Source organism: Dermacentor silvarum, chromosome 9, assembly GCF_013339745.2.
Source record: "Dermacentor silvarum isolate Dsil-2018 chromosome 9, BIME_Dsil_1.4, whole genome shotgun sequence".
NCBI lineage: Eukaryota > Metazoa > Arthropoda > Arachnida > Ixodida > Ixodidae > Dermacentor > Dermacentor silvarum.
In genome coordinates, this window is record NC_051162.1 from 143,082,507 (window position 1) to 143,222,593 (window position 140,087).

At 45.4% G+C, this 140,087-nt stretch overlaps 4 protein-coding genes and 2 long non-coding RNA genes across 12 annotated transcripts in view; 1 reads left to right on the forward strand and 5 right to left on the reverse strand.

Annotated features, from left to right (window-relative positions):
* The window catches only part of LOC119465037 (uncharacterized), a 24,943-nt gene extending 22,413 nt beyond the window's left edge, over window positions 1–2,530 (reverse strand). The window contains exon 1 of the long non-coding RNA XR_005194699.2: window positions 2,347–2,530. This is a non-coding gene — a long non-coding RNA (uncharacterized LOC119465037). The remainder of the gene's footprint in view (window positions 1–2,346) is intronic.
* A 6,647-nt stretch (window positions 2,531–9,177) lies between these two features.
* On the reverse strand, window positions 9,178–26,436 carry LOC125940206 (uncharacterized). The gene is made up of 5 exons (XR_007463438.1): window positions 26,204–26,436; window positions 20,860–21,062; window positions 16,833–16,939; window positions 13,876–13,978; window positions 9,178–9,387 (listed from the first exon to the last, which is right to left on the reverse strand). It is a non-coding gene; the product is annotated as an uncharacterized LOC125940206 (long non-coding RNA).
* Window positions 26,437–31,449: 5,013 nt separating this feature from the next.
* Window positions 31,450–46,947, reverse strand: LOC119465038 (uncharacterized). 3 transcript variants are annotated; one of them, XM_049656649.1, is made up of 4 exons: window positions 46,714–46,947; window positions 41,783–41,883; window positions 38,251–38,313; window positions 31,450–31,683 (listed from the first exon to the last, which is right to left on the reverse strand). In XM_049656649.1, the coding sequence occupies exons 1-4, from the start codon at window positions 46,773–46,775 to the stop codon at window positions 31,484–31,486; spliced, it is 426 nt and encodes a 141-aa protein (XP_049512606.1). In that variant the 5' UTR covers window positions 46,776–46,947; the 3' UTR covers window positions 31,450–31,483. The 3 variants fall into 3 exon arrangements, with proteins under 3 accessions (XP_049512606.1, XP_049512605.1, XP_049512607.1); XM_049656648.1 differs by having other exon boundaries at window positions 38,251–38,364; XM_049656650.1 differs by lacking the exon at window positions 41,783–41,883 and having other exon boundaries at window positions 38,251–38,364.
* Window positions 36,484–116,249, forward strand: LOC119464463 (venom metalloproteinase antarease-like TtrivMP_A). 4 transcript variants are annotated; one of them, XM_049656642.1, is made up of 14 exons: window positions 36,484–36,566; window positions 44,727–44,799; window positions 71,900–72,066; window positions 73,779–73,871; window positions 77,712–77,835; window positions 89,194–89,345; window positions 92,097–92,168; window positions 104,300–104,424; window positions 104,635–104,684; window positions 109,752–109,860; window positions 112,419–112,550; window positions 112,686–112,836; window positions 114,477–114,590; window positions 116,051–116,249. In XM_049656642.1, the coding sequence occupies exons 1-14, from the start codon at window positions 36,525–36,527 to the stop codon at window positions 116,096–116,098; spliced, it is 1,452 nt and encodes a 483-aa protein (XP_049512599.1). In that variant the 5' UTR covers window positions 36,484–36,524; the 3' UTR covers window positions 116,099–116,249. The 4 variants fall into 4 exon arrangements, with proteins under 4 accessions (XP_049512599.1, XP_049512600.1, XP_049512601.1 ...); XM_049656643.1 differs by lacking the exon at window positions 36,484–36,566 and adding an exon at window positions 41,417–41,522; XM_049656644.1 differs by lacking the exons at window positions 36,484–36,566; window positions 44,727–44,799 and adding an exon at window positions 71,241–71,353.
* On the reverse strand, window positions 50,496–67,163 carry LOC119465039 (uncharacterized). Of its 2 annotated transcripts, none has more exons than XR_007463657.1 (4): window positions 66,911–67,163; window positions 59,041–59,246; window positions 52,389–52,490; window positions 50,496–50,858 (listed from the first exon to the last, which is right to left on the reverse strand). XR_007463657.1 is itself a non-coding variant. In XM_049656647.1 (4 exons), exons 1-4 carry the CDS (start codon window positions 66,919–66,921, stop codon window positions 50,662–50,664), a joined length of 414 nt encoding a protein of 137 aa, XP_049512604.1. In that variant the 5' UTR covers window positions 66,922–67,163; the 3' UTR covers window positions 50,496–50,661. The 2 variants fall into 2 exon arrangements, 1 of the variants encoding a protein (XP_049512604.1); XM_049656647.1 differs by lacking the exon at window positions 59,041–59,246 and adding an exon at window positions 55,719–55,822.
* A 7,606-nt stretch (window positions 116,250–123,855) lies between the features above and the next one.
* The window catches only part of LOC119463954 (histone-lysine N-methyltransferase PRDM9), a 37,700-nt gene continuing 21,468 nt past the window's right edge, over window positions 123,856–140,087 (reverse strand). The window contains exons 2-3 of the mRNA XM_049656646.1: window positions 126,255–126,402; window positions 123,856–124,266 (exon numbers count right to left, since the gene is read on the reverse strand). Coding sequence (XP_049512603.1) covers window positions 123,894–124,266; window positions 126,255–126,402 — 521 coding nt within the window. The 3' untranslated portion in view covers window positions 123,856–123,893. The remainder of the gene's footprint in view (window positions 124,267–126,254; window positions 126,403–140,087) is intronic.

The window sequence follows — 140,087 nt, forward strand, 5'->3', positions numbered from 1 at the left end:
TGACATATCATACGCAGACCGAGTCTCACCTGCCGAGCACGGGGAGCAACATTCCGCTAGTTATCTTCTGTTGTTGGCGCAGCTCAGTATACGAGCATATGAATACTCAGCAAGAGAGGTTTACCATTCTATCACAATTTTTCAGGGTATTTTTCAGCATGTAACATGAGTTTTGAAGTAATCTTGTTTTAAAAATAATGTGGTTGATCCCTCTTATATAGGAATCGGTATAGAACACGAAAGTGAAACGTGTCTTCACAGAAGTAGTGTAATGTTTATTGCACATTGCTATATAATGTCTATTGGTGTTTTGTGGCTAAAGCGCCCTTAGGCGTTGATGCACCCACGCTGACGCCTGGTGGCACGTCTCCTCCATCACGACTACCAACGTCGATGACCATGAGCAACCGTCGTGCATATGGAAGCTGCACTACGCTGCACACGCTAGCACAACGCGAAAGCCGAAGCACGTAACTGACACACTAATACAACGCGCAAGACAAAGCACGTAACTGAATCGTCACCGAGTCAAATCAGCGCGTACAGCGCGTCGTAATTGCAGCCTCCGCGATCAACTTCAGAACATTTTCAGAGCTAATTGCGGAGGCCACGCTCCGCTGTGCTGAGTACGGTGAACGCCACCTAGGTGGCGTTGGTAGTGCTTCTTGATGCCAGCATCCCTTCGAATGCTGGCATCGAGGCGTCGTAGTGCTGAGACCACCGAAGCGTTCACTGTCGGTGCGCGTTAGTGTCATAATGCAGTACTTCTCTTTTCTGCTCGTAGGCGGCGGCACCGCCCCGAGCAAGAGCGCGGGTACACGGAGGAGTGTTAGATATATAAGGCGCGTCTGTGTAGCTCTCTGCAAATGCGTTTGTGGCGCAATGGGTTAAACGCTCGGCGATCTATCGTCGCGGACCGAGAGGTCGTGGGTTCGATTTCCAAATTTTGCATGTTTGTGGAACTTTTTCTTCTGGTTTCTTTCTTTGTATTATGTTCTATGACGTATTTCCGTGACGGAAATTCGTCAGTGAAGTCTTGGTAGACCCCGGCATAAAACAATTTCGTGTTAAAAATTCGTCGCTTCCTCCACTCCGTGAAGATGGTTAACCAGCCAAGCTGAAACGTGCGGCCCCGGCGTTTATCACTCGGCTAATCCCGAGGATTCATAAAAGTATTTCTCAATGATGAGGTTACACACACGTTAGGCATCGACGGAGAGAACGACGTAGCTGACGGTATGCCCGCAGTCCGCCGTTGTCGCTTGCGCTCGATGTCTCGAGCTAGCTCGGCGACGTGGCTAGCAGCATTTACCCGTCATTGCCGCTTGCGATTCTTCGAAATTTAATTGCTTCAAAGTAATTATGTCCTTTGCGTAAGACAATGAATGGCCCCTAGCCCCTTAAGCAATGGCTAATACCCCCGTAAATATTGCCTCCCCATTACGGCGACAGAAGTGAAATTCTACGCTCGAATGATTAGGGGCAACACAGCCAGCTGTGGAAGTAGACGGCGACGACGAACGCGGGAGCAGTAGCACGAGCGCGTGCCGAGCACGAGGGCGAGCCAACGAGCCAGCTGCGCGAAGACGACGTTCCAGCGAGGTCGACGCGGACGACGCTTCAGCGAATGCTGAAGCGTCGTGCACAGCTTTCTGTGGACAGGCGATTTCGCCAAGCGATATAAAGCTTCCCTTTAAAATGAGTTAGTGATCTGAATTACAAAACTGATAATTTTTATGGCTGTACTAAGATGTTTAGGTTTGTTTGGTTGTACTAAGATGTAAGGTTTGTACAACTGCTCCATCCTAAAAAATCACAATGCATTTTGAAGCTTCCTTGGGTCCTATTCATATGCCAGCAAGCAAAATTGCGAAAGACCTCACCTATACTTCCTATAAAAAAGAAACTGAATCGAAACACAATTGGAATGCGCACAAATGAACAATTGTGGAGCGTCATTTTCTGTGGATATTGACTTTAGAAACGTGTACGTGTATCAGTTCGTGAAGACAAAGAAGGGGGGTGGGCGGAAACATGCAGAAGAATTTTGCAATAAACATGTGGTAGCCAATAATAAACCGAAACGCATTATGTATGGCATCTACAAAGCTAACCATTCATGCAGAACCTGCTAACGCACATTCAGTTGCCGCACCTATAGAATTTTTAATGCAGCCGTATGGAAAGATTGTGTTTAATTGAACAAAGGTTCGCCATTTGGAAACAATGAAATATATGTTAGTTGAAATAAACAGGGTAAACAAATGCAGCACGTTAACCATGCCAGTTTCCATTATCGAAACTCGATTAACCAAACGTGAAATATTGATGAGCTCATTGACTTACTTGCCATCCATCCATCTCGCGGGTGATGGAACCATGTTGTGTATAAGAAAAACTGCTTTGCGCTATCATAGTAATGACACATACACATAGGACAAAGAATATTCGCATAGCTTTAACGAAGTTTGGTTCACGAGAGCAATATGCTATACGTGGTTTTACGCGCGCTTGCCTTGTCGGTACAAAAGTGTGCGCAATGTCGGCCCACTTTCCTATGGGCACAATAGAAACAGTGGCTGCCGTTGTGGTTGTCATTGTGCACATTGTATACTCCATTGTCTAACGTAACAAAGGATAATGTCAGAAGAGGCAACTGTGTGGTGCTTTTATTTTCAGGAGAAATGTCCCGTCTCAAAATAGCTATGTAGCTGCATATGGGAAATTTCCCATCACACAGATTTCGTTTTTCTACAATGCGACATATTTGCAGTGTCATTGCTTTACGCGGTTATGCAGCGATTTTGAGAGGGTTCATTTCAAACGATTGTGATTTCAACAATGCGGCTGGTGCGGCGCCCAGTGTCGCGCAAAATTTTGTGGCATGTCTCGCATGATTTTTTAAATGTCATGAAAAAAAAACCAATGCGTTACAAAATTATTTGCCGTCTTTATAGGACCAAATGACAGTGTATTTTGTGATTTAAAAACGCCTCAAAGTTTAATTTGTTTTCGAGTGCGGAACAGCGGTTCTGAAGTTCAGTGCGAGGAGACATGGCGGACGTAAACATCTGTTCGCAGCTGGTCGTTCAATGGTGTGTGCTCTCTCGCGTGTTTTCTATATATATATATATATATATATATATATATATATATATATATATATATATATATATGCGTGTAATTTTAACTGCGCTACAACAAATCCCTGGAGGACGTATCAACACGCCCAAATACCTAACCTCGTCACATAGGCAGTATTGGGAATTCGGCTCCAGCGAAGTCGTCATGCCAACCCAGAGAGGCCCTCGCGCTACCCATGCTTAACATCAACTTCAGAAGAAAGAACGTGCGTATATTGCCCGTAATTGCGCATAAGCGGTTCCCTCTCCAAACAATATTCTTGCAGCAAACTTAGCAGCAAGCGCCAACCCTAAAGCTGATGTCTGCCCCTGAAGGAAGCCGCAAATTATCTGTGTGTAATTACTGAACGTGCGATGAAATTCATGTGGGGAACTTTAATCTTAGCGCCAGCCTACTTCGTCCTTCGTGGCGTGTGTGCTGTAAATATGTATACAAGTCCTCTCTGAATATTTCGCAAGGCGTAAAAGCCGACACCGCATTTTTCTAGGAGCAGCAGTCACTTATTGCGTACGTAGCATCATAGTATTCTAAAATGCATGGGCGTCGTCAACTTTCACGTCCTTTGTCTCACGCTGTTAGTATCCTGTGAATATGTTCCATGAAGCTTAAGTCAATATGCTGCAGTACTTAGCGCAGTGGCGTAACCCCACCACAAACAAGAAATACCTTGTTATGCGTACGTTTGTCTGTTTATTAACAAAACAGAATGCTAGAATTTTGTATTCGTAGTGACAAGCGTAAAGTAAAAAGCTATCTAAGCTATGAGCCAATCTCGTTTTTACGACTTTATGGTTGACGTGGGTGTTCATCCATACGCCGAAGCACCTCTGGGCAAAGCAATACGGTTGATGGTGAAAACATGTTTAGTGACAAGGAAGCGGAAATCGGGAAGGGGCTCCTCTAATGTGAGGCTTCCGATACGTCTTCGTCGATGACCCCCGCTTGTGAGATCAGTGCGCAGTGGACTTCGGAGGCGCCGTCACCAAAGATGCCTTCCCGCTGCTTTGCGGGGTAGAACAGCAGAAAACCAACGCTACATCAGGCATCACTACCAAGCGCATGCGCCACATTTTTGTTTCGTGGGTAGTATGTGGGGAAGAAGTGGTGAACACAAATATAAATGCCCTTTCCCTACTTAGACGCTAGTTCTTCGATACACTCGTACATAACTTGCCGAAGCTGCGCATCATATATTATCACTGTCACCTTTGCGGTGAAAAATTACCCAGTGGCGTTGGTGTTTGGCGTAAAATTTTAGAACACTGACTTCTGAAGCGCGTTTCGCAAGACATCCATAACTGCGAAGAAAACCGCTGTGTTCGCACTACGTGTCTACTTCCAGATCTGCTGATGGTCAAGTTAGTCGACATGTCTAACATGTCTACAAAATATCCACACACTCCAACTATGGATTGTGTGGATTAAATTATCTATACACGTGGCAGTGTACATCGGAATAGACACATAAGAATAAATCCAAGCAGTACATTGAGCAGGTTTGCCGCGCTAATGTCGCTAACCTTAGTTCAGGTGCTGCAGCAGACACAGTTCTAACCATAGCAGTTCATTACGAGCCACAGCTACGGCTGGGGTGTAGCTCGGCTACAAGTCAGTGATGGAAGCCGAAGCGCAGCCTGGCATCGGCAGCTGAGGACGGCGCTGAACACCGTATGGCGGCATGTCTCGGCAGTGACAGAAGCCGAGGCGCAGCCCTGCCTCGACAGGTCAGGACGGCTATGAACGCGCGACGGCGCAGCCTGCCTCGGCAGTGACAACAGCTGAGGCGAGACCCGGCCTCGGCAGGATCCGACAGGTAGCACAGTCTCCGAGGATAGCGCTGGAAGCTGGGGCGAAGCCCAGTCCGGCAGAGTCCGGACCAGTAACATCGGGACGTGGCCCGGCGCTGACTAATAGAACGGATGCATGACAGCGATTTATTGACGGCGACATTGTGATCGAATAAAGAAGAAAAAATCACGTTGGTGGAACTATGAAGGCGGTATCACGACGGCGGCATGACAGCTATTGGATGACGTTTGATGTCGTTATGACGACTGTATCACAAAGAGTGCATGAAGACGATGACGTGAGGACAAAACCTCTCGCCGAAGACGGGAGGATAGCTGACTGACGAAGGAGGAGTGACGATGGAAGAACAACGCGAGCCTCACGACGACGGTATCACAACTAATGTATGACGATTGTGTAACGATGGACGCAGGAAAATTGTTGGTTGACAAAGCTTGAATGGAAACGATGCAGCGACCATGCTGGCATCACGACCACGAGGACACAGATAAAAGCCCAAGCTATAAGACAACTTGGGGTATTCATTCGGCGTCGAACGTATGACGACATCGGCATCACGAAAGTCAGATGACGAAGCTTGAATAACGACGATGGAGAGAACACGATAGGAACGCTACCACGAGCACATACCTAGTGGCCCAAGCTATTAGACAACTTTTGCCACTGAGTCGGCACAAAAGGCATGATGATGACGGCAGGACGATAGTGAGACGACGAACCTCGAATGACGACATGACCATGATGCCATCGTGTTCACGAGCGCATACCTAGTGGCCCAACCGGACAGAGAACAATCTGGGAATGAGTGCGAATGAAGTGTGACACCTAAGGTTATGAGCCTATAGATAGGCTCATAATGCCTGAAGTAGGCAAATAATGCTGATCCCATTATTATGAGAATATTTCTATTTTGTCTAGTTTTCGATTTATCATGTGGGGTCGTTTAAGCGCAATGAGTGTACAGCGTACTTTTTTTTTCTCCGATAACCTTAAGTATAACACTTCATTCACAATCATTCTCAGACCATCGGCGTAAGGCGAGAAAGAACAAATGCAATGCGAAGAACAAGATGGCAGAGCAATTTGACGCATCTTCCTTATAAGCCTTGGAAGTTAGAACTTGTCAGCCTTGCGCTTTAATTTCTGCATCCTCATCACCAAGTTAGCATCATATATAATCATCAGCATTGATTTGAAGTAGTTATCTCCTAACACTTGAAAGTATGAAGACAATTACGTTGTACTAATTATAAGATAAAGTACGGACCATTGTTTAACTTTCTGAACAAGGAATGACTAAATAAATGGAAATCCGTAGCGTGTTGCAATATGCTTAAGCAGGTAGCATAATTGGTGGACATATACGTGGTGCTACCCAAAAGTGCCGGGAACTTCAAAAGCACGGGCAAACTGAGTGTGGTACACATTTCCTCCACTAGATGTTGCTAGCAGTATGCCTTGCGGATCAGTGTGCTGAACGAATCGCATATAAGAAAGTACTGTTTTGCGAAGTGTTGTTTTGCAACGCAATGTTTCACTGATTTGGCGCATTTCTTACCAGCCAATATGGCAGACTTCAAGACGTGAAGAATTTGCATCAAGTTTTGTTTTAAGCTAGGCAAAACTGCAGCAGAAATTCATCGTATGCTAGAGGACGCTTTTGGAGTCGATGCCATGAGCCAAAGTAGGACGTTATTATGGCATAAATGCTTCAAAGAGGGTTGAATGTGTGTTGACGACGATAAACGCTCTGGACGCGCGTCAACAAGCACAACCCTGGAAACGATAGCGGAAGTTCGAAAGGCTGTCCTCGGCAATCGCAGGCTAACTATAACGGATCTCTGCGACATTGTAGAAGAGTTGTACAGCACAGTTCAGCGAATTTTGTCGAATGTTTTGAACATGAGGCGCATTTCTGCAAAATGTGTGGCAGGACTGCTCCGTGACGAACAGAAGCTGCACCGTGTTTCGGTCTATACAGAACTGAGGCAACAAGTCAGAGACAATCCGACATTTCTCTCCAGTGTAATAACCGGGGATGAGACATAGGTATGGCGACGATCCTCAAACCAAACAGCAGTCGTCGCAATGAAAGTCGCCAAATTCTCAGCGGCCGCAAAAGGCACGTCAAGTTGGTGGGAATGTGAAGTCCATGCTCGCTGTTGTTTTTTTTTACCTACATGGAATTGCCCACAAGAAATTCTTACCTCCTTGACAAACTGTGAATAGTGAGCTTTATTGGGACGTTTTAAGGTGCTTAAGAGAGAGCATTCGTCGCAAGCGTCCGGAGGAGTGGAAGAACAACTGGCTTCTTCCTCAACGTGCCCGCTCACACATCACTAGTTGTTCGACAGTTCATGACATCCAAACAAATCCCAGTACTTCCGCACGCAAGCTATTCGCCTTACCTCGCCCCTTGTGACTTTTTCTTGTTCCCAAAGTTGAAATTGAGGCTGAAAGGACGTCGGTTTCGCTCTGTTGAAGAGATCCTGTCGGAATCGCAGCTGGTCCTCAACACTGTCGCCTGGAGAGTTCCCCGAACACATGAAATCGCGGCAGAAACACGGGGATCAGTGTATAGATGGTCAAGGGGACTACTTTGAAGGAGACAGTGCTGATTAGGCGTTGTGCGCAACACTTTCTTTTCCACGACTGTATTCCTGGAACTTTTGGGTAGCACCTGGTATTCAAGCACTTCTTTACCGCTACGTTAATTATTTAATTTGTAGTTTCAAGAAAGCGTTCAAAGTAAATTTCTTTTCATTTTTTGTTTATGCAATAAAACGACCACGGGTAACGTATTCAATATAATACATTATTCATTGCTGCTAGAAGCCTGAATATTCCTGCGGAAAAACAAGAATATACAGTAACTCTGTTATGAACACGTCTTTAGCTTTTTTATAAGATAACTAGCTGAACTTTAATTTCTTTCACTGCTTTCACTTGTGGCTTCTACACGAAGAGTAGTCCTGGGACTTGAAGACAGTCTCTAGAATGTTTTTCTACGGGAATGCAATAATGAAGCAGGTGTCAATTCCCTCTTTTCAACGCTATCACAATACAGGTACCTTCCTGACACATCGTCATTTTGTCCTGGCTCCGCCAAAGTTTTTGTGATTTGTTGATGAAGGTTTTGTGATTTGATGGCTGCTTTTCTGCTTTCATTACAAAGGGCGAGTGCTTTGAATTCTTCCCTAGAACTGATGGCTCTCGGTGCGAGCACGACGCTTTCACGTGCACTCTGGTTGTTTTATGCTTGTTTGTTCCCGGGGAGAAGGCCACAGCGAAGCGAATGATGAGAGTACAAGCTGCAGTGTATCATCAGCCATAATTCTAGAAGGTATCTCGAGTTCACGATTGAACTCCGATCTTTCGGGCAAACTGACAGCTGGTCACCCTCAGGTCAGATCCCACGGTGGCAGAGGAGTCTCTTAAGCCCCAAATCAGCCATGCGCATTCCTTTGGTGCTTCCCACAAGGGAGCCCCTTCATCAGCACCCGCCCCGACGGCGGTAGGCCCAACATAGACTGACGCGCAAACCAAGGAGCTCACTTCCAGGCGACAGCAACTGCCACCCTCCGTGGAAGAGGTAACGACTGCGAAGGCTTCTCCTGACTCAGACAAGCTGACCGTCACGGAGAGCCACTAATTGATGCAAGGGGCCAACGTCGAGGACTTCCGTGGGATCTGCGTGGCCTTCGGTTACCCAGATTCCCACGCGCTTGCGATGTATGCGTGGACGATGGTGCAACATAGGAGGCGAAATCCGGTCGGAGGGTGTGACGTCATGTGCAAAGTTCTGTGAGCACTGCAATAGTTCTGTGAACACGTCTATAGGCTATTCTGTACCCATGCTCTATTCTAGTGGCTACTGTAGGAGATTAATAAAAAGCAAAAAGAGAGATATTGCAAAAATGCTGATGATATTGTTTAATTTATTTTGGCTACAGTCACTTGGAACTGAATCGCTACCAACTATTACTGCTTGAATTTTCATCCAGTACACTACATTTCCTATTTTAGTTTTTTTCGCATATATAAGTATTTATTCTATTGGTGATTTGGCCAATAGCTTTCGAGGGCATCTACCTTGTCTAAAGAAATAAGCATCAACAGCTTCCTCGTTCACGGTGCTGTGGCGATATTCTTCGTTGCCAGCGCCCGGGTGTCATAGTACATAATACATGTGAAATAAACGGCTACACATCCTTAGTAATATTTTTCACCATTGTTCACTTTATTGCGTTCGTGAACACAACTCCGGAATGTACACTTTTTGCACATCTGATCTGTCACACAAGCTGTTGAAGTAAGTATGACATAAGGTCCCTTTGCTTCTGAGCTTTATTTCATTTTCAGTATTATTCAAGCTTGCAGTAATCCACAGTTCACATTGTGGCTTCGTTTTGATGCGGCTTCCAAGTGGTTCACCTTAAATGAAGAAAACATCACCACAGCCAATTAGCGGAAACGCCCGTATAAGGTGTCACTGCTTCATTCAAGAAACTTGTTAAATACAAACTAGGTAGATTTTTCTTTAGGTTGATGGCCATCAGTAACATATTTTTTCCTTATGAAGTAAATCCCGCATAGGCTCAGGGTATCACGTATACTGTAATATTTAGCCGGATTGTGATGTGGCAGCAAATTTCGTTCAAAGCTTCCACTTAAGATGGCTTAAGTTGAAGAAAGGCGGCTTCGCTAACTGCCAATATTGTGACATTTTTCGCCCACGAAGAAGAAAATATATAAGTGATAAAATACGACTGCTTGAGCGTCTGCTTGGACTTTCCTTCTGGGTGGTGGTTCTCGGGAGTTGTAGCTAATTTCAGCAAAACTGTGGCCTTATTTGCTCTCAGAAGACAACAAATTTATTTACTAAACTTTCTTTAAAGAATAAGCAATTATAACATCATGCTACAAGATATAGTGTCAGAGCAAGCTGACTGCATTTGTTTCAGGCCTATCGTGGGTATCAGAGTAGCATTATTAAAGTACAGAAATTGACGTGAATAGGTTTATACAATCTTACCCATGAATTCACACCAACTATCTCTACTGCTGATTATACACGTGCTTTTTAGAAAAAATGTTTGTTATACACGTCTTGACTATACATGAATGCATGCCTGATCACCTAACAAATTCCGTCTCCTCATTGTTCAAGAGCACTGAAGGGGCACTGACACTATCTTACCCAAGTCTTAAGATCATATAGGCTTTATCAGTTTTGCTTATCAGCCAGTCGCTGTCATTACTTACAATTGTACATGCAGTTACGGACTGCTTACAGCAATAGCCCTTACAGTGATGCGCAAGGCAGCCATCACGTGTGTTCTTCACACGCATTTATGTACATGCACTAAACACAATTTCGTTTCTTAAAATGCCCTACCAACATGCCCAAACTGGCACGATCATGCACATGTGCCTCTGTACAGGTACTCCAGATTTAGCAATGAAATAGTCATCCCCATACAAATAAATATCACCCGCCGTGGTGGCTTAGTCAGCTAAGGCGTTGCGCTGCTGAGCACGAGATCGCTGGATCGAATCCTGGCCACGGCGGCCGCATTTTGATGGAGGCGAAATGCAAAAACGTCCATATGCTGGCGTTGTAGTGCATGTTAAAGAACCCCAGGTGGTCAAAATTAATCCGGAGTCCTCCACTACGGCGTGCCTCATAATCAGAACTGGTTTTGGCACGTGAAACCCCAGAAAGAACAAATAGATATGATGAAATATTCCGGGAGTCGATAATATAAAGCTACATTTAAAATAATCTGCTACAAAATCTATGCTTGCGAGCGCATTATAGGGCAGATTGCGTTCAGCCCTTTCAAAAATAATTTTAAAAAATATACGTGAGCTTATCAAATGTAAAAAAGTAACGTAAATCAAAATATGCATGAATAATAATAAAGCATTTCTATTACTAGGACAATGTGCTTTAAAGAAATCGGTGAGCCGATCTTATATCTTCATGTTTTATGTAGGGATCGTACATAGAGGTGGGTACGCATTTGCAAAATAAGAGCGTTACGTAAATGAAGAAGTCTTTTAAATATATTTCGTCACTCCATGAACAGATTGTTGTGCATTAGATTCCTGTGAACTGGTTCAGGATTTCTGAGGGAAGTTGTCCAGCTCACGCAAACGAGAGCTGGACATAAGTTGGAAGCATACACGGTTTATATGAAGCATTTTATCAGTACCTTCTTCTAACTTTTGTATTTATATCAACAAATATATTTCAAAAGACCGCAGCCACTGGCAGGAAAGTCTAGGAGGGTTCACAAAGAAAGATTCGCTATATTACATTCTCGCAACACCCGAGATAGTTTCTCGTAACATCATATTGTAGAATACCCAACGCCTCCCCATCACAGTGGGCAGCCGCTCTTTCCAGCACAGCCTTCGACTACCAGCGATACCTGATTGACCGGCCCAGCCGGATAGAAGCAGAAAACGGGGCCCTGGACTGAGGGCTCCATCCTTTGGGACTTCATTACAAAACAACAAAGAAATATTTCTGCTGCTGTTACTACTACTACTACTACTACTACTACTACTACTACTACTACTACTACTACTACTACTACTACTACTACTACTTCCACATTGTGGACTAGATAAAACTCTGCTCTGAAAAATATCTCGCGACGCAAAGAAAAAAGCGTCAAGACCCGGCCGCTTTGAATTACAACTGTCTCTATTTATTGAAGCTTCAGCAGACCCTACTATGCCTTCTTCCTTCTGGCTAGAAGAGTTGAGGCAGCGTGTAATTTGAGCACCATAGCCCTCCTTGTCCACACGCTGTTCTCAATAAAAGAGTGCGTTACACTAAGGTGAAGCATTATACAAGAAGCTCCCAGCAATCTTACGCAAGGTCTTTTTTAATTTTTTGTTTTACTATAAAAATGAATTTCTGCTTAGAAATTCGGCAAACTATTTTTATAATCTTAAACTAGACCTAATAGTGTCTATTATATTGACACATGTACTTAGTTATCCGTTTTGCTGAGACTGCATTTCACCCGCTCACAACTTAATGTTTCTGCTCAGAGCAAGACGCACCTGCATGACTTCGAACTTACAAGAAGGTTATCGTTGATTCTGTCGGTTGTGCATGCTGTCGCTGAACTTTGCGTAATCATAGAGAGAGAGAAACAACTTTATTTATACCATCCTAAAGAGAAAGAGGCTGCGAGAATAAGGCGAGAGAGGTTGTCCTACGCGTGGTAGGCCGCCTCTACCACCTCTGCCCACCTCAGGATAGCTTCCTGAAGTTCGGGGTTGTAGCTGCGCATGGCCGCCTCCAAAGCTCCCGTCTACTTAAAACTCTACAAAGGTTAGGGGGTGGGGAGTGGTTCTTGCATTGCCACATAATGTGGTTGAGGTCCGCTTTGCTAGAACGACAAAACTTGCAGGCTGAGGTAGGGTATTTTCCTTGGTGAATTTTGTGACGTAAGGCAGGGAATAGAAAAGTGTGATGAGACCGTATGCGCGACACTAATTGTGTATTAATTTTGGGAAGGCACGCGAGCAACAGAGATTTCATTGGAGCTTTCGACGAGTAATGTATAAAAGTTGACGCGCTTGACCCGCCGATCAGATTTTGACGAAACCACAGACCGCTAGCAGCTATCGTTGTGCTTTGAATGTCACTTGCCCATGTTCGCCCAATAAAGAGTTCATTTACTTGATTCACAGTGTTGCCACTGTGTTCTTCACCGTCACTACAGCGTGACATCTGGTGGAGGTATTTGTGCAATTATATACCGGAGGCCCCCGCAAAGCCGTGATTCGAGGCCGAACCGCAAAAGCAACACCAACGCCGCCCCGGGCCATTGAGGTAGTCGCAGACTACAAAACTTTCCCCCGAAGCACGTACTTCTACCTGAGGAGAGCAGAACGATGAACGCCATGCCGCTATCAACGGTCATGCTTTACAAACCCAGGGAGCCGCCTACGTTGCGTGGAGCTTCATAGGAAGGTCTGAAGACTTGGCTCCAGACTTTCAAGAGAGTCACCACTTACAACAAGATAGAACATCTTTTGTGTCACTGCGATCGATTTCAGTCGGAAAGACAAACATTATTGAACGCATTGCGACGACTTTACGATCAGCAGTTGTCCGTGCAGGTGCTCCTTGAAGACCCTCCCCATCGCCCGTCGGCCCACAGAGCTGAGAAGGCACTGTTGTCCTTCTTGAGGGCGACTCTATGTGAACTCCTTAGAATTGCTCAAGCCCTCCGCGTGCGTGCGCGAGCTCACCGTGTCCTCTCCCCCCCCCCCCGCTCCACTCTCTATCTCATCTTTCTATTCCCCCTCTCCCGTTCCTCAGAGTAGGGTAGCCAACCAGACGCATTTCTGGTTAACATCCCTGCCTTCTCTCTTTCTCTCCTCCACCTCCTCCTCCTGAAGACAAGCTCCGTCACGTCTATTTCTTTACAGCGATGCTGTTTATCTCTAGCCCTGCTGTTTACAACTTTAGGCTCAACTCTGGTATCGCAATGGTAATTAGACTCCATCTTCTCGAGATTTCACAAGTAGTAGCATCGTTAGTATGGTTTTCAGCGTATCGCGTCAGGAACGAGACTAGGTGTTCTGTTGCTATTTAGTGCAGCTTAGCGGCCCCGACGAGTTCTTGAACAGTAGACATTTCCGCTGTTTCGTTGTAATAATAATTCGGTTGTGGTAATTACCTTGAACTGTTTCGAATCGAAATCAACCGCAATTTTCTCGCTCCTGAGTTTAACCGAAACTGTAGCGTTTTCAGTGAAGCGAAACGAATACCGGAACTGAAAAAGTTTCTGGTCGACACTCTGCCCTTAATATATCGTTAAATGTATTATCGGAGTCAGCCCAGTGTGTCCGACAAACTAGTGATACTTAAGAAATGAATGAGAAACTTACCACTATAAGCAAATGTCATTGGGCGCACATTGACAACCGCAGCAAGTTGCACGAGAGTACAGGAACTGCCAATATGGTGGGTCAAGAGCGTATCCGTAGGCACCTGTATGGTCGAACACAATTCAGTAAGGTCTGAATTAAAATGGTTTCGGACTTTTTTACAACACCGAGTCTGTGAGAGACACTCTCTCAATGACTGCGGACTAAATTTACCTACCTCGGGTGCTTTACACTCCATGCAAGTGTAAGTAAATGAAGCGTTTCGCATCGGTCGTCAATCAAAATGTGGCTGGTAAAAGCAGCAATCAATGACGCTAGCTAGTTCTCAGTAGGAGCAGGTGCGACAGTCACCTAACATTAGATATATCAGTAAACCGTAATGAAATTCATTTAATTTTAGTCGTGTAAAATCACAGAGGTTTTATATTAGTATAACATGTTATCCGTAATATTGAGTGATGTAAAGCGAAAAAATACGAAATATTCGAAAATATTAAAACGAATAGGCGGGCTAGTTGGTTTGGCATCATAATGAAACTTTTGCGCACACAACACGAAACCACAACGAAGAAGTACACAAGGACTAGCGCAGTCCTTGTGTACTTCTTCGTTGTGGTTTCGTGTTGTGTGCGCAAAAGTTTCATTATGATGCTGCGCTAGTCCTTGTGTACTTCTTCGTTGTGGTTTCGTGTTGTGTGCGCAAAAGTTTCATTATGATTCGAAAATAGGCCGTTTCGAATATATCTGGAAACAAGAAATTGTGATTAGCATTGATTTTAAAAGACATTGCTGGAAACATCTACTGGGCTGGCTTTCATTTCCCTAATCATTTTGTCGCAATTCATTTCCACTTCGTAAACATTGCAATGAAGTATAGCAAACGATATTCATTAAAACATACTCTTATTTAAGGACTCCCTGCCAGATACGCAGTGCTCGCGCAGTGGTCTTAGCATTGTACCGTAGTTAGATTTGGCTGCTAGTAAAACAACATCAGATGCTCAAATTTATTCCTGTGCGCTTTACTACAGCGTCTCTCTAAGCCGCAGTGTTGTATTGGTACTGTAAGACCCATGAGTCAATCGGTCATTCTCAGAGTGCATGAGAATATACAATTCAGCTGCACAACTCCTGATACTGATAGGAGGAAAGAGAAAAGCAAAAGGCAGGGAGGTTAACCAGAATAACGTCCGGTTGGCTACCCTACACCGGGGAATGGGAACAGGTACACAAATATGACAGGGAGAGAGAGGAGGGAAGGAAAGAAGGAAATTAGCGGTGACTTCGGTGACGCGTGTGGTATTGCACTATTAGTCAAAGACCGAACACATTTCCCGAAGGAAGCACTGACAGTACGTGAATGTGTCACAACAGCACCCGACTGTAGTTCGATTCTACAAGCGTAACCTATACGGGTTTATAAGAAAGAAAGCTTCGCAATTCAATAAAAAATTGTCCTGGTCCAGGATTGTAACCCTGTACCAACATCTTATCATGGCGGTCATTTTACCATCTGAGCTAACCAGGGGGCCAGCCGATCGCAGAAAGAGTGCGAATTATTCGACAGCTCGAATATGGCACGCAGAATATAGCAAATCATTTCTGCGAAAGCCCGTAACGCAGAGGAACGTTTATGAAATGAAAGAAATTATCTTCCAACTGACTGTATCGTGAAGCTATAAGGAAATAATCATAGAGGTTGCTTAGAAAGAAAATATTAAGGTTTCTTTATAGTTTCGCTGTATCATTCTCTAATGGATGGATGCACCCCCATTTCTTTCTTTCAAAGACGGTCCGGCTTTTATTTTATTTCGTATAGTCACTATCACAATAATTATTCAGAAAGGGTCGAATTTCTCAGTTGTTCTTTTTATAAAGGGAGTGATTGAGTAAAGACTTCATTTAAAAACAAGGCATTGATGGGTGACCTTGTGTTTAGGCGGCCTCGAGCCCCTGGCCCCGCGTGGCTTCTTCAGTACTCTTGATGACCCTGGCCTGCAGGTCAGGGTCGAAGCTGAGCAACATGGTCACCCACTGCTCAGTATTATTTATGTCAATATTCCTATGATCTTTCGCTGGAGACAACATAATGTGGAACAGATCTGTTTTTTGCTTACAATGGTTTCAGGTGTTAGGGCATTGGGCCGGGTAATAATAGTGATTGGCTACGGGGTTGGGGCAGGTATTTGTCTGGAGTCGTCTCCAACCTACTTCTTGTCGCTTGTTAAGCGATTTGTGTGCTGGCTGGTACACTGTCCTGGCTAACCTTTATTGCTGAGTTATTTCCTGGTAACTGACCATGCGAGCCCTCTCTGATCCTAGCATAACCCACCCGGGCACTCGGTTGGTGAATCCTAGAGCGGCAGTGTGGGCGGCATCGTTGCCGGTTAGCGAGGAGTGTGCTGATGCCCCAATGATTTGGATCAGTCATGGGTGTTGGTTGGTCTCTAGTATGTGTTTTACGGGAGCCTCGAACCCACGACCTTTGGTGGGAGTTGAACCGATTACCTTTGGTGTTAATTAGGGCGAGGTTAATTAAGGGGCGTTTAATTAGGGTACGGTCAATTAAGGCACTGGAGCGCGCGTTCTTTTGTCGGAAAAAAACAAGTAATAAGAAGCAACAACGCATTCGAATGAGAATGTCAAGTGATTTGATGAATGTCTCTTGAGCGCGCAGGCTTTTGCCTTCACCCTCTTTGGCGTATGCTAAAGTGACTGTCAGTTTTTTTTTCTGTATGCCGAGGCGTTGTACAGCGGGGCAATTGCTGACGTAAAAATTGTAATTTTTATTCCCACTCTGACGAAGGTATGTTGTGACAAGCTTTGCTGCCCTCTGACATAATTAAATATTACAGAAAAATTTACCTGAATTTCTTCTATTGTTGCATACAGGGTAATACTGAGAAAGGTGAAGTGTGTGTCGCTTCACTTTTGTGATTGATTACTGGCGTACTTACTCATAATCGTCGTTGAGTTAACAAAGTTGTGCTTTTCCTTCCGTATTGAACTTTCCTTCAGGCGAATATTTGTCTCGTAAAATTGCATACGAAACTTTGCAATTGGCCTGGAAATAACATAAAGAAAAATATTTTAGTTTTCTTTTACCTATTTGTACGTTTGAACATGTTTCAAATTGCGTCTATCAATATAGAGCTCAGAAAGAAAAATAGTTATAGCATCCTTGTAGAAATCATTACATTTTTTTTTCAGGAAAGTCGCACATGTGACACGTATGTGTCGGTGTTGCAGTGTCTACAGCTTACCGTGAATAATTCAGTCCATTCTTGAATGCTTTATTTGGTTTAAACATATATCTGAATCATAATCTACGGACAACGTAGTTTACGTTTTGCGATATACTGCTATTTTGTAGTTTAGGCTGAATAGATCAGCCTGATATAGCGTCTTCACGTGCAAGCGTTTTCGTGAAAAGAAGAAAGCTGTATATGTAATACGTTTATGGACGGACAATCCCAATTTTATAATAAATGCCTCAAGGTGAATAACGGTAATTCTTAGAGGCGCGATTACGCAAAGGTCCCTTAAAAATATAATCTAAGATCTTCAAGAAAAATTACCATGGGATGACCAAGTGAATTTTGCATTGCAAGATTACCTCCATAACAGTTATTTTGAATAGAAACTGTTACATATTTCAAGTGCCAGACATGCTAATACATTGCAAATTTTGGTTTGTCTTCGACGGGAGTGTATATTGAAATTTTGGAGCGCACTACTAGCTAATATTTACCATGTGCGTGGATGCACAGTACCACTTTAAGATAACGCCTTTCAGCATGCCTCCCGCCTTCCCTAAATTGCCTAAGTTGTTCCCGTACCGCCTAAAAACGACGATTTCGCACCAGCACCTCGGCTTCTTTCCTGATTACAGCCTTATGAAACAATACTTTTTCCTACCGCATGCGATACGGGCGGGCTACAAGTGCATGAAAATAATGTCTCTTGTTTTGAAATAATGTTTCCTAACCCAACCTACTTTCATTCTTTGAATAGGCAATCAATATTAGTTTTATTTATCGTGTTCTTTTGCAGAATAATGGATTGGCCTTTGGAAAGCAAGCACAGTTGTTTAAACAAGCATTGATAGATTATCATTCCGCGTCCTCTCGCCCGGTTTGTAGAATTCAGATAATGTCATTAGTAACGGGCTGTTATATGCTTCGTACAAGAGCATTGCGCTGGCTTTTCTGTGTATCTTCGACTTCTCTGTAAGACAAGTACAGCACAAATACAATTGTTGCACAAGTATTTTGATGGACCCTCTGGGTAATTGTATATTCGTGCAATACATATTTTCTTGCAAAATAACAAATAAAATGGACGCTACCAGTCGCGTGAGTAAGCACAGAGCAGCACATGTGCATTGCGATTCAATGATACACCACGAAGTATATGACACGCGTAATTACCGGAAGCGGTGTTGTCATAATACATATGCAAGCCACTTTAATGAGAATCGGTGTTTATTGTCTCCAGCCAGCAAGATGATCATTGCATGGCGAAAAATACGCCCATTGATCATAAGTTTCCCCAGCCTTGTGCTAGCGGACACCATCATATATCTGAAAATTTCTAAATTTATCAAAGCGCTGAGTTGGTCGCCGTTTTCGACTGTGCTTATTCTCTCTTATAGTTCATTTTGTAACCCTAATTAGCCATTGATTACATGTGCGGCGCATTACATGGTCGGTCCAAACGTTTTCTACGGGGTAATCATTGTTACAATAATACCACTTCGAGAAAGACACGAATTCTTGCATAAGAACTTACATGAACGTTGTCATCTACTTTAGAACAACAAATAAAATATTCTAATCAGAGTGCGTTTACGAAGCGAATAGCGGTGTACATCCCGGTATGCTAGCGATCACCAGCGATTTGGATGGAACATAGGATCAGTCGTGCATAATACCCCCCGGGATTGGACTCGTGGCTCAGATTTCTGTGACCGACTGAAAGTGTGCACCGCTATCGTTCTGGTGCCAGTGGCATATGTTTTGCTGGGAACAAGTACCCCCCTAAAGAGATAAATTCCTAACACACTTTTTTTGCCAGTGTTCTTCACTTCACCAGAAGGACAACGTGATGAAATAATGTTGTCATATATGGTGCGTAGCAAAATTAGGTCAACTCGGGTGCTATGCACATTGTGCTTTTGGACAGCCAGCTGCCGTATCTCGAACTAGCAAACATCCTAACTTTCTCTCCGCACAGAAAGTTGCATTAGACGCAGAGCTCTGCGAAGCGCACATGACGCAATGATGAAACATGGCACTAACGTTAAGCCGATTGCGTACGACGTCAGCTTATGGGCTTCGTTTTGCGGAGAAGCAAAATAAATATCCCAAGTGGGGCAAGCTGTTTGAAATAAATATTTATAATTGCTTTTTAATTTATACGCATAAATTTGTCAGCAGAGTCGTCTTTTAAAAGATGTCGAACGAAGGTTGTCAAACCAAAGTACCTCCTTGGTTTAGGGCTGGCCGCCCTTCATCTACATTTGCCTGTGCACCATTGTCTTGTACAGAAGTAACATTGTGCAGAAGTAACTATCAAGAAATAAGTTGCGGTAGAACCTGATTTAAAAAAAGTCGGTCGATTTTACCGGAAGTATATTCAAGTACATGCCCCTCGAATGTGATTCGGTTCGAGTTCATAGCACAAGAACACGAATAATACCCACACTTTCCCCAATCTAGATTCAAAACACTGTGAAACGCGTGGTGCATAAGTTGAAGAAAGCAATCTTTCAGTAGACTAACATCGTTGCCCTAACGGCTGATTCTAGTTTATGACACAGCCAACGTGGCCAATTTACACGCAATGGCCCCGGAAGCAAACTTCTCGTTCGCGACGGCTTTCGTACGGGAATGTTAGGCTACACCATACTTCACTCGCTTTTATGAAACGCAAACTCTGTTCCGTTTGTCATGCGCTTGGGATGTATTTTTCAGAACTACATCGTCATTGTGATCGACAAGAACTGCTTGAGAGAAAACGATTAGGTAACAGGCTATTCAGTCGTGATGGACTAAAAAAGCTATTCAAACCACCGTATCATGTTTTATTACGGGCGCTCTTTATCCGTGGGCGATCGTTGTGTGAATATAAGTTTGTGATCTGCCTTGTCTAAGTCTTCTAATGGCTAAACCGCCATTTTAGGGGGTACTGTACAAAATATGTTTTTTTTTCAAGGTAAACATTGATAGAAAAGTCATAAGAGAAGAGGAACCGTGACAAGCGAAGAAAACTGAACTAAACAAATTTACCGACGATTACGATACTCCCTAATGCGAAATTTGAGCGCAGCTGTCTACGCGTTTTAATTTCCCGATATTTTGGCTGGCGTGGACAATCTGTCGGGGGGGGGGGGGGGGGCACGTTGCAAACGGAGCGACGTGTGGAGCGACTGCCTCGCTAGTGGGGAGATCGCGAGAATGAGCTCGTGGTTGACGCGTGGGCGTGATTCATAGCACCCACCGCAAACCAACCTGCCAGACGATGTACGCTACTCTGGCCCCATCTCGTAGCCATGGTCGTCGCAGTGTGTGTCTTGCGCTGGACTACGCTTTTCTTCTCACGCTTTCTCCATACCCTCCTTCCTCGTCCATATCCTCCGTTTGCTCTTTCATCAACTGAGCTCGTTCGCTCTGTTACGCCCGGAACACATTTGCTCGACCCACCACCGGGCGCCTGAAAGCTGCGCTCTAAAAAAGGAGTGTTAAACAGCTCGCAGATTGTAAAATCTACTCACGACAAACTCGTAATAATACGCACCGGATACAAGTCCATTATTCAAAAGCAGAAAACTTTAAGTCGTGTTATGCATCTACCATCGGTTAATATCATGCTCTCTCCTTAACATCTGAAAGCTAGCGGGAATTCTGGAGAGCATTTAAAAAAATCATTTTTTAAAGAATAACACAAAGGTCGCAAGTAAAAATATTTCTGTAAAGCCATTACCAGTAAGTAGCGTTGCTCGCCAGATCATCATGCAGTTTTTGTGTGGAGCTTAGGTTGCGATAAGTGAAAGTCTTCTCCAACTCGCGTTTCTCGGTGTTGATAATGGCCGAAAAAGGTGCCATGATACATATAGCATTGTTTTCTCCTCCAGGTACTTTGTACGTCCTTTGCACCATGACGTAATGCAGACGTCTCGAGAAAAACTGCAACGGTAAAAGAACATCTGTGAGTATGAAGCCGTTTCTTCTAGCCTGATATGACTGCTGGAATTTCACTAATATATGGTACTGATCATAATTCTGCTTGTACAATTTTTTCCATGCAATCACTATTATTTAGAAAGTTGGTGGACATGTGTAGCACCTTATCTTGGTTTACCTGAGCTTTGTCTAGTTTATGGGAGATTTTCGAAAGTGTCGTTACTATAAAAAAACACTGTATTTTGTATTTGTTGGCAATACCCTTACCAAAATAGGGTACAGCTTTTGGCAATGGTAAAGCTATGTGCTTATTGTTGGTATTTTTTGCTTCCCTTTATTAATCCATCACTGTTGCTTAAATTCCAGCTTCGTTTTTGCATACCTCTCGCCTCCTCCCAGGCTCTGACGTGGATTAGCTGTGTCAGCACAGTGCCGCAGATGTACACATATATATATATATATATATATATATATATAAATGCAAAATAATCGAGAAGGCAGGAAATCGAGGGGCCCGATATTAAGAGTCATATCGTATGAAGCCAACAAACAATGACAGAAAAAATAGCACACACACTCACACATGTGTATATACATACATATATATATATATATATATATATATATATATATATGTGTGTGTGTGTGTGTCGAATTGCAGCAGGAGAAAATAATTCTACATTACGACTGTATGCTGATCGACATTCTGTTGTCAATGATTGCCAGCGAGCCCACCTATGCTTCGTGCAAATACCATAAACACCATACAAAACATTCACATACAACTTGAGCTGATATATACGTATAAAGTAGCCAGACCTCTAAATAAAATTACAAATGGTAATCAGTAGTTTCTTCGACCAACTTGTTTTTCGTTTACTGAGCGGCTTGTTGTCCGACAGTGTAATTGTCCGTTGCTGCCCCATCCGCAAGAATAAGCATGGGGCACTATCACACAAGATGCATGGAATTCTTTCAATGTATAGAAACATCTTTCGTACTGTACTGTGCACACACCTGTGTTCGTTATTCTCCTGCACGCAAACACCATAAATCGCTTTGGTCTTCGTGGCATCACTTCGTAGAAATATTACATTGCGCGTCGACCCATTAGGCGTACGCTGTTCGGCATCCCGTGAGAGCGGTATGGTTCATAACTATTAGGAACTGCCTGATAATTATATTTTGTCACTATTTGCGGTATATAAACATGAACAATGCATTTTATACAGGGTAAATAGGACAAAAACAAACGCAGTTTAGGCAATGCCGTTAGTTGTGCGGCACTTATTTAACCACTCCGCCTCAGAGCGATTCAGACATATGCGCGCGGTATGTAATTTTTTTACAGTGACGCTGTCTATGGCTAGGTTCTGCCAGATCGCGTCCGTTGACAAAACGACGCGTAGAACAACAATTAGAAAAAAGTGGGCCGATCGTGATGACAGTGCAGGAAGGGTCCAAGCGCAACGGCACATACCCCTGTTATCCAGTGGCCGTGCCCCTGTCATGCGGGCCTATCCTGGTGAAAGGGTTCAAGTTCAATGGAACATACACCTGTATAGCTCGGATACCTTTAATGCACCCTTTAACTACCCTTGTCACACGTTTGACCCGAAGACCGAAAAACAATGCGCTGGAGCGATGAACGCCGTCGCCCATATGCTAGTCTATGATGATGCGTGTCGAAATGTCAGTTATAAAACGTAATAGCCTACGAACCAATACCTGTGTCTCATTCTCCCTTGACATAGCTATTTCCCTAGCGACGTCATCAGTTGCCCCTTGGACTCGGTATGGGTAAGGCCCATGTGACTAGCTCCGAAGAGGAAGAGCGCGCCTTCAAGGCGCGCCGGTGCGCTCAACAGCATGTCGTTGGCTAGGTTCTGCCGGATCACTAGGTTCTGCCGGATCGCGTCCGTGGACAAAACGACGCGTAGAACAACAATTAGAAAAAAGTGGGCCGATCGTGGTGAAAGCGCAGGAAGGGTCCAAGCACAACGGCACATACCCCTGTTATCCAGCGGCCGTGCCCCTGTCAGGTGGGCCTATCCTGGTGAAAGGGTCCAAGTTCAATGGAACATACATCTGTAGGCTCGGAGACCTGTAATGCGCCCTTTACCTACCTATGTCACACGTTTGACCTGAAGACCCAAAAACAATGCGCCGGAGCGATGAACGCCGTCGCCCATATGCTAGTCTACGATGATGCGTGTCGAAACGTCCGTTATAAAACGTAATAGCCTACCAACCAATACCTGTGTCTCATTCTCTCTTGACATAGCTATTTCCCTAGCGACGTCATCAGTTGCCCCTTGGACTCGGTATGGGTAAGGTCCATGTGGCTAGCTCCGAAGAGGAAGAGCGCGCCTTCAAGGCGCGCCGGTGCGCTCAACAGCATGTCGTTGTTGAAAATAAAGTTGAAAAGGTGGTGCCTCTGCGCGAGCACTGGCTTGAAAGCGATCTGCAAAGCGGACAGTCTAGGCGCACCGAGTGCCGGTAGCTTCTTGTGCGTTGTCGAACCCATACGCTTGCGCGTAGCACTCGTTCCCGAAGAGATCACAAACTTTCCATTGCGATAGCAGTTATATGTACACTCCTGGCACACTACTGCCGTCGCCGTCGCCGTAGATGTGGACGTCGCTGTGAGGTTCCGCATTAAGTCCAAGAGCGATAAAATCGCCGCCGCGCGCCGTATGCTGTATGTGCGAGTGAAAGTGTGCGAGGCTGAGCCGGCGATCGCGGCTCAATCTCGCAAACTGAAGGGAGGGAAGCGGTATAAGGAAGCGCGCCGTTTTCCAGTCGTGCGCAACGCTCCGGATGTACGGTACAGAGAGGAGGGGCAGTGGGGCGCCACGTTCTCCTCCGGGCGGCCCGAGTGGCCGCGCACAGCCGCGGGGACCGCAAGGCTCCGCGGGATGCCGGCGGGAGGAAAGGGGGCGTTCATCACCGCGCGCGCCCGCGCGGCTCGCTCTATCTCGAAAGCCATCTGCGACGGAGACAGAGTCCGCCACGCGCTACGTTTTGGCGGCTTAGTTCGCGTTGACGAGGGAGGCGGCCACGAAGGTCAATTCGGTCGCCGCTACTGCCACGCTTCCTCACTCCAGCATTTTGACAGCGAGTTGCCGCGTAAATCAAGTGAGATGTGTTCATGTTTGCTTGTGCACCCGCGACACCATGCTTGGTAATTTAGGTAGTATGCCTGCGTTTACAAGTTGACACGGGCGATAAAACTAGCGTCCTAACTCCGCGTAGCTTTCCATTAATTTGCTATCGCAATCAATGATTCGCCTTTCTTGCGAAACTGCGAATTTCCAGCATCCAAATGAAGCAGCACATCGCAACCAAAAGTAAAATATAATAAAAATGTGAATATGACTTTCACTTACGATAAATATCCACTCCGTTTTTTTCTTATGGCCACGGCCCGCGTCATCAAAATTATGTAAATGAATACGCGGAACGGTCACCTTAGTCATTCACTTTTTTCTGACTTGATGTGGCATAATAATGTGGATTCAATTAGTACAATGGTACTTAGAAAAGTGTGTTATTTTAAGAGAACCTTGGGGGAGCTTCGAAATAGCTAAAAAAATCACAGCATATCCACGGGGTGAATGATGATGAGTGGGCGAAGCTCCGGAGGGAATCATCGGATCTCCCGCTTAAGGGGACGCTAGCACAAACGCGTTAGAAACGTGCAGTTCTCTCTAGTAAGGGGGAGCGGCCACAGCGTCTTACGCAGCCATTTACACATGCCGGAACGTGCACCGCGTTTGCCGACGCCATCACATGACTGCTGAGAGAGTATACCCCCCCCCCCCCCCGTATTCATAAACGCTTTTCGATTGAACTTGACTTGCCACCGCCTTGGGCAGTGCGTTCGAAACGCGTTGAAGGTAAGGCGGAGAGGCCACAGCGTCTTACACCAGCTTCTTACACGGGCCGTAACGCGCTAGCACAAACGCGTTAGAAACGCGCTAGAAACGCGGCCTTTCGTTAATGTTGGGTATTTATTGCCATCCTGGTGCGTGTGTCTACGTGCGCTTCGTGGCGTAGTGGGCTAACGCCGCGCGATCGGAAGCGAGGGGTCCCTGGTTCGATTCCGCGCTACGGACACAACTTCGGTATTTTTTTCCCCTTTTTTTCTCAGACTGGTTACACACTACTACTACTACGACGGGGACGGAACGGGTGCCGCTATAAGAGCTTCGCTCCTAAAATTGCGGCTTACGAGTCTCAGTATACCTTATGTTGTGATACACTTCAGTGGTCTTGTCTCAGAAAAGTGTGGAGGGCAATAGTAAGGTCAAAATTGCTCACAAGACAGCGATGAGATTTATATATCGACGTCACGACCGCCCTTTGTCGCGCTCAGTTTATGCGGGAAACTATCTATTGACACCCTCGAATTGAGGCGAGCGTTTCTGCGCATTTTGGCCCTTAACAAGATTTTGAAGTCAGATTATGGTTGATATGCAACACATGCTTCTATAGGCCTTCAGAGCTACACGTCGCAGTCACTCGTCAAATATCGAGATGTTTATGCGTTTTGAAGCTGCCTTAAATATTATTTCTTGCCGTTTGTAGTGGAAATTTAAGTGTACTTTAAGTGTCATTGCGGCAACTGCTTTTATAGGGAACAATACAGTTAACACTGAACTACGTTCAGTGTTAACTGTATTGTTCAGGTGACTTTTCAATTGCCTTATATATCAGGTAATGACATGATATCTTATGCGTGAAGGAAGTGCCTAAACATACTAAATAATAATTTAGAGCTAATTATTAGTTCTAGATTGTATCCACTTGGCCAATATAGCGCTTAATTGGGATAGCAATGTGTATAAATAAAAAAAACAAGGTTCCAGATTGTGTTGGCACGAAATTGGATTGTAAAATGATGACATGGATATATAAATGCTACGGAGGAAGTTTAACATCTGCACTTGTATGCCTCGTAATTCATTTTCTCATCTTTTAACGCAAGCAGACTATAAATGGCCTCCTCCCCCTATGAAGTTAACGTAATGGATTAAGATCTCTCAGAGACGCAAGCTTGCGTGCTTATGACGGTGATCATAAGATCGCGATGTCTGAAACGAGCGACGTGGCATTGGTTATACAGGAGTGCTTTCACTTACCTCCCATCCATCCATTATGCTTAAAGGACGTTTTTCCTGCCAATATGCTGAAACGCGTCCAGGCATTTGAGCAAGGACGAAACAAGGAAACGAAATTATTAGCAGCATCCTTAGTAGCGGCATATTTCTTATCACGCGAGAGCACACCAAGATGGCTTCACCTATGTATTTTCAGTACCGACTCACAGCGCCGCAGCAGGAACTAAGTGCTCTAAACAAATGTCTTGACAGGATTTTCTATTGTCCCTACGCTGATGCTAGTTCCTTAAACGTTCCGTGTACTCAAACAGAAATGTATGCATCATGCAGTTCTTAAGCATATGACTTAAAAACACGATATATATATATATATATATATATATATATATATATAATGTGTATGAGTGCGTGTGTGTGTGCCTGAAAGAAAGATACCGCAGGTCCGGGCGTTGTCTTATTGTAAGAATGCTTCCGAAGTCAATATGTCTTTTTCGCATTTCTGCGTATTGTCGTTTAAATGTGTCCCACCTACCCAGGCTTACAGAATCTGTTTTTAAGCGCATATATATATATATATATATATATATATATATATATACAAAGAGACAGAGAGAAAGCGCGACAATCATGGCTACAAGGCCTAAAGCGGTGACACATTTCTTCTCAGAACGCACTTCGATATCTGCCCGAAACATTGTATTGTCACGTTTTTCACTTTAGCACCGGTATTTTTCTCGTGGTTTCTGCAGGCTCCCGTTTTGAATATGTACGTTATCCTCGAACTTGCATGCGACACAGCAAAAGCGCACATAGGTTTTTGGCATACAAGTGTTGCCATCAGTACTAACAGTAAAGGTGCGTTGGTTGTCGGCTCTGTTCTCTACACAATACCACAACTTAATAGCACTAATTTAGCATTCTCAATGCAACTTAAATACTCCTTCAAGCGCATAATTCTTTAAGGGGAAAAAGATTAGTTTCTTCGGCGTTTTGCGCTGTTTTAAACTTAATATCTTTCTTTCGTTCTTTCGCCTGTTTTCGTACTGGAATTGACGCCTTTATTGCTGAATGCCAACCACTTCTGAATGCCAATCACCACCGTATGTGGCCTTCACTGACACAAAAGCTCATGCTCTGTTTATTCAGGGTGTAGTATGCGTGCGTACGCATACTCCATATTTTTTTCCGCTAAATATTTTCTTTCCTTGTGTCACATGCTCTGAAATTGTATTCTTCTCCCATGGGTAATGATAATTTGAGTCTGAGTCGTCAGTCTTCGTCAAAGAGTGTAATACAACTACTTTGCAGCAAAATCAAAAGCGGAGTTAATAGCAATTCTATCTTCTACTGCTGCTTTTCCGCGGCACATGTCTTGCTAGGACATTTTAACTTCTGTAATTATGCTAATTTGCTAATCGCTAATTGTGTAAAAATCTTCTCATTCCTGTTCATCACTACGTTCAATGAAGGTAGCATGATAGCTATGTGTACTGTACAGGTCAGTAAAGAATTCTACTACTGCTTTTACCAGGTTAGTCTACCTGGTTAGACTACCAGTTCAGCTTTCTAAAGGCGCCAACAGGAAGTTGTGCAACGAACACAGTGTTTTTGTCTCGCGACGTACAAGTAACAAGGCCAGTTTGGGCGAAGTTTGCATGGTGTGGTCGACGAGGACGTGTGGACTGCATTTTCGGCTTTCGGCCAAATCGCAGAGATCACCCATGGGCGTTAGGAAGTGCAAGGTGTGAGAGGCACTTTGCGCTACAGCGTGTTCGGTGGTCTCCATCCTGGTATGAAAGTAGATGGATGACCGGCTTCATCATATGAGGTTGGGAGGTCAACTGGCTGTAGTTAAGACGCCGGTACATCCTTCTTCTTATTCTTCTTTCTGGGGTTTTACGTGCCAAAACCAGTTCTGATTATGAGGCACGCAGTAGTGGAGGGCTCCGGGTTAATTTCGACTACCTGGGGTTCTCTAACGTGCACTACAATGCAAGCACACGGTCGTTTTTGCATTTCGCCGTACATCCTATGTAGTACTTGTGCTGTTGCAGCTCTGTCCACGTGTGACATGAATTTAAGGTACCGCATTGCTCGAAGTGCACATGGTTTCGACACACATATTCACAGTGTGTTCGCTCCAACGCAGAAGTGACTGGATCAGGGTGTCGAGATGATTCCACAGCACACGTCATGGAAATAGTAGAACCAAAGCAGGTGGCGAAATGCACCAGTGCATCTGAGAGGCCAGTAGCTTCCAGCAGTGAATCAAAGACGCTAGCAGCGTGCAGCAGCAAGCCGGTGACGCCAGCAGCATCCAGCGGAAAACCGGAGATGCCATCAGCTTTCAGCAGTGGACCACAATCTATTCATCACTGGTGGTAAAGGAAGATGCGGCAGGAGTGAAAGACTTCGACATACGGGAAAATTAGGAAAGAACTGAAGTCTACGGAGACACAGAAACCACTTGCTGCGATCGGCGGCAGACCACCAGCGTGGACACTGCTGCATAGCGTAGCCATGGCAAGAGAGACAAGGCTGCCAGCAGCGGTGAAAAGCCACCAGCCAAGACGGTTAGATTGTATAGAAACAGCCTCACGCAATTACCGAACTTCGCGAAACATGCAGAGAAATCAGCTCCAAAGAAAGGCACTGTTTAACTGGGTGGCTACGGTAGCGTCTAGCGGGACATCTAGTGTGACGCTAGACGTGAATGGTAAGCGCCATGCTCCGGGCTTACCTCTTGTTATGATTAAAGATGGCTTGTAAAACGTTCCTGAGTCTACTTCCTATATGTCGAACAAAAAAAGTTGCTTTTAGGCGATATTTTTGGTTTACGATAAGAAATGGCGGATATTTTCTACTCAAAGAGTCCCTAAACGGTTCGGACAAATTTTGTAGGCGCGTAGGGTACAGCTACAGTAAAAAATTCGTGCCACAATATTTGTGAAGCGTCTCATATTAAGTTAGCTACGGAAGGTTACAAATTACCCTCCTCCATACCCATGCTTTTTTTTTCCTCAACTCGTTCGCCGAGCGACAGGGGCTAAGCTCCGCCTTCACTGGCTTTGTGTCATGATGTGACGTCGTGTCGTCTACTTGCGGTTGTCTAGTAGCCAGCGCGCGAAGCCTCTCCAATCTCTCTGCTTGCAGCCTGGCCGTCCATCGCGCACGAGAGCTATCCAAGCAGCGTGCGTTGCGAGCGCTCTGTCGCAGGACCGAGCGGTTACACGCTCGGCACGCATAACCGCAATCGAGCTGAGCGTTTTGACGGATGGGTGGAGGCGTAAACTAAAGCCCCTCCATACTACTATTACTCTGAGAAAGGAGCTTCAGCGCAGACATATGTGAGTGGCCTGATCGGTCTGCATGGCCCAGCCAACTGGTGGTGCAGAACTTAACGAACCAAGCAAATAGCTAGAAAAAGAACGTGTTGACGATTTCGCTCCTGCCAAAGATTTAGACCAGTAGCAAAGTAGAATACAATGGAGTACTGCTATATTAGTTCTGTGTTTTGGTGAGCTCTGTGCCACCAGGTGACTGCACCGTTCAGGTTGTTCACGATTGCGCCTCCGCTCATCCCGTAAAACGCCCTGGAGCAGTCAGCTTGCGCTTGCGTTTACCCGAATACCGGACACGCGAACCACTATTGTGTCATGTGGCGGCCGGAAACGCGTAGATGCTGGTGCCAATCGGATACTGACAACCAGCGCTGCAGCCACTTCGCTCGCATGTTTGCCTTGCAGAAGGATACGATGTTGCAGCTTGCACATGTCGCCTATCGCTACATTTGCAGCCCACTACGCAAGGGCGAGCCATGGTGCTCGCGAAAAGCCGTCGATGCAGCCGTCTTCAACGCCGAAGGCTAGTAAGCACACTCATCGACAGAGCGTTTGCGCATCGTGTTCTCACAAACGTGTTAAGCAAAGAGGAACTGGAGGAGGCAGCCTACCTGGACCGCGAGGCAAGCGACATCGCCTGAACGGCAAGTGCGGTCGGTGTGTGCCCGCCTTTCTACGAGCCCGACGAAGAGGGGAAAAAGGTATTTTTTTTTATTGATTGCTGTGGGATATGAAAAAAAAAGCACCGCGTGGCAGCTCTAGGTTGCCGTCAATTAGGGTAAGCTCTGTTCCCATTTAACAGCGGCGAAAAAGTAAAGGAGGCGCTGCTCAGGCACCATCGCGAACTTTGAGTTCGCATTATTTTGAAGCGCGTATCCAGGAGACATGAACAGCGCGCATTGGGTTCAAAACGCTGAAGCCATGTGGAAGCGCTGTCACGTGTTGGCTATGGTGTTGGGCTGCCGAGCACGAGGTCGCGGGATCAAATCCCGGTCACGGCGGCCGCATTTCGATGGGGGCGAAATGCGAAAACACCCGTGCACTTGGATTTAGGTGCACGTTAAAGAACCCCAGGTGGTCCAAATTTTCCTGAGTATCCCACTATGGTGTGCCTCATATCCAGAACGTGATTTTGGCACGTAAAACCCTATAATCTAATTAATGAAAAATGGCGCACAATACCGCTTCAAGCAAACCCTTCTCACAATTCGTGTATGGTGGACTTTATCTAGAGAAACACAAATGGCGGATGCTCGGCAACACACAATGACTTCACTCCTTTTGTATTGCTGCATGCGCTGAACAACTTAACACTCCCAGGGCAGAAAACAAGCTGAGCTCGTCACGGGCATACTTGCAGAAAAGACGGAAGACGAGAACAGGTAATCAAGGCTATTGTTGCTCATCCAGGCCTGAAAGCGATTTGAGCTCTTCTTCCTTTCCGTACTTCTTCCAGTTTGTGGGAATTTAGTGGGCACAATGCAAAGAGGCATTGTCACATGGTGCAAGGAGGTGTTAAAGAGAGATGCTTAGGCGTAGACTCAATTGTGTGCACTGAGTTACCATGTCAACATATATTTTTCCAATTGGGTTCACCTTCTTGAAAGCAATGTTTTCCATGTTCTTGCCTGACATGGTCCTTAGCCTTGTTTGTACATGAACTTTTCAGCAAAGACTTACTTTTGTGCTGTGAAGCCTCCGTTTCTTAAAGTGTGAAAAGTGCTTTTCCTAGTCATACTTACCATTGCGACATATATTTTGCACGTGGCCTTGCTTAATGTCATCATGATAATCACTTGCCAACCCAAAAAATATTCTGTTTAATTGGAAATATTTCTTTTTCATTTTTTCCCGTTCTGTAAGGGGTGAACTATCGCCGCCATTACTGACTATTACAACCAATAAACGCCAACAAAATTTCACTGATTCCGAAAATACGCCGGACTCACATACTTCTTTATTACCTCTTTGGCATTCGTTTGCATTTTTCCGGATTATACACTTTGAAAATGTTTCTCGTGTCACAGTTGCTGTAGAAAAATGCTAAACACAAGTTCCATTTTGATGACTCCTCTACGTCGTTTTCACTTGTAGTCTTGTGCTCGCTTGCCCACACTTCACACTGTGGTCTCCTTCGGACGCCAGTCGTGTTAGGCCCACCTATATTGAACGAAAAATGTTATGCCTAACGTTAAGAGACAGGAAGAGAGCGGTGTGGATCAGAGAGCAAACGGGGATATCAGATTTTCTAATTGACATTAGGAGAATAAAAAGTTGTCGCAGTTTCACCTGAAAGGCGAAGCATCAATTGCGATAGCAAATTTGTAGAGAGCTATACGGAGTAATGATAGTAGCTTTATCAGCTGTATAAACTTGGATATGCAGCAGCACCGCCAACACGCAGAACTGTTGTCGACGCCGTCGGCGTTTTGCCCGCGTTCGCACAAAATGCGTGCGGCGTTGGTGACTGTTGCCGGAGCCTCTGATATAAATAGGCACTTGGTGCCGCAGCTAAACGTCGCCTCCCTTCCCTCGTCCTCCCCCCTCGGCCTTTCGCGCGTCTGAAGAAGGCGCGTTTGCTCTACATATATGGTGATTGTAAAGGAGGAAAGAGACACCTACTTCTGCAGCCCTTAAGGGAGCACGGCGCAGAACGCGCGTTTGTTCTCCGCCGTGCGTTCACTCCCCGTGAAAGCGCGCGTCCCTCGCGCCCTTTCACTCCCACACACAGCGTTCGGCGGCACGCGGCGACGATTTCATCTCCATTGACGTCATACGGAACCTCACGGCGACGGCGACGGCGACGCCGACGGCAGAAATCTGCTTTGGAGTGTCCATATAATTGCTATCGCAATAAAATGAAGCTGGAGAGGCCATGTAATGCGTAGGATAGATAACCGGTGGACCATTAGAGTTCCACAATGGATACCAAGAGAAGGGAAGCGCAGTCGAGGCCAGCAGAAAACTAGGTAGGGTGATGAAGTTAGGAAATTGGCGGGCACAAGTTCTAATTAGCTATCGCAAGACAGGGTAATTGGAGATGGCAGGGAGAGGCCTTCGTTCTGCAGTTGACCTAAATATAAGCTGATGATGATGATTTTTTTATAAAAAATGGTGGTAAAGTTTGCCTTAGCTCTCTAACTCTAAGAAAAGTGCACTCTCAGCATATTCTGAAATTATTCCAGACACCCGCTACCTGACTGAATTATGTGCAACATACCTGGCAGGTTGCACGGAACAGCGAAAGAAAAAGAAATAACCTAGGTGAGGAGATTGGGTAACTTGGGTCAAAGTGTGCAGCGGTTCTTACTGGGTTTAAAATTTTTAACGCCAACAAAAAATCACCCGTTGTATGTAGCACAACTGTACTACTTGAGCTGAATTTAGACACGAACCGAGGAGGCAAGACAACACAAGCAAACGCTATCGCTTGCGTCTTCTTGCCTCCCCTGTCACTGTCTGAAGCTTGCGCTATTGCTCTGACGTTATGTACCAACAAGTCCAAGCTGCTCTTGTGCTTGAGCTTGATTACTCTCACACGCAGACATTTTTCGCAGAAGAAATGAAAATAGTATTTGACTAATTAATGAACTGTTGCTGATTAACGTTGAAACTAATTACTTTACGCCACATATTTCATGCTACGAATAACAACCGGGAATTTGAAAGTCATATTGACTTAGAAAGAGTTCTCAAGAAGGTCCCAGGTTTGAGATATGCGTTCCCAAAAGTGGCCACTAAATAAATTGGTGTTCAATAGCTGTTCAGCCTCAGTGCATAAAAACGCACTTGAATAAAAAAGTAAGCGACACAACAGGGCATCTCTTGCCCCAAGTTTGACTGCACTTATCTCGAAAGTGATGCTTCTTTTAGACTAAAATTCGTTCCAAGTGGATGTTCATTGTGAACTAGCTTCAGTTCGTGTGTAGGAATATTTGCGCTAGAGTAATTGGTTAAAAAGTTGATTCGGCGAATATTTAAAATTAGTAAATTATGCGTATTGCTTTCCAGGGGAAGTAGTGTATACCTCTTAGATCAATCTAGCCCAAGAGGTAAATTTGTGCTTAATCCCGCAGACGATTTTTTAAAGTTTTGTTAGCGCTAAACGGGACGCCCTGTATATAGCACTGAAAGTTTCATTTATGAAGTGCAGGTGAGAATTCATGTTTTAAATTATTGTAAATATGTCTTTTTTATTGTCTTTCTAGAACCATACTTCCTTAAGTAGTTCAATGTAGTTTCTATTCGGATGAGTGATCCGTGATTCAATATTGTAAGTTTGGTTACCTATAAAGACCCGTGGACAATTAGATTTACAAAGTGAGTGCCAAGGGAAGGAAAGCGCCATCGAGGACGGTAGAAAATTAGGCAGAGAAATGAAATTAGTATATTTGCAGACGCAAGCTGGAATTAAGTAGCGTAAGACATGGGTAATTGAAGATCGCTGGGAGAAGCGTTCGTCCTGCATTGAACATAAAATAGGCGGATGGTGATGATGACAAAATACCTATTTAGATGCTCTGCTCTAAATTTGGAGATCGCAGGGAGAGGCCTTCGTACTGCAGTGGACATAAAAAATATAGGCTGATGATGATATCTACAGCACTGCAATGTGCCAGCAAAGGTGATTTGGATATCGCGCACAAGATGTGCCGCAATTGCGTCAGGGCTGGCCAAATTCCCACGTGGCGTAATTTGCTCGCGGTGCTTCGATAGGCTATCAAGTCGCCAGTGCGTGTTTTACTTAATTATGCAAAATACGGGGGATGATCCTGGTACACGTACTGCAGCTCGCAGTGCAGTACATAACGTATGAGCTGGCTCAGCAATTCGACGTTGATTGCGAAAGTCGTTTCATAACCGTAGTGCAGGCTAGAGCACTGCACGGGCTCGGGCTTAGCCGAAAGTCAGGGCCCGACCCAGCCCGTGGGCGGGGCCGGGCCGGGTATGGCAGTCTTTTCTCGGGCTCGGGCCGGGCTCGGGTTTTTTGACGCGGGCCCCGGCCGGGCTCGGACCATCTGGTGGTGTGCATGTAACGTGCAGCGAGTTATCCTCGCGCGTCTCGACTCTGAAAAACCTGTTGCCCCGGCGCCGCTGAAAGCTAGCAGTGCTACTCCTGTGTACTTCCCTTTTCTTCTTTCGTCGTATTTTGCGCTGTTTGAACAGAGTGTAAAAGTCCAGAAAGACCGAAGTTGCCTCAAACCAAAGGATGCCATTGTATTCCTTACCAAAATCAATGTAATTAATTCTCTATGTGCAGTATTCACTAATAAGCGTGTTACTACGAACACGTCCGCTTATTCCGCTCGGGAGTTCTCTCTTTTTCAATTGGTGCACTGAGAATATTTGGTATTTTGGAGCCCCGGGTCGCCTCGTATTTGCGAAATATATTAATAGTGAAAAAAATGTAAGGAAGACACTGAGGCGAACAAAGAAAGACACAAACCTCATCTTCGCATGCTCTGGTATGGTATCACCACGGGTCAATCGGGTACACGTACCGGTCTACGCGAGAAATAACTGTGGAGGCATTTGATCTCTTCGTTATGTAAGGTAATTGAAGGCTGACTCACGCATGCACTTCCACGATTTCTCTTCTCTTGTGTCCGTGTCTGCACGCCTTACATATTTTTTTCATTATGAATCCTTACCAACTAGCTCAGCTTTCTATCGTTCTAAGAAATACATTAGTGTTCCTAGTAGAGCGCAGTTTCGCCCATCATGAAGCAACGCGTGATGCTCAATGTCTTTTTCAGTCTCGCGCTGGGTTCGGAGAGGTTTCAAGCAGGGCTCGGGCCTAAGCTAAAGGGGTGACGGGCCGGGCCGGGCAGGTAACCTAGATTATTTTCGGGCCCGGGCCATGCCCGACTCCCACCATAAAACTTTTAGTCGGGCTCGGGCAGGCAGCCAAACATAAGAACGGGCCCGAGGCGGGCCCGGGCTGACAAAATCGGCCCTTGTTGTGCAGTAGTGCATGCGTCACTTATTTGCGGGTATAGAAGTTCGACCGCTGTTCGATCAAATTCTTCGTAATGGTTCCTGCAAGACACTCGGCATCTGTTTCCGGCTGACCAGAAAACAAATGCTGTAAGTTTCGCGTCGTGTCCTAAAGTAAATCGTAGCGATTTCATTTCAAGCACTCCACTAAAGCTTCTCGCCACGGCTACTGGGGCTTGAGTAGGTACTCGCAAGTAGGTGACAGAAATCGCACCATGTCTTGAAGATGGCTTTTAAATCTCATACCGTGTGCGATTGCCATCGCAGAGGCTCTTAATTTTCCCTTTGTCGTACCATCATTTGAACGCTCTTGTGCGCTCAAAACTTACCACCCCGTATTCCACGTCTTCGAAAATATCGCTTTGAAAGGGCTTTGGTGGGTGTGGAAATAATGCAGTGCGTATACATTGAGTGGGTACTGCGCCCTCTAACAAGCGTAGCGATTTCTGTCTTGTCATAGAGCAGCTCCGCACTTCTAGGACTGGCACGGTTTATTGGTATAAGCTGTCGTATGGGAATGATGTTCCTTATGCGGTAATGGGTATGTTGCCCTGTGCCTACAAATACTTGTCACAGTTTCAAGTGATGGTCAGCTTTTCGTTATTGTTTGGCGACGTTAATATTTATTTAACTGTCCAGCCAATACATCTTGCAGAGGGGAGACAGTAAGAAGGATAAATGTCCTTATGTAACAATACAGAAAAAATGGCATACGAATTCTTGGCCAATCCTATCTGTTATAGTGTTCTGAAAAAAATTAACCATTTTCATTCTACAAATTTATTTGTCAGAGTGCAGGTTCAATTGTCTTTGACTGCTTCTTTTGCAGTCACCGGCCTGCTATGCCATCGGGCAATATAAGCTGTAGCTTAAACTACTTGAGTCCGAACTATGTGTGTCTCACGCTCTTCAAGTAACCCACTTCTCGTTGCTCACGTTTTTCAGAAGTAATACACCACCATGGTTCAGGCTGGCATCAGCGCGGTTCTGCCAGGTGAGCTTGGATGTCTGCCGCTGTTCATTGGCGTTTCCTCTGGACCACTGTGGTGAGTACGCTGGCTATGTCGCCATTTTATATAGGCTTTTCCACGAAGGTGCGAAAGCACGCATGTCTGCACTGCATGTCCCTGGAAAGTGGACGCACTGCCGCCATTTCGGTTTTGAGCAAAGGTTGGCAATAACTCAGCCAGTTTGCAGGGCATTACGGCAACGCACGAATGCTCTTGTAGCGTTTTCCGGATGCATTCACCGCATCCTTCTTACCCATGTCACATTGGTCTCCCCAATCATGTAGCACTCAATTTAAATGTCATATCTAGTGCCTCCTTTACTTATCAAATTAGAGATACCTCGTACACATTCATAAGACATGTTTTTTGAGATACCAGAACGCCACAGGCCGTCACGCACGCGGTATTGTGTTCTGCATTAACAGCTCTGGCTACACGTTACGGCTATGTTAAACACACGTAAGCTTCAAGAAATCTTGTATGAAAACTTTAATTGACGCTAAACACATTCGCTATATTCTTTTACTTATATTCTCCACGTTTGCGTGAAACTTACAATAGCAAGTTTTACGCAAAAGCCACTATTACATCGGTGCTTTATGAGTGATATTTGTGATGAACTAGGCGTAAGGAAATACTTGCTACTGTGAGTGATCTGTATGGCGGTTCTCGTAAAATATAATATAAAGCAGATCAAAATGTAATCGATAATGATGGTTGCAGAAAAGCAGATTTGACGGTATTGAGACTTCACGCCTGTCATTTATATAAACCAAAGAGCGCATCCTCGTGTACACATATTTGCCAGAATGTACTTGCCGCCGGATGTGTTTACGTAGTTTGATATTCAGGAAGAAGAGCACCAGCCTGTTCGCAGGCGCCCCCCCCCCCAAAAGCGTCGTAAGCCTCACTGGTTGCCTAGCTCACATACATACATACATAGATACATACATACATACCTACATACATACATACATACATGCATACATACATACATATACACATATATACATACATACATACATACATACATACATATACATTTTATTGCATAAAAATACAAAGTTGTAGTCGTGCCCGCGAAAGCGCATATATCGCTTGTGGATGGGACACGACAGTCATTGCAGTGTCTACTCAGCACATAAACAATATTAAAGAGAGAGGGAAAAAATGGAATACAAAATAAGAATGAGTAACTGCAAAAAATTACTTCGAATATGCACTAAAAGCAACTGCACATATGTGGCTCAAGTGTAAGAAGAATCAATATCAGACATTATCAAAATCAAAATAATGTAAATCATAGGGAGAAAATCTAAATAAAACACGCGAAGCAATACCGTTCATAAAGCGTCGTTAAAGAACTGAGAAGGAGTAGAGTACAAGCATTATACACCAGTAGGTAAAAAATATTTTAAAGTGGATTTCAATTATCTTGAAAACTCAAAATACAATTGCCCAGGAGACTGATTAAAGTAAAAGGGGACATAAAAAGACAAAAACATAAAAATGCTAGCCTATACCTCCCTGTGCAAGCCGGCCGCGTTGGAGGTGATATATTTCGCGCTAAAAACTATGCGTTGGACGCAGTCGAGTTTACTGGAAGCCGAAGCACAGCTGGGGAGCAAGCGCCATCTGCCAGCCAATATTGATAAGGTATCCCACGCATCCTGGTGGTTACCAATCATAGCCATCTTTGTTGAAAATACGTTGAACTTACCGTCCAAATGGCTGCTCGCCGATATTTTCTCGTGGCGCACCTTGACTACTGCACAGTTTTCGTCTGCGTACAAAAAGCGCCACTGAGGTGATGGAATAGAATATCCATAATGACCTGCAAGGGAGTGAAATATAAACCCAGAATAACGTATGTGTGCATTCAGTATAACGTGTAACAATGCGCAAGGCTTTATTTCGGGTATGGGCTTTGCGAAAAATACAATGCCGAGTTATACCGGCCCTAAAGTGAAGAAAATTATAGACAACCACCCTTCACAACATTTTCTCATGTTATGTCTCATTTTATTATTTTCTTGTTGATCTTAGAGCCGTTATTAATGCGAATACCATTATTTGCTTACTTCAGCCATTTTGAGCCTATCTATTTAACAGCTGGCCTCTCTTACAACTGGCCTGTGTGATGAGCAATTTGTGTCGCGTCGCCGTGGCAACGGCGAAATCGCTGACAATTTAAATACACTGAGCCGTCCGCAGCCGTTAAACAAATGCCTAGGAGGCCGCAACGCGGAAAAGACGTAAGCATTCGTGCGCGCTTCCTGGCCTCGTTACTCCCAGGCGCGCGCGGCACTCTACTTTAAAGTCACCATAAAGTAAAAGTACCGCCATCTACTCTTTCCTCCACCGTCTCCTCTCCTAAAGCGCTTGTTTATTTATTTACTTTTTGTTTACGAAAGCAAGTCGAGGGCGGCGCCCCTAGAAATTCCACGTTGAAGCTTTCAGGCCGGACGCGCGACGCGGCCGCCGCCGGCGACTGCGGCTGCGCAGAGTGAATTTCAACATGGCTCTGAGGCGGAAAAAAAGAAAATATAAAGAAGTGAAAGCGCGCGCTATCATCGACCAATCGGAGTTACAGGATAGAGAGAAGCGGTGTTGATCAAAGAATGGCGGTACTTTTCCTATATAGGGATTATTATATACCTTCATGCTCGTGAATAAATCGTAGCAGTTCTCTGTCTACTCTACACCCTAAGCTCCATGAATATCTTGAAACGCTATCTCGGATGATCTACTCCAAGCGATTCAAATTTATATGAACTAAACTTCTACAAGGTCATTGCTTTCGAAGTACCTGAATTCATTCTGCAAATCCGCGAATACAAAATATTTCGCTACCCGCTTCGGCACATTCAATTTTATTGCATATATTGCCATGCTCTATGGCATCTGGGTTACTCTAACGGGTTTGCACGAGAACGTCTTATATAAGGTGCGAAGCACCTTATGCGCTCGGGCTGCCGGCGTCTCCTGTCGTCGTCGTAGTCACGGTAAGCTAGCGGCAAACGGTCGGCACAAGCGCGTGCCGAGCGCTCCCGCGTTCGTCGTCTTCCACAGCTTGCTGCGTTGCCGCTCATCATTCCAGCGTAGAATTCCACTTCTCTTCTGTCGCCCTAATGGGGAAGCCGCGTTTACGGGGTTTGAGCCATTACTTATTGCATCATGAGCCCATTAGCGGTGCATCTCTCCATGCTTCACACCTCCCCAGGTTTCATGTTAGTGGAGCTTCATTTCACCCAATGGGTCATTTGACACATACGCATGTGGTGCCATAGTGTTCTTGAATGGCGTCTTGCCCTTTCACTCTGTACACTATAATGTCAGTGTTCTGTGTCCAAGGCCATTTTACATTTGAATATGATTGCAGCATTTTTAATACTTCTTACTCTATAGAATTCAGTGTTCTTCTTTCATACCACACAATTTCATCTTTCTCAGCTTTAATTAATTGGTTCGTGTTTCTCGCATTCTCGTTATTCTTTAAAACCAGCTGTTCGATCAGCTGTAGAGCACTTTCATCGGGAACTCTCGTGCGATAACCTATAACGCTACTGTATAAGATGCATGCATTGAGTCTACCAACTGCTGCACGAACACCATAGCCTGTGTGAGTTCTCGTCACCGTTTTCGGTTAAAACCCTAATTCAGGTTGAGTTAGCCTTGACGTTTAAAATATCGAATGCCATCATTGATTCTTGCTGGGGCATACATATTTACCATGAAAAGAAGAACTTCTTGCAGCCGGTTGTGGCGATGGCCTTCGCTTCCGCAGTGTGTCCACAAAGCTGGCGAACGTGGGCGAGCAGACACAGCGCACATCACGGACACTCATCATCATCATCAGCAGCAGCAGCAGCAGCAGCCTATATTCTATGTCCACTGCAGGACGAAGGCCTCTCCCTGCGATCTCCAATTACCCCTGTCTTGCACTAGCGTATTCCAATTTGTGCCCGCAAATTCCCTAACTTCATCATCCTTCTAACTTCGTCATCATAACTTCGTCTCAATGGAGACGAATTGTAGCAAATGATTGACGACCTTAATCGAGAAAGTGTAAGAATTGGGTTGAAGATGAATATGCAGAATACAAAGATAATGTTCAATAACCTGGCAAGGGAACAAGAATTCAGGATCGCCAGTCAGCCTCTAGAGTCTATAAAGGAGTACATTTATCAAGGTGAATTACTCACAGGGGACCCTGATAACTAGAAAGAAATTTACAGAAGAATAAAATTGGGTTGGAGTGCATACGGCCGGCGTAGCCAAATCGTGACTGGGAGCTTACCACTGTCGTTGAAAAGAAAAGTATACAATCATTGCATTCTACCGGTGCTAACATATGGGGCAGAAACTTGGAAGTTAAGAAAGAAGCTCGAGAACAAGTTAAAGAGCGATGGAACGAAAAATCTTAGGACTAACATTAAGAGACAGGAAGAGAGCGGCGTGGATCAGAGAACAAACGGGGATAGCCGATATTCAATATGACATTAAGAGGACAAAATGGAGCTGGGCAGGCCATGTAATGCGTAGGATGGATAACCGGTGGACCATTAGGGTTACAGAATGGATACCAAGAGAAGGGAAGCGCAGTCGAGGTCGGCAGAAAACCAGATGGGATGATGAAGTTAGGAAATTTGCAGACATCACGGACACTAAACGCTTCTTACTAACCGAAGGAGACCTGCAGTTGCCGTACGTTCTTTCGCACTAAAGATGCCATATATTGATAATTTCGAGTCGCGGTTACCCATCGTTAAAAGTACATCAGCACTTCATCGTGTACTGCGATGACAGCGGCTGTAGTTGCCTATTCTTTGGGGCTTGAAACTTCCGAGTAGATGTGCTGTTCACTAACGTGACAATGAATAAAGCAGAACGTCCTGGCTATGCTCATGCACGTTCAATCTGTCAGGAAACTAAGCTGCGCGGTGAGCTTCCGGACCTCTCCATGAAGTCCGTCCAGAGTACCTGACTATGGTAATAATCACATTTTCACATATTCTAGTCATGTTTTTCAAGCGTATATTTCCTTCACATACACGCTTCAGGCTACTTAGATCGCAAGTGCTCAAGTTCTATCTAAATGGTGGGCTGATTTACGATAGAATCTAGCTATGAGATGAGATTAAAGGTCAAATTAGTTCAGTGTAGACGGTACTACACAATTAGTGCTTCCACTGAACGCGTTCGTATTCTGTTTTACTCAGCACAATGCCCATCATTTATTCGGTACTTACGTGTTCTGGTCGATGCTTTTACATGATTAAAGCCATGCAAAATTTTTGAAGGGGATATCGTCGGTGCCTTAGAAAACTGCATACGTATTTTTGCGGTAGGCCTGGGAATGGAACAGAGAATTAAATCTTTTAAATTACATTCAGTCAAGGCTGTCAGAAATGTCGCTATTGTCGCATTCCTGATATACGCAAGAAAAAGAAAGCAAAAACAAAACATTGAACCTGGACTACGGCATAATTGTACAATGATGATAAAAACGTTTTTATTAAATGATGGCTATAAGACTTCTTTGTGAAATAGAAATCAAGGAGTGGGGCAGGCGTATTCATAGCCGTACTAGTAGTTATGAGTCCTTGGTAAAGCCCAAGAGCGAATCCAAAATAAAATGTGGCTGAACATTCACAATTTCGGGTTGTTCGGCTATATATATACGAGTCGTATATTTCAGAACAAATGAGTACAAAGTGAGAGCTTGCTTATGTAATGAAGTATATTTCGCATGTGGGTGTAATTGCAATGATTGATTCAAAGTGTGGAGCGACACACATGGCGTCCATGCTTTATACAATAACTTGCGAGTACTTACGAGCTTTCATACAACCGAGGTGATCGGTTCTACACAACTAGCCGATTGTTTATGAAGTTCCACTGCATTTTTACGCTATTGACAAACGCAGTGAGGAATTAGAATTTTGTAGTTTTCTTCCCTTGTTCCAGTTTCTCCCATTGAATACCTGAAGGATAATTCCTTATAATAATTTCAATAACTGAGTGGTATAAGTTATTCCACTGCTCCCCGACTGTTTGATAATATCATTCAAGATTTGACAATATCAACCCGTCAAATATGACCTGCCGCCATCAAAAAGTGTGGGATACCGGAGCTTTAGAGCGAGCGGAAGTTCAGTTCCTGTGGTGCTCCTTGGGCCCTCCAATCTTATTATACTTTGGGCAACAGCTTCTGATATTTTTTGCCCAGTCTTTGGGACTGCATTCGCTGTAGAATTCCCGGCTCACTTGTGGTTCAAGCGGATGCCTCTGCACGATCGTCGCCTTTGGGGAGGTGCGAACATAAAGCGTAAAAAGGGTTTAACACCTATGTAATGTACAAAGTAGCAGTTTTTGGTATTGCTTATTGTTTAAGTATATCCAGATAACCTTACCAGGGTTTATACGTTACATATTGCCCCTAGCCTTCTTATTCCAATTATTCACCCCTAGTTTCCAGTCCAAAAAACAAGTATTACACCTCTACCCAGGCAATTCTTGCCGCTCCTAGCAATTTTTTCTAATAGAACTGAGAAATGTTTCATTAGTGCCAGTCTTTAACAAATGAAAGTCAGGTGAGACTTGAAACTACGCATTCTACATTCCAAGCGTAGAGTGCACTCCTGCACTAAAACAAGAGGAATGCGGCGGCACCTTACAAGAGAAATTGTAAAGCTATCTGACACGCTTAATGTAGTGGGTAACACAATGTCCTATTTCAGAATTTTGAGGTCGAAGAAAACGTCTTTTCGCCGTAATTCTAGGGAAATAAAGCGCCTTTATATTCGGCAAACCTATTTTTCGGCAACAGTGACGTAGTGCAGAACCGAGAGCCATCAACAATCTTGACCGCCGACATGAAACACAGGCACCTACACTGTCATCGCTGATGTACTGAGCACCACTATCAAAAACAAAGCGTCGGGTTTCGCTGGCTTATGCATGTATCCTCTTAGGCTGTGATGGCTGGTGATCGCCCCAGAACACGGTTCATTGTCTGCATTGTGGCGACGTAGCGCACAGCAGATCATTATCGGCACGCCGCTGTAGCTGCTTGCAAGACGTCTATGCGCCGTGGTGGACGACGATCCTGAGCAGTGCGTAGTGTTTTCCCACGACAACGTATCGCAGCTGTCGTTTTAGATGGCTGCTCGGTCCTCGGTGATGTGTCGGAGCCGCAGTGTCGCAAAGATGGTCGGCGTCGAGAAACGCTAGCTTTTCTACACCCAGTGCGATGGCATTTCTTCATCACAAGCACGGCACACTAAACAGTTGCAACACCTTCCTCCGTTCGAAGTCTAATTTCCTAACGGCACACAGGAGCCTTCACCCGCCAAAATGCGATTGCTGCGCTATCGTTACGATATCCATCTGCGATCGCTGTTAGCTCAGCAGCGACGCAATCGGTGAGTACATCGGAGTGAACAACACACTCAAATTTTGCGTACATGCGCACGGAGGCACCTCCACTGGGCAATCGATGGCAAGCAATGAATTGTGCCACTGGGCAGCACGCTCTTCTTTGCAATGCATCGCGTGGGCTTCCCGCACGCAGATAAAATGGTGCAATTTCACTGTCCTGCGTCACTACGGACCCTAGAATACCACACAGCTATCTTGCAGCGACAGCCGTTGCTCCGTTTCTATGGCTAGAGTGTCGCTTCAGTTGGTAAAGCGGCGGCCTTAATAGCCGCCTCAGTGAAGCACCTGTGGTGAACAGCCATACCGCAGCGCTGCGTTGCCATTCCCTTAATAGACAGGGAATGGACAGATCATTGTCGTGACTGACTTTCTCGAACATAGCACAGCAGGCCCCGCTGCGACTGCTCACCGTATGAACTCCCTCATGCATGTGACCCTGTAGAGTGTATCCGCTTGTAAGCTTTCGCTTCACTGTCACCACTTGCAGCAAAGAAACTGCAAAATTTAATAATTCCCTCGATCTCCGTTTGCCATAACAAATTTATAGCATTCAAAACGAAAAGCGTATACCTTAAAAAATAAAATGTTCTTTATTTGATTAGTTGTATTTTAATGTATTCGATTGAGCGAAAGTATAAGTTGATGAAACATCGTTTCGGACACGTGCCTAAACATTTATTGCCGAAAACATATTTATTTCATTTCGTAAATTACTGGACTTTCAACCTGCTGACATTTTTATGTATGTTTCAGAAACGCCTTACCATTTTAAAGCTCGCCAAGAAGGCTTTGAAGGAAGTCGGTTATCTTTGTAGCTCCCATTCCGGTAAGTGAACGTCGTGGATAGAAAGTGGAATTGCGTGTCTACAAACGGGTAAAACGGCGCCATGACGCACATGGAATTCTCCAGCCCTCCGGCCACGTCGTATGTTCTTCTTAGCATTAAATATGTCTTGCGCCTTGAAAAGAACTGCAATAATCAGAATTGGGCGCTATAACGTAAAGCTATTCCAAAGTTTTCTATTCAATTTTTACTATCAGCCTTTCGCGATTGGTAAACATTTTTCGGCCACCCCAACTTCGCTTGTATATCAGCGACGTCAGGAAAAGAGTGAGAACTCCTCATGTGGCATGACGTGAACACACTGATTATGCACAATCAGGCCAAACAAAATAAAACAAATATTAACAATTCTATGGATTCTTTTTCCCATCAGCCCTCCACTATAAGTCAAGAGATTTCGTGCTGCGCCCACTGAGCCTGTTCGCCGCATGACATCACAAAGCCGTGTAAACTCACTACGTTGAAGCGACGTACGTGCAGGCATTACCGATGCGTTAATATGCGAACAAAACTGAATCTTTGTTTTCGGTAAAAGCGGAGACAGTCCCATTTCGAACTGAGTAGAACATGGATGCCCTCCGATAGATCGGGCATCGGTTACTCGAAGTTGTTCGGCAGAGTGAATATATGTGCGTATAATAAAGCTTTTACATGGCAGCATACCGGTTGTCGAGCCGTTTTGACACGTAACCGACATCTCTCTGCCAAATTTTCTTGAGCAGGATCCTTATATTTCCGTTGCACACCACCGAAATGTTCCTCCACACGCCCAAAGCGAAGAATTGGGAGCGCGAAAATCGTCAGCACCGCCTTCTTCCTCCGATTATCTACTTACACTCCGCTAGCCTAGCACCACCGAAATCCTCTCCAATTCTGCGTGTTCCTCGGTTCTCGTCAGCCAATTAGACAAGAAAAACCTTTCAAGGTAGGCAATGATGTTCGCTTCGAAAGCAAACAAATGTGACCTCCTATAAACGAAGAGAGCATTTGACTGACATGTGCAAACAACGCTGTCGGCCAACGCCCGATGCTTGCGTTGGCGGTTAAGCAGGCATGATATTAGGAGATTGGAATAGTTTCATGTTACAGGTCCCGTATACTATCAAGCACAAGCAGGTAACCAACATACAACATTTTATTGCGCTATTGTACGAAATTCTGCTGTGTGCTGTGAAATGTTGGTAAGTATTGGCACACAAGTACCGGATGCACGCGTTTTCTTTAATTTCATGGTGGCTTCATTCGTCCACACCCTTCCAACTTTTGTTCTAGGTATTCAGTTTCATTGTTCTTTCTCCCTTGTCTAGTTGTTTTAAATATGAATTGTTTTCCAAGCACCACTATTCAACGTACTCGTTATCATGCTTTACGAGTTTGATTGTTTGTTAATAATAGTCCAGGCAAGAAAGAAGTTCACAGGAAGATGGCTGTCTGAAGTGGTCGTCACTGGAACTTGGTTTCCTGTTCGAACAGTGTTACGATATTTATGCGTAAAATTGCAAGACGTTGATATTCGCTCCCTACCGTCAATATACGTATCACGCTTGTACAAAGAACGGCTAAATTGCCTCAAATATATGCAAGCTACAGCAATCGCTTAAGGTTATAAGATCTCGAACCATATATGTCTAGGCAATGCTTACGTTGTGTGAAAGCACACTTTGACTGACATTAGTACAGTGCCCTCAGTGTCGCATTTTCTGCAGCATATTACTAGCGAGCACTGTCTACGGCCACAAACACCTTGAAAGTACATTCTTTGTCAAGAAAAAGAAACGAGGAAAAGAGGCTGACACCTATGTTATCCGGTCAGTGCTTGGCACTTGGAAAAAACATAGTCATGCTTCAGCCGCCACGTAACAACATCTTAAATCAGGGTCGCATTGACGCACTTACCTGCCATCCATCCAGTAATTTTTGGTTGTCCTCAATTTCATTATTTCGCGCTCCGCTTCCATCTGCAATCTTCAGGAGGTAAATTATCACTAAAAATTTTAACAATTGTTTTCTCATTTTAAGTTATGGTCATAACAGTGGTGCCCGAAACGCGCTTTTGTAGACAAGCTCCCAACGTCAGCGAATAAAAGGAAAACCTATTTCAACATGGCGCTGTCGTGTGGCAGCGCAATACGGCGGCGGACAATGGGGCCGAAAAATTCTTGTGCATTGTATAAGGGCAACCCGCTATAGCAACGGAATGTCCTACTGACGCAATGGTTAACATTTGTACCTTTCTTGATGCCGCGAAGCGTGGAAGGTAAATATGACATAGTGGCTTTCCATTGAGAAGGCGCATTATTAAGTACAGGTTACACTCATTCAAAAGATAAAAGGGTTTGATGTGTTGTTGATGCATAAAAGAACGGCGAGTCGACAGCAGCTGACATCGAAGGAAGGGAAGATCTTCTTGGGCGCATTAGTATGGTACGTGGTTTGTCGTTGGGACTGCAGTACTTTCGGGACTGGCCCATATCAATAATCTCCTTGACAATTCTCCCGGACAATTGGTTTTCCCGAAGAAAAGGTGCTAGCACATCAACCCGGAAAGCCTCACAAGCTCCTTTGGCCTACCTTAGTGCGGGCTTTTCTGAATTTCGACACGTACATGTTGGTCCCCTACGGTTACACATTACGTACCAACGCAACCTCTACTTTCTTTCATGGCTCAAGGATCCGGCGACAGGAATATTGGTTTATTGTTATGTACAAGTGTGGCCAAATGAAGCTAGACCACGATTGAGTTTCTTGCCATCTGGTTGACCTTCCGAATCTCCTCGAGAACGATGCTGTTTTTACAAGGCAGACTATACGATGTGCTTGTCTTGGGGCCCGATAGCGTCATGATAGTTATGAAATTATCATAGTCGTCTTTCACGTCTTTTTCTCTGTCGGTTTTTCTACATGATGACATTCCGTATCTTACCAAAGTCAAACAAGATCACCCAGAGTTTCGGCTAGTTTTGCCAAGGTGCCTGCGTTTCACGTTTTTTTTAAACATCTCCATGGCTCCCTTATTATTTGACACCTGCGTGTTCAGTCACACATGACCACATGCGGCAGCGGATCTTATCACCTTGGCTTTACCGACGTAAGCACCCTTTAGGACGCTGCCTTAGTGCACTCCTTGCCACGCATGTCACCAGTTGTGTGCCTACTGGCCGGCTTCCAACAGCCGACATGCCTTTCACGCCATTATTTCGGACCAGCTTTTATCTATTGTAGTCTTTCCTTGCGTTCTGTAGTTTTCTTCAATAGCGCAGTCTTTATTTTCTCGCTAGACACGAATTTTGCTTGAATATCAAAGAGGTGCCACTCCGGAATTATTCCTTTCCCAGAACACTAAAAATTAACAAAGGAAGCTGGTGGTCCTTGCGCAAAGCGTAGGAATACCTTATTCAAGAGCTGGACACGAAACCGCGCAAAATAATACCGTCCGGTTTGAATTGAAATTTCTGAATTTTAGTTTTTCAGATATTTCTGAACTATTTTCCTACTAATATTGCTTTCATTTTAACATGTAATTTAATCTTTCGACTGCAGACACGCTAGAGCAACCACCATTTTACTGGTTTTTCCCACTAGTTGGATGCCCAAAAACAGAAAAAAAGAAGAAATCCTTGAACGGTGTTGAACATATGCAAGGGTGCTACGTATTGCACGAGACGAAGCATGCGAGGCTACTCCTGCATGCCAGCAGGAACGGTGCCCTGGCTGCTTCGAAACGCTTCATGCAGGAGGGAAATTCTTCAGGACGGTCTATTCCGCCTGTTGAGGCGTGCCGTCCGTGCCATATTGGTTAGAATTTTGGTTTTCAGCTGCTTTTAGTTATTTAATTGTATGTACTTATATGTTTCCAGAGCACCATGGTGATATAAAATATGCACTGGAGTGTGCATTCAGTAAACAGTTAGCAGTAAACGTTTTACCAATATACAGGGTGTTTCAGCGCACACTTTCAAAAATTCTTAAAGGTTGCCTGTGGCAGATAGCACAATTCTAGTTCATGAGCTGGTCTACTCGAAGAGGCGGACATTACTTGCACAAGAAATTGAAATGAATAATCGACGAATTACCGAAAATTCACTAATTAACTTTTTAACTAATTACCTGATGGCCCATATTGCCAATTTACAAATTGTAGCCGTGGAGTTCGCGAAGCGGATCCACTTGGAATTAATTCTCACGATGACACCAGTTTCGAGATATTAATTCCCGAACTTTGCGGAGAAATGCATTGGCGTTCCAGTTAATTTTGTGCTTCAATGCATAAAGCGACGTTTCGTTAAGGAACTAACTGGAACGTCAATGCATTTCTCCGCAAAGTTCGGGAATTAATATATCGAAACTGGCGTCATCCTGAGATATAATTCCAAGTGGATCCGCCTTGCGAACTCCACGGCTACAATTTGTAAATTGCAATATGAGCCAACAGGTCATTAGTTAAAAACTTAATTAGTGAATTTTTGTTAAACAATCGATTATGCATTTCAAATTTTTTTGCAAGTAAAGTCCGCCTCTTCGAGTAGACCTGCTCATTAACTAGAATTGGGCTATCTGCCACAGGCAACCTTAAATAGATTTTAGAAAGTGTTCGCTGAAACACCCTGTATGCCTCGCCGACATATTTTCGTGGCGATGCGCTTCTGCAATATCTGCCTTTTTTACAGCCCGGCTTTAGAGTTCGTGATATTCAGAAAAGGCAGACCACTTGCCCTTGTTTACCACACTCCTGCTGACACGTCACAGATGTCCGGTGCGCTCATTGTCCATTGTGTGCACGCCAACACGTTCGAAGAGCAACAAGGCAGTACACCTGTCGGCGCGTTAGACGGAGTGCTAGACTGCGTAGAACCACAATGAACGTCAGAAACACAAAATCATAAAGAGCTTACAGCGCAAGATGCTACCTTGTTTCTTTATTATAGTTCAATAATTTCCCAAGATATTCTTGTAGCACCACTGATAAAACAGTTTTCTGAAGTTAATTTCGATAAGCGCAGATTGGTCACATACAGAAAGAAAATTCGTGCATGGACTTTGGTTTTCACGCAACAGCGTGCTATCCTGCGCATGTCTTCAAATTTTAGTGTCTGAGCTGAAGTATTACCATGAAATATTGAAGTGAACTGCGAGACTATATCGACGCTTTGGTTTCCATATTTCTATAACGGCTAACAGCAGCAACACGAAGGCACTGGCTCTTAATTTCTTTTCATGGTTGTACCACCTTGATACCGCCAGCCGGCACAAAACTTATTACACTCATTGCAGTCTTGACACCCAGAACCTCGTCGAAGGTCTTTCCTTCTACGGCGCGTCCTTACTTGCTGCCCCCTGAATCAACTCCGCACGGGATGGACGCGTTCAGACCATTGTCTAGGCTACAAACAGTTGATCTCTGCGCGAGGGCGACGTGGAGTTGTTGTTAGAAGGCTTAGTCCCATTCTGTTCTCTGTTCGCTGTTCCGCAGCAGAGCAGACCGATTCTCTAACCCGTTGGTGGCATACTCCTATCTGACACCGAGCGGCATCCAGTCCACATGCATAGCTCCTTACGGTCCGCAGCGCTGAGTATGCGGCGGCCAATTCTCGCCCGTTTTTCGCCTCCCCCCACCCCTTTCTTTCGCAGGGCTTGCCTGCTATTTTACTACAAGTGCGTAACGGTCTCGTGAAGGGGCATACTGTAAATCACAAAGCCTTTATTTTGAATATCCACGTGAGGCAAGACGAATTCGCTCGAAGGCCCTGTTTATTTTATGTTCATTTTTTGCGATATGTGCCTGTATTTCAAGTGAACAGATTTGCGACTGGCTCTTTAAAAAAAACGATTCTATCAATCGGATATTTAAATCTGTCGGGCGCACGTCTTCGGATTGTATATATATTGCAGATTTGTTGTGTCGCACCATCTTTTGAAGAATTCTTCGCAAATGACTTGTTTCCTTTGGTTGTAATGTTCCGGCGTGGTCAGTTCCTCCTCTTCACTTGCGCTGACCCACAGTTCACATTGTCGCTTGCGAAGGAGGCCCTTCTGATTTGCAGCTGTAAAAGCGAAGAAAAAAAGGAATACAAATTGGCTGGCTGCAATCTGTTATTTTCGATTTTCGTACATTTTGTACAACCGAGCATTTAATGCGCGCTGGAGTTTTTGCTCTAGAACTAACTTAGTCGAGTACTTAGGAGCAGCAGATGTACAACGTAAGGTAAAGCGGTACGGCAAAAAATTTTGTCCATTTCATGCAAAACAATCTATCGCAACTACAGCTGAAAGCGTACGCTAGCTTGATATGTTGTGATGTGCAACCGACGCCGTACGTGTGATGATGGGATAAATAAACCGTTACGATTTTGAAAAGCGCGTACAAGAAACTTGCAGAGCCTAAAAGGCTAACTGAAAAGTCCGATAACCAGGAAAGCAGAGGATGACGAAAAATTAGCGCAGCTTGCGCCAAGTAGCGCAAGGCTGGGGAAACCGCGGAGCTGGTGATCACCTATAGCTTCTTCCAGTTTCGCTAGGCTCGGCTAAGTTTCGCTACGTTCGGCTAAGTTTTGCTAGGCTCCGGATGATACTCCGGAAGATACTCCGGATGAGCACGCAATCACCGCATGCGTTCTCAGCTGGCGGCACGACGAGCTTCCAGAAGAGCGGTTTCTTCTTCTGGAGTCTTGTACTTCTTCGGCCGTCCCATTTTACATTTACACACTGCGAAGTCTACGAGAGTTGTGTGTGTCGCCATTGAGGCGACATGATCGTTATAATCAGTGTGACGTCATGGCAAAGCTTCACAAAGTGTTGTCATGGCTAAGCAAAGCAAGAATTGCGGCAATGACATGGCTGGGCGAAGCTGGGTAAGTGATGGCGAGGCGGCCGCATTGACGGAGCGGGTCTGCTGGAACGCGGTGTCGGCATTTGAATGATGTGTCGGTGTTGCAAGCTGCGCTATGCAACGCGCAGTGACGTCATCGTTGGTAAGCACACGTAGGACTTCGGCTTAGTTTTTATCATTTACTCGGGAATAGTCAAGAAAAAAGCAATTTATTATCAATTGACAATTTGCGCAGCCTTGAGATTGTTTAGTGCTCTCGAAAAGCCTCTTATCAGTTCGTAACAAGACTATCAATCGCGCCAGAATGTTCTTTAGGTGACTTGTAGAAGAAATAGCGTTTTAGTTGGATAATTTACGGCCCGTGCAAATTATTCTCGAGTATCGCATCAGCTTCGCGCACCTTTAAAAGGCACCAGTGTTTTCTGTGAAAAATTGTTCATTTACAGTTACCAAATTGTGAAGCTCTCAGTAAGGTGATAATTTTCACAATATGGTTCTCGTAATTATATTTGGCATCTCACATCATGCTTTCTCTTTAAGAGCTTTCCTGAAGGTATACATAAAGCGAAAGAAATGCCAGAATGGCATCACATATTGCAACAAGCATAACTATTGCAGGCAGCAGTTTACATGAATTCAAACAGCCTTGGTTCCCGGTGCACTGTGATAAACCATAAAAGATATCTCACAAGATTAGAGTTTCTGAAGCAATGGACAACTTTGCCTAAGTGCTTTGATAACTTACAAGCCATGGTAAACGTCAACTGGCGGACGTCAACAACGGCGCAGCGGCTGTTGCAGTACATAATACGCCAAAATGGTGGGGAGAGAGCATATCCGAAATTACCTGCGTCGGAAAAAATAATAACTTAGAGTATCATGCAAACGCATAAAATTGACAGGGAGGCAACTTTAGACTTTAGATTACGCAAAAGTAACTGGGAGCACTTCACCTAGAGCTAGGATGCAAATTGAAAATGTCGGCATTGTTGATCGCAGAACAGCACAATACCCGTAAAGGCAAGAAAAAGCAGTAGACTGAATCAATATTCATTTTGGGGGATTGGGTATTTTATACCCGCATTCTATGGGACACACCCGTACATAGCATGGAAACCAGTGTTATAAGGCTGAGGTATTCGTAAGTGTATGAGCCACAATTGCAGTGCTATCTTACGATGCAAACATCACAGCATCATGGTTCTAGGTTTCTGAACCTGTAGCAGAGGTTCAATATTTGTATTATCAACATTAGCTTTATTTGCCAACTCCAGGCGTTTGAGCCAATCTATTAATATATCTATCTATATAGCGTCTTAGACCAACCCAGCGGCCCAAGTTGTCTACCAGCTTCGATTCCATATTTATATTATTGCCAGTTGCATTCTACAGTGCGTACTCACTCCCTATATCACGATTACAGTGAGCTGAAATCGAGTTTGCAGTACGGAATTGATGCAATCGAACCCTGTGGTCCTGGCAATCGTGTTGTCACACGACATATCAGTGTCCTTTCAATTTAATTAGGTAATTTAATTAGGTAATTGTAATTATTTCTCTAACTCGAGAAGTGCTGTCGTATTTATCAAAGTGTCAATCAGAACATTCTAGAACAACATGAAAAACTCCCGATACAGCTTTGTGTTGCTCAATCGCGCGTCGCTTGCGCTTCGGATGCACTTTGGATGCGCGTTCGTAAGCGCAGTCGGTTGCGGCGCGTTGTAGCTTTCGAGCAAGTAGCATGTGGTGCCGCCCGCATGTCATTGAAGACACGTTTCACTTTCGTGTTTCTATACCGATTCCTATATAAGAGGGATCAACCACATTTTTTTTTTGTAGCTTTCTAGCTCCCCTGATTAAAGTAAAGCTGTATACTGGAAATGACAAGTCATATTTCAGGACAAGTTCAATTTTTTAGATTTTTCGGAAGCACTCTTGCACCTAGATGTTGCTTATCAAGTTCGACACTGAGTGAGCTACTTTCGAATTCGGGGGCTTTTATCTCAGATAACAGCTTGAGTATTACGCTGCAGTGTGCGTGAGGTACATCCTAGGAATCTCTTAAAATTGGTCAGCGCTATCGGGCTAAGATCTTATTTTGACAATTTGTATCCTTCTAGGCTAAGGGTTGCGTATGAATACAGCAGTGGTGCACACACCGGTACGAACATGTTTATGTCGGATATTAAAACGCTAGCATATGGATGTATTTGGCAATCAGTATTCATTTGTTACAGGTTTTATTGTGAGACTTTCTACTTCGAGTCAATCTATATTTCGGCGTGTACGTTTTCTGGCGTTTTTCGTTGTCCGATCCAGAAGGAAGTGCCGTCTAAAAAATTCATCGAGTAAAAAGTAACAACCGCGGGCGGGTAAGGGGCCATACATGACTTCTGCGTGAACGAAATTTAGGCTTTGTGCCCCAAAAGCAAGTGTTTAGAAATACACAATTATGCATGACATAATTGCGTCTCTTGAAGAGCTGCTTTTTATCAAAGGTCGGGCATACTTAGCCTTGATTTGAGCCGCATTTGCAATAGTGCGTAAGGCTACACGACTGTGGTCGTATACTCGGCTACCGCTGTGCCCAGAGCACTGAACCAACTCAAGTTAAATGTAGTTGAGTCAGGAAGTTAATGTAGTATCTGCATGTTTTTGTTGATTAAAGTTCTCTTTGTTAGAGATGCGCATAACAGTCGCTAGATCCTGGGCACCTGAGCATTTCTAGACAAGCGCCTACTCAGTGCTACTAGGTATGTGATCCCTATGAAATATGTGCCTCATGAATTTACATAGAGTTCAACCCGGATATAACCAATTGTTCTGTATAAAGAATAGCTGTCAAATTCCCTTGAAAGTTATTGTGTAAAATATTCGAATTCATAAGTATTAGTAAATCGAATGATTAGTATAGCTGTCGATTTCGCGATGTCTTTCTTGTTCGATATATGCGGGTTTAACTATATATATATATATATATATATATATATATACAGGGTGTCCCCGCCAGTAATTTTTTCGTTACTGTGATTTAATTAGGTAATTGTAATTATTTATATAACTCGAGAAGTACTGTCCTAATTATCAAAGTGTCAATGAGAAGATTCTAGAGCAACATGAAAAACTTCCGATACAGCTTTCTGTTGCTCAATACCTGCTACATAAATGTGTTTTTCCGAGTGTGAACGAAGCCCGCAAATACACGCAAAGTGCCTCGAGCGGCCAGTCGTGCGGCAATTCTGCGTGTATTCGCGGGCTTCTTTCACACTCGGAAAAACACGTTTATGTAGCACGTAATGAGCAACAGAAAGCTCTATCGGGAGTTTTTCATGTTGCTCTACAACTTTCTCATTGACACTTTGATGATTAGGACAGTACTTCTCGAGTTAGAAAATAGTTACAAGAAATAATTAAATCGCAGTAACGAAAAAATTACTGGCGGCTACTCCACTGCACTCGAAACAATACGCACTAAGTTTGTTTCGCGTAACGCCGTTCCTCTTTTTTTAAATCGTGGTGCGTGATAGCTGGGACACCCTATATATATATATATATATATATATATATATATGTGTGTGTGTGTGTGTGTGTGTGTGTGTTTGTGTGTGTGTGTGTGTGTGCGTGTGTGTGTGTGTGTGTGTGTGTGGGTGTGTGACCAGATAAAGCCAACAACCACTAATACCCAAGTTAGTGGACGGAATTATAGCAGTCGCTGTAGCACCATTGGTAGTACAACGAACGTGTAATACGGAGGTTGTGATTTCAGCTCCTACCGCCGGCAAGTTCTCTTTTCGTCCACTTTCATTTCCCTTTCAGTGTTTTCTACATTTCAATTTCCCCGATGTTTTCCTTGGCTTCATTGTAAGTTGGCTTTAAAATGAAGGGAAAAGATAGTAATGAAAGGGTAGCGGCAAAATGAAACATAATTTAGAATATAGTAGTTCTATTAATCTGTATCTATCCAAAAAGCAGACTATGTCATCGCCCTAGGCGGTAAGACTACGTTTTCGTAATATAAACTTCAATTTACACAATTCTTAATCATATACCGCGAGGTAAGTTCGCGTGTACTTACGCGCCAGAGTCGTTGGGTTCACAAAGTCAAGACCAGTCTTTCGGAAGTTGGCCCCTCCTTTGAGATGACGCCCATAAAATTGCATCTTAAATCTTGCAATCGGCCTGAAATAAAACATCTGTCTCTTGTTACGCATCACCGCAGCTCATTATATATTTATCTCGGAAATGTAGCTTTCATGGCTTTCGTTAAATTTCAGAAGTCTGTACTGTAGCTATTTCCTTCACGCGTCTGGGAGCACGGAATGTTTCTTTATCTAAAGCAGTATTCTGGAAAACAGCGGTTGCTAAAGAAGTGTTGTGTTTAGTGCTGTTTCATAGTTGCATAGACTGCTGCAAACATGCCTGTTGGTCTGATCGGTAGAACATAGCAGTTACTGCTATAAAAATTACCCGGACATTCAAGAGGAATTTTCACCGTCGACTGGATGTTCCGTAAAAGTCTAAGTGTGATAAGATCCTATTGTGCCCCACGTGCCGTACGCTATGGGTACGACAGTGAGCGGCGAAGGATGGTACGAGGATACTTGATGCGCGATATCGTCTCGAGAGTGCAGCGTTGGAGTTCACGTGTTAAGCGCGTGCAAGACAGAAATTGGGTATGCTGGGGCCAGGTGCCGTAATCAGGCGCATAGTAGGGTTAGCGAGTGAGCGTGCGTCTCTATTTCTAGCCTTGCCCTCGCTGTGCAAGGCGGCCTCCGTGGCTGAGCGCATACGCGGCCCACGCGCCTTATCTTGGACCGTATTGGACAACGTGTGTAAATAGTAGCTCATTGTACAATATCATAATCACCTGCCACCTACCTGTCCCTGTCACTTTCCCTTACCCCAGTGAGGAGTAGCAGGCTAGAGACACGCTATCCAGGCCGACCTCTCCTCCCTTCTCTTCATTAAAATCTACTCCTCCTCCGACGCTTGCAAAATCTGTGCGAGCCGAGATAGCTGGTGGTTTCATTTGCGCAGGTCTTCGTGCGTGCGTAGTACGGCTTGCCGGAATTCGCAACAATGAAAAAAAAAAGCAGCATCTCATTTACTCAAGCCCAATATAGGTCATTAGCTGAGCTTTGAAGAGAACTCTTACTCACCGTAGTTACGCTCAACCGCCTCAACTAATACCCAATTCTTCTAAGAATCATACCTATCCACTGTAACTCGGAATCAGGATCATCACAAGCAGACCTCGTCTTACGAATTTGTGTTCAGGCTCGCCAAAATGAGAGTAAGTTCTTAATGAGCTAACCAGCATTTTGGGAACTTCACCTACATTGGGGTGGGACTGTATGTAAGTATTCATGTATGTATACACCTAACTTATTTTACGTCAACTTGAGTCACCGGATAGTCCATTGTCAAATGGGTAAAGCAAGGGGCTACTATGCTGAAGGAAGCGGGTTCAAAACCAATCGGGACAACTAGGGGCACTAGTTATGAAACAATTTCCCCAAAACTTGTGTCACTAGCCGTGTAACTTTCATTTTTTAATAATGAATTTTTTTCGTCCTCTAAACTTTTTCTTTTAACAGCGGCGCTGTTTAAGCCAACCGTTAGTCCATGAAGGGTGAACAGAAATTGTAGGCCGATCCTGGAGGTTGTGAAGAAAGGGTCCAAGCGCAATGGCACGTACCCCTGTGGACTAGCGAAGGTGTTTAATACGTGGCCAGATACGTGGCCTATACCTTGTGTTATGAAATCGATAGCAAATCAATAGCTAATCGATAATCGACAAAGAATTTATTAGATTCCGGGGAATGCTCGGGATGACTTGGTAGTGCTTAGCCTAGCCCAAATACGTGGACAATGGCCTACGATAGCCAATGGATAGCCAATCAATAGGTAAAGGATAAATCATCAATAAATCCTGAAAATTATGGGGATGACTTGGCAGTGCTAGGTGCCGATCAGCTCCGATGTTTCTTTGGGCTTGCGCCACTAGTGCAAGCAACGCAAATGTTGGAATTTCTGGCCCATTCCCCGGGCAGGTATCTGTCACATGTGCAGAGAAGAACGACACTAGTTATGGGCTACTCTTCAATAATCACGTTTGGGCCAACTTGGGTTACTGGATATGTACGTCTGGGTATGTGTCGCTTTTAAGTTAAACTCTTTCACGCCAGCTTGTAAATCAGTGTACGTGTCACTGTGTATGCTCCTCTTGTTTTAATAATCACCATAAAGAATATACGTCAAAATACGCCCGCATCGTAAGATTAACTGTTAATCACATAAGGACATCATTCAAGTTCAATAGATGGATGCACCAACATTTGTTTTCGCTCTGATTATACTTGGAAGAAATATTACTCTAGTAGGTCATTTAGAACTTCTTTCTGGAGTTTTACGTGCCAAAACCAGTTCTGATTATCAGGCAGGCTGTGGTGGAGAGCTCCGGATTATATTTGACCACCTGCGGTTCTTTAACGTGCACTACAACGCAAGCACACGGGCGTTGTTGCATTTTCGCCTCCATCGAAATGCGGCGACCTTGTGGTCAGCAGCGCAACGCTTTAGCCACTGCGCCACCGCGGAGGGTAATCCTTTACAACTTCAACAGTGCACTATATAGCCAAAGAAATTTTTGTTTCGCTGTACTTGAATTCTTAAGTGTAAAGTAACGATTACCCTCCGATTTTTTTAGCGTTGCTTTTCTCTTATCACTGTGTTTGTAAACTGAAGGTAATTTTCTTCGGGTTAGCGATCGTTGATATCTCCTTCGTTAACATATTTTGTGTTCATGTTTCAGGCAACCTGACCCCTTAGTTCTGTACTACTATTGTTTTCGCGGCCTTTTCTGTCGTATTTTTTGCTTCTACTCTTTGAATAAGTATTTACTTATTCTACTTTCTGCCATCTCATTTTTTTGCTGGGTCCCCTATGTGGGTACGCGCCTTCGATGAGAATCATCATCATCAACACACTGCCTGGCTAGCGAATTCACTGCAATTAATCAGGATCGCTTATAAGGAGGCCTGGTTGAGGATCATGGCTGTATAGGAGGGCAAAGCACCGACAAGTGGCAGAGCAAAGGTAGGCAATTAAGGTGAAGCGCCGGAAGCAAAATGGTTAAATTTATATTTTTTTTACGGCGAAACGCTTCATTTCAGCACCTCCGTGCCTTTCACTGCTTTCTGTAACGAGACTCCCACTCACATGGGTAGCTCTTCGTCGAATTAAATAGTTCACTGTCAAAGCAGGCGTAAATTTTAGGACGCTTACTAGGACGTTAAAAGTATACGCGAATTTGAGAATTTGGCAGTTGAGAATTTTGACAAAGACATAAGGTTGCCAGAAGCATTGTTTGTTGAAAAGGTTTTGTATGATCTTACCAGTAAGAAGTATGGTCGTCAGGATTCTCAGGATGCAGCTTATACATGGAGCTCAAGTTGCGATAAGTGAACGTCGCATTTAGCGCATGTTTCATTGTATCTATCGTGGGCGGAAACGGAATCATGACACACATGGAGTTGTTGAGCCCCCCAGTGACGTTGTAGGTCCTCTTCAACATCACGAAATAAAGGTGACGTGCAAAAAACTGCAATGGGCCAAAGTACAACAAGTTGTCAATCATGGCAGAACACAGTCAAGTGCGCACAGACAAAGACAGAGGGAGGTGTAGAGAACACAAGCGCTTACTTCCCACTAAATCGTTTATTCACAAAATGGCATAACCTGGACGCTTTCCTACATGACGTCAAAAGACCAAAATGCCGATATCAGGTGACCATGCCGAGAAACATAGTTTCTTTAGAGGACAGCACAGGGAAGTTGCGCTGCCACACGACGCCGCCACCTTTCTAATACAATGTCCTTGAAATAACTCCCTAACATCCGGGTTCTTATTTTTCGCTACTATCCTACACGTGTTGAACAAAGATTTACATCGCTTGTTGTTCTTTATTCCATACTCATGACAATGTACAGAAAGATTACCATCACGGTAATTCCCGACCTTCCTCCCTTGTTCTAGAAGTCTTTCATACTGACACCTACCAGTCTGACTGATATTGAAGGAAGAACACGATAAGGGAACTTCATATACCACGTCAGACACATCATGTTACGAAAGGATCACGATGTTTGATAGTGCTGAGCTCTTTCTTTTTCTGGAAAGGATTAGTCATTTGGCCACGCTGACACTGCTGACACCACTCTGACAGTGCTACTGTTTCCTATTTTCTTTAAGCGGTGCGAGGTATTGTGCATGTACGGAATTACTACAGTGCGGAATTCATTTTGAAAGCATATTTCCTTTCTTATTGACTCCTGGCGCATTTCTGCCATCGGCGTCACTGTCGCCGTCGTTGCCGCTGTGAGCTTCCATGTAAAGTCCACGGGCGATAAAATCGTAGCCGCGCGCCGTACGGTATATGTGCGAGTGAAAGCGTGTGAGGGTGAGCCGGCGATCGCAGCTCAATCTCGCGCACACAAGAGCAGGAAGCGGGAAAGAAGCGCACATCTTCGAGCCTTGCGCAACAACGCTGCGGAGGGAGGGTAGGGAGAAGGGAGGGGCGAGTTTTACTCGTCGCCACCCGAGCGACCACGCGCGCCCGCCGGGCCGCAAGGCTCCGGGGAGAGGGTAGGGAGGAGGGAGGCCGCGTAATACGCAGCGCGCTCCCGCCCGGGTAGCTGTATCTCGAAAGCCATCTACGGCGGGAGCAGAGTCGTTCCTACCTACGCGGTGACTTCGCGGTTTGCGAGTAGTTCGCGTTGATGCGAGCGGCGGGATGAAGGTCAGTTGGTTCGCTGCTACTGCCGTGCTGACTCACTACAGTGTTTTCACAGCGAGTTTCCGCGGTCATCGAGTGAGATGCGTTGATGTTTGCTTTCGCGTGCGTGAAATCGTGCTTGTTAATTTAGTTAGCATGCCTATGTTCACAAGTTAATACGGCCGATAATAGTACTATCCTTACTTCGTATACCTGTCCACTCATTTGCTATCACAATCCATGCTTCGCGTTTCGGACGAAAGTGCGACTTTTTTGTTAGTTTTTTCAACTTCCCCCCAGCTATACATGTCACGCTGTCAGGATAACCTGCTAACATAAGTCGTTTCTCTTGCCATTGAAAAGTTCCTGCCATGGAATGAAAGCAGATTTGTTCAAGGATTTATCTAAGCACTGCCCAACTATTGCTCTTTTAATAAGTTTCGAATGGAATCAATGATGAGGTTATACAGGTTTACATGCCCTTGGATGGTACTCCAAGCGCACATGATTATTAGTTTAAGCTTCAAATCAAGAAACCGTAATACGCCATTTTCTGGAATTTCCTTCCATAACTTTAAAGGACCGCAACAATTCGTCAAAAAGTGTCACCTGATTAAAATGGCTGGAAAACCATCTTCGCTTCCTTGCATTAAAATTAAGAAATTATGCGCATATCTGAACACGTTCGTATTACTAAAATATTTAAGGCGGTGAAAAATTAGTCTATCACGATGGCCTAAAAATATCACCAAGAGTAGAACCTATGCATGATCTTTACAGACTCCCTCCTTTTGAATGAACTGGTCATTCGATTCAATGTATGTAGACTTCAGATAAAAACATTGCGATTCAAGGAAACGTTATATGAACATACCTACTGTATTTTGTAATGCTGCAGAGCCAAAGGTGCCTATACACTCTTCTACGCAAAATAGGTGTTTGTCTTGTGCCAAGACGTAGTATAAATTTTTTATGTCCAACGAACAGGCCAAAAAACCTTTGTCAAAATGCTTTTCCAAGAAAACTAGCGTCTTTTCAGAATTTTGGATTGCATTAATTTTGGTGAACCATTTTCAGATGATTTAACTTCTTTTTCGTGAAGAGTGCAACCGATGTTTGCCAGGTCCCGTTCTCAGAGACGATCACCCTTAGGGGGTATTCCACTTTGTGGGTTTACACAGTGAACATGGCCTTCAAGAAAGGAACGTTACTATTCCGAATGTTTGCCGCCAACCTAGTAAGTTAAAGATTTGCCAAAGAGTTTTTGCTGTCTCACTGTACTTTTTTCACCGAATGCTTATGGGCTACAAACATGATGGCCGAAATTGAATTTAAGGCATTTTTTCCAAATTGGTCCCTTGTGAAAATCACAAACCCGCCTTCTTTATCAGAAGGGATGATGTACAGATAAAGTTGAAGCCATACGGCCTAACGATATACGTGGCGTTGTAGATTTACCGCGATTGAACGCATCAATTCCTTCCAAAATACATCTTTCAGCTCCACCACTATCTGCATACTGCAAAACACGTCGAGCTAGCAACAATTGTTTCGGGGTACTCCACTATGGTTCCACGGCAAACTTGAGTCCGAGATTGAGGATGTGCTCCAAATTCTCTGGTAGACGAACTTGACTGATAGTTCTCACTTCACACCTTGACGTATGGGGCCGCTTGGGCAGGCTATGCCAAACGTTCCTCAGCATTTGCTGCCATACGCGATGTAGGTCCCCTACGGCGATGTAGAAGCATAGATCGTGAATACCACCGGATTGTGCAGAGAAGATCTCTATAAAGACGCACTTGTCCACACCACTCTGACCTCAGGTTCTTGCAAACTTATCTAGCGTGACCGACGGATGGCTTGAATCTACCAAAAGGCAATTTCCCATCATCTGTTAGAATCTTGTTCCAGATGCCAAAAGATAAAGCACGTCCACAGCCTTCGGCATTCACAGTCAGGTTCGTATGGACCTGGGCCCCTATTCACTAAAACATCTCGCTATAACTTTTCGTACGAGAAAATTTCAGCTAATGTTGACGCTGGACATTTCATTAGCGAACCCGGTTGGCGAGTGGCAAAGAGCACTTACTCATGAGAAGCTTTGTGAATTCGGTCCCTGATTGTGAATGCCGAACCGGAATGCCGGATTGTGAATGCCTGATCACCAACGGGCCCCAAAACGGACCACATTTACAAAGTGTTCCGTCGCTGCTGACATCAACAACACAGTTAGCTTTATCATTCAGCTTTGCTTGTGTGGAAAAGCGTAAAATTTTAAACTTCAAGGATAAAGCCCTAAAAATATCACCGACGGTTACGATACCCTCTAATGCGAAATTTGAGCGCAGCTGTATACGTGTTTTCATTTTTCGATACATTGGGTGGCACGAACAATCTCTCTCATGGGACATATTGCAAACGGACCGAAGTGTGGCGCGATTGCCTCGCTAATCACGAGATCGCGAGAGGCAGCGCGTGGGTGACGCGTGTGCGCGATTCACAGCATCTGCTGCAGACAGACCTCCGCTAATGCAGCACTTTGTTCTGATACAGACGACGCGCGCTACTCTGGCGCCATCTCGTAACCATGGTCGCCGCAAATCCTGTCTTGCGCGGCAGTATGCTTTCTTATCACGCTTTCGCCATACCCTTCGCCTCCGCTTGCCGCCTCATGGATCCACTCCACTCTCCTTCTCCGCTTTTCTCCTCACGCTCTTCGCTATTGCCTCCTTTCATCTCCCGCTGCACTCCACGTTCGTTTTCATCTTTCGCTGTGCTCGTTCGCTCGGTTACGAGGGAGAACGCCGACACTCGCTGCAGGCACGGGCGCCTAAAAGCTGCTCTCTATAACAGGACTGCGACGAGACGATATATTGTTTGTTTTGCGTCGTCGTGGTCCTATATTTAGCGCAGTTTCCTTCAAGTTCAGTAAAAACGAACCACACCAATTGAATGCCCTATACAGATATTTTCTGGGGCGGTCGAATATTAGAACTGCTGAAACAAATTTGCTTAAAATGTTCACTAAAAGAAACTTCCAGATTATTAATAGATCGGGAATTTCATTATTTCCAAATATTGTGGTAGAAAGTTACCGTGTCGTCTTTGTAGAAAAAAAGGGGTTTCTTGGTGCATTTACATTACTTCTTTACACGCATTATTGAATGTATGTCATGCTGTTGGCAAATGAACATCCTGCTAATAGGAGCTCGTAAGTGAAAAACAACTGCGTTCTGTTATCTGGTTCACCGTGACAATGAAAGCCTTTTAAGAATAGAACAGCTTGCAGGAAATGGACTCCTCATGGTCTCGTTAAAAGGACTCGTTACATGGCCGTAAATTGTTTAAAGGAGACGACTACATGGCATTAAGGGTTAACTGTTAAATTTCTCTGCCTAAATCGAGAAAGCAGTCGCATAGAGTTTGGCTAAATGTGAGACATTCCTAGTGAAATACTAAAATTAACTAAAGTAAATTACCTAAATAAAATAAACTAAAAGAACCTACCCTCTGAGACTTTAGTAAATGGCGCATTCCCTTAGATATTTGAAAGTACCCGCCGCGGTGGCTGTCAGCTGAGGCGTTGCGCTGCTGAGCACGAGGTTGCGGGATCGAATCCCGGCCGCGGCGGCCGCATTTCGATGGCGCGACCGCATGGTCACATTCAGAGAAATCCTCCTCCACTACTGCAGAGAGCGATTACGCTACCCACCAGCACACAAAACACTGAATAAATCACAATCCACCACTTGGCGACTACTTCAGACGCGAACTTTCCCAAACCCCGTGCTATACCACCGAATTTACCCCGATGCATACTCCCCACTCTGCAAAGCCTGCGAGGCCCGCGCTGACCTCGATCACATCATCTGGGCATGCCCGAAAGCTACACCCACCAACACTCACCGCACTAACACTACACACATCATAACTACGGCCGAGCAGTGGGAGACTTTGCTGCTCAGCTTGGACCCAGAAGAGCAGCTCTGGGCCGTCCGGATGGCCGAAGACGCCGCCAGAAAACAAGGGCTGGCCGCCGTCTGAGGAAGGGGAGGCCTGGGGGTTAGTCTCCCAACCCCCGCCGCCCCCAGACCCCATCATGGACAAAATAAAGTTTATCTCTCTCTCTCTCTCGATGGAGGCGAAATGCAAAAACGCCCGTGTGCTTGCATTGTAGTGCACGTTAAAGAAGCCCAGGTGGTCAAAATCAATCCAGAGGCCTCCACTATGGCGTGCCTCATAATCAGAACTTGTTTTGGGTACGTAAAACCCCAGACAGAAGAAGTACATATTTGAAGGAAACAAATATACGCCAATTTTGAATATCGAATCGCGGATTGAAACCAAAATCAATAGCACGAACTATTCACCTGGTATTGATATTTGAAATATCCGCACACCCATAATATTTTCGCAACGCTGCTTGGAATAATCAGGAAACAGGTGCACGTTCTCATCCATTTTGGTTCGGTTGTCAAATTCCTGCTAGTGGATAGAATGAATTTCCCGGAGTACTAAACACGTTTCGGCTGTTTCTTTTGAACAGTTCGTCGGTTATAGCTACCTCACAGCGATATGAACACAAAACAGACCACTGTCACTCTGAATAGAAGCTATATTGGTATGCGGCCCCCTAGCAATAGAGATTGATGTATGTGCTACTTCTTGTCTTTATTGTGACATCGTCTTTGTCACTAAATAAGTTATAGCCTCGTTACGAGACAGTTATGACCTCAGTACAGGTGAACTTCAATTTCTACGGTCACGTTGACATTTCACAAAACATAAGGGCCAAGCCTAATTTTATTTGGCGTTATAAAGCACCTGGGCAAGAAATAAGTTCAAGTAACAGCAGATCAGGCTTATAAACTTAGATGCCTTTTCATTATATTTGTTGTTGAACTTACAAGAAATATCAAAGGTAACGTGACATTTTTTTGATAAATTATTGTATGTAACGTTTGCATAACGGTGGATTCTGTGTTCTACGGATGGCCCCTGTCAATCTTCTAGAATATCTAAATCAATTCGCTCTTATAAGATCTCCAAAAGAAGGCGGCAAGGCTGAAGGGGTATCTGTCTAGTATCAAGAAAGATATTAAGCACATGGTCATCTGTCCCGTAATGCAGCAGTATAACGTATTATAAGGATGAATATGAAAGAAAATTAGTGACTGGATTTAAAATAGTTAAAAAGCCCATTATATCGATCAATGCATGGTGCACGTTGTCGGAAACGCACTTGGAAGATGAATAAATATTACGTAAGTCGGGGGCACTCGGGCCCCATCGACTCATCTAAACTGCAAGCAGCATTTCTTCAGAAGATTGCTTGGATATTTTCATTAGGTATCATAAGTATTGGCTTTGCAGTCAAGTGCACCAATAATAATCGTGCTCTGAAAATGGCTACTTGAAATGAAGAGGGAAATACGGGCGTTGACAGCCATGAAGGAAGGTTGATGGGGCCTATCAGCTGTACTCCCCCCCCCCCCCGCCCCGCCCCACGCCCCATCCTCGCCTGCCCAACATTCTGCTGTTCGCACTGAAGAAACAACATTGCACGACAGGAATGCCATCAGTGAACCTCACAACGCGTCCCTTCATTCCAGTTAATGTTTCTTTTCTCTTCTGTGTTATGTGCAGCATCGCTAGGCACAATAGTTTTTCTAGCTGCAGGTTCTTCAGATATAAACATTCTAGCAATCCATCCTATACTTATATGTAACGATCCAGAGCATGTTCTGGTAATCGTCATTCCGTAATAAAGAACTTTTTTACGAAAGTACACTAGTGCTAAGCACCCTAAGTGAACAATTTCGATCTTTCAGAGGTCCTCAAAAAAGTAGGTATTATCGCAGAGACAGAATTTTAAGTTGACTATCGAGTAAAGATATGAGTATAGCGTTTGTAGCATGCTAAGCTTGTTTTGCGTAGAATATTGAATAAAAAATAATAAACGAATGGCAACACGAGGTGCATCTCGCAAGAAATGACACACAAAGATAGCCAGAAAAATCGCAACCGTTGAACAGAAACTGAAAGTTTATTTCGGACATCGTAATATAAAAAAGTTTGTTCAAAGACATGAAAACCTGCAAACCTCTTTTCGTACATGTACAAGAAACCATGACATATGAATTGGGTTAACCTTAACATAGGTCACATCTTTCTTCGAAAGCGCAGATTTTGATTTTCAAGAGCGGCACTAGTTTGTTTTGCTTTTGGCTCCCATTCTTATATAATATCAGTACAGTGAAATGCTGATTCACGTATTCCGAAGGTAAAAGTACAGGGATAATCGCGTTAATTTCTGTACTTTTGTGTCTCACTATTAAGCTGTTTGGTAGGTCGAACAAATACGCGTCTGTGCTCTTAAGCTAATAATATGTATTCCCTAAGCCATGTAATTAGTTTGGGATCTTGCGACAAATAGGTGGCTGCAAATTAATAATAATAATAATATTAAAAGAATACTATTACTTACCTGCCATCCATCTCTTACTATTGAATTTTTGATGAGTTCTGTTGTACTTTTTGCGCTTTGCGCTGCGCTGATGCAAAAGTAGATCACGACCAAAAGATAAATCAGCATATTATTGCACACACAAAATCACATTACAGAGTCGTATGCTCCTACACCGGTGTTCTGCCCAAAAGAAACTGTGGCTGCTTTCTTCCACTAGCGTTCCCATTCTCCGCACATTTCTCGTGCATTGTCTGCCTTCGTTCAGCGTATATGCAAAGCGTTATGATCATAGAACTGAAATACTTCTGTCCTTATGAGCATAGTTCCAACAAATAAAATAAAAAATAAAAGACGTCACCATTGTTTAAAAACTCGTAGATTCTTTTTGTGACATTTTTTGTTACGTAACGAAGCTGCATACTGAATACCTCCAATTATATTTATTTTTTTCAGATGAAAATAGCCTATTGTTATAAGACCCCACGTGTTTGGTTCGGTTCCACTATACGAGCTCACATGTAAGTGCAAAACGCACAGTTTTTATTTCAAAGTAGCTTTGAAAGCTTAACAATGCGGACGCCTAATTGGAAACTCAATTATGGATGTCTCTTAATTCCTACCCATTAAAATCTCAAAATCTGCAACTTCAGATTTTGAGATTGAGTACATGGAAACGCACATGGAAACGCATATCTTGCTCTGCGACGGCGTCCGTCGCGTCCGTCGCAGAGCAAGTCGCAGTGGCGCTGGCTCTGTGCGATCCCGGGCGCACCCAGATCTTCACAGACTCCAGGTCGGCGGCGATGGCCTTTCTCGCCGGCTCGGTCTCGGCCGAGGCTGCGGCGGTGCTTAGGACCCGCAAGCCAGGCACGGTCCGTCACGTCATCACTTGTTTCCCGGCTCACATGGGCCGGAACGTCTCTCCCGGCTCGATCAACCCCAATGAGCTGGCCCACGACCAGGGGCGAGGTCTCGTCAACCGCGCCGGTCTGAGGGGCCCGGCTTCGCAGGGGATCGACCGGACCACGGACCCGCTGCTTACTTTCCACGACATCACGGCTCACTACCAGCTGGAACGCAGGCAGTTTCCGGCTCCTCACCCGAAGCTCGGCAGACCCGAGGCCTCGGTGTTGAGAATGCTGCAGACGGGCTCATTTCCGTCTCGATCTAGGCTGAGCCACTACGCTCCGGGTGTGGATCCCCGCTGCCCCGACTGCGGCGAGGAAATGTCCATTGCTGTTGCAATGTTCAGCATTGCACCACTCGCCTTTTAACAGGCAAGAAGACTGGGAAGAAGCCGTCAAGAGCGACGACCTTTCAAACCAGCTTGGGGCTGTCCAAAGGGCCTACGAAATGGCTGAAGATCACGGTCTTCCGCCCCCGGTGCAGGTGCGGCCCGCGACTACGACAAAGTAGTCCCTTAGGACAAAATAAAGTTTCTTGTCTGTCTGTCTGTCTGCAACTTCACTAGTGAAACAGCATTTCAAACAAACTAGACCTATTATATTCATAATTTTAGGCTCCCTTCAGTAACTATGCTCCTCAGAAGAAAAAAAAAAGAAACGTAGCAGCAGAAGTGGTGCTGTTATTCTTCTCTCAGATACACCGAAATTCTTGCGTTAAACACAAGTTGCGAAGAAAAAAGTTTAGTCAGATATATTTTAGGAAAATAATACCTAATATAGTACCAAATAAAACAAATATGTACCAATGTGGTGTTCTGTAATGCCTAGGAAATAACAGAACATGTCCAACTGCGCGCTCTCGTTTATGGTAAGCGATTCTGGTAATTGATCTATGCGTTTAAATTGTAAAACCGTTCAACCGTGAATGTTTGGTAACAGGTTGCCGCAGATGTCACGCATTTGGCAGTATTAATCAATTCAGTGACATATGACGAAAAATCGGTGGTCGCTACCAGAGCATGGTTTCCGCTCCGCCTATTCCATATTGTATATAGGTTTTGAATAAAACCAAGTGTACCTGCAAGACGTGAAAAAAAAGAATCGTCTGCTAAAGAACGTTGTGCAATCCTATCTGAAGTTATGATTCATCACCATCTACTTTTTAATGGTTTGGCTCAATAATAAAAAAAATTCAGGACAGCAATGCGGGCTTTTTGTCCATCTTTATCGCACAGGAGCTCATGATTTCAGGTGTTGGAACGCCCTTATTGTATATTGTGTGCGTGCAGGCTAGTTTGGAACGAAACATATGCACCTGTCTAGGTGTGCGAATTCAGGCCAAGTTCTAAGAACAATAAGAAGGTGTAGAACATGTTTGCAAGAGCGAAATGTTTTCTCTAGCACTAATATATTCACTAAGAAAGGTTTGTCATTCGATTTCCGACGAAGCACAGAGCATCAATACTGTATAGAACATATCAAATAAGAAATACTATTTTCTAAAAAAATAAGCCGTATGTTTTCTCTAAAATTAATTAGTTATAGAATTCGCAAACTTTCTCTTGAAGATATTTGCACCCGCCGTGGTTGCTCAGTGGCTATGGTGATGGGCTGCTGAGCACGAGGTTGCGGGATTGAACCCAGTCCATGTCGGCCGCATTTCGATGGGGCGAAATGCGATAACATGCGTGTCCTTAGATTTAGGTGAACGGTAAAGTACCCCAGGTAGCTTAAATTATACTGGGGTGCCCTACTACGGCGTGCCTCATAATCAGCGTTGTTTAGGCACGTAAAACCCCATAATTTTATTTTGAAGATATTCGCAATGCACACAGGCGGTGGCGCCACGGAGTGGCCAGCCTCCCCAAAAAAAGGCTTCAAGGATTATCTGCACACGTGTCCCATATGGTTCCGTTTGTGCGAGCGCGTTTATGGTCTGTTGACAGCTTGCATTTTCGACGTGAACATAAAGATGTTTAAAAACAATAAAATATGTTGGGTACCCCAGTGCACCACTCTAGCGGCGAAGGATGAATTAAGTCTTCATTCCTTTCCGACGTACGCGTCTCTTAAACGTAGTGGCGGTGACGCTACTGACCGGCAAGCATGTGACGGTGCCAATGAAGGTTTGTATCGTGCGTTAAGTGGGCCAAATACTTCTTCCGGATGCGGCATTGGTAAGGAAAATTCTCATTGTCAACGTCGATAACCAAAGCATAAGCATTAAGCTTTTACGATGTCATTGCTATAGCTTACGTGAACGGAACGTTCAAAGCGGCATGAAAAGACCAGCTACCCAGTTCACGCCTATGTCCTACGAAGTTATGAGGCTGTCGGAACAACACCGAAACAATTGATTATTTGTAGACCCAAGAGGCATCTGTGTCTGGTTTTCGAGTACCAGAGCAAAATGAATGGCGCGGTAATTTTGAGAGGCGGTCGATAGTTTTCACAAGGCATATGCGATGCTGCGTATGTTCGCGGGATGGCGTTTTGAAGTATCCTTCCGGTCTTAGTGTTTAGCACGGTAGTATTATGATGGGTCTTTAACGTTCTAATCTATAGGGTGATCATAATGATGATAACGAAGCTCCCGAATACAAAACTTCCTGCTGACTGCTGTCTGGCCTAGTAAACCGCTTACGTCACGGGGGGTGAGGATTCTGTGGAAGTGGCTATGTGCCACAGTTTTTGTACCTGAACAGATAACTTCGGCATTGCGTATGTGCGTAATTTTCACCGTTGCCCCAAAATGAATGTACCAGGGTTAAACAACGGCTCTGTAACCTTATATATATATATATATATATATATATATATATATATATATATATATATATAATGCGATTAACGTTCTTCGAGTACTTCGCGCGCATTCGAGGAGTTGTATATATCTATATCGCCCTATTAGGTTCAACATGTTCTATTTCAGCCATATCTTCCATCACTGTTCTGACGAAGCAAGTTCATGGCGGAATATGTAGTACCGAAGTATTTTTCATTCTTCTTCAAACCGTGTCAGCTTGCTTTGTTTACTGTAGTGAAAACCATGCAGTTCGGCGCGGTCCGATAACATTGGTAATCTTTTGTGATGCCATATCACATTTTTATGGCATTACTTTCCTTCTACTGCTTCTTTTGAAATCGCGTGGTCTGCGTTGCGAAATGTGTGTCGAGTAAAGGCCGCCCGTCACTCGCGACCAACCGACCGACCGAACTGTAGTGCCTTCCTTGACGTTGACTTCTCACGGAACAAGCTCTTTCAAGGATAACGCTTTATGTTACAGCAACATTTTCAACCATTGTCACAAAAGCAAAATATCAAAATAGAGTATGGTATACATGTGTTGCTTGCCTGAAGGACAAAATAAATGCATTCGAGGCAAGCATGATGTATTAACCTAGGGGTGCCATCATGAACTTTTCTCGCGAGCAACCTATAGCAAAAGGATTTCGAAAAAGCTTTTTCCACGATAATCCCTTATAAACAGCAGAGACAGAGTTTCGCGCTTGAGCAAACAGCGCATTATCAGACTGGCTTGCTTGACGGATGCGGGTACGTTGGAAATGCTCGCTATCATTCTAATGGCGAGATTGATCGTCTTCACTTTCGCAGGTAACTTTGAGAACACATTGTTCGATACGTATAGCGTGAGCATGAAAAAAGTAAATGCATCGCTGAAAATAACGGAACTAAACCACGCTACAACTTACAGTGCGGAATATTGATCCTACAAATATTTTATTTAATTCATGCCCCTATTTTAAATTTTAAGTAGCCGAGAACTGCATTCACGAGCATATCCATTGGCTACGTCACTCTACCAACAGTCATAGTCCTATTTCAACAAAAACACTTTTTTACGCATAGAATACTTATCCGTCGCAGTAAATTTCGTTCATACATAGTTGTTTTTTTCACATTGTATTGTTATTTTTATTTTTGATCAGATTCCTTGTCCAGGCTTCATGAACATTCTAGATTTCTTCGCATTACGTTGGAAAATAAATCACTGAAAAAGACCATTAGTATGGCTCGATGCCCTAAAGAAATAACGTAATAACCATTTGCTCTACTTTACTAATGTTATCATTTCTGCAGAAAAGGGATTTCTCGTGTACCCAACCATTCTGCAAGAGCGGACGACCAGTTCCAAATACGTTCTCCAACTCAATGACGCTATGATTCTTAATCTGGAGAAGAGTGCTGTACTGGCAGACAAACTGTTGATGGCAACGAGACGTCGTGAGGGCAGCCAGATTGAAGAGGTAAATCTGTGACATTTCAAAAATGATTCTTAGATGGCACCTCGCTGTACCCACCTCTGTCGTGGAATATAAGCAAACAATTGTCAGTAACATGCCTTGTACATCTAGGCTTCCTATGAAATTCGCCTTTTCAAGTTTGGACAGGAGTTGTGTGTTATATTGTCTTTTTTTTCTGAAATTGCCAGTTGATTTTCTTCTGTAAAGTCTGTAAGAAAAAAAGGTATCTGAGTATGAATAGCAAAATACACAGGCTAGATAATAAATAGACGCACCAAAGATGTTGGATGTTGATGCTGTTTTTGCTTTCTAAAAGAAAAGACTAAACCTTCGACGTAAAACATTTTTGCAGCAAGACAAAACAAAATCCACGCGTAATTTTTGTCTGAAGCTGCTATTAATAGGCGGAACTTTTTACACTGCAGTAACTGTTCCTCCATTAAGTGAAAATCTGCAATAGAAGGTATACGTTTATATACGAAGGACTGTTTAGACCACTTAACATTTTTTTTAAAAGAGGCTGTTGCAGATAGGATTATTCGAGTCATTGAGCCAGATTTATTAAGAAGGCGAACATTAGTTGCACGAGAAAGCAAATTACGGGATAAAGTAACCAATGAAAGGTTTGCAATTATACTTTTATTAGATTTACATTATTGCACATATTGAAGTTTACGATGAGTAGACAGTGACTTCACAAGTCGATTTAAGTTGAGATAAATTTTCAGGACAATACACCTTTCGAGATATGCTTTTCCCAAATTGTGCGATAAAATGGACGAGCGTTTCATTTACTTTTGTGCTTTTATGCAAAAAGGGTGGTTTCAAAAATAATAAGAGTACGGGCGAGGAGGTGCAGGCGAGGAGAAATAGGTTACGCCAGAGAGGAATTTACCTTGCATTTTTACCGCATATTTCATGGCGCATATCTCTAATACCGCAAAATCTTTATTATATGTTACAAGTGGGTGTGCCTTGCGAAGTCGTCAGATACAATTCGTAAATTGCACTATGTGCCATAAAAATACTTTAAAAGTTGTAATTGAATTTTCATAATTAGACGGAGTTGACTTGGTCACAGTCATCATCATCATCAGCCTGTATTTATGTCCACTGCAGGACGAAGGCACCTTCCTGTGATCTCCAATTACCCCTGTCATGCACTAGTTTATTCCAACTTGCGCCTGAAAATTTCCTAACATCAACCCACCTAGTTTTCTGCCGTCATCGACTGCGCTTCCCTGCTCTCGGTATCCATTCTATAACTAACGGTCCACCGGTTATCCATCCTACGCATTACATGGCCGGCCCAGCTCCATTTCTTCCACCTAATGTCAACTAGAATATCGGCTATCCACGTTTGTTATCGGATCCACACCGCTCTCTTCCTGTCTCTTAACGTTAGGCCTAACATTTCTTGTTCCATCGCTCTTTGTGCGGTCCATAACTTGTTCTCGAGCTTCTTTATTAACCTCGAAGTTTCTGCCCCTTATGTTAGCACCGGTATAAGGCAATGATTGCACACTTTTTTTAACGACAGTGGTAAGCTCGCAGTCAGGATTTCGCAATGCCTGCCGTATGCACTCCAATCCAATTTTATTCTTCTGTGAATTTCTTTCTCATGATCAGGGTCCCCTGTGAGTAACTTACCTAGATTAACGTACTTCTTTGCATACTCTTGAGGCTGTTACCGTTAGTAAAATTTTTGCTTGCAGATTGACACATCCGCTCTTCAAGACAGTCTGTACCATGACGCACGTCACCAATCTTCTGTGATCATGCGCATGCAAGATGGCACAGCGCAAGTCGTAAGCGATTTGTACTTCAATGATTGCTCGCTTTTTTTCGATGTAGCCTAAAACCCGGCCCACATTGAGCGAGTTTTCACGGCGAATTTCGCCGCACCAGCGCGGCGGAACTGCAGCATGCCACCTCCGTGCTGCAACCACATGCGGCAAAAAAAAAAAACAGGCGGCCGCCACCGCCACGATTACAGTGTTGCTAGAAACCGCGTGATTCCATTCCCAGTCAAATGAAGTGAAAAAATACTTTTCTATCTGCAGCTGAACCATTATTCTACAACTGAACCATATTGGTCGAACATGGACAGCTGTGATCAGCCGATCATTCTACGCGACGCGCGCACCTCTAGGCTCTTTCGCAGGCTAACCGATTCATATGCTGCGGCAAGAAGTCAGACGCGACCGCGCCCTGATTGGTTCGCGCTGGCAGCCTTCATTTGCCACTTCTGGCGCGCGGTTGTCTGCCTGCGCCCGCGCTTCGCCAGTTTTTCGCTAGGAAATCGCGCCATGTGGGCCGGGCTTTAGCCTTCGATTGTATATATATATATATATACTTGCACCTCGATCCTACGAAACTCAATCTTGCAGAGCCGTGCAGATTGAACGTGGCGCAAGAATACCTGAAAATGTCGCCAAAACATCTGCGCGCGCCTGGCACAAAGAAATCAAAAAGCACAGCGGCATTTGATTGAGATGGTGGCAATAGCTTTGAGCGACACGTAGCAATCTTTACGCATCAATTGCTTCATGCATGCCGGTTTCTAAAAAGTCCGCAACGAAGGTTGGTCCGCAACGATGCCAGCCCCCTAGGAGATCTAAAAGTAGGCTTCCCGTTCTTTGGAATATTTCAGCCGGCTTGACACTATCCCGCGAGGCGGGGACTTCGCCGACTACGTAAACGTTGATGCCAGTGCAGACATGGGCGAACCGTAGAATTTGGATGACGAGGAGCCTATGAAGCTCGTTGCCGGCGCAGAACAAGTAGGCCATGTGCCGACAGCTAGCGAGGTCGTGGACGCGGCTTTCGTGAGCTACGAGATGCGTGTAACGCCCTCACTGAAAAACCACAGACAAGCCAATTACGAGCATCGTGTGCAGCTCAGGACCAATAAAAGTTATTGTCACTGTCAAGCCAAATACGCTAACTTTGTCGCTATAGGCCACTTGTTATTTTGACGTGGCGTTCTGCTAGTTTGGTTTCACGACATTTCGAAATTTACGATTTCACTGTTTCTTGTCGAATTCGTAAAGTTCAACAATATACAGGGTGTTTCAGCGAACACTTTCAAAATTTATTTAAGGTTCCCTGTGGCAGATAGCCCAATTCTAGTTAGAAAGATGTTCTACTCGTAGAGGCGGACATTAATTGCGCAAAAAATTAAAATGCTTAATCGACTAATTAGCAAAAATTTACTAATTAAGTTTTTAACTAACCGCCTGATGGCCCATATTGCAATTTACAAATTGTAGCCGTGGAGTTCGCAAGGCGGATCTACTTAGAAATAATTCTCAGGATGACACCAGTTTCGAGATATTAATTCCCGAACTTTGCGGAGAAATGCATTGGCGTTCCAGTTACGGTTCTTAAGGAAACGTCGCTTTATGCATTGAAGCACAGAATTAACTGGAACGCCAATTCATTTCTCCGCAAAGTTCGGGAATTAATATCTCGAAACTGGTGTCATCCTGAGAATTATTTCTAAGTAGATCCGCCTTGCGAACTCCACGGCTACAATTTGTAAATTGCAATATGGGCCATCACGTAATTAGTTAAAACCTAATTAGTAAATTTCTGTTAATTATTCGATTATGCATTTCAATTTCTTGTGCAACTAATGTCCGCCTCTTCGAGTAGACCCGCTCATGAACTAGAATTGTGCTATCTGCCGCAGGCAACATTTAAGAATTTTTGAAAGGTTTCGCTGAAACACCCTGTATATCTCCGACACATGTCGGAGGTTTCTCCGACATGTGTATAATTCGCCCCGCAGACATCTGAGTGCAGCTTTATTTAGTCACTCTAGAGTGATTAAAGTACATAACCTTAATAAATATCACCTTAGCTTCATCTTTAAATTGGAAATCAGAAATATTATAACCAACCTCACGAAATTAGCAGAACTAAGGAAAAAGGTACTAGGCTATCCAACAAGGCATGGCGAGGAATGGATAGTACCGACACCTCGACTTAATCTTGGAAAAAAACGCCTTCACTATACTCTTCCGTCTCTTCTCAATGTCTATGATGTCAATAATTTTGATTTGTTTTCCTGTTCGCGCGAAGAACTTCAGAGTATGTATTTAAATAACATGGCTTAGGTTCGCTTATGTGTACATATTACCGTTTTGTGTATTCTTTGGTCATTCCTTGGTGTACTTATTTATGTTTTAAAATTGTACAAGTTCCAGCACTGCCCCCCTGCTGAACATTAGGTTTGTAGACTCGTCAAGCTGTCCTGGCGAAGCTTTTTTCTACAACCCCTTTATCTGTACTGTAAGATTGGAAATAAAATGAAAATGAAAATGAAAATATTGTGCGAAATTGCTCCGTCCCACAGTCAACACCAGCAGGCTCGAGTCGCGGCCGGCCGTGCCCAAGGGCACCTCCGTTCTCTACTTCGTCCACAATTGGCTCCAATGCCGCTGATCATGTCGGGATTCCTAATATATATATATATATATATATATATATATATATATATATATATATATACACAATAGAATATAAGCTCGTACTTCCGTCGCACGTACTTCCGTCGCACGCACTTGGTGGGTACGAAAACCATCAGAATTTTGCTGCAATCATCCACATTTCCCTGCGGAATATCAGTCACAAGTCGGAAATCGACAAAAGAAACTATTACGCTAAGTAAAACATGTATTTGTCACAAAGGCCTAATGATAAAACTGATAATTGAAAAGAAAGATTTATTCGGAAGCTTTTATCCAAATAAACGTGCACAGAGAATTTCTTTGTGTCAGCAGCCACTGCGCAGATCTTTATGAAGATCGTCCCTTGTAAATTTTACATTCTACAGACCGTATTGAATGCATACGCACGCACACACCCACACACAAACACACATGCACGCACACAAACATGCCGTGAAGCACATTCACACAGACGCACACAGCTACAAACGCACAAAGACACAGGAACACGAGCACATGAACATCAACAGGAACAGGAAACACACACAAGTACGATCATGTAGACAGGAGCACAAAGGCGCACACAAACACTGACACACCTACAAGCACACCTACACACACAAACGTGCACGAACACGCAAAATAAAAGCTAGCCGATACCATGCTGAATAAAGGCGTCGGGAAAGAGCCGAAAGGAGCACATCAACACGCCAGTGAGGACCAATATGACGCCGGAACTCTCGATAGACGCCGGTATCCACCCTAAAAAACAGTGCCGTTATCAAGGCAACTTATGTTTACGAATTCAATAGCTTCACCAACTGCAGATAATGCAGTAAACATTTTGAGAATGACAGTCGCATACGAAAGAAGAAAAATGTGCCTTTTGGCCCAAATTGTGCATGCCATCTAGAAGTATGCTTTCATGTAAAATTTTTCCTGACGGCAAGATCCAGGTGGGGAAATTTCATAAGGAATTAGGTGTTCATTGCGGCGCATCATTTTCTGATGCACGAAAAACGGCATATGAGAAGCAGGCCTTTGAGGTTCACCACTCAACTGGACCTACAGCTTTTTATTACCAGCGCACAGCTGTATTAAAACGTACACCACACGGTTTGGTCCTTTTCGTGAGCGAGTTCGCACCCGAACAGAGCGTGTAGTAACTGAATCGACTATCTTTTTTTCTCACAGGAAGGTATAATAAACAGCCAGCTAAGAATAAAGCCTCTTCCCAATGGCGAACGTTCACTTCAAGGTGAAATGCCACATTTGGTATATGAAGTTCAAGAAAAGAAAGAGCGCGTCATCAACTTCGGTAAACAATTTTATCGCCTTTCTCAGTTATTCTTACGAAGTTAATGGAAAATATACATGTGAACTGAGTTTTCTCAGCATTTTCTCATTGATAATCATAGCGATGCGACTCTTTGAACGGTAATGTTCTATTGTGTGAATCTTCTTGTATTACGAGCATCGTGTGCCGATTGCCAGATAATGCACAAATAATCAAACTATGAAATTGTTAGATAGGCTTTCCTTATGAAAACACTAACTGTTGTATTATTGAAAGTTTATTAGTAGGAGAACTTGTCGTTTCAACCAGAACATTGGCTATGTTTCTCCGTACACCTACTAGGCTATACGTGGTGAAGATTTAGAATTAGGGTACCACGGCCTTTATTAACTATTCGAGCTGAAGCAACAGCAATAGCCTAGCTGGCACAATCACGTGCCTATATATTTACGAATTGGTAGGTCGATCTCTTACTGTTATAGACCACAGTTTATTTTATCTAAGCATGAAATGGTCTTGTCACCTCAGTGTATGGCTTCTGATTTCAACTGTAACACTAGTTTCAACAACGCATCCCTGCTCAGCACCACTGTCATTAACACTCAACTTGTCATTTCGGTCTATTAAGGGTAAAGGAGTTAGGGAATTGGGAGATTGGAACTCGCTCACAGGGCCAGCCACCGAGGAATGCTTCCCCGCATGGTTACACCATGTGGAGAGTTTCCGATTTTGCAGCAAAGGCGAACAGAGCTCGCAGAACACTGTCGGCCTCCGCCGAGGGACGGATCCACTCCTCGAAGCTGGCCACTGGCCCCCGGTGCTTTCATCGGAGGGCGGCATACTTTGGGAACTCCCACAGCAAGTGTCTCATGGTTGGCACAGCTTCCGTTTTACATGCTGGGCAACTTGTCTGTATAGGTGGTAGCTCCTCCGTAGTGTTGCCCGTAAGCCGTCTTCTTTCACTGCGTGCAGCGTGCGTGCCAGCGTGCAAGTACATCCGGCGTCAGTGCAGTACCGGCGCGGGATTTGTGCAAGAGTACTTGACACGCACGCGACAAGCCTGCAGGCAGTGGATCTACCTTAGGCGCAAGTTGTTGTAGCCGTTCACGGAGCTGTCGGGCATCTGTCAAATGCTCTTCAACATGGCTCGCCTGGCCTGGCAGCTCGAGTAAGTGGATGATCTGCAATTTACAATCTACACAGACGACATTACGCTGTGGACGTCTTGCGAGGAAGAAATCACCTATCAAGTGGTGGCACTGCAAACAGCGCTGGACATGACCACAACAATCCTGGAAAACACAGGGATGAGTCCCTCCCCCGAAAAGACCTGGTATATCACCATTGCTGGCCATGATGAACGCCGGCACAAAGAAGCCTTACACTTCGCGGGCACACCCATCCACCCAGTGAACCCAGGCGATGTGAATAGCAGTGTGCCGATAGCAGCAGACGGTCGGCCCGACATATGGATCCGACAACTTGATGCCGGATTCTTCATTTGATACGGCGAATATCGTGGCGCCTCGGAGGGGCCGGTACCAAGACAGCCCGCCAGCTTGTCGTGGCAACGCTGGTGTCCCGTGAAAAATACGGCGCGATTGCGTACAGAATGACGAAAAAACACGTCCAAAAGTTGGAGGTGCTGTGCAATGAAGCACTCCGCGCTGTCACCGGGCTGCCGCGCCAGGCACGGCTGGACGCTCTGCGGCGCTATGCACAACTGCCACCACTTGAACACATTATTGAACATAGACGCAATGTAGACCAGCTCCGACACCACTCAACTCACCAGGGCCGCGCTCTCCTGCGCGCTCTTGGCGAAACCCCGGACTGGGAGTGGGAGCCCGCACCACTGACTCCATCGTGGGAGACACATACGCAACTGGTTCACTCACGACCTTTGCCAGGGCGCACGGACCCGCGCTGCCAACCAGAGAGCAGAAAGTGCGATGCAAATCGGCACATGGAGATCCTAGCCAGCTCCTGTGCCACTCCCTTTTATGTGGAGGCTGCCTTCCGCACGACGCCCGACCGTACGTGAACTGCATTTGGAATACATCGCCTCGACACTGGAATCACGCGCGCCCGAGAGTACGTGTTTGGTAACCAAGAACCACCAGATGTACTCACGGTCGAACTGCTGGCTGTCTGTGACGCATTGCACGAAGCCCTCGAAGAACCTCCAGCTACGTCGCAAATTACAATATATACCGAAAGTCAGGCGGCAGTGCGCGTATTACGAGCACCCTACACTCAAGGAGAATAGCAACTCAAGGAAGATAACTCAAGGAGGATAACTAAAGGAAGATAGCAGAGGCAAGCAGGAGGCTGCGCACAGTACACGCAGTCGAAACTCTGTTATGGTGGGTTCCCGGCCACTGCGGAGTACCAGGGAACGAAGCGGCTCATGCCGTTGCGAGCGCGATACCAATCTTAAACCGCCGCAGCGACGTAGCAACTTTTGTGCCACTTTTGAACTTTTGTACTGCAGTATAAAGTTACAAATCTGGAAAGCTACAAAAGTTAGGAATAACACGTTGTCCTGGTGCTGTTACGTCGCATTGACGGGCTTTATTGAGGCGGCGTTTGTTTTTACTTCGAGGAATTGCTCGGGTGGCGTCCTGTCGTCTCTATATCCCCAAAACAGTGTCGAAAGCGACGAATCATCGGCATTTCGATGAACAACAACCACTCGTCCAACGGCCTCAGAAAGGCCATCCTTGGAAAGGCTGGCCTACGTTTCGATGTGAGGACCTACTTTTGTCAAAGGCAGCCTTGTCATCCTGGGCAGGTTAGTTTTGACAGGGTAAGAGGGTGACGTCAGGTGCAGTTATGGTGGGTGGCAGCTGGCTGTGAAGTAAGAGCCTGCAAATAAAATTATCGCTTTCGTTTCACCTTTCTAGGCATGGTTTGTAAGACGAGGGATGGAGTGGGATAGTGGAGAGTTGGTCGGATAAAAAAAAAGAAAGACAAAAAAAGGACACAGTCAGTGGCTTGGGTAGGTTGTTGTAGGAGGGCGGAGATCATGAGTCTTCCAAGAACTGAATAGAAACCGTAGGTGTCGTTGGCGGCGTGCGTTTGTTGTTTCAGAGGTGCCGTTCAGCCGGTCAGTGAGGGAGCAACAATAGGATATGAATTGAAATAATGACCTGACGGGACTAGCAGCAACGTGCCGGACATTTGTGACAGTATTAACATAACGGTATTAAGTGACGAAATTTGTAGGCGCATGTTGGAATCAGCTAGTGCAAGACAGGGGAAATTGGAGATCGCCTTCTTCCTGCAGTGGACATAAATAAAGATAGGCTGATGTTGACGAAGACTGCGACATGAATTCTGGGCAAAATTAGGGGCGTTGGCCTTTCAAGGGTCTTTAAACTCAGTAATTCTACGTAGGCGTCATTGCGGTGGTCTACAGTTATTGCGCGACCCTGTGTGATGGAGGCACCGAAAAATATTTGCTTACGTTTCGGATGCTGGAACGAGTTGGGGGCGGTTTGGGAAATAGAAAAAAAAGAACAAAATAGGAGGGAAACTACAGAAGAAGCGGGAGAGAACAGGTGAATCTGGCACTGAGGCTTGTATGGTTCATTGGGTATAAGAAAACAATAAACTGAGCGGTAAGAGAGGGACAGGGAATACGTAGAAACGGCATAGGCGAGCTTAAGAGTCGGTGCTAGCTGGTGGCATAACGTGCTCTTATACGTTTTTGTAGATATAAACCTGTAATGTTTAACCCTTTAAGACGCTGTGTATACAATTGTGTACCCCAAGAAAGCGTGTCAACAGCTATAGCATTGATGAATGTAATCGTACTTAAAATGTGTCGCATACATCTTGAAACTGTTTTGATTAGGATCCTGTTGCAAGTTTGAATAACGGGTTCAAAATATTATAGCAGACCGACAGGGAAGGCTGACGGTTCTGTGTACTTGCTCGGCGCGTCTATGTCGTTGTAGAGGGCGTATTCCTTTGATTGTTTTTCACAGCGTGTTGCAACAGGCATAATTTTCAAGTGCCTGGATGGCTGCTTTTCAAGCCTGTTAGGCATGAAATAGTTTATGTTCTCATATGTACCGTTTCTGTAGCGAGTTTCTGCATGGAGGCAATGTTCTGTAAGCTTGACAAAACTCACTAAAGAAATAAAAATTCTTATATTATTCTGCAGCTGCATGCTTTTTGTGATTTTGAATATGTAAGAAATGCGTACAAAGTAAGTTTTCAGTCAACAAAATTCATTGGCGTCTGAAAGGGTTAAGATCAAGCTTTAAGCGGTTTTAGGTTCATCATCATCATCACCAGCCTAATTTCTGTCCACTGCAGGGCGAAGGCCTCTCCCTGAGACATCCAATTACCCCTGTCTTGCGCTCACTGATTCCAACTTGCGCCTGCAAATTTCTTAACTTCATCACCCCACCTGGTTTTCTGCCGTCCTCGACTGCGCTTCCCTTCTATTGGTATCCATTCTGTAACTGTAATAGTCCACGTGTTAACACATGCCAAATTGATCCCCGTAGAGGGTAGGCAAATAAACTTGTGTGTCAGGTATGATTCCGTACATTTACTCTCGTGTGGTGAACGGAAATTTATATGTACTACGTAGAGCCTTGGTTCATCGAATATATGATCGTGATCATTGTAGTGGCTGACCCCTGCTTTAGGTAAATTGCGTTTTGTAAGTCCGCCATGGCCCTATAGCCTTGTATGAATTTGTTCTCCAGTATCACGTAAGTAATATTTGCTGCAAGTGGCACAGTATAGACAGCAGACTAAGTAGCTTGAGGTGCAGGTGACATTCGAAGTAACTTCTGAAAGTAATCCAAAGATGTATTTTGTACTGTAGTAGTATATTTTATATGTTTGCACCAAGAGCACCTGGGGCGGCCGCTGGGACCCCATGTTTGCTTCGTCTTTGCTATGTTTAGGCATGTACAAGAATGTCCTTTGAATTAGTGTTGCCTCTGTAGGCTACTCTGGATGGGTCCTAGAAGTTCTTTTAACACGAAGGTGTTTTATGCCGGGGTCCACCAAGACTTCACTGACGTATTTCCGTCACGGATATGACGTTCTTAAAATGTACACGAACATAATACAAAGAAAGAAACCAGAAGAAAAAGTTCCACAAACATGGAAAATTTGGAAATCGAACCGACGACCTCTCGGTCCGCGACGATAGATCGCCGAGCGTTTAACCCATTGCGCCACAAACGCATTTGCAGTGAGCTACACAGACGCGCCTTATATATCTAACACTCCTCCGTGTACCCGCGCTCTTGCTCGGGGCGGTGCCGCCGCCTACGAGCAGAAAAGGGAATTACTGCATTATGACACTAACGCGCACCGACAGTGAACGCTTCGGTGGTCTCAGCACTACGACGCCTCGATGCCAGCATTCGAAGGGACGCTCGCATCAAGAAGCACTACCAACGCCACCTAGGTGGCGTTCACCGTACTCAGCACAGCGGAGCGTGGCCTCCGCAATTAGCTCTGAAAATGTTTTAGAAGTTGATCGCGGAGGCTGCAATTACGACGCGCTGTACGCGCTGATTTGACTCGGTGACGATTCAGTTACGTGCTTTGTCTTGCGCGTTGTATTAGTGTGTCAGTTACGTGCTTCGTCTTTCGCGTTGTGCTAGCGTGTGCAGCGTAGTGCAGCTTCCATATGCACCGACGGTGTTTCTCCGCTGTCTACTGATACGAGTGTGATGGCACCGACTACGAAAACTGCGGCATTAAGCGCCGTCGAAAGACAACGACGTCGGCGAGCTAACGTCGCGCAAGTGAGTTTAGTGCAGCGATGGACACGCCAGGGGGGAGCGGGAGGCCTTCGCGCCCAATGTGCAATAAACATTACACTACTTCTGTGAAGACACGTTTCACTTTCGTGTTCTATACCGATTCCTATATAAGAGGGATCAACCACTTTTTGAGTTTCTGGTTGCTGGTGAGAATTTGGGCAGTATCTATTGGTGATGTTCAAGTTTGGGAATGCGTTTGCAGGTTTCCACAATTGGCTCGACGAGAAGTGATCATAGTACTCTTGTTGAGGTACTTTTATTCATGGCTGAAGTTTCTCAACATCTCCTTTGCTCTTCCTAAGGTGACGTGAGTTTGACGGTTCCGCAGTAAATTATGGTCGCCTTCTACGACGTCTTTGGTATAGCTGGGTTCATTGACAGCGTTCTCAAGTTCGATCTTAGGTTAATAACTGGGATGCGTTGGTTGAGGAACTCCATGACGAGTATTACCTCCCGTGAGCACGGTTACACGATCACAAACGGCGCAGAATAAATCTGGTCTTGTTGTTCACGATGCAGATTCCAGTCGGTGTTAGTAGGTGTCCTCTAGTTGTCCGAATTTCAGGACGTTCCCATGGAGGCTTTATTTCCATCAGCTTTGCGTCTAAGGATCCATTGATAATGAAATAACGGGCGCCTGTGGTAACGAGACCCGTGACGTTTTCGTTATGTATAAGAAGGTCAAATTCGGTTATTCTTGGCCTTGCGTTTCAGAGAGGTCGCGACGTCGGATAAATGCTCAGTCGCGTTGTCCTGGTGGTGTTACGCCGCGTCATCAGGTTTTATTCAAGCGCCAATTTCTTTTACTTCAAGGCATTGCTCGGGTGGGGTGGCGTCCTTCTGTCTCTCCACCGCCATTATGTATCCTACGGCGTTGAAAGCGACGAGCCTCGGGAATTTAGATGCACAGAAACCACACCTCCAACGGTTGCTGCGTTTAGTTTATCTGATATGCGCTAATGAACCGGCTACGTGTAGTACCCGTGTACGGTCGATACTTCGAAGAGAGGTAATGTCCAGGCGAACGAGAAGATCGTTGAGGCCTCCACTGAGTGGCTTCGAGGTAGTCGGCGATGTCTCGTGGACATTCGGCTCGATTTGGAAGCGGCGCGCTGAAGACGAACCATCTTAGTTCAACCTCGCGGCATCAGCTCCGGCAATGCACGTGGCCAGCATCTCCGCAGTAGTAGCAGAGGGGGTTGCGGCCGGGGCGCGCCTAACGTGTGACTTTGAGGCTTGCGCGGGCTCACAGGTGGCCTGCATAGGGCCCTGGCGCTGGCGCGACGGAGGAACTTGATAATGGGTGACGGCGGCGTAGGGCATCGCTTCCGGGTAGGGCTGCAACGATTTGGGTTTAACCTCGATAACATCCAATAAACGTAGAAGTTACGATCTGGATTTGACCTCGATAACTTCCAATGAACGTTGAAGTTCTTCATTGAAGATGTCCGCGATCGAGGCCACCTTAGGCTGCGACGAAGGAAACATCCTGCTCTATTCTTCGCATGCCATGTTCCCGATGCTCTCTCGGATGTCGTCGCAGCCTAGTGTGCGGATTTCGCACTTCGGCGTGTGCACTTGGCCGTTATATTTTCTTGTTCGCGTTCGCATCATATTCTTGATGGCTGTGGATTCGGCTGTAAATTCCACCACGGCATTGAGCGGGTTGCTGACTAATCCGACTAAACAGGACTTTGTTCACATCCAGCATGAGGGAGTGGACTTTCCTTTCTTCGGACATCTTTAGATTGGCGTGTCGTAATAGGTGAGGTATTTCTGTTGAGATAATCACGATGTTTTTGTTCACGATCACGATTCTTTGTGAGCTGCGTGCGTGATTCTAGTGTAGCTTATGATTGCTTCAAACCTTTGCTTACGGATGACACTCGTGAATTTGGTCAATAAGGCGTCGCCGAAGAGATCCCATGTTCTCTGGTTAGACTCACAATTCTTTAATCAAGTCCTGGTGGCCTCTTTCAATGGTATGTGTACAAGCTGCAGCTTACCGTAGGTGTTACAGTTGTTGAGTGGAGCGATACCTACGTATGTTTTCATCCAGCTTTCCATGTCTTAAAACCATAATCCAGGGAAGGTCGACTTCTTTGGCAGCTGCAACACGACGGGGGTTGTTGACTTCGCCTTGATTTCTATGGTTTTCTCGGAAAGAGGTCCGTACTCCGGTCGCACTCCTTGCAGCCTCCGGCTAGCTCGCTGGTCTGTGGCGACGTATTCACGTCTTGCGCTTGCAGGCTAGTTCCGGTAAAGCTAGTTCCGGTAACGACGCAGTGTCAATAGTAGGAGTTTTTACACCGTACAATAGGTACTGCCGACAACACAGACAACAAATAGAATCGGCTACAAGAATCGATAATGTTATGATACATGCAGGCGCATCTCGTGCCGAGCGATAACGCTCAACGTTTGCAAGCCGAGGAAACAACGACACCGGCAAAATATAAACAAGTCCACGTGTCAGTATCATTGCACTTTCTCCTCTCTCTCTCTCTCTCTCTTCACTCTATCTCATGAGACGATATTTTGCTTAAACCATTGGGGCCCGGCGTACCTTAGAAAGTACCGTACCATGTTCAGTTGTAAATAATGAAAAATGTATATAATGGTGTTCCTTATTACGCCATTTTGCTAAGAATAGTCCTGCCAAGAAGGGTCCTGCTTTGAGAAGTGCTGAACGTAGGTGCTGCTGTAAATGTACCTTTTTTTATTTTTCCTCAAGCACAGCAGATGCATCTCGAAGCTAAGGTTTGTGTGGCAGTTTTAGGAAAGAACGGTGTCAACGATGAATGCATGACATGCTATACATTATTCATATTTCTAGCGTCCCAACATACTGAATGTAGGCTTACTTTGTAAAGTACACTGGGCATATGTGTAAGCTATAGGGGTGTGCTTATTCTCGAAGCAAGAATGGCGTTTTTTTATCTATATTTCGACAAATTAATTTTTGCTCACTACAAATACCTTAGAGGCAGTTGCAGATAAAAATATATATTAAGGAGAACATCAACATTGCTATTACTCTTGCTAGTCCCTTTCTTCCAACCGAGAAATCTGGCGACACTCTTCTCAGTCAATCAAATATCGAGCAGTGTTACAGTAAATTTAGGTAAATAAAAATTCATTTCGATATCGTATGAACACTATTTAAAAACACATAGTTTATGCAGGACTTTATAACAGATTGGAAAATAGATATGACGAAAAAGAAAACAACAAAGACGATCTATATTCCTCTGTATATTGAGATGAGGTATGCAATGCAGGTAGGGCAACCCACATTGGGGAACCAGGTGTAGATCCCTTCTCCTGAAAGGACAGAAAACTCTAACGATAATGTGGCTGAGCAAATCATACAACAGGGCTACAATGCAAGAACCGAGTGTTATTGGAGGAGATGCACTAGTCTCTTGAATGTTTCAACTACCATTGGACCAAATACTTTAGTCTTGAATTCCTGCATTCATTGTAAAATATCACGTGTAGAGCTGCGTTATTAATATATTTTCATCGCGTGCACCTGTGAAAGCAACACCAAATTTCTTCCCCGCTACTTTATGAATTCATGCTAGACACTTGAATAGTAAAAACACGTCCCAGCAAAGAATATTTCACACTAAAATGGTCATCTTGCTACCAGAATGCTATGAGGGCTTCCGCAAAGTTTTATTTGACTCTACGCTGCAAGCCTTTTTTGTTTTTGAAGCTACACAATATAGCATGCACATGTGATATACGTCAGGTTTTGCTCCCACTAAGGCCCAGTGAACTTCATAAGGTGCACTATTCTAGTGCTTCAAATAATAAAGCGCCACTCACTAAACTTTCGCAATGTATTTGCAGCTTTCTCTAGTATGGAGGGGGTCTTTGACGGCGGGCGACGGCGGCGTAGGTCATCGCTTCCGGCTGTGCCTGACGCGGTTCGGGAAGTCCGAGCGATTGCTGGATTTCCTCCCGCACGATATCGGCGATGGAAGCAACTTGCGGCTCCGACGTTGGTAGCAACATTTGCAGCTCACGATAGCCCTGATGGTCTCTCGCAGGTCGTCGGAGGGGAGCCCTTGGACTTCGGCTTAGTGTGGCGTTTAACGGCGATTGTATTGCCGGTTGCGCATGTCCAATGTTTTCTCGATCGTCATAGGCTCTGAGAGAAAGTTTTGGACTGTCGTTGGTGGATTCCGTACCAGTCCCTCGAATAGCTCCTGCTTGACTCCCCGAATGAGCAAGCGAACTTTCTTGTTTTCGGGCATAGCGGGGTCGGCGTGCCGGAACAATCGATTTATTTCTTCGGTGTACATAGCGATGTTCTCATTCGGGAGCTGTACATGGCTCTGCAACAAGGCTTCAGCTCTTTCTTTACGAACGACGCTCGTGAAGGTGTCCAGAAATGCAGCTGAAAAGAGCTCCCAGGTTGTTAGGGTACGCTCTCTATTCTTGAACCAGGTTCTGGCGCCATATTCAAGAGAGAAGTAAACGTGACGCAGCTTTTCGTCGCAGTCCCACCTGTTGAACGCATCGACCTGGTCGTATGCCTCCAGCCAGCTTTCGGGGTCTTCACATGGCGAACCACGGAAAGCCGGCTGCTCCATAGGTTGTTGCATCACGACCACAGATGTTGGCGCAGGGGCTGTCATGGTAGCTGCTGCCGAGGTCGTGCCTTTTCTCCTTTTGGTTTTGTCGGGTAGGGTTTCGTACTCCGGTGGCAGTTTTAGTAGCCTGCGGCGAGCTCGCTGGTCGGGGTAGGCGTCGAGGTCTTCTGGACGGTGCGGGCTAGGCTCGCGGCTGGACGGGTGGGGGAGGGGGTCCGGTTACGTAGTAAAAGTAGTGACGCTGAAGTGAAGAAAAGAGTCGCAAAACTGTTAATGACGAAACGAATTTCACTGGGCGAGCCTGTGCCCACAAAAGCAAGTTGCACTCGAAGCACAACGATAGGCGCGAACACAGTCGGCGATCGTCGAAATCTGATCAGCGGCGAAACACGTCAGCTTTTATACATGAGTCATCGAAGGTTCCAGATTAATCCCTGGTACCCGCGTGTCTTCCGGAAAGTTCTAGACAATTCGCGTGGCTCATACAATCAGATTACATGAGCGTCGGTGACAAGAAACAACGGATAGAAGCATCGATCACGTCCGAGAAACTGCTGATACATGCAGGCGCGTCCTGTGCCTTGCGATAACGTTTAGCATTTGTTAGCCGGATAAAAGCGGCCACCGGTGAAAGATAGACATGTATACGTCTAAATATCATCTCTACAAAAAATCAACAAAATGGAACCGGTAGATTTTTCTTGGGACTTAATGAGTTAATGAACGCGTTCGTTAACCAGTCCTAGACATGTTTGCATGATTATTTGGCAAAGGCAAAGTGTTTCACAATATTAATTTTCCTAATCAAGCTAGAGTCAAGCCCATGCCTTTTGGTAGCATCACCAGGACGCATATCTATAACTCGTAAAAAATGAATATAATACTTATCGCTCTACCTTGCTTTAGTGCATGGATAAAAGAATTTGGTGACTGCAACAAAACAAAATTTCTGATCACATTTCTCCACACTTTAGGGAGCGGCCGATTTTGGGAACAAATCCTTAGACAGATAGCCAACATGGGATACTTCGTTGTAGAACTTCACGTCGTATCCGACAGAGAGCATCAAAAATACTTTAAAACGAACGACGATCTAATTGCATACATGGCAGTCATGACAAATGCAGTGAGTATGTTTACCTACATCCATACGAACTATTTGTCATCGTTCTCAATCTGCCTGAACTACATAGAACCAATGCACTCTTCCATGTGTTAATTCTCAGTTAATACAATCTTTGGACTCACTTACACTTTGGACTCACTTTGAACCCTACAACATTTCGCGTCTCTCCTCGTTGTTTGATCAGCGTGGAATCATGCAGTGCGAAGACTTTTAATCTTTAGTTCTTTCGAACCTTTAGCCAAAAAAAGAAAACGATAAAATTGGTCTCATACCGAATGACCAGCTCACAATCAAAGCTTACCTCTAGTTCTATTCCCCGTTTCATGCCACATTTAGTTTGTTGGTCGGGTTTCCTTCGCTATTTATTTATCCTATGGTGAGTCTCAAGCTGAGGCTGAGGTTGCCTGATGACAACGGTCGCATACTATAAAAGTAGAAAAGACCAAAACGTGCACAAATTTTTATTGCGTTGGCATAATGAGTGTCAAATGGCAAAAAAATGTAAGTGCGTGAAGTGTGAAAAGTCAGTCACGTGATACAGGTAGACAGGGGATGGGACGGAGCCTAAAAAAGCGTACACACACACGCACGCTCTTTATATCTCTGTATGTGTGTATAATCCCGATTCGTAACTTTACTATTATGCACAATAAAGAATTCTCAAACTCTCATACATTCCGTCTTAAACTCAGCCGCATGACGGACTTGCCAGATTTTACACATGCATTTTTTCCACTTTAACACTCTTATTATACAGTGTACACAGGCGTAACATATTGGGTGATCTATTTTAGGTTTTCCGGACATTTTGAAGATCGCCTGGGGTAAATAGCAAAATTCTTGCCTTGAGTTGTATTATTTGAAGAGAAAGCGATTTTTAACTAATTAGCAGAAATTTCCCAATTACCTTCCTAATTAATTTCGTTAGGGCCCATATTGTAATTTACGAATTGTAGCCAGTATTCAGTTGAAATAAATAAAGAAGAAAGGGAACATGTTTGTTGGCTTCTTATGATATGATTATTAAAAATCGGGCCCCTCGGTTCCCTTTTTTCTTGTTCAATACATAACGAGGGTCTCGAATTCGGCAACATTGATGTCTTCAGGTAGCATATGTGGGGTTATTGACCAGTTGCCATCACCCAAAAAGATCACGTGCTCGTGACGCCTGCGGCAGAAAGGATGTTCCACATCCGCCCCTAGGTTTGGAGTGGTGGCGCTGGCTAACACTCCCGGGTTGGTTCTAGTTGTAAAACATAAATACCCAAGAAAGTGGAGGGGAAAACGGTTCCGCGGTAGCTCAATTGTGAGAGCATCGCACCCGTAATGCGAAGACGTGGGTTCGTTCCCCACCTGTGGACAGTTGTTTTTTCATCCATTTTGATTTCCATTAATTTATCATTTCTTTATTTAAATTAGTAAAGTACAAGTAATTTCCCCTATGTTGTCCTTGGTGTTAATGTTTGTTGGCTTCTTATAATATGATTATTAAAAATCGGGCCCCTCGGTTCCCTTTCTTCTTGTTCTATATATAGGACGTAGGACGAAATTCCTGGCTGTCGCAGTTAATTTTGTGCTTCACTGCGAAAACAAACGTTTTGTTTAAAAACAATAAAACAACAGGGCATTTTAACGGCAAATTTATCGCCGCATATGTCGAAACTGCTGTTTTTCAACAAAATCAATAATACTGAGTAAATACGCTTTGCAAGCTCACCGGCACCAATTAATTAATTGCAATATGTGCGGGCAAGTAATTATTTCCGAAGTTTTTTAGGGATTTTTAACACACATTAGGTGAACAGGCGTTTCGATTTCTCGTGCCTCCTAGCGTAATTCAGCTCATGGTCTAGAATTACGTTATCTATTTAAAGATATTTAAAAATTCTGGGAACCTTTAAAATCATCCCCTCATACATTCACAGACACTATATCTATAAGTGCTGCAAGTGATGGTTGTCTGCTCCTGATTACCGCCAGTTGCACTGCGCTCCTCTAATAGGCTGGAGGAGCATCAAGTGAGCTCCTAAACACTTTCAAATGTGATGAAGGCGGTTTAAATGATGCAAGCGGGTGTGACGTGATGCTGACAAAGCAGGTGCAACGTGATGTTGACGCATTCCTCTCACACCTACCAGTAAATCGCCGCTTTGTGTGTGTGTGTGTAAGACTGGTTGTAGTAAAAATCAAAGCTGCCAAAAAACAATGGCATGAAACTACTCATTAGCATTCAAATACACCATGAAGAGGCATTCAAGCGATGAAAGTATAAGTGTACATACGTACCAAAGCCAAGAACCCCGGGCTTATAAATTTCCATCCTCCCCGTGTGCTGTCGTTGTAGTGAATGCCCTTGTTATTGTCGCCGTAAAAATTCAAGTAGTTCATTTAGAACCTTCCTCGAGTTCTCAATAGCATATTGGTGTTGTATTTTTTATTTTTTAAGAAATGAAGGAGGACCGAACGTGGTGTTTGAGTAATGACATGGCGAAATAAAACATTGCACGTCCTATTGAACGTATATCTCTGTTGTTTGAGATTATTTTTTCGTGCACCTCATATTTGATACCACGACATTTCCTACACGCGAGAGCTGGTTATAAAAAAATCTCCTTGCAATCCTTCAATTTCTGGGAAAACACACAGGAATATTTATAGACGTAGTTAGGTGTTGTGGTAAAAGTGGCTTTGCACGTCTAATAAATATCATCTGCATATGTGGCAATGCTGGTAAACTCACCTATACTACAGGTCAATTTAAGGTACCTGGACATGAAGAGACCAAGGATAAAGTTCATGCTAGTTGGAGTAACGAGGAGTCTAGTAAGTACTTTTTTTTCGGTACAGATATTTCCGTTGAGTTGAGAGCCCATTTGATTTACCGGAAAATCAATCTGTCTTCATAAACAAAGTTGATAAAAAATTTGATTATGGGGTTTTACGTACCAAAACCACGATCTGATTATGATTATGATCAACTTCCCGGAAAGTTGATAACAAGGCTTTAATATATTTTTAACAAAAGCCGCTTACTGTGCAGCAACTGTAATAGTACTAAAATTTAGGCACCAATCACCGAGAGCGATTTTACCTTACCAAGTGGCAAAATAATTTTGAGTACCTCTTAGCACAAACGCTACATTATTACGCTGGAAAATTTACTTGTCGTGGAGAAAAATTACCTTAGAGTGTACAAAAATAAAGGCAAGCTATAATAACAAAAATTTTAAAAAAACAACGAAGCCATTTTCTGCAATAATTGTATCTTCTATTTGCGGTCGTTTCACGTGCCGTTTAAAAAAAAGTCATAGTTTAAAACTTAGGTACGGCGTGTAAACCTGTTCGCGATGGGACCTTATTGTGTGTCCATGGGCTTACGAAAACGTACACAGGTCAGATCAGTAGCCTCATCTATGCTGAGGAGTACTATTCCGCAAAGTAAAAAAAATAAAGGTTGACAAACCGTGCAAAGGCATTAACAAAGTTGTCGCAGTTTCACCTGAAAGGCGAAGCATCAATTGCGATAGCAAATTTGTAGAGAGCTATACGGAGTGATGATATTAGCTTTATCAGCTGTATAAACTTGGACAAACGTGGATCCCTAGACCCGAGACAACCTCTATCCAAGATCTGGCGGGTCATACGAAGTCTTCAGACATCTCCACAACAAAAACACCCATTCCGTGCCGTGGCTCTACATCAACGCCGGACCGAATTGGAGGTAGCAGAGGACTACTGTAAACTTATTGTGGACACGTCAAATGCAGTGAGCTCATCGCTTGTCACCATCGCGCCCCCATCACCTGATGAGCGACTCGAAGTACCTTTTACGATGCAAGAGCTTGACGCTGCAATTTCTGCTTCCCGACGCTCATCGGCACCAGGACCTGACGGAATCACATACGCTGCACTCCACCATCTTGGCACAGAAGCACGACGTATCCTTCTATCTTTTTATAATGCCACATGGGAGTCTGGAAATGTTCCAGATAGTTGGAAGTGCAGTCGCATTGTAGCATTACTTAAACCGGGGAAATGCCCTAACGAGCTTTCCTCCTATAGACCGATCGCCTTAGCCAGTTGCGTCGGCAAAGTAATGGAGAGAGAGAGAGAGAAATACGTTTATTCAGTCATAAGAATGGTTTTGTCAAGGATGGAGTGGTTCCTAGAGAGCAATAATTGCTTTCCTGATTTTATGAATGGATTCAGAAGAGGCCGTTCTTCGATCGACAGTGTTATCGACTTGGTCTCCACTGTTGAACAGGAAAGAAGTCGCCGCCGGTTAGTTGGAGCTGTTTTCCTGGATATTAAGGGTGCATACGACGATGTTCTCCATTATGCAATCCTTGATGCACTGGAAGATTTAGCCGTCGGTGGCCGGCTATATGCATGGATAGTTAGCTATCTTAGTGGCCGCACCATATACATGTCGACAAGTGATGGCGACACCGGCCAGCACGATATCCACCGAGGTGTTCCACAAGGGGGAGTTCTCAGTCCAACTCTCTTCAATATTACACTGATTGGCCTTGCATCTGAACTTCCTAACACGGTAAAGATTAGCGCATATGCGGACGACATATGCATATGGGCATCTGGAGCTACCCGTCCCCAAATGCGTGCTAGACTCCAACGTGCAGTGACAATCACAGCTAAATATTTGCGGCGTCAGCTCTCAACAGCAAAATGTTCCGTGATTGCATTCACGCGAAAACGAATGACCAGGTATCCCATAATTGTTAATGGAACAGCGATACCTGCAGTAACACACCACAAATTCCTTGGCGTAGTCATAGACCGGGGATTATCTTGGTCAAGACACGTCGCTCCAATGAAGACAAAGCTGAAGAGTTTCGTTCACGTCCTTCGCGTCGTTGCAGGAACAAGATGGGGCCCTTCGGAGTCATCGCTACTTCAACTGTACCAAGCGCTATTCATAGGATATATACGGTACAGCATGCCAGCGCTCTCCAGCATGGGACTTAGTTGTGTGCGCACACTGGAGAGCATTCAAGCTCAAGCATTGCGCACATGTTTGGGCCTCCCACGATGCACGTCAACCAATGGAACTATAGCGGAAGCTCGTGCTTGCCCGATTGCTGTATACTTGATCTGCGAGCCTCTTCGACTGCACCTCCGCGTGTTGACACGACACAAACACCATCCTTTGTCATCGCTCCCTGCCATACAGCCAGGTTGCAGCTTTTCAAGGATTCTATTGCGTCATCAGAATATTGTACCGTCAAGATTTTCTCCCGACTGTATTCCGATAACACCCCCATGGGTTCTGCCTAAACCGTTTGTTGCTCTGCAGATTCCCGGCATTACAAAAAAGACGTCCATTGCATCCATTGGCCTTAAGCAGCTTACTCTGTGTCACCTTTATGCAAAGTACGGTAATACCATACACGTGTTTACGGATGCCTCCGTCACACCATATGCCTCCACTGCAGCCTTCGTCATTCCTCATATGATCGTCGCACGGCAGTTTAAACTAGACCATAGGACAACATCAACTGCCGCAGAACTTGCTGCTATCCGGGAGGCACTTCGCTTTCTCTCCAAGGAGCCTCCTCGCGCATGGACGATATTCTGTGATTCCAAACCAGCTCTTCAAACCATTGACTTTGTTCTCAGGCGGGGCCCGTATTATTCAAATGCTATAGAAATCGCAGAGCTTCTCGACCTTGCAAATAGAAATCGCCATATTATCACCTTTCAATGGATACCTTCGCACTGTGTTGTGATAGGGAACGAGCAGGCAGACGCTGAAGCGAAAGCTGCTTCAAATAATGCGACTGAAGTACGCATTCCATTCTCACGGACAGACACAAATGCCCTACTTCGTTGCGTAATACGCAATTGTACGTTGCAGCACTGGACCCAACCAGATCATCAACACAAGCGAGTGCATAAATGGGGCCCAGAAATGACATACCGCATTCCTCACAAGCTCAAAAGAAGCCAATCAAGCATCGTGCACCGGATACGCCTTGGTGTCGCATTCACGAATCGTTACAGACATATGATTGGTTGCAGTGGCATTAGCCCCAATTGTGAATACTGCCAGGTACCAGAAACACTTGACCATATATTTTGCGTTTGTCCCGCGTACGCGCAAGAACGACAGAAACTGGTCTCTTCAATTGCAGAAGTCCATAAGAGGCCCCTATCAGACGAGTTTCTTTTAGGTCCTTGGCCCAATGAAAACAGCGCAGCCATGATAACCAGTGCCGCTTTAGTCTTTCTACAAGCCACTGGGCTAGACGCACGGCTTTAGAGATGCCACAACGTTGTAAAATTGTACATACACACCTCCTCCTCTTATCATTATCATCCATCAGCCCTTTTCCTCCCCGTCCCTTCTCCCCAGTGTAGAGTAGCAGGCCAGAGCAAGTTACAGCTCAGGCCGACCTCTCTGCCTTTCTGTAAATAAATTTCTCTCTCTCTCTAAACTTGGACATGCAGCAGCACCGGCAACACGCAGAACTGTTGCCGACGCCGTCGGCGTTTTGTCCGCGTTCGCTCAAAATGCGTGCGGCGTTGGTGACTGTTGCCGGAGCCTCTGATATAAATAGGCACTTGGTGCCGCAGCTAAACGTCGCCTCCCTTCCCTCCCCCTCCCCCCCTCCCCCACAGCCTCTTGCGCGTCGGAAGAAGGCGCGTTTGCTCTAAATATATGGTGATTGTAAAGGAGGAAAGAGACGCCTACTTCTGCAGCCCTTAAGGGAGCACGGCGCAGAACGCGCGTTTGTTCTCCGCCGTGCGTTCATTCCCCGTAAAAGCGCGCGCCCCTGGGCCTCCCCTCTGGCAAGGAGGAAGATCTCCTCTTCCCCGGCCGACACCACCTTTCTGCACTTCGAGGCGTCGTGGAGTTCCTTGACTCGTCAGGGCTCTCCGCACGCCTCTAAGGACATTTCTACAAGCGGGAAGGCCTCACGGCCTCCCACCCCACCCCGGGCCTGACCGGCTTGGCACAACACCCCTGCAGACTCTGCAGCACACCAAGGCCTTCCATCTCGGCCTGATACGTGCCGCCTATGCCTGCCGGTTTTGCTTCGCCCAGCCATGGCGACTCCACTCTATCCCTTCTTTCGCTCCCACTTACCCCTCCCCGTTGGCGCTGAGCCGTGCTCCCTCAAGGGCTGCAGAAGATAGCGCCAACCTTTCCCTTTCCCTCAAGAACCACTTATCATCATCGCGCTCTTTCACTCGCACATACAGCGTTCGGCGCGCGGCGCCGATTTCATCCCCATTGACGTCATACGGAGCCTCACGGCGACGGCGACGGCGACGGCGACGCCGACGGCAGAAATCTGCTTTTGAGTGTCCATATAATTGCTATCGCAATAAAAATAGCGCAAAACTGAGCAGCTTGTACCAACCATTTAAAAGCCGAACCAAGGCCGTCATAACGGAATCTGGCGCGCGCTGCGCTATGACAACAACGCATGTAATATAGCATGAAAGCATACGTATCTACGTTTCTAAAGTGTAGCACTTTCAAATAACGCACTGTTGTTCAAGGTTGTGCATAGCGAACAATTTGCAACGGTCAAAGGTGGCCACATAGCGGAAAGTTACCGCACTCAATTCTCAGGCGTTCTAGCGCCGATACTGCCTGAAATTATTCAGACCGACAACAAAACATGTTCAGATAGTTTAGGTGTTGTTGTTCACCCAGTTGTGTTTTCATAAGGAAATTCTGTATTTTATTGGGTTTTCATTTTACTGTCGCAAGATCGAAATAGTGTAAACTTTCATGTTTGGTACAAAATACTCGCTCTTCGTACATGATGTGATCCACAGTAAGCTATTGTCATTTTCTTCATTTCAAACAGGCCTGTATACATTGACGAGCCTTTAGAGAATAGACATTGTTGGAAGTGAGCACTGTTTATCCTAAACACAGTGGCGCTAAACACAGTGACCACTGTGTTTAGCGCCAGTGTCGTGTTCCTTTTTGTGGCCTTGTCTACCTAGCGCTGTTATTTTACTAAACATGAATTCCCACAAAACTCGCGCAAGTTTCTCTTCTAGTGTTTATCCTCGTTTATCGCGCCAGTCCGCATTTACCGCTACGCTTCTACACAAAATACTGACTACCAACTTGCGAGTTTGAAAAGCGCGTTTGTTGCAAACGCCAATGGTGCAGTGAACGCCAATGCCAGAGCATATTTCTGCGCGCAAATATTGTTACGTAGCAAGACGCAGACGAGAAGCTATATACAAGTATATGTACAAGCAAATACGCCGCGCTTGGTCAAGTGGCAACAGCCCATGCTAGCCTCTAATCGTCGTCGTCGTCTTCCCACTACTGGCCTCTTCATCGTCGTAAATACTGGTCCGTAGAACTACCCCCCGGCGACGAAAGCGCCATCCAGGAGCCACTAAAGGCCGGGCTCGGAAGCAAAGTATAAGGCCTTGAGCCTATTGACATGCATGGCATCACTGGATGCCAGAGTAGAGGGTGAGGTCGAATTGACAGGACAGGAGCAATTTCGTACGTCACTGGCGTCACCTGGCGCAGCACGCAGTAGGGCCCCGCGTATCGCTTATGGAGCGTCCCGGAAAGTCCGACGAGAAGAGAGAGCGACCACATTAGCAAGAACGCACCAGGCGAAAAATGTACGTCACGGTGGCGGGCGTTGTACAGACGCTGCTAAGTGGTTTGCGAGGCCGTCAGTCGAGTGCAGGCAATCTGGCATGCATGTTCGGCGAGGGCGATGACGTCGCTCGCATAGTCTCTTGCAGAGGATGCAGTAGGATAAAGTGCAGTATCGAGGGGCAAGGTCGGCTTGCGACTGTAGAGTAGATAAAATGGAGACAATGCGGCGGCGTCGTGCCGGCAACAATTATACACAGATGTGACGTAAGGAAGGGCAATATCCCAGTCGTGGTAGTCCTTGGAAACGTACATGGACAGCATATTTGTGAAGGTACGGTTTAACCGCTCCGTCAGTCCATTGGTTTGTAGATCGTATGAGGTGGTCAGCTTGTGTTGAGTGGAGCAGGAACGCAAAATGCCGGCGATAACTTCCAACAGGAAGTTACGACTCCGGTCCGTAAGCAGCTGTGTAGGGGCGTCATGAAGCAAAATAATGTCATGCAAGAGAAAGTATGCTACGTCAGGGGCGCGACTGGTCGGGAGAGTCCGCGTGAAGGCGTATCCGGTAGCGTAATCACGGGCAACGGCTACCCATTTGTTCCCTGAGGATGACGTGGGAAAGGGGCCGAGCAAGTGTAATCCAACACGAAAGAACGGTTCCACAGGGAGGGTGATCGGCTGGAGATGGCCGCCAGGTAGCACCTGAGGCGTGTTCCGATGTTGGCAGGAATCACAGGCAGCAACATCGCGTCGGACGGAGCGAGCGATATCGGGCCAATAGAAGCGGCGGTGGACGCGGCCGTGTGTGCTAATTACCCCAAGGTGTCCTTTAGTGGGAGCGTCATGAAGCTCAAAGAGCACTGTCCGTCGTAGATGTTTGGGGACGACAAGAAGATCAGATCCTCCAGGGAGGAAGTTCCTTCGGTGCAGAATGCCACCCTGGAGGACGCATCGCGAACGAGGTATGGGTAAGTGTAGAGTGCAGACGCTCGATAGCGAGACAGGCAATTAGCGTCCTTCTGGAGACGACCAGATTTGTAGATAGCAGAATACGAATATTCCTGGAGGCGTGACGCCCAGTGACCAAGTCTTCCTGTATAGGATCTTTCAGTGAGGACAACCAGCAAAGCGCGTGATGGTTTTTGATGATTGAAAAGGGTCGGCGGCCATATAAGTATGGACGGAACATCGCAACCACCTAAACTAGGCCCAGGTACTCACGCTCAGTGATGAAATAGTTGCCCTCAGATGGTGAGAGCAGCCTGCTGGCGTAAGCGATAACACGGTCGTTGCGGCGCTGGCGTTGTTAGTACTGCGCCGATTGCGTGGCCGCTGGCATCAGTACGGACTTCGGTAGGCGCAAAAGGATGGAATTGTGCCAGAACGGCCGGCTTTGTAAGCAGGTTGATTAGATGCCAGAACGCAGAGGCCTAGTTATCGCTCCACATGAAGTCTTACTTCAAAAGTTATGTTAGTGTATGCTATGGCAGCGAATTTTTTCACGAAGCGGCCGAAGTACGCGCGAAAGCCAATGAATATGCGCACATCATTGACACACTTCGGAACAGGGAATTGCGTAACAGCATGGATTTTGCCTGGTCCGGTTGCACGCCGTTCGCATCAACGAAGTGTCCAAGTAATCTGGCGACGGCCAAACTGGCACTTCGATGCGTTGAGTTGCAGACGGGCTCGACGAAAAACGTCCAGGACTGCTGAGAGCAGCCCGAGCTGTGTAGCGAATGTCGGGGAGCACAGTATATAACGTCGTTCAAGTAGCAAAGGCACGTTGACAATTTGAAAACGTGAAGAAGGGAGTCCATCATGCGTCCAAATGTGGCAGGAGCATTACATATACCGAATGGCATCACTTTGAATTCATAAAGATGGGCGGGTGTTACAAAGGCAGTCTTCTCGTGGTCTAGATCGTCCACGGCAATTTTCCAGTACCCGGAGCGAAGATTAATAGATGAGAAATAGCGAGCACCGTGGAGGCAGTCAAGACGTCATCAATGCGAGGTAGGGGATACAGGTCCATTTTTGTAAACCTGTGAAGGTGTCGATAATCTACGCAAAATCGTCATCAGCCATCTTTCTTGTTCACCAGTAAACCAAGTGACGTCCCTGGAGTACACGACGGTTCAATAATGTTCTTGGCAAGAATTTTGGGAACTACTGCGTGAATAACTTTACCCTCAGCCAGCGACATTCGATACTTGCGGCGATTAATAGGAGGGGCATCACCGGTATTTATGCGATGTTTAACAGCTGTAGCGTGTGCCAAAGAACGATCTTTAAAGTAAAAAAAATATCCTTGTATGAAAACAGAACGCGGTAGAGCCCATAAGCGTGCTCGGATGGCATGTCGGGCTCAATCATTTTCTGTAAGTCGGCGATAGTACGAGTTGCCGACTGCGATGGTAGAGGAGGATCGGTTGAATGGTCGTCTACTGCAATAGATGCTAAGGAGTGATCCTCAAATGATCAAAGCTGGGCCAGAGACATCCGGTGTGGCAGCACTTGTGTCGTCAAGCGAAAATTGAGCACTAGCAGGCAGACGTAATTCGCCGTAATAAATAAAATTCTATGAGGTACTGTCATGCCATGGGTAAGGAGGATACCTGGCAGTGGAGCCGCGATGTAGTGACCGTCGAGCACTGATGGGGATGACACAAAGTCAACGTAAGTCAGTGCCGAAGGTGGCAAGCGAATGAAGTCTACGGAATTGAAGCGGCTGGGTATTGGTGCAGCGCGATCCAGAACAGGTAGGTCAAGGCGAAGAGTACTGGCGGAACAGTATATGACAGCAGAATGCGCGTAGAGGTAGTTCAGGCCGAGGATGACGTCGTCGGGACAGTGGGCGATGACTGAAGAGAAAGATAGTGGAGCGATGGCCGAAGGAGACGCAGGCGACACACGCACCAATTATCGGAGCTGTTCCGCCGTCGGCGACAGCAGGCGTCGTGGCGGGTGTTTTCATTTTCTTCGGCTGGTTACGAAGGCCAACGATCATTACAGATAAATGCGCCCCAGTGTGTATAAGAGCAGATACAGGAACACCGTCGACTTGCGCATCAAGAAGGTTCATATCAGTGGACAGCGTCAGTAGAGGATTTGGTGGCGTAGGGAGCAGTACAGCGTCACCTCGAGGGGCTGCATCGTCTAGTTTTCCTGCTGGGAGCGCCAGTAGAGAGTCGGCCAATATGAGCGACGTGGCTAGGGCGAGCGAGATTGGCGGTGTTGGGGCGATGAATAGGGGCGGTTAGGTGCAGCAGATTCAGTGGCGGCATTATCGGACCGTGGGATATAGAGACGAGAAGGGCCACTTGGGCGAGAGTACCCAGTATAAGTGTTCCAGGTCACTGAACAGTGGCGAGAAATGTGCTCAATTTGACGGCAGTGACAGCAAATGGGCTTGTCGTCAACAGTGCGCCATTACGATTGGTTGCGGACACGTGGTGGGTAATCGATTCTTCGACTCCGCCTTATTGGCGGAGTCGAAGAATCCGGGCGGGCATTAGGGCGATTGGCCGAGCCGATGGTGTGCAGACCCATGTTAGCGAACTCTTGGATGACAACTGCCTGGATCAGAAAAACCTTGACTGAAGGTGAGTAGGAGGAGCTAGGTTTGAATGCAGCCGGATAGGCGGCTTCACTCTCTCACCGGACGATCCTGGTAACATCGCCGGTGTCGCTGGGAGGAGGAGCGACGGTACAGGAAGATGTCGCACAGGTGTTTGGTAGACGGTCAAACTGTTGGTCGATATATACGTCGGCTTTGTGCGAGTTCCAGGCGGAAGCACTCTTTGATGACTGCGTCCACCGTCGCCACGTTGTTGTAGACGTGCAAGTTGAAGGCGTCATCGGCAATACCTTTGAGAATGCGGAAAACCTTATCAGGCTCAGTCATGTGTGCGCCAACCTTGCGGCATAGAGCGAAGACGTCTTGAATATACGTGACGTAGGGCTCTGTTTACGTCGGCACACGGCAGGATAACACCTTCGTGGCAAGTTGGTGACCGTAAAGGTTGCCGAACAAGTCTCGGGGCGTTTGCTTAAGTGTATCCCCACGGGTGAGCTCATCTTAGTATGTCCGAAACCAAACTCGAGGGGTGCCACCGAGGTAAAAGACGACGTTGGAGAGGATGATAGTATGGTCCCATCGGATATTGGCGTTGACGCGTTCGTACAGGCTGATACAGTGCTCCACGTCTTCCCCATCTTTTCCCGAGAATACTGCAGGATCACGGGTAGCGGAGAGCGCGATGTAGGTCGCCAAAGTGGCAGCAGGTGTCGGACCTGATTGAGTCGAGCCTATGAAGGAAGGCTCGACGTACTGCCAACTGCGAAGATCCGTGACAAGGTACAGGGAACGTCTACCTCCACCAGATATGTTACGTAGGAAGCCGCAGACGGGAACCTATATACAAGTATATTTACAAGCAAATACGCCCCGCTTGGCTAAGAAGCAACAGCCCGCGCTACCCTCTAATCATCGTCGTCGTCTCCACACTGCTGGCCTCTTCATCATCGTAAATACTGGTCTACATCAATATGGTATCTTGCGAAAGAATAGCCGCCCATGTTACTGCTTTTCTGGGCGTTTTCTGCGTGCACCGAGTCTGCTAAAACATTCCTACTGGTGCTTCACTTCTGTCTAGCTTGTTGTTCAGCCATTTCAGTGCCACTAATGTAACGGCATGTTTCCGCCGTTTCGGTCCCACCATGTTACTGATGTCCCCGTATGCGTTCTTCCCTTCCAAGTGAGCGCTGTACTAAGAGTGCATTTGGCATTACCGTGTAATATTTTCCTTCGTAATAACCGAATATAAATTGTTATGATTGTTCTATAATGTCTGAAAAAGAACCCTGATACTGGGTTTGCATTCCCTTCAAAAAAAGCCTGACACTAAAAGAATTAATGAAAGGGAGCGTTTCGAAACTTGTCAGTCGTATGCATCGTCGCTGTTTTCTCAGAAGAAGAGGCAGATATCTTGGCGCATAACGCTAGTGCTGTTCGTAAACGCATATTCCAGTCAGCTGCAGTGACAGGCATAATATTAGCAAAGTTGCGCCAGTCAATGATAGCCATTACATAGGCATGAGAAGTTTGTGATTTTGGCCACATCTCTCTTTCGCCAGCTCTGTTGATTTCTCATTCAATTATCATTGCATTCATTTGGAATATAAACTAGCATATTTCCTCCACTTTTCTTTTCTCTTTGCATGATCTATACATCGTAGGAGAAGGTTACTCAAATATGTTTGCCTATGCGCGGGAAGCTGATAACATTTATTTTTCCCCTTGAGCGCAGAGAAGACGCCCTTATAGTTTGAATCCCGAGATAAGTATGTTTAAGCTATCGGTGCAGAAAAAAAAGCAGGAAGGAAATAGAACCGACATTCGTAGAGGCATCGGTAGCAATACAATACAAAGAAGTACGTTTTCTACAGAGGAGGAATATATAGGGTAAAAAAGGCAAAGTACTATATTACAACAGTTGTGGTAAAAAATCATTACCTTAAGCAGGCTAGGTGACTCTTTGTTGTCCCACCGTTAAAGGCGATGATGTAGGATAAAAAGAATCATGGCATGGCCTGGCAAGAACATTATTTTCGTCCAGAGAAACTAGGGCCCGGGGGCAAAAACCCACAGGCTAATTCGGTGGCTCCGCCCACGTAGGCACCGGTAGGCCAAAGGCTTTCCCGATGTCGTGAGCTCTCCGGGCGGCCAGGAGTTGATCTTGGAGGACATCGCTGGATAGGCGTCGACTCCAGTCCGCCTCACTGTTGAGGTCCGAAGCATTTCGGTTGGGGCACGCATGACATGTCCTAAAAACGTGTGATGGTGTATAATGATACTGCCATTAACCCGTATCAGCAGTTCACTTTTATACGGCGTTGATAAATGTTGAACAGAAGATCGGTGTATTTCGCACCGAAATTTGGGATTTCTTGATTGAATCTTTCGCTGAGGAGCAGGATTTGCGTTGAAGGAGTATGGATTAGTAGCAGTTACAATTTAATTGAACATTTCGGACATGTCTTCTGAACATATTAGCCGAAAAATTATTGTGAGATTTTTAGATGCCTAAAATGGGAACTCACATGTTGTTTCCTGCTTTTAGTAACCAGCATTTTCTGACCTATAGAGCATTCCGCTACAGACAACTAATATTTAGTATGGTCGCACTCAAGAACGTCACCTGGTAGACTTGTATAAAAGGGGTAAGAATATAAGTGTGCCTCACAAGGCAGCTGTGATTTAGTTTTACGACAGCTATTTTAAATGTAAACATTGGGGCTACTATTTATTAAATCCCGTCAATAACAGTGTTCTTTTTTGCAGGAAGACGGTTTCGCTAAAATTATAGACGATGCTATTATTGGGGCAGAAACATTGGAAGGCTTGATAGAATATTACAAAGAAGGAAGAATCTCTGGTGCACCTGATTTAGTGCATCTCATAACTGGGTGAGCTAGCACTGACGCTTATTGATTAAGTGCTCATAACAAAAATGAACGTAGCGTAACTGAGTTGCAAATGTGCTGGTACAATCTGACCGAGTGTCGTAGATTGAGCACGACACTTGCAAAATATAAAGCCTTATTTACCTTGCTTTAGCTGTGAGCTTACAGTATCACATGACTTAATAAACGAAGAAATGTTCTATTTCCTTGCAGCCGAGACATGGCCCGCTATGAAAATGGCACTCTGGATAGGAGCTACAACGGTTAGTTTACTTGTTTTTACAGTTACACGTACTGCTGTGTTGCCAATGAACATATCTCTAGTTGGAAATAATTATTTCACAAATGAAAATGGTCAAAATGTCATCGTGAGCCAGGACACGATTGAAGAATTTTCATGGGAAGGGATGGGAAGAAGTTTCAAGACAAACCTAAGAGTGCCTCAGACGCATATCAATCACAATAATATGGCGTTTAGAGTTAGTAATTGCTCAACCAGTGCTATGTAAACAAAGAAAGTTGCAGTTTCGCCTGAAAGATGAAGCGTCAATTTCGATAGCAAATTAGTGAACAGCTATTCGTAGTAAGGATTGAAGCTTTATCGGCCGCTTAAACTTGTAAACATAGGCATACTAACTAATGAACAAGCATAGTCCCACACGTGCAGAAGCAAATATCAACACATCTCACTCGACGGCGTAAACTCGCTGTGAAAAGGCTGGACTGAGGAAGTGTGGCTGCAGCAGCGAGCGAATTGACCTTCATGCTGTGCCTTGCATCAAGGCAAACTAAGCCGCGAAAGCACAGCGCGGTAAAATGCGAAGGGGTAGCAAGTGGAGCCTTCTCAAGAACCTCTTGGCCGACAGCAACAAACCGACCAAGAGTAATGCCCGACTAACGATCGAAAGGCTCGTCCATCTTCAAACGAAAGAAGGCATGAGCCCGCGGGACTTTTCTGACGCCCTGGCAGACATCTACCTGCCAGTAGAGCGCAAATCTGTCCCATGGGACAACCTGACACGCGAGTACAAGGGGACACCTAAACTCTCGCTGGACCGTCCTTTAGATGTGTCGGAGATTCTGCACGCCCTTCACGACCTAAACGGACGCTCGGCCCCCGGCCCAGACGGACTAACAAACAAACTACTCAGAAATCTAGATGACAAAGCCATACAAATCATTACGAGGAAAATTAACGAGGTATAGGCTGAAGGCCGGTGCCGGACGAATGGCGAACTGCCAATGTAGTCCTCATCCCCAAACTCGGAAAACCACTCCATGCAGAGAATCTGAGGCCCATCTCCCTTACCTCGTGCCTCGGGAAGGTCGAGGAACATGCCATACACAATAGAATTGGAGAGCACATTGAAGAAAACGGTCTATTCTGCCCCAATCTCATAGGCGTCAGAAAATCACTATCCACACAAGGCGCCATGCTACTCATCAGGAGCGCCGTCATAGAAAACAAATCCACAGATGTAAAAGACATCCTGGCGCTCGACCTAACCAAGGTCTTTGACACGGTCAGGAACGAACACATCTGTGATGTGTGGTGTGCGACGGTGATATGTGTGGTGTGCGACAAGGTGCGGTACATTCACGGTACATTCAAACAAGAAGCAGACGACAAGGAGAGCACGCGCAGCTCTACCGCACCGCGCCGAAAACGACGACGCCGAAGACCGTCCGGCGCGTGAATACGCGGTACAAGAAAAACACCAAAAGAAAGCGAATCCAATCACAAAGGAACACGGAGCCTCGAGCAGCCAACGAGAAATCAACCAATCGACCAGAGCAGCAGAAAAAGGAGCCGCGCTGGCAGTAGGAGAGGAGTTCCAGAAGCGGCACCAGGACAAGGTCGGCCACCGGATCGGGAGTGGAAGACGGCCGTCGGGTTCCGGACCCGAGCCACCAGGACTTCACCCGGCCGGGGCCTCCTGCCAACCCATTCCTGGGCGCCGCTACTCTATCCGTTCGAGAACTGCTGCCCGAGGCCGGCAAGCGTCTGCGCCCGTGGGCAGAACGTGAGCTGTCGGGCTACGGGCCCGAGCTCCACGACCAGCTGCCCGGCCAGAACGCCGCCGCCGTCAACCCCTGCTGCCAAGCCGCCTGCCTTCCCGGGCATCGGACCCTGCCCGATAGTCAACTGCTGCTGCCCGAGGCCGGTGAGCGTCTGCGTCCGTGGGCAGAACGCGAGCTGTCGGGCTACGAGCCCGAGTGCCACGATCAGCTGCCCGACCAGAACGCCACCACCGTCGGCCCGCGCTGCCGAGCCGCCTGTCTTCTCCCTCCGAGCCAGAGCTCCCACGTTCTCGTAGCCGGTCCGATACAGCGACCTTTTGGTGAGACCAACAACGCTTCTCTCGTCGTCTACGCTTCGCCGCGTCGAGGCTGTAGTGCATACGCACACCCGCAGCCTGCCCGAACTTGCCTCATATCATTAGCGTTCCAGCTACGTGTTTTCATGTTATCGTTGTGTGTTTGGTTTATGGTTTTCTTTTCCTTTTAGTTTTATTAAAAGTTTGTGTGTTTTTCAACAAACGGCTTTGTCCTCGATTGGGTTCTGGGAGGCTTCGCCTCAGAGAACCGCCAGAAAATATTAGACAAAAGAACCTGCTCATCACAACATCCTCAACGAAATGTCCACTTTAAATCTCGGAGTAAATTTCCAAAATTTTGTAAGATCGTTTTTAGTAATCGAACGGCCACCATAAACGTCGGACAAATCAGATGCAGAAAGCACATGCTAGGTAACATCGACACCCCGCAAGGGTCAATGCTTTCGCCGCTTATTTTCAACACCGCAATGTACGATCTCACAATCAAACTCTTGAAAGTCCCGGGGGTAGGGCACGCGATTTACGCGGACGACATTACCATTTCGTCCACGAGCGGCCCACTAGGCACTCTGGAGCAGAACCTACAGCAAGGGCTAAACACCACGGAAGCTTTCCTTGCAAACACGGGACTGAAGCGATCCCCCAGCAAATCAGAGCTCCTCCTATGAAAACAAGGCCCCAGGCATAGACAACCCCTTAGCTCCCTCCCTGTTCAAGTATACACACCAGGCACGGAGGAAACGTCTCCAGGTGTAACACAATTAAGGTCCTGGGCATGGTCATTAGGGCTTGCAACAATGACAACGCGGAGGCACTAAAACGCATCACAAAGGGCACCCTCAACTTCACCAGGGTCATATCACGGGTCGGCAGCACAAGGGAGGGACTGAGCGAGGACACCCTCATGAATGAATTCCGCCCCCTTCCTCAATTGGAAGAAGACGGAGCTGAACAAATGCGACACACTAATCAGAACAGGATTGATAAAGGTCCTGAGCCTCCCTAGAAACACTAGCACGGAACGACTCCTCAATTGGGGCTACACAACACGGCAACCGAACTCTTTGAAGCACAGCGAAATGCCCAAATTAGTCAGCTCTCACTCACAAGGGCGGATATCGAGATATTACTAGAAGCAGACATACAGCCCCTCTTCATGCCACCACAGAAGTCGCAACTATGCACAAATTCCAAGAGGTCAATAACCGTTGATCCACTCACAAGAAACATAAACCCGACCCACAACGGAGGGCGGAGAAAAGCGAGAACGAAGGCAATCCTTGAAAACAGCAAACGTAACGAAACGCAACTCCTCTTCGTTGACGCGGCCAGATTTTGGAATCGAGGCGCCTACGCTGTCTCTGTGGTGGACGCCCATGGCTCACTCGTCAGCGCAGCTGCGGCAGGTACCAACTTCACTCACGAAGCAGAAGAAATGGCCATCGCGGTGGCCCTTCGAAGCTGCAAACGAGCCTCCGTCATTTACTATGACTCAAGAACAGGCATTAGAACCTTCTCGGCGGCCCTCGTCTCTAGGAAATCAGCTACGGTTGTCAGCAAAATCTTCTTACAAGAAACGGGAGGAGACAACCTCACGTCCCCACACATCGCATGGGTCCCGACTCACATGGGCAACATTTCCGGATCTCCTGACTGTAATCCGAAGCAGCGGGCACCCCAACTGGCGCGAGAACTCGCAATCCGCGTCTGCGGTCCGCCTCCTCGCTTTAACCCAGCCTGGAGGGATCTAGAAAACAAAGCCCCGCTAGTATCATACCACGAAATCACTTCAAATCATAGGTTAGCACGAAGAATTTTTCCTCCCCCTCACTAAAACCTCAAAAAAGCACAGGCCGTCACTTACAGACAGTTGCAGACTAGGACATAAATTGCACCAACAACACTCAGCAGGATCAATCCTGATCTTCCTACTGAATGCCCACACTGCGGCCACGAATACAACTTCGAACACATGCTCTGGCTGTGCCCTGCCAACGCGGGCACGGACTTTCTTGACCTGTCCTCCTGGGACTCAGCGCTCAGAAGCACAGAGCTCATCGCTCAGTGCAAGGCAGTCCAGAGGGCCCTGGCCGTCGCCGAAGGACTCTGTCTACCGGCCCCGACCTGGGTGGCGCCGCCGGATTCATTGGCGGGGCCTCCGGCCCCGCTTTAATACTTTCTCCTCAGGACCTAAATAAAGTTTCTACTCACTCATTCAAGATCCAGCGGCCCGGGCGGGCTTGCGCAGCCGCCCTTGTCGCTCGGAGTAGACCACGCCCCCCCTGTCCCTACCCTTCCCCCGGACCGTTGCGCGCGAGGAAAGACTGTGCGCTTCCTTCCCGCTTGCCTCCCTTGCGTGCGCGAGATTTAGCCGCGATCACCGGCTCACCCCCCCCCCCCCCTCGCATGCTTTCACTCGCACACAGAGCATGCGGTAGTTTCTCGAAGATTTGATAAGGTTATGTTGCCAAACTATTGAACATTTATTTTGCAATAATACGAGCGGTACAGCACGTGTAAATATGTAGGGCCGGAACGCAGGTCCTTTTTTCTTCTCATCGATTATGCATAATATGTGTAGCTGCAAGAAAATATAAATAAATGAAGCCATGCCAGCGTTAACCGATCATTGCGATTTCACTGGCCGGTTTCTGAGCCCCAGGCTCTCTTCATGTCCGCCCTATAATACTCACCGGCGTGACTGCTCCACTGTAAAATTTGACTAGGTGGCAGAAAAGTGCGCTTGAAGACAGACCAAACGTGCATTCAGGAAAGTGACATAGTCGAATAAAATGCCAATTGTTTGAATTTTGAAAATAATTACAAAAAAACAAAGTGATATTTTTTTTTTCAGAGTAAATCACGCTAGTCCTGTGATGTGCTTTGTTTGCCATGGTCATATATTAATTTTAGGCATGAATTTTCGTGTTACGCAGCATGAAGATATAAAGGATATAAATACTTAAGCCTAGTTCTCAATTAAATTTTCAGGAATCTCAAATACTGGCGCTGTCTGCACTAAGTATGCAGTTGGCTTAAGCGAAGATGCTGCAACGTCATTCCTGGGAGTACATGTCATGGCTCATGAACTTGCTCATGTGTAAGTAAATCTGCCCGAATCAAAAGTAGCAAACACTTCCTGCTGTAGACTGACTTGTCTGCATATCTGCATCCGATACTTACATTGCAGCATTAAAGGAAGCTTAAGGTAACTTCTTGTCGAATACCTTACCCCAACTTCTGAAGCCTAATGCTCGAAAGTTTTTGGTGTATCATTAACCCCTGTCTTGGTAACTTCATTGCCTTGGTAGACACAGCTGGCAACCCCATTCCACCTAACCAATGTGCTACTATTCTAAATGACACCTTCTCGGGAACTTTCTCGGCAGTTCAAATTACTAATCTTCCAGACATTTTTCATTATATTTACCCATTCATGCCTTCCAATATTGTTGACATGGCTGGAATTACGAAACTCATCAATAACTTAGAGCACCATTCCTCCCCTGGCTATGTTTCAATTAATTGCAAATTTCTGAAAAATACCTTGTGTCTACAGTTCAATCATACTAACAAAAATATTTCAGCAATCACTTGACACATCAACTCTTCCAACCCAATGGGAAATTGGGAAGGTGATTCCAATCTTCAAATCGGGCAATAAAAGTTCACTGTGTAATTATCGGCCCATTTCCATTACTAGCGCGTGCGGCAAACTACTGGAACGGATTATATACTCCAGCCTTGTCACCTTTCTTCAATCTAACTCCTTTTTCTCACGAGCTGAACATGGCTTCCGGAAATCGTTTTCGTGTGAAACGCAGCTCATATCATTTACTCATAAACTACACCGCATTCTTGATCGTTGTTCGTTAGCTGACTGTATTTTCTTTTGTTTTTCTAAAGCGTTCGACAAGTTCTTCTTTTTAATGTACTTAGCCAACTAATTATTGATTGTAGTCTTTTTATGTGGATCCAAGATTTCCTTTCAGATTGTTACTAATTTGCTGTAGCCAATGAACTTTCCTCTAACCAATGTCCCGTTCAATCTGGAGTCCCACAAGGATCCGTATTAGGCCCCCTTCTTTTTCTGATTTTCATTAACGACCTTCCGTCTTTATTTTCTTCTAATATTTATCTTTTCGCAGACGAATGCGTAATTTTCCGTGAAATAGTTACTGATTACGATGCTAACATTCTTCAGTCAGACCGAAATTCTATATCTAACTGGTGCAATACTTGACTAATGGAATTAAATATTAACAAGTACGAAGTGATGCGCATCTCTCGTGCATCTAGTAGTCCTTTTCCATATTACCTAAACAACTCTCCCTTAGCCGCGGTTTCATCCTATAAAAATTTAGGCGTTCATAACACATCTAATCTAAGTTGGTGTTTGCAAATTGAGAAGATAAATAACTAAGCTAATCGCATGGTAGGTTACTTACGCCGTAACTTTTCAGCAGCCCCTTCACCTTTAAACCTTTTGTGACATAAAATACTCATTCGATCTAAATTAGAATAGGAAACGGCAGTCTGGGATCCAAGCACTAATAATTTGGTTGCGTCACTAGAAATGGTGCAAAATCGCTCTACTCGCTTCATCTGTCCCTGTTATAACCGCACTGCCAGTATAACTTCTATGAAATCTGATATCTCTCTTCCATCTCTAGCATCCCGCCGAAAAAAAAATTTCGCTTGCACTTTTTTCATCGGCTTTACTATCACCCGACCCTCCGTGACGAATTCATTCTTTAGCCACATTTTATTGCGATAGCAATTATATGGACACTCAAAAGCAGATTTCTGCCGTCGGCGTCGCCGTCGCCGTGAGGTTCCGTATGACGTCAATGGAGATGAAATTGTCGCCGCGCGCCGAACGCTGTATGTGCGAGTGAAAGGGTGCGAGGGACGCGCGCTTTCACGGGGAGTGAACGCACGGCGGAGAACAAACGCGCGTTCTGCGCTGTGCTCCCTTAAGGGCTGCAGAAGTAGGCGTCTCTTTCCTCCTCTACAATCACCATATATGTCGAGCAAACGTGCCTTCTTCCGACGCGCGAAAGGACGTGGGGGAGGGGGAGGGAAGGGAGGCGACGTTTAGCTGCGGCACCAAGTGCCTATTTATATGAGAGGCTCCGGCAACAGTCACCAACGCCGCACGCATTTTGAGCGAACGCAGGCAAAACGCCGACGGCGTCGACAACAGTTCTGCGTGTTGCCGGTGCTGCTGCATGTCCAAGTTTATACAGCTGATAAAGCTGCTATCATTACTCCGTATAGCTCTCTTCAAATTTGCTATCGCAATTGATGCTTCGCCTTTCAGGTGAAACTGCGACAACTTTTATATCTGACCGCGTTGACCATCGCTTCAAGGTTGGTATCGAGTCATGTTATGCTAAAACCTTTTTTTACTCTTTCCTACCTCGAATTTCACAAGATTGGAATCGCCTTCCTTCCAACATTGTTTTCATTAATGATAATACGCGATTTAAATCTGCCTTAGCTAACATTGTATAATTAAGAGTTACCATGCCTTGCCACGCTTTGTCATCTTATTGTGCACCATGTTTATTCGCTACCCACTCTCCTCTGTAATGCTTCGGCTCTGAGGGTAAATAAATATATGAATAAATAAATAAATTTCCTTCCACTTTGTAGGTTGGGGGCGCTACACGATGATTTTCCGAAGTGCCCGTGGTCAGAAGGATATCTGATGAGTTACGTGGATGGAGGAATTAAGAGATATCGGCTTTCTCTGTGTTCTGAAGAGGCGATACGTAATACTGTGAAGTAAGATGTGTTATTCCATTTCTTGTTCAATATCACCAATGCCTTTGCTGATGAAATTCTTTGAACGCCAACCCTCTATTGACTCATGTTTTGCTCTGGTTGAAAGTGTTCAAAGAGGGATTCTCTTTCTTGCAGGAAACTTCCATGGCAGTGTATAATGGTGCTCGCGCGCACGAACTATATGTCCCGCCACAAGGCACTTCCAGGCCAAAAAGTCAGCGCAGAGCATTATTGCAGGGAATTTCTGAAGGAAGATGGGAAGCGAGAGAATGTCTACTCCGTAAAGGTGAGCGCGCCGTGGAGGTGCCAGCCAAAAAAAGAAAGACATTTTCTTAAAACATTGGCACGGGTCATAGCATAACAAAGCCGGACAATTTAGCGCAAAACGAAAGCTTGCGTGATTCGTCTATCGGCAACGTTGAAGAAGTGAAGATCTATTTACTGATGATGCCAGCAATTACCAATTGAGAACATTAAAGGATAAAACAAAAACAAGTTAGCAGTTTCGCTCGAAGAGCAAAACATTGACACCAATAGCAAGGGTTGCATCATTGTTGAACTTCTCGGACGGCGTTGTAACTCTATTCGAGTGCGACGTGATTGCAGCAGCACTCAAGGCAGAATCTGCTGACCAGAAGTAGTGCCATGGCAGCTATCTGAGACAGCTAGCGTCATGTGCGCCCCAGTGGTGTCGCACGCTTCGCGCCGTGACACATGATGGGCTGAGACGATGACAACGACGCAAGACTGTCGGCATTAGCCAGCGCCCACTGTAATGTCAGATCAGTAAAGAGGACTGGCGCCAGTGCCAGATAAATTCTATTACTTCGTCATTTTTAGCACAAATGTAGTTTTGAATGCATTAGGATAAATGCAGTGGCATTAGCAGCAACGCCAAAGCCACTGAGCAACCATGGCGGGTCCATCATGATTGAACTGTTCCAACATGCCCAAGCCACCACTGTATTAAGTTAAGGCATGTTCTAAGACCCGTAAATAGAGTACACGGCTCCTGCTGTGACAGCTTATCTGTCATCCCTGCCTCTGGACAAAGAGGCCATAAGTGATAATTCTTCATAGGTGCTCGTGTTACGATATACAGTTGATATGTTAATTTGTTGTTATCTTGTTTTCTTCTACTTTATGAGGCGGGATGCTTGACTAATTTATTCTGTTCGTAGCTGGAAAGATGTGCTAAACTATCTTTCGACCATGTCCTTGCTGCCTCCCCGCGTAGTCGGTTATCGGTTGCGTCATTCAGATATAAACCTTTTTAAGGACAATCATCCTATTTCACAGAAGTCACTATACACCAACAGCAACGTAGCGATAGCAGAGGTCTAGCACAATTTGGCCAGAACAGCCCATATGCCGCGTACCATTTTAATCCAACCACATGGAAAACTGCAAGCAGCATATAGCGCCATTTTGTCAGTCTAGATGTAACACCTAAACAGGTCCACATGTGCAACGAAACGCAATTGTCAGGCTGCCGAGTAAAACAATTCAGGAGTGAAATTTGTGAATTATTCATGTCATGACGCATGATAAAATGGTAAAGCTGAAGCATAGCATTAGTAAGATATGTATGCTTTGCAGAAACCATGGGGTTAGTATCAATTAGGCGATGTCTGGTCTTCCTTAGCGTCATTACGCTAGGGTTCCTTTGGATGTATATTTTCTTAATTTCATATCCCTCCTTAAAATGTTTCACAAACGGCGCTCAAAATGCATTTATTGAATCCTATAAGCCTCCCTTTACCACTACTGGGTGATAAAATATGCCACGCAAATGCATTTTACTAGCAGAGGATGGACACCCCTTGACTTTCAACAAAGCATGCTTTGCTATCAAACGAAACTGTGCATTTTGAAGAGGAGTCAGTAGGACAAAAATAATCACCAGAACTGTGCTTTTCTTTTCAGAGTGAACGTCTTACCAACAGGTGCAAAATGGATTGCTGCTATTCATCAAACCATAGAACCAAAATTTGCCTGGAAACTGACATACTAGATGGAATGGGGTGTGGTAACGGGAAGGTTTGTATCACGTATTTTAAAAAGTGCTGATTTCGAGTAGAAACATTATGATATAAAGTAGGTAGAAGTACCCGTAACAAAGGCGAATACTTACGATGATCGTTGGGTGATAGATGATAAAAATTTGGTAATAACTTCACGTTTTGGACACGCGCATTTTAGTTCTATGCTGAATAGCAGCACCCCTCAATGTTCATGTGAGCGTCGTATTAAAGACAGAGACTTACTTTTAAGCATAATTTGGCGAAACCATGCGCTTCATCCCAATCTCAAAATTCAAAAATTTTTCGTGTAGTAAAATTGACAGCATATATTAGAGTACTTCGAAGCATGCAAGTGGAGTGGAACTTTCACTTTTAGGTGAAAGGTACTTTATAGCAATAATCACGTAAATTAACAAGCATATGTTCGAAAAAAATTTAACCACAGTATAGCGGCCAGAAGCAATATCTGTTAAGGCTGTTTTCAGAAATGATTTTAAAAATGTGTTAATTTTAGCTACGAAATAGTGTAAGAAGGGTTGAAAAAAATTGGCATACATATATTATATCCACAAAAATATATCACCCGACCACAAAATAAAATTTGTGAGCAGACATATTTTATCTAATGCACAAGCCGTGCGCAGCTTTATAAGTTATGAGGTAACTATATCTCTTAAGCTCAGATTTATTCAAACAGAATGGAACTAAAAATTATTTTGAGCCACTGCAGCAATTTATATTATATTTCTTGCTTGAAGAGAGAATAATATTCTAGTCACTGTAAAGTGTATTCTTTTAAATGGCGTCATTATGTTTTTAGAAAGCCAATTGAAAATTAGGAAATTTGAGAAAACTCAAGTATTTAGTTCGCAACTTATAAGTTAGCAATGAACAAAGAAATAGTAATCATGAAAAAGTAACTTTTATTACTCATAAAGCGCAATGAAATTGATATAATATACGCCGCTCTGATATATAATAGTAATTTGTTAGTGGAACTTTCGCAAAACCATCATCAAACTGCGATAAAATCAGGTAAGCTCCAAATCCATATGTCTACTTGTGGGAGCATCCACTTCCGATGGATGATCTCACAGAAGCAGTTTGCCAAATCGCGATACCGGTTTTTGGTGTAGACAGTTTCTAAGCGTTGCGTTTAACTTTTTCCTATCTATGAATTTTCGACAAAAATTGTAAAAGCTTCGACATTTTTAATCAAAATTCCGACCCAAATAATGCTAGACTTCAGATTATATCTCAAAACCAATTTTCTGTCAAATTGGTCCATAGGTAGCCATAAGAACTTTGTGTTTCACATTCATTTCAATGGAAACATTGCAGGTCGCCATGAGATAAAGCTTCCTCCTAATGTTCCTTCAAAATCAATCATATAAATACATTTATAACTACATCAGGCTTGACATGACTGGCTATTCATTGATGTTACCGTAAGGATTCCTCATTTTTTTATTGCAGACATGCAGAAGAGGCATCTGCGGAAACCACACATATCCGCAGCTTTGATGGACATGCTCTTCGGCTCAGGTTTAAATCCCCCGAAAAGCCAACAACATCTATTTTGCCTTGTTTCCCTGAGTGCATGTTATGAATAGAAAGTTCAATTGATTGTCTGTGTAGTTCCGGTCGTATAAGCATCATTTATTGTATTAGGTATTAGTGATTCCGCTTTCCCTGTACCAGCTTTGATCTAGTGTTCTTACTAGTCGCATATTCAATGCTCCATGATGTTCCTCATCAAGCGTGGAAGTCCACACAACGAATACAAAGTGCTCGCACATACAGTTGCGAAGGAACGTTTCAGACAATTTCCAGGAGTATCTGGCATACAATGCAAAATTCATGATGGCACAAACAATGCTCTTAACAACTCAGTACAGTTTTAGGGCGAGATGGAAGACATGTATTCTAAATGAAGAGTAAGACGGAGAAACACTGTTTAAAAGCCAAAACTTCTAATATCGTAAACAAATGGCGGCTAATTCCTGTTCACCGTAACAAAACGACTGCTAAGTCGAGAAAGCTGCCTTTCATGCTACAACTATTTGAAGGACCCCTGAAGACAATATTGCGGCTTAGAATTTGCTTACTTTCAAGAGAGCTAAACAACCACCTCTTGCAATTGGCGCAATTGCTCGGCTTGTTAGCGCATGATGAAAGATGTCATTACTTCCTTATAAATATAAATTGCTTGTTTGGTTATTAGCAAACCTTCAGCAATTCAGTCTTTCTCCTTTATCCTACTCCGTGGCATCTGCAAGGTAAGCCAGGTAAAAACGAATTTTCGGCTGATGAGCGATATCACTAATACCAACAATGCAGATGTGCTCGTTCCGAACACGCAGGAAAAAATATACCGGTATTTCAGCGTATATATATAATTGGTTGATGTATTCCTCCCACAATGACGAAAGTTAAAGAACATTAACTATGCAGAAGAGTTTCAGGTATCGAAACCTTGATGTCATTTGAGGGCCCCGGGTGTGGACCTCTCTTGTGATTGACAGAGTCACACGGAAACGCCTTTTCAAAATAGACTACCCAACATATATTCCGGCGCCTAAATCACGCAGCTGAGGCAACTTGTTCAATTATCTCTCGCCGACAAACTTGAACGTTTTTTCATGAGGCAGTACTGGCTTCCACGGTAACTTTAATGTGACCTGTGGTGTTCATTGGCGTTCTGTTTAGACATCTAATAGTGAGCCAGTTTGTGCACTGTTTATATTGGTGACGCATGAGTGAGAAAGCGCATTAGTGAATCAGGAAACAGATGTCTCACCATGGTCCGTGCCATCGCTACATACAACCGCATTTCCCTACCAGTGTTTATATTAGGCGAAGAGCTTCTACCTACCGCAGAAGTCAGGTTAATGCCTTAGCGATACTTGCTCAATAAGCTCAGGACCTCGATGATGGCGTTCGAACACTGTGACGAAGACAACAAAAGTGGAGGATACTCACAATGCCCAAGCGAACACTGTGACGAAGACAACAAAAGTGGAGGATACTCACAATGCCCAAGCGCACTTGCTTGAACAGTACAAGGCCGAAACCACTTCTTCATTTTTAAATAGGTGTTTACGTGTACACTGTTAAGATGTCACTCTTTCGTTAGACTTTACAGAATCTAAGAAAAAAAATCACCCAAGGCTAACTGCACACTTATAACCTATGAACTATATTACATTATGTGGCAACGAAAAAAAAATCAAAGTGAAGATTGAATATTCACAAAGTTTTACAAAATACGCTTTTTAACTAAAACCATTACGATGCATATTCCAATTAACAACTTGCAGGTGGTTAATTGTAAAGGCATATTGACATGAAAAAAAAATTCTCAAGGTGGCAGCGGTTTGCAGATACAGTCCATCAAACTTGCGCTAAATAACGCGGTTGTTCTATTAGATGTGTTAAGAAAATGTCTCTTTATGCGTTGAAACACAAAATTAACTGTAACGCCAATTTTTTCGCTGCCCACTTTGGGAATGAATATTTAGCAACTGATGCAGTCTAGAGAATTCCTTCTAAATTGATGCACCGTGTCAACTCCCTGGCTTCAACTCGGTAATTGCAATATGTGCCGCCAAGTAAATGCTTGAAAACCTAACTAGTGCAATTTAACTCATAGGTCAATTTCACTCTTTGTTTTCTCGATCGAGGCATATCAGTCTCTTTGTGTAATTCAGCACTATGATGAGGACTGTTCTATTTGCTGCAGACGATGTTTTATAGTTCTGTCTAGTACAAGAAACACGGGGTAGAAACTACTGCTCGGAATAAATATTAGAACAAATACTGTCTGCACGTTGTAATGCATACAACACGAATGAAGTATATAAACATATTGAAGGAACAGAAGGAAAAAATTTCGAGAGCCCCCACCTCGCCCTAATGTCGATGTTACTGCGATTAGCATTGAAACGCTGTGGCGACACCGCATTCATACCACAAAAAGGCTTGATGTATTGGGACCGGGCGGCCGTTGTACGCCACCACTGACGCGCTTCCGAACAGCGCCACTGCGGTGATGTTGCGAAACCTGGTGTTAAGCGTAGTAGACGGAGAGACGGTCATGGCATTGCCCGTGCTCCTCGGCTGCGGATTTGTACGCCTCATGAACTGGAAAACGGTATCTAGGACTGCTAACTCGCGAAAGAGACGCCGTTTCTATCAGCCAGGGCATGCCTACGATCTTCCATGAGCGGCAGACAGAAAACACCCGGACCATTATTGGCAAGTGTGCTCTAGAGACGTAGCCCGCTGTGCCGAGCTACGGTGCAGTCCTGGAAGTAAATTTTCAGACCTCTGCCGAAGACACGACTGGTGACAAGGCGATGTCACCGTGCTCGTTGATGAGCAAGTCGCGCCGACAAAATCGCTCTGTCAAAATCCTCATGGTGCTTCTATAAATTCTCAAAAATGTTTATTTATGTGCGCCACCCCTTCGTGCTGGAGTAGCTCCTATGGTGTTGGGCTGCTCAGCCCAACGGCGCGAGATCAAGTTCCGCCTGTGGCGGCCGCATTTCAAGGGAGGCCTAAGGCGATAACGCCCGTGCGCGATCCATTGCGTGCACGTTAAAAAGGTGATCAAAATTATTCTGGAGTCCCCCACTCATGCGTGCCTCATAATTATATTTTGATTTTAGCACGTAAAACCCCCAATTTAAAAAAAAAGAAATGTGTGTGTTCTAGGGCAGGCGAGAGAAATTAAGGGTGCAGGAAATTTACATTAGGTAGAAACAGAAAGCATCGTAAAAGCAATATGGGTAGCTAAGTTATAACATCTCTGGTTTGAAGGAGCCTTATAAATAAATGAACACTCGGTTCTCAGGGATTTCCTTGCATTATACGTTGTTCTGCTGCTGCCCTCGATTTACTAAAATAGGCAACCTGCTTATGTTTGTCTAAAGGAATGGCCAGGTAAAGGGTGATGTGAAGGCCAACTCGAAAGTGGCTGGGTTACGTGTATGGTTAAAATAGAGCTGTTCCGGAAATGCTTGAAGCAAGTATTCGCAAGTGAGATTCTGCCGTTATGAGCACTCATTGCCAATGTCGCTAGAAAACTGCACGTTGCACCTAGCTTACTTTTGATGGAAATGAGGTTTATGGTAAGCGCACTTTGTGGAAAAACGTTCACCTTCCCCCCGTAATTAAATGCATCAGAATTAATTCCTGAACCCTAGCACATTTCTCTTTCTTTATGGGTTCTACGAGGTTGATGGTAGGTTTCTCTGGTGCACTCTGTGAACCAAACAGGAAACTTTGTGCATATATTTTTGAATACAAGGCCTTTTTAACTGAATTTACATGGGTAAAGCGTATCTGGAATCTGGGTATCTTGTAACTACTTTTAGAAATAAAGGCTTCGTTGGGTGACATGTAGGCGTCATAAGAACTTCACAATATTATTAAATCATACTTCGTCATACCGAGAGTACAGATCAATAGTCAGCAACTAAGGATTGCTAAAAGACTGGTGTAAGTAGGCGTAAAAGGGTTGGGATGTGAGTGTCTGGGTTGCTGTCGCCCTCTGCTGTGACGCCGCCAAGTGCAATCTAACTTAACTGCCGCATAGATTGCCCGAGTTTAAGCCAGCCAGGCGACTATTTGTCATCGCGTCGTTTCCATGTTGATGTCCTTAAATATTAATAATCATCACCCTCATGTCTTAATGCGCACCCGCCGCCGCCCCCTGCGGGATGAAATGCGCGCACATCGAGGCACAGTTAAGTTGTGAAGGAGAAATCTCCTCGGAGAGAAGTAGAAGCGCAGCCCCGATGGCAATAAGTTATGCGGCAGTTGATGTTAACCTATGGTCAAGCTTATTCTGATTATTTGTAGCTTGCAGTGGAGGCATGTGGCGTGACATACCCATCTGCGTACACTTGCGCAGTGCGTTCTCACACTGCGTAATTATGAAAGAGGGTAAATTTCGTGAATCATTTGGGTGGAATGCATGACCTCTTTGTAATCCCCGTGATCTGCGGTCTAACCAACAGTTTAGGCAGGACGCACGGAGATATTCTCAGAATGCTAGCTCTAGAGAATCTGGATTGTATTATATTCTGGTGGCGCGATATAGCACTCGAAAAGCTGCAACCTGGGTGCTTTGCGGGGAGTGATGAAAAATGACAGTGTTTAACTAGCGAAGGTGGACATGAAGAGGTTTGCGGAGCATGCATACGCAGCTTCGACAAGCACGAGCTTTTGATTTTGTTCACATCGTTGACGTGCACTGTGGGGGGCTCAAGCATGTGACCGAATTCTAAGCACGGATGGACACCGTGTATTCTGATACATCCTAGCCCAGAAAGCCACTCGAGCTATTATGCAGTACCTGAAGGCGACAGACTTTAGTGCCCTTCTATAGGTACGCGGCACCCGGATGAGTGCATAAGAAAGTTCGATGAAGACGCATGTCTTCTCTGTCTGTTTAACAGCTGAGCTGTTTACGCCGGGTGTAATGTGTCTGCTGCATAAAAAAAACCCTTCGCCGAGTGATGAGTGCCTCGCCATTGCAACCGGGCGCAGCTGGTATGACGTCACGCATTGCCGCTGCCCAGCCGCGCCTAGCGATGACGTCGCTGCGCAACACTTGTGCACGCTTACGCCCAGCTCTACCTAGCTGCGCGAAGCTCTTCTCTGCGCGCCAAGCCTTGACGTCATTGCGCACCACGTGATCGACTGCTACAATAGCTAATCGTGTCGCCGTGCCAAAAAAAAAAGAAACAAGGCGGCGACACGAGTAGCTGTATGTAAAGGCTGACCTCCGTGTCGCGGATACGAGCTTGGTGGCGCCATGGGTAGACCCAAGAAAGTACACACACCTGAGGAAGAAGCTGCGCAAAGAGAACAGCGCCTCCAAGCCAAGTCGGAAAACAATCGTCGACGCAGAGCGAAAGCAGAATACCGGGCTAACGAGGAAGCTAAACGATGTCGAAACCATCGAATACCAGAAAATGCAGCTCCCCTGCGCCTTCAGCCTTGCAACAGCAAAGCCATGCAAAGCTAGTCGCCGTTTCTTTTTTTTTATCGCCTCTCTGTCACCCTCTCCTCGTGTAAGGTGGCAAACTGGACAAGCTCTAGTTAACCCTCCCTGCCTTTCCTTCCTATTTTCTCTCTCTCTCATTCTATCATGCAGCATCTAAAACGTTCACATCAAAACAAAGAACAAGCAACAATGCGGTAAAGTTCTGCCGCAGTACGAAGAAAAAACGAAGCACGCGACCGCGCTGAAGCAGAGGCTCGGGCAGATCATTCAACTTTACTCGTCATTCAGACACTAACGAGAAGCGGCGCCATGGTACGTCATCGCCCCAAATATTAGAGCATGGTGAGAATGAGCACAGACCCAGACTGTTGCACCTGGCTGTCATTTTCTTCAAGAACATCTCAGTGGACGAAGCTATTTCTTGCATAAAACCACACACATCGCTGCATTTCTGTAGGAACTATTATTTGGGTAGGACGTTACTACAAACGTTGATGAAAAAAAGTTAGAAGTTTTAGCTATGGGAATCCTTGCCTTTTCTCTTCGTTCGTGTTGCTCTATCTATAGGCCACTGCGAAGCGACAATGGCGTTCTCCTAATGACAACGAGATCGAGAGTACAGTTGTCCGAAAGAGCGTCTGCATTCCGATGTTAGCGGTTGGCTAAAGCGCTCGTGGACCGTGCTATTGGTGCCGGTAAGAAACGCAGATGGTCAAAATCAGTCAGGATCCCTCATCTACAGCGCCTCTCATAGCCTACCGCGCAATTTCACAAATCTTTCACCTCCCCTCCTGAACACCCTCTCGCACATGATATAGTATCCCCTAGCCTTTCTTTTCTGCACACGTACGCATGCTCTTGCAATTAAAAAGGCTCAGCAACCATACCTTAAGTGGGTTTCTATATACTCGTCTTATTCTCTGGAAGTAAGGCTGGGTGTAAAATTAGTTCATAAAATAGATACATATATATGCATATATAGTAAACTTATTTATAACTACCCCCATGCTTTGGGAATAATAAAAGCATATGGAAACCCACTGAACGTATGGCTGCTGAGCCCTTTTCATTAAAAGAGCTTGGATATGCGTGCAGAAGAGAGCCATTACATGTTTTCGCGCATGAAACGCCACATCAGTGCTTAAAATGAGCCACTCATCACACCAGCTAAAAGAACTTGTCGAAATAATCTACGAATATTACAGTGTTTAACACAGTGCACTAGCTCTACCCCCCTAAACACACGTCTATCGCACAATGAAGGAAGCCTCTCTAACCCATTGATTGTGACGGCAGTAAAGAACTATACGTGTACACCTGACTATAAATAGAGCTGTGATCTGACACTCGATATCCTTTGACTGAGCAGCTCATTCAAAGTCAGATTTTGTTTTAAAGAAAGAGGCTGTGTTGAGTTTGAGTGCGCGATTCTTTGAGCTTCAGCGAGTGCATACCATGAATACGCAAGTCTGACTGAATCTGCAATTCTCCCTAATAAAATCTTTTAGGAAAATATCGGTGTTTCAAGAAAATTGTGATCTTCGGGAAATGCCGTCAACTCAGCAGTAACGAGATATAGAATATATGTTTCTGTATATCGTTAGAACAGGCCAGAATGTCTTAAAACTAAGACGCACTACGACAATTTTCAGTCAAGTCTTTCCTATTTCTCTCGGAACATTTATTTAGAAAAGACATGATATGTTACCCTGAACACAACTGGAGTCGTTAATACTATGGGAGAATGCACCGGACACTTACATCTTGAAAACATATGACGTGATCTCACCGCCCCTTTGCCGGATGGTCTATTGAAATTAGAGCCACGCTTGTCGTAGAGTTATTTACGTGCTTTCTTGTGATACAAGAGTAGCCTACTGATTAGATTAGTTGAACCAAGACTCGCAGTATTATTGGTCATTCCGTCGTCTCTAAACGTTCCGGTACCATTCAGTACCCGAAATTACCTAAATCATAGGTGCTGTGGGCCGCTATGTACAGAATGCAGTTTCCGGTTGACAATTTTCTTCACATAATTATGTCCAGTGCCCCATTGGCAATTTACTGCCCAGTTTCCGTGTTATCCTACTTTTTTTACGGCGTCCCTCTCTATTTCTTTCCATCAACTTATCTATATAAAACTAGCATTGACATAGACGAACACCAGTGCAATATGTTTTATATCTTGATCCAGAGTGCTTGATCCAGAGTGCTGACTCAGCTCTGAGCTGGCAGTCCTGCTGTTGTCGTGTTGGTTCACCGCAGTTTTCCGACCCGCCAAAGCCGTCGCGCTAATCGTGCCGGTCACTCCACACCATGCGAGTTCTTTTCGTGCCTCCTGGCACTCACGCGCTGGGTGAACCCGTCACCGCAGATGCGACACGCGTACGGCCTCTCTCCGGTGTGCGAGAGCATGTGCCTCTGCATCACGTCTTTCCTGGCGAAGCCCGCCCAGCACTCCGGACACACGAAGTTCTCCGCGTCTCCCAAGTGGGTCCTTCGGTGGCGGGAGAGGTGGGACGAGTTCGAGAAGCGGCGGCCGCAATCGGTGCACTCGTACCCGGTCCTGGCGTGGATCCTCACGTGGGAGGTGCGCGCGTTTCGCCGAAGGAAACTCCTCTTGCAGATGTCGCACACAAAGGGCGGCTGCTCCTTGGTCTCCGCTTGAGAACTCGACCTGCAAATGCGGGAAGCATAAGAGAAATTGCTCCTCAGGAGATATTCCAACAGCCGGGAAAAAAATACAATGCTCTATGGCATTGTAAAAGCAGTTAAGAGGATGTCTTCCACACTGTGACGTAATTTCGAAACATTTCAACCTCGCATATATAAGCAGACGGGCGCGTGTTCAGCTAGAGACAGTCACAGGAGGCAGCGGTGAACTTCTAATGCAAAGCATTCTAATCCGGGTCGTCCAAAATTTTTCGTATGTATCTTTACGTTGGAGTGGGCCGATCCTGCAGTCAAGGCAAGATAGCGAGTAAAAATAGACACTGGTTTGTTCTCCTGATTAGTAATCGCTTCTCCAAGATTAGCTGTGTGCCATCGCAGACAGCTGATATTTTATGCTAACACCATTACAGACAAGCTCCGCCCTCAGCGGCCCGAATCCAGGGAGTGTCCTAGTGCGAGATAAATTTTATCCCCTGATGTCTCTTGATTGCCCTGGAAATCCTGTGCCGCATGCTTCCTTATATAACCTAAAATGTTATACTGACGCCTCCATTCCCTCGTATTCTTTATTTTCGCATGCTAAATGATTTCTGGGCCAGATCACGCGGCAAGCGGAAAGTCCTCCCTGCGGAAAGAGGCGCGATTAACAAGTGGGACTCACAGAAAGAAAAAAAGGGTGGCCCCTTTTGGGACGTGCTCTATTAGACCTCGTGTCTGAAGGCACAGAAAGGTTCGTTTTTAATATATAATGACGCGCGTGAATGCGCATATTTGCTGCGGTGAGGATTTTCAAGTGAAACTTCATTAACATACCCTCCAGGACTTTGCTGAACGTCACTACTGCTACTATCTGGCGGAATAGCCCATACACAGGAAATACAGAAATGCGTGCCAAATCCCGAAACCGAACCTCCATCGTTCGTCTCAAGAGCCTGATGCTTATACCATTAGGCCTCAGTTGTGTTTCTTCATACTTGTCCCTTAACACATTGGAAACCTAATTTGGCAACAATCGCACACAGACGTCTCGTGCAAATGCCAAATAACCCTCTAATACTTTTTGGTGCGTGCGTATGATCGCTTACGACGTGTGAGCGAGAGCATACCAGTGGAAAAGCACATCAGTGCGCCGGTACCTTCGGCCACAGCCGCTGCAATAGAACGGGCCAACGATAGTCAACCTTACCACTGTCGCTCGAGTCATACTTCTTTCGGTATACACCTATCCTCACCATTCTTTTCTCCAAGGACATTAAACATCGCTACCGTCTTGGCGACATTATTGCGCAGGCATTTCACAGTGTGCACTCGCACGAAGTTATGTTTCCATTTCGGCATGGCTTGTGAACGGTATAATTTATATACATCGTGGCCGCGCGCCGCCGAACGCTGTATGTGCGAGTACAACGTGTAATACGTGTAATGCACGGCAATGTTGCCGGACATTACACGTTGCAAAACAGGGCAATTGTACGCATCGCGTTTGGCCATGTAAACGCTTCAGGAACGCTTAGCTTCGCATTGATTTACACATGAGTGTTTGATGTGCATATTTTAGGCACCATTTCTCGTTTCACGGCGTGATTCCGTGGAGAACAGAGCTTGGCACAAGCACATATGTAGGCTTAGTGCAGTTGAGGCTACACATTAAGTCGATTCGCGCACACTGGCGGTACACATGCGTGCCGTTCTGTGTCCGCATTGCGGCAACACTGTCGCAGCAGCCACCAGCAGCAGCGACGGTCAGCATTGTCTGGTAAGGTTCGCAAAGGAAGGTTAGCTCAGAAAAACTACAAATGAAAGCATGCCGTAATATGCTGACGTCTAGATGCGTGAAATTTGGGGGTATTTTTCGCAGGAACAAAGGTTTCCCGCACGACGCCTTTACCACCACGAGTTGTATCAACCAGCCACGTAGGACAATGGCAATGTTGGTCTGAATGCTCACGCTTTCCTAATGAACTATGTTGATCACCCTGTGTAACGGCTTACCCACTCTGCGATGACAGCTGGCTCTTTTGATTCCTTCGTGCATGCCCGTATCGTCGGTGCCTGTTCAGGAAGTCTAGCGTCGAGAAGGAAGCAGGGCACATGTCGCAGTTGAACACTGAATTGGAAGTGCTAGGCACGATTTCTTCACCTGAAATAGATTATGCGGTTGAGGCCACTCAGAATCTTGCCTGTCAACTCTTTCAAACAGCGATCCTAAGACTGCCAGTCACAATCGCTGTTATTTCTCCGAGCTACATTTACCTCGATCCGCCACTGCTTCCTCGTTAAGCAATAAAGTAAGGCTTCATTATTTACGCGGGCAAACGTTAGAGAGAATATAAGGCTGCGAAATAATTTTAATCAGTGCTACTGGTCGAGTAAGAGAACGCACACTGCCGTATACAACTCATGCGAATATTAGCAGTACGCTGGATGCGCCCTGTAGTGATGCAGCCAGCGTACTCTACATCAGGGTTTAACGCATGTTCGCTGGCAACGACTAACGTCTTGTGGCTTTATCACACACAATCTGTGCGATCATCCGCATAGAGGTAAGGTTGCTTTCATTATACGAGCAGATTGAATCCTTGGTTGACTTAAAAAGCTTGTTTGGTGTAGCGGTGAGATGAAGTTTATTGAACCTGCGTAGGTGTGTTGGTGTGTGGAATCAAGGGCCAACTGTTGAGCAGAGGAGAGAGTGCAGATGATTTTGTTTGCGGGATTGAGTGATATTAAGAGGAGGCAGGGATGGGGGGCAGATAATGTCTCGATGATTACCATAGAGCTAATACAGAAATTGCCTACAGTTCATATGACAAACATACATTAGATGAAGGGAAGTTTGAAACATATGAGACAGAGGAGCTGTCTGGCCAACATTTGTTGAGGAGCACGGCACTTCTTTTGCATGGTGAAAGGAGTTCTGCCGTAATTATTTTCCTCTAACATGAATCTTAGTCCCCATCAAAACGCCATAAGGTATAAGCATAAACTCTGCTGCAACAAAAAAATTATGTAGCATATTTATTTCGCGTCGTACATGTTTCCATTCTTGAAGTGACTTTTTCTAGCTTGTAACGCTTCCAGTATCTTTCCAGTGGCACTTCCAGTTCATTCTTGTACTACAGCTAGGCTTGTGGGGTGCAGCATATAATCAGCTGTAGCGGCAGTCAGTCGTGTGATCGTTCATGATACACCTTTGCTCTTAGTCGCTATTACAAAATTTGGTCGTAATATATATATATATATATATATATATATATATATATATATATATATATATATAACATAAAACCAACCGACAATGAAGCCAACAGAAGCATCGGGGAAATTACCTGTGGCTGAAATTGACTTGTAAAAAATAATAAAGACAAGGGACATCAAAGCGGACAAGATAACTTGTCGCCGGTGCGAGTCGAACCCACACCAACCGCATTGCGCGTGTTGAAAAGCTCATTGTGCTACGGCGACGGCTATCACTTCGTCCACTAACTTAGGTTTACGAGATCTGGCCCTGGGAGTGTTAGCCAGCGCCACTCAGGGCAAATGTAGGCGGATGTGGAAAAGCCTTGATTGCCCGATGGCGTCACGTAACACGTGCGCTTAGGTGAGCACCAGCCTCCATTATATATATATATATATATATATATATATATATATATATAATGAGAAGAAGGGAAACCGAGGGGCCCAAGTTTTATCAGTCACAGCATGACAGGGTTCTTCCGCATGGCGCCTCTGCAAATAACCACCGCAGAAGTTTCTAGCTACGTTTGACAGCGATGAAAACACACTCAAGAGATTACCCCTGGAACAATGCGCGTACCCAAAAAAGCATTCAAAGCAGTGAGCTTGCGTCTTATCATTACGTGTATACGTGCAAGTGCTCAAAACACTTTGCAGTGTGAGCGTTGTTTGCTACGCTGTTTACTTCAGCTGTGCACACGCACTACATTTGTTATCCGAGAGGCGTCATCGCTCACAATACCTTTTATGGGCTGATCAATTTCCTTTATTTATTTTCCCTATTTCCATGCACAAGGAGTCCAAGCCAGACAAAATCGAAGTGCAAAGCGTATCGCAGATCGAACATCTTAGTCACGCCCATGTTCCGCACGACACAGGTTTTGTGTAAACAGGAAAGTGCAGGTAACCTTGCCAAAACGTGTGCCCCCTGCACTGAACAGAATTTTGCTCTGCGTGCACGCGTTCACTATAGCCGATCACGGCTCCTCTCGTCGGTAGAGTGCTAGCATGCCATGCGGCCGAAGCTCACGCGATTTAATAAAAATGATGGAGGCTTACATATTTCCTTGCGCTGATTACAGACAAGGCAAGACAAGAAACTTTAAGAGAAGCCTGAAAAAGTGCAGCAATGACTTTTTGAAAAAAATTACCGCATATCCACGACGTGAATGATGATGAGTGGGCGAAGCACCGTGGCATCATTCGGGTAAACCAGAGCTACGGACGAGAGAGAGAAAGAGAGCGCGCGTTGGGAACGAAAGCTCTTGTGCACCGCAGCGCCCCTAGCTACAGACAAGAGAGTGAGAGCGCGCGTCGGGAACGAGAAAGAGAGCGCCCGTCGGGAATGAACGCCCTTGTAAAGTCCCTTGATGTACGAAAGTACCGCCACTCTTTGTACTTTGCCGCCGGCGCGCGACCTCCTCGCCCCTCGCGAGTCCCCTCCGCGACAGACGACCTTGGGCGCGTTTTCCTGCGCGATGATTGGTCTCCCTGCCGTTGCGCTTGGAAACGAGCGGAGCTTGCGTTTTGCTTGTGTTTTGCTTTTTCGTTCGCGCCATTTTGCGCCTCAGCTCGGCTGGCTCGGCGTATAGAAAACGTCGCGCGCTAACATTGCGCGCTGTTTCGAGCACTGTCTGCTGGCGCTATGCCGTGCTGCTGCGCATATAACTGCAGCAAGAAGCGTGATGATGGCTATGCAGTTTTTACGATACCGCAAGGAAAGCGTGATGGCTTGCGCAAGAAGCAGTGGCTGCACAACATTGGCCGGAAGAACTTTATTCCGAAAAGGAACAGTGTTGTTTGCGAGGTAAGGCGCCTTTCATATTGCTCGTATCAAAGCATCCCCTAATGCTGCATTTTTTCAATTCTTCCGGCCTGCTCATTAGCGCTTTTGCTGCGGCAATTTGTACGTTGCATAAAAATGGGGTTCTCCTCAGGATGCTGAATATTCTGCCGGGACTCCATCACCTCGCACGTCGTCAACTCTTATTCAATCGGAAATGGCATATTTGTACACTAGCATTGTTTCTCATTCTGAATATTATATGATACTCTTCTACGTTATCTGTATCTTGTCAAATAACGTTTTTTGCGCGTGCACGAAAATAAAGCATCTTACTGACCATTCTTTTTTTTGTGTGATAAATGTTTTTCTGATGTCGAATCAAAATCATAATTTTAACTATCCGCCTACTACACAATTTAATGGCATGTTTGTGTGAATTATCAAAATATCTTTTCCAGAGGCGTTTCTTTTGCCTAAAAAGATAGAATGCCTTCTCCCATAGGTATACCGATTATTTTTTAAGCTTCAGTGACACCGACGCCTAAAGAATGATGTGTAAATACATTTCCTCAGATTCTGTTATTGTGGGTGATGAGTGGCTGCCGGCACCGTTTCATCGCACTGAAATTGCGCAACCGTCCTATTCAATGCAGAAACCACAGCGCAAAAACTACTTTGACATTGAGACAAACACATGGACGGACGATGCTCTCGCCAGTAATTCATTATAAGAAGGCACACTGAATATAATACCTGCGGTGCACATGCGCGCACATACAAGAAAAAACTGCCAAACATAGAGCGATCTGCCACAAGCAATACTAGATCAGATGCAAAAAGTAACGCCGCGTATCATGTCGCAGAAAAATAACTGGAGTATAGAACTCGCCTCAAAGCTCGTTTTACATCAGTGTGTGTCGTTCATACGGCTTTAAGATGAAACCAACCTCCTCATAATCGTTGCCTTCAGCCTTCTCCATGCTGTTATCACCATTTTTTCAAAATATTATACGCTACTGGGGCGCGCAACTGGCCCAAAATAATGCGCCTCCATCGAATTCTGCGGCCCGTCCGCGGGAGCCCAGGCGCAATAGCGTGCCGTGCGCAGCGCGCGCAGCCGGCGGGTGAGGAGAATTGAGGAGGAAAGCACGCGCGTAGAGGAGAGTGTCGCTACTTTCAAGATCAAGGGGCTTTACGCCCTTGTGCACCGCAGCGCCCCTAGCTACGGATGAGAGAGAGAGCGCGCGTCGGGAACGAGAGAGAAAGAGAAATAGAGCACAGCTGCGCCTCTAGCGGGAGCGGCGAGTACAACGGCGCGACGGGGGACAAGGCTCGACTCTAAGGAGCTTCGCCCCTAAAAATATTCGCATTGCGGCACACTTTAATGAAAATGACGTTAAACGCGTAAACGATGAGCAACACGAGAACAAGGAGCCAACGTTTCAACAAGTGGACTTGTCTTATTCAAGGCGACATATGCTATCCTCGGCACAGTATATATAGACCGGGTTCTACTAAAAGGGAGGGAAGGTAAGGCGGGTGGTTGAGGTAATGAGCGAGAGTGTCTTAGCGGCGAGGGTGTAGAATTGAAAAAAAGGTAATGTGCTACGATAGTCGGTATAGAGGAATTTTAGGCAGCGCCGTGTGTTAGCCGATTGACGTGTCATTGTAGGTTCCTCTTTTCGTGGAAGGGGCCTGGACGACGGGGAGGACTACTTGATAATATTGGGTGGTATTTTCGTAGGATGTTGTTTATGTTTGCGAGGGCATTAGAATACTTTGTTATAAAGGCTGGTGGTCTATCAGATTCTGGTGTAGGTTTTTTCTTAGCTAACGCTGTCTACTTCTCTAATCTTGACGCGACATCATAAGCCAAGTCGAGAGGAATTTGTGGATGGTTTGGTTGCGCTAGCGTTACTTTAAGGTCACTTAGGTGGTGGCTATAATTGTTGTCAGCACTACAGACTCTTCTTATTCATCTTGCTTGTCTGACAAAAATTCTTCGCTTGCAGTGTCGCCGAGGAGAACACAAGTGCACTTATCGAAACGTTGGCTCCAGCTCTTACCTTGTTCTCGTGTTCCTCATCGTCTTGAATTTCCATCTCCTGCATTCTCCGTGTTTCCCTGGTTAAACGCGTAAATGGTACAGGTGCTATGTCAGCTCACTGCCCAGACACCAGCCGCAGCCTCATAGCAATGGTATGACAGTGTTATTTCGGTCATGCGCTGGAAACAGCCCCCATTTGAAGGAACATCATCCCAATTTGACGGTTGCGAGCGCCTGAGTAAATGTTATTGTTATAGCGTTTATTGGTGACACGAGGCGCTTTCGCCTATTTAAACAAATATGTGTATGATATAAAGATGTTTGAAGAGAACTCAAGAACACATGATGCTTTCGGTCATCACTGTGGTGTCAAGGTATCGGTGGTGCATGTGCTGCCTGCACGTGGAAGGTTGAAGCCCTGAGATGCGAGAGATGCGCCACGGTCGATTCCAATGGATCACGAAGGTTAGGGCGAAAAGCGGTCCAGACCCAATTGCCACTTATATAACAAAGGCGGTTATGGGAGCAGCTATCGAAGCGCGACTAGGTGAGGAGGAAACAAAGATGATGATGATATATGTTGTTTTGTGGCGCAAGGGCCAGGTATGGCCAAAAAGCGCCAAGTCGTATTGTACTGAGTGATCAATGGTATGATCAATGACAGTGGGTAGGTGTAGGGTGGCTGTAAAGGGGCCTAAAATCCTGCGCACTAAAGGTGCGTAAACAGACAAAATTAATAAAATCATGACAATGACGTGATAGGGGCACAATGAATATAGCATAAAAAGTTGTAAGCGATACAAGGCACTACTGCCTCCCAGAGACCCTTAGGAGCAAGGGCCTGGAGGAGAGTGCATTTCAAGTATGCGGTCGCAGCAGCGTCCTCTGAAAGAGGATGCCGCTACGAATCTCCCGGGCGAAGAACTTGCAAAATGTTGATGTCGTTTAAAAAGGCTAAAACTGAATCGTTCTGAAATATCGGGTCGTTATGTAAAAACATCGCTGGATGAAGGGGTATATTCTCTTTATAGGCTTGAACAAAGTGCTTTTTTCTTTCAGGTTCTATTATTGGACACTGTAGTAGGATGTGAAGTACAGTAAGTGCTTCCCCAGATCTAGTACAGGTCGGGGGTTCGCCTCCAGACAACAGGTAATTATGTGTGTCGTAAGTGTGTCCTATTCTGAGCCTACAGAATAGGACATTTCTTCTAGATTTCGTGGTCGATGGCCAGTTCCCTAAACGGGGCTTAATTAAATGAAGCTTGTTATGAGTCTGGCTGTCCCACAAACGTTGCCAGTGGACTCGAAGTCTCTTGCGTAGATATGGCTTCATATCGAGAACAGGGACGAGCATAGATGTGTTGCCAGCTTTTGCCTTGATGGATGTGGCAAGCTGGTCTGCCAGTACATTTCCCTCGATGTCTCGGTGTCCTGGCACCCAGCACACCACAGCATGTTGCCCAGATGCATAAATACTACATATGAATGAATAAAGCGATACTATTACAGGATTTTTGTGCCTCTTAAGAGATTTTAAGGCTTTTACTACGCTGAGCGAGTCTGTGGAGATGATTGCTTTTGGTATTTTCGATTCTTTGATGTATTTAAGAGCCGACAGTATTGCATAAGCCTCTGCTGTGAAAATGCTCGTTAGGGGGTGCAGGGCGTCGGCATCTGAAAATGATGGACCAACCGCTGCATAAGAGACGCCAGCATGAGACTTTGATGCATCGGTGTAGAATTCCGGACAAGAGTATTTATGCTGCAGTTCAAGGAAGTGCATTTGAATGTGTGTAACCGGGGCGTGCTTCGTAACATGTAAAAAAGACAAATCACAGTCTACAATCTGCCACTGCCACGGTGAGACCTCTATAGTGGGTGTCATTAGACGATGTTCAAAGAGTGGGACATCCATTTCCTCAGCCAGACTTCTCACACGCAACGAGAAGGGCTCTCTTACTGCAGGTCGCTTATGAAAGAGGTGGGAGCTGGACAAATCATTTACGGTGGAATATGAGGGATGTTCACTGTTTGCAGTCACTCTAAGGAAATACATAAAAGCTGTGTAGGTCCTCTGCAAGTGGAGTGACCACTCATTGGATTCCACGTAAAGGCTTTCTACAGGGCTTGTCCTAAAGGCACCTGTAGACAAGCGAATACCTAGATGGTGGACGGGGTCCAGCATCTTCAACGCTGGTTGGGGTGGCTGACTGATAAATTATGGCCCCGTAGTCTAGGCGTGTTCGTATGAGGCTTTTATACAAGTTTAACAGACACTTTTTGTCACTACCCCATGTAGTGCGTGACAACACTTTTAAAATATTCATTGTTTTCATGCATTTGTTTTTTAGATGTTTTAGGTGTGGTATGAATGTTAGCTTTGTGTCAAGAATTATGCCTAAGAATTTGTGTTCCGTTTTTACAGGTAGACTCTGTCCTTGCAGGTCAATGTCGGGGTCAGGGTACAGTCCTCTCTTTCGAGAAAAAGGACGCAGGTGCTCTTTTGTGGATTTAGGCAGAACCCATTCTCGTCTGCCCATTTAGCCACCCTGTTCAGACCAAGCTGAACCTGCCGCTCACAGATTGCAAGGTTGCATGATTTAAATCCAATCTGTACATCATCGACATACGTTGAATAAAACATGTTGCGTGGGATGTATAGACGCAAGGAATTCATTTTTATAATGAAGAAGAGTGCAACTGAGCACCCCACCCTGTGGGACTCCAGTTTCCTGCACAAAAGGTCGTGATAAAGCGCTGCCAACCCGAACACGGAATGTGCGATTCAGCAGGTAACTTTCAATGACATTTAACATATTACCACGTATACCAAAGTGGGAAAGGTCTCTCAATATACCAAACCGCCATGTGGTGTCGTAGGCCTTTTCCATGTCTAGGAACACAGATAAAAAGAATTGTTTGTGAACAAAAGCTTCACGTATCTGTGCCTCAATACGTATCAGATGGTCAGTGGTGGATCGACCCTCGCGAAAACCGCACTGGTATGGGTCAAGGAGCTTGTTTGATTCTAGGAAATGTATCAGACGGCGGTTTATCATCTTCTCGAAGACCTTGCAGAGGCAGCTTGTTAGAGCTATGGGCCTGTAACTCGATACGGACGATGGATCCTTGCCCTGCTTCAGGATGGGGATCACTATGACCTCTTTCCAGGCAGAGGGGATCTCGCCGGAGGTCCATATAGAATTATAGAGACAGAGAAGGGTTTTCTTCGTTTCAGAGGGTAGGTTTTTCAACATGTCATATAGTATACGGTCAGGGCCTGGGGCAGATTGCTTGCAACAGGTGAGTGATGCATGCAGCTCTGCTAGGGAGAAAGGTAGGTTATATGGCTCGTTCCCAGTGCTCTTTCGGTCTATTTTTTGTTCTTCTATAGCTGATTTATATCTTATAAATGCTGGTGAATAGTGTGAGGAACTGGACACATGTTCAAAATGTGCACCCAGATGGTTCGCTTGGTCCTCAAGGCTATCTCCCTGCGTGTGTACCAGGGGAGGTGGATGTGTTTGTCGTCCTCTTACTCTATTGACCCTGCTCCAAACCTTGGCCTCATCCGTGTACGAGTTGATACTTGATAAAAATGTTTTCCAGCTGTCTCTCCTGGCTTGTATGCGTGTTCTCCTACCTTGGGACTTGATTTTCTTGAAATTTACAAGGTTTTCAGCAGTAGGATAATCGCGAAGCTGCCTCCATGCTTTGTTCTGCTGCCTACGTGCATTCCGGCATTGTTCATTCCACCACGGAACACGACGTTTGCTAGAAAGTCCACTTGTTTGGGGAATACACTTAGAGGCTGCATCAATTATGAATTTAGTAAAATACTCGACGGCACCATCAATTCCGAGCGATGAAATGTCAGCCCACGGGAGTGTACTGGTAAGAGTTTGGAATTTATCCCAGACCGCTGCATCGACCTTCCACCGGGGGGCATGTGGTGGAGACTCGTATTGTCTTGTTGCTCTCAGCAGTACTGGGAAATGGTCGCTCCCGTAAGGGTTTTTTATAACTTCCCATTCAAGTTCTGAAAATAGAGACGGGGAAGCTATGCTAAGATCAATAGAAGAAAAGGTTCTATTTGCGATAGAGTCAAATGTAGGTTCCTTCTTATTCAGGAGACACGCACCAGAGGAAAAAGAAATTGTTCAACAAGACGGCCTCGCGCATCGATACGAGAGTCGCCCCACAGATTGCTGTGTGCATTGAATCGCCAAGAACAAGATAAGGTTCTGGCAATTCGTCTATAAAGGACTGAAATTTATGTTTGTGTAAGTGGTAATGTGGGGGTATATAAAGCGAGCAAATGGTGATGAGTTTGTTGAGAAGGACAAGTCGAACTGCCACTGCTTCAAGGGGCGTTTGTAGCTGCAAACGTTGACATGCTATGCTTTTGTGAATTACAATGGCAACACCGCCTGATGATGCGAGAGCATCATCGCGATCTTTACGAAACGTAACATACTGTCGGAGAAAATTTGTATGTTTCGATTTTAAGTGCGTTTCCTGTACACACAGCACTTTGGATTGTGTTGGTAAAGAAGTTCTTGGACATCGTCGAGGTTCATAATAAGGCCTCTGACGTTCCATTGAATGATTTGTGTATCCATAATGAAAGTAAATTGGTGCTGTGTGTACAAAAAGGAAGTGTTGCCTCAGATTACAGAGCCGTTTGCGGCCCTGTAATTTTGGTTTTGTCTTTTCTAGAGCGGTCCAAAGAGTTTGGCCGCTCTTTAGGTGCTGGTTGCACCACCTTGCTTGGGGTAGTGTCCATAGCCTCTTGTGAAGCGCTGGACACTCGCTCTAACGAGCGATGTGTACGTCGTGTAGCCTTCGCCTCGAGGGACGAAGGCTGTGGCCTCACCAGCCCGGAGGCCGATGGAACCTCCTTAGCCTCTGAGCTGCGATGGCTGCTGCCAGCGCTAGTAGAGGCCTCTGGTGTGGCCGATTTCGAGGGAGGCAGGGCAGCCTCAGCTGCTCCCACCATGGGGGCGGGTGGAAGTCGCCTCAATACGCTGCGCGTGCCTTGGGCGACCGCCGGAGTCCGTCGTGGTGCTGCACCCTGTTGCACCACTTCGGCAAAAGAAGTTTTCATCGAAAATGCAGGTGAAAGACGCTGTCGTGCTTCCCGGAAACTGATATTTTCTTTGACTTTGATAGTAATGATCTCCTTTTCTTTCTTCCAGGCTACGCAAGATCTGGAATATGCAGGGTGGCTGCCATCGCAGTTCGCGCAATGGGCCTCAGCAGTACAGTAATCAGCAGAGTGATCTTTTGTAGCACATTTCGCACAAGTTAGTCGTTCTCGGCAGCTTTGAGAGGCATGACCAAACCTCTGACACTTGTAGCAGCGTCGTGGATTTGGAATGTAGGGTCTACACCGCAGTTTGAGGTAGCCTGTTTCTATTGCATCCGGGAGTGTGCTAGAGCCGAAAGTAAGTACTATGTGTTTGGTTGGTAGTTCTTTGTTATCGCGCCTGATTTTTATGCGTTGTACATTTATAACATTTTCTTCTTTCCATCCATTCAAGAGTTCTTCATCAGTCAAATCCATGAGGTCGTCGTCTGAAACCACACCCTTGACGGTGTTCATTGTTCGGTGTGGACTAACAGATATGGTTTTATCGCCAAATGCCACCAGGTTTGTTAGTTTCTCGCACTGCATCTTGTCTTTTACTTCAATCAGAAGGTCCCCACTTGCCATCTTGGTGGCTTTGTAGCCACTTCCAATTACCTCCGTGAGACATTTTGACACCAAGAAGGGTGAAATGTTTGTTGCTTTTTTATCAGTGTTTTCACAGTGAATCACATGATACTTAGGGAATGTGTCTCGTGTCTGCAAAAAGAATTCAAAGGTTGCGTCGGTGCGCCCCCTTTTCGGGGAACGATCAGGTGAGAAGGGTTTCGAGGGTCCCATGGAATGAGTTGTTTGTTCGGTATCAATGCCAGTCACCCACCACCGAGCCCAACGAGGGGACACGGCAGAGATTCTTATGAAGCAAGCACTGCCATGCCAACTGTACATTGTTACTATAACCGCATATGTTATAATCAAGGTAGATCATAACACACAAGGTTAACCCTTGCTGCCAGGAATGTTGGAAGTAAATGGAAGAGAGAAGAAGACAGGAAAGATTGAAGGTGAGAGGGATAGGCGAAGATTGGAGAGTGAGAGACAGGAAAAGGCAACTACCGTTTTCCCCCGGGTGGGTCAGTCCGGGGGTGCCGTCTACGTGAAGCGGAGGCCAAAGAGGTGTGTTGCCTCCACCGAGGGGCCGTAAAGGTCCAAATACCCGGCATCGGCTCAACCTCCAGGATCCTCTTTTCCCCGGACACGGCTAAGCCGCGCACGGCTACACGCGGGAGGGGCCAACCCTCATGTGCTCGGGTCCGTGGTGTCGTAACACACCAAACGCCTGCTGACGCAGACGCCCCTGCGGGGAGCGGTGAAACTGCGTGAGCGGCGCCCGCCATGCCAACCGTCGTCCTGGCTCCACCCCGTGGCCCTGGGACATTTTCCGGCACTGCTGGCAACGGCGTCGACAAATGAATTCGACTCTACGAATGTGTAAGCGCGCATTACAGGTGGGACCGACCATGATGTTGGCGAATGTCATATTTTATCTAAAGGGAACGGCGAAGGCCTGGTTCGATAACAACGAAGAGGAGCTCACAAGCTGGAGCGTATGTAAGACTAAACTTCGAGAGTTGTTTGGCCAACCTGCAGACTGCCAGCGTGCTGCCAAGCAAGAACTTGCCTCGCGTGTGCCGACGCCTACCGAGTCGTACTTGACGTACATTCAGGATGTGCTGACCCTTTGCCGGAAGGTTGACGCCAAGATGACAGAAGCCGATAAGGTTGCGCACCTGCTGAAAGGGATCGCGGACGATTCTTTTAACCTGATTGTGTTTAAAAACTCTTCGACAGTCAACGACTTTCTTACTGAATGCCGACACTTCGAAGATGCTAAAAGCCGACGTATCGCCCACCAATTCGCCCGCCTTCCGAACACGGCAGCGACATCAACCTGTGAGGATGTTCGTATGCCGACTCAGCCTTCAACATCGGAGTCCATCACCCGAATCATTCGGCGCGAAATCGAAGCCGCATCGCCCGCACATTTAATGAGAGCAGAGCCCTGTGATGCCCCACCTATGATATCCCTTATACAATCCATGGTTCATCAACAACTGGCCAACGTGGGCCTTCAAACCATCTGCTCTGTGAACTACCCTGACAGTTACCCTTGGGCCACCTTCAACCCTCTCCAACACCGTTACCCCACTCCGAATTATCGCGATCCGAATGCGTGGCGGACGCCTGACGACAAGCCCATTTGCTTTCGATGTGGACGTGTTGGACACATTTCACGATATTGCCGAAGTCCTTGGCCCTCGTCTTCTCGACCCAGCTCATCCAGCTTCCACTATCCACCCCGAAGCCAGCACCAGGTACCAAGCCAACCTGACCAAGACACATCTGCTGAGACCACTACTACCACCGCCCATTACAGCCGCTCGCCCTCCCCACGACGCCGACCTTCACGGTCAACTCCACCACGCCGTTCCCCGTCTCCGTCTTACTCCCGGCGTTTTCCTTCGGGAAACTAACGGCTGCAGCTCCTGGAGGGGAAGCTGTTATTCCGACCTGCTCTCCAATTCCTCCTCTGTTGACGCTCCCTACCAATCAGAACCTGATCGACGTTGAAGTGGATGGCCTACCTGTTACTTCTTTGATTGACACCGGCGCCCATATTTCTGTTATGAGTTCTCACCTCCGCCGGCAGTTGAAGAAAGTTATGAGCCCTGCACCATCACGTGTTGTCCGTGTGGCCGATGGTGGTACGTCTCCCGTAGCTGGCCTTTGTACCGCACGTGTCAGTGTTGCCGGCCGTCAAACTTCTGTTTTGTTCACCGTCCTCGTCTGCTGTTCCAATGAGGTCATCCTCGGTCTTGACTTTTTGTCCGCCCACTCCGCCCTCATCGATTGTTCCGCTGGTACTGTACAGCTTGACCTACCAAGTGTAATTGATTAACCCAGACCAATAAAGAGTCGGCTCTGTTCTGCTGAGCACTTTCGTTTGCCGCCTCAAGCCGTGACTTGTGTTGCTGTGACGCCCTCTCCACCAGTCCCCGACGGTGATTATGTGCTCGCTCCCATCACCTCCGTTCTGTTGACGCACAGTGTTGGTTTGCGGCACACTGTTATAACTATACGGGACAATCTTACTTGTCTTCCTGTGATTAATTTCGGACTGTGTTCACAAGTGTTCCCACAAGGCATTTCACTCGCTATGCTGACGCCCTCCTACGATTACGTTATCTCGACCTTGTCTCTTGCTGATGCGGGTCGCTCGCAAACCACCGATATCCCGTCTTCTTCGCCAGATCTGTCTCCTCCCGACCTGAGAAAAATGATTGCTCCAGACCTTTCGCCCCATCATGCTGACAATCTCCTTTGCCGCCTCTTCTCTTATAGGGACATCTTTGACCTTTGCGACAGTCCTCTGGGTCCAACCTGCGCTGTCAAGCACCGCATAAACACTGGCGATGCCCATCCGATCCACCGACGGCCATGCCGCGTCTCTCCAGCTGAGCGCCGCATCATTCAAAAGGAGGTCGATAAGATGTTTGACAAAGATGTTAGATGTTTGACAAAGATGTTAGACAAAGTCTTTCGCGAGGCTGGGCTCCAACTAAATTCCTCGAAGTGTCACTTTGGTCGTCGGCAGATTACAGTGCC

Excerpts from the sequence above, each read along its gene's own strand:
- LOC119465038 (XM_049656648.1), bottom strand. The coding sequence starts at position 46,775 with ATGGAAGCGGAGCGCGAAATAATGAAATTGAGGACAACCAAAAATTAC. Across the intron at positions 38,365-41,782 it reads AAAAGCATCGACCAGAACAC|GTCATTATGGATATTCTATT; the intron begins GTAAGTACCGAA and ends ACTCCCTTGCAG. Across the intron at positions 31,684-38,250 it reads GGCGAGCAGCCATTTGGACG|GTGGGCCTAACACGACTGGC; the intron begins GTAAGTTCAACG and ends CGTTCAATATAG.
- LOC119465039 (XM_049656647.1), bottom strand. Across the intron at positions 52,491-55,718 it reads GAACCCAACGACTCTGGCGC|GTAATTTCGGATATGCTCTC; the intron begins GTAAGTACACGC and ends TTTCCGACGCAG. Across the intron at positions 50,859-52,388 it reads GTTGACGTTTACCATGGCTT|CTGCAAATCAGAAGGGCCTC; the intron begins GTAAGTTATCAA and ends TCGCTTTTACAG.
- LOC119464463 (XM_049656642.1), top strand. The coding sequence starts at position 36,525 with ATGTCTGCCGCTGTTCATTGGCGTTTCCTCTGGACCACTGTG. Across the intron at positions 104,685-109,751 it reads TCTGGATAGGAGCTACAACG|GAATCTCAAATACTGGCGCT; the intron begins GTTAGTTTACTT and ends TTAAATTTTCAG. Across the intron at positions 109,861-112,418 it reads GCTCATGAACTTGCTCATGT|GTTGGGGGCGCTACACGATG; the intron begins GTAAGTAAATCT and ends TCCACTTTGTAG.